This window comes from Lagopus leucura, unplaced genomic scaffold (assembly GCF_019238085.1).
Source record: "Lagopus leucura isolate 7727_CA_CO unplaced genomic scaffold, USGS_WTPT01 Super-Scaffold_73, whole genome shotgun sequence".
Lineage (NCBI taxonomy): Eukaryota > Metazoa > Chordata > Aves > Galliformes > Phasianidae > Lagopus > Lagopus leucura.
Window position 1 is genome coordinate 48,290,686 of NW_024962252.1, and position 144,179 is coordinate 48,434,864.

The window sequence follows — 144,179 nt, forward strand, 5'->3', positions numbered from 1 at the left end:
TTTTTTTATTTTAAGTAACAGCCTTTGAATTTGCTGCCTTAATAGCATTTGGTGCAGCTTCACCTGCACTTAATTTTTTATACGACAATGTACTGCCTTGTAGATAAATAAAGTGTGTTCTTTTTTTACTTAAACCCATATGGTCTCCTAATCTTATTTGTCTTTAGTGTTTAGGCAGTGTTCTAGGCAACAATCTAGCCAAGAAGGTTTTTTTCCAGCACACTCAGATAAGTAAGGAATAGAGTGTTGCATACACCGTAAGTAGCCTCAACATCCTCAGTTGTTGAAAAGCTGAAAAAGCACAGCACAAGACCAAACATGGGACACTGTGGGCTCAAGGTACATCTGTGGTGACATGAAGTCCAGGTCAGCCTCAGCCGGTGGGAGGCTTTATGCATTTTTTGTGCCAAACTGCTCTTCTCCCAAAATTCTAGCTAACTTATTTCTTCATTGAAGACCATCAGATCGGGGACCAACAGAGTTAAGAGCAAAATATTCTGGAGCTCCTCTACTAAAATATGACAGACTTTTCCATGCTTTCTTAAGAAACCAGAGGTTGGTATATATTTTGAGACTCAAGCACCAAACTTGGTACAGCATGTAATTGGGCAGACCTGAAAATGTCCAGCCCCAGGAAAGCTAGAGAGTATTGACTTACAAAAAAGGAAAAAAAAAAAAAAGAAAAAGCAAACAACTTGCCAGGAAAACTTTATTAAGGATCCTGAAGTGCATCCTTTGCTGATGGTTATGTAAGCTCTCCAAAGTCGTCCTTGAGAGCAGAGTTCAACTCTGTGCAGGAAGCAATTGAGGTCAGTCCTCAGAGCTCTCTGTAGGTCGCTGGTAAAGGCTTGGGCAGCTTCAAAGTCTCATGGCTGTTCAGAGCAGAGATGTCCCAGCAAGGATGTGCACCATGATAGGAGCATCCTTTGCTCCTCTGCTCTGCTGGGCTCATATTGGGCACTGCACTAATTTTTGAGAGGGGAACCTGAGCTTTCCAGGATCCTACGGGTTGGCACAAGGAGTGGGAGAGGATTGATGGAGAGAAGGACCAATTTCCAGGCTTATGTAGCAGGGGGCCCAGGGAGAGCCAACCCTGAGGTAGTTCTGGAGCAGTTACTGCAGGCAGGACCCTGGATCTGAGTAGAGATTACAGAGAAGAGGAAGTCTGCGGGAGTGCTTGTGTGTGTGAAGGCTGTGGGCTTGAGCCATAGAAACGCTTGTGCAAGATGTGTGAGGGGACTGCAGGACTGCATGGCATGCAACTTGGGAAGGGGGAAAGGTCTGCCTTTGAGGTACGCCACAGTTTAAGCAACACGTTACAGCTTAAAAGCGCAAAAAAAAAAAAAAAAAAAAAAAAAAAAAAAAAAAAAAAAAAAAAAGGAAGAAAAAGAAAAAGAAAAAGAAAAAGAAAAAGAAAAAGAAAAAGAAAAAGAAAAAGAAAAAGAAAAAGAAAAAGAAAAAGAAAAAGAAAAAGAAAGAAACACCAGGCATACAATCCAGTCTCAGAGGGAAAGCTCTTGCCATATGGGGCTCCAGCTGCAACTGTACCGGGCATGACTGCATTTAAACAGATTATCACAGAATCACAGAATGGCCAGGATTGGAAAGGATCTCAAGGATCATGAATCTCCAACCCCTCTGCCACATGCAGGGTCACCAACCTCCCCGTTTAATACTGGACCAGGCTGGCTATCTAGGGTCTATCTATCTGCACAGTGCAGAGCAGTGCTGGGAAGCACAGAGGCTCACCTTGCAGGTGCCCAGCATGAGGATTTTTTTTTTTCCCAAAATCTACAGTTGCCTAAAATGCACTTTTACATGCAAAATCATTGCCATAATTCTCTTGTTGATGGGCATGCTTACCTCTAATATAGAGGAAAATGTTTCTTTTTCCTCCTCTCTCATTTCATTGAAAATGCAAAACACTTGCTAGATTAAGGGAGATTTACATATGATTCTGCATGCATGTGGCGCTCAGCATGAGTGAAGGAAAAGGCTTTGTTTGTATGCTGTAGCCCAGGAACCTAATTAGTTTTCCTCCACCAATACTCAATAAATTTCCTTTGCTACCTCCTACATATCTTTCTCACACAAATATCCCCCCCACGTGACTATGTTCTGCCTATAGTCAAAATACATGCCTTTATTCCAGCAGTTCAAGAGGTGTCCTCTGTGACTGTCAGATTCTCTCTTGTGTATTGGGCAAGCAAACTCTGTGTAAATGGTGTCAGGGGGCAGATGTTTGGCCTTGCAGTGACCCTTTGTGCAGGTCTACAGCCATCCCAGACCCATTCAAAGTCAGAGTAACCTACCAAAATGAAGGGGAAACAGGTTCAGTCAAGTTCTCATTTAATGGAGGTAAGATATTTGGCTCAAATTCCAACTTAATAATGTTGTCAGTGGGAATTCTTTTGATTTCTGAAAAGAATGTAAATTATAATTTCAGCATGTGCCACTAATTAAAAATAGAGGCAAAGGAGCCAGGGCAAAAATAAAGGGAAATACCAGAGCATGAGGTGTTTCCCAGCTAGACTATGTAACCCTCTAGCTTTCCTCAGCATACTGTTCCTCAGTAAGACATACTCTGTCCCAGAAGTAGGACCCGTGGGACTTGAACTCCTACGACTTCAATCCCACAAGTCATACCTCTGTGACAAGCATCAGACTACATTGAGAAGGTGCCAGAGATGGAAATGTTTTAGGAAAAAAAACAAAACAAAACAAAACAAAAACTACCATTTGAATGAACAAGAAGTTAGGAGCCAAAACTGCAAGTCTGCTTGAGGGTAAAGCACAGTTCAGCATTGAATATTCTGTAACATGAAGTGATTTTTCAAATAAACCAGAAGAAAATGTGCTTTTTTTCTCAGTATTTACTGTCTGGATACTTGTCCAAGCTAGCTAACTCAGTGGCCACCAACTCTTTCTGAAGCATATATAGACAGTCACATAAGAAGAGAATGTTGCTGTAGGGCTGTAGCATCGTGGTCTTCACCTCCTCCTACTCCTGCCACATTTAATTGTACTTCTGTTCTATGCCAGATGTGAGACAGGACTGATGGCAAAGTTCAGAAAGCAAATATATTCTTATAAATCTATTAAAAAACTCGATATCCCTTGACATGAAAAAGATTATCTTAAAAATATTCCTATTTGGGAAAGGTGAATGATTCTAAGGCATTGTTCTGCATTTTACTTGCCTCCTTATTCCCTGGCATAACTGGTATCAGCTGATAGCCCCAGTGCTGCTCAGGCTCAGTGTTCTGATGCTCTAACTGGGCAGCCAAGGAAAGACACTGCCTGCCTCTCCCAATTACTGGAATAGTGTCTTAATTCAGATAGAAACCATCATTCCTGATCAGATGTGCTTGTTCCCTTTGTTTGACTCTTTTCTTTGATCTTGACTTAGAAGTCTCAGCAGTTTTCACTAAAGATCCCTGGTACCACCACAAACTCATCTGTGACTTCTTTGCTCTCAGTGACTCCTACAGGTAACATAATAAAGATAAATCATGAAGGTCCGAATTCTGCCTTCAGATGTGCTTGCAAACTGACACTGGACATGCAACATGCATTGTTAAATTGAAAATGTAGCCACTCCACCATTATTTGTCTGTAAGTTCTTTATGATCATGGTTTTTCACACTGCCTCTTGATACATTTTTACAAGGCATTTTACAAGGCATTTTTCCAGTTCACTTGAATATCACAACAGTTACTGATTTTGTTTTACTTCTTAACAAGCCTCTGCCTCTTGGGCTGCATGGATGCCCATTTACAGACTTGCTCATCTTACACCTGAGGAAATTCCATTTCATGGGGAAAGAATTCTTCTAGCTGATCAAATTACTGCTCATCACTACAGATTCAGCACACAATTTTCACACATGCCTGTCAGAGAAGTTTTCACCAACAGCAAAGAAGAAAGTTTCAGGAAGTTCTCTCTGATGAACAGGTTTCTACCCTAACCATTGAGACCATCTCTGTATCTCCCAGTTCCTGCTGGCCCAGCTGCAAGCCTGCCGTGGCAGTCCTGATAAAGTCAGCAGTGTGAGAGTCTTGAAAGTGTGCATGCAGGTGTGCTTTCCTGCAAGCCCCATCTCTGCTCGCTTCTTCTAATGTTTCATTAACTCTCTCATCAATGTGCATCAATGTAAGAGTTATCTGAACTCAGAGGGAGGCCATAGCTATCTAAGTGATGAGTTTTCAGCATTTAGGTTCCTATTAGTTCTAGGCAAAGACCTCAGAGGCACCGGCTCAGCCTTCCTGTGTAGATAAAGGTGTGCATTGCGTTGCTTGCATCTGCTGCCAGTGGGGAGATAGAAACCTTCACAAGTTTTTCGGCTTGTACCTACCTAACCATGCTCACCGCACACCACAATAAAATAGAGGAATTGCCATGATTTGCTTCAGTCAAAGCCTGAAACACCTTTCAGTGAAGTAACAAAGAAAGGCAGTGATGCTTCATTTTTTTCATCTCTGCTCATTCTCCTGGCCATTCCTAGTCTTCCCATTGCTGCTCCTGGCAGATTCAGCTCTATTTAAAGCTTCTGAAAGGTTTTCCCTCCCAAACACCTCTAAAAGTTGATTGCAAAAAGTAGCTGGTTTTCTGTGACTTCAGAAAGTTCAAGGCCTCACTTTGTGAGAGTGGAGAATATGGATTATTTCTCACTTCATTGCTGACAGGCCCCACGCAGGGATGTAGACAGTCCCCATGAACTTACGATGGTAGTCCTGTTACCCCTACGTAAGAAATTGCCCTTGTTAAAGAGAGAACTGGGGTTGTATATATATCCAGTACCATCCTCTGGCCAAGCTCCATTTGTGCTCAACATCCTTTCACTGAGGTGACCTCCCCAGGCAGGTAGAACTGCCTACTCTCCCATCAGGATCAGCCCTGGCATCCTTTCTGCAGAGAATAGGATGGGGACAGTGCTTCCTGCCACTTCATGAACGTCCTGTGGTGGGTCCCCAGGAGCAGCAACCCACAGTGAGGCATCTTGAGTTAAATCCAATTAAGGCATGCCCTTAATTTTCTCTAATCAAAGAGGTTAGGGTAATCCTTTCCTTGCCAACCTCTGATTTGTAGCCACATCCTCTAACAGAAAGCCTAGAATACAAATTGCCCTTCATACAGCAGTAAGGTACAGAGCCAATGTGATAGCCATCTTTCCATCACCACACTAAAAACCAGCACAACTAGTTTAGATCTCAAAAAATAGCCCCCCTGTCACAGGGGAGGAGTGAGCCTGAAACACCTGCCCTGCGATTTTGCCACAGGCATCACAGAGCAGCGAACTCACTTACATGATGATTAAAATAAGCTGCCAGATTTTTTTTCCTATTGTTAAGTTGTCACTTCTAAGGCTTACTGTGCTGTCTGACATTCAAAAAAATAACCTGTTATCATCCTCTCTGGCACCTGATCAATGCAACAACTGGGTTTTTATATGACAGCTTGAATGGATAGAGTGTGAAATTTAAATGATATCTTAGTTTGTCTTCCTAACTGTTGGGGTACAAGTTCCTCTTCCTTCCTCTTTAACACATGTAACTGACTTTTTTGAAGGATTTTCAATAGCAGAAATTAGTCTACTGTCTAAAGGGCAGGAAGTAATCCAGAAGGCCTGAAGTCTCACTCTGGATCATGCACTTGCTTAAAATTGATGCTGAGTGCTACAGTTTCAGTATTGCTATGCCAAAGTAGGTTTTTACTCCCTAATCCAAACTTCCCACTATAGTCAAGCTTAGAGGAAGCAGGACATCCTGATGGCTACATGTGTAGGTATGGTCTTACCAGTTTTCTATTAGTTGTGCATGTAGGCAGGCAAAGGGCAGGATGGCTGTAGGATGTCCTAGAGCACCGATGAGATGCTGTGAGAAGCTACAGGATGAGTAACACAGCAGAACAACACAACATGTCAGTTCAGTGCCTCGCATTTTCCAGGCACTGAATGTCCTAAGGAAGTTTGCATTTGTAGGAGAGGTGCTGCAAGTCAGCAAAGGAGAGGCACTGATTTACCCCAGGACGTGACTGCTTTTTGTGTTTACCCATGCTAAGTGCATGCAAACAAATTCATGTATCTCCCTAAATACACCTTTGCTTATCCTATTAAGAACTGTAAGGATATTTTACTGGGGAGACATAAATCCCAACTAGCAGCTGAGCCTATCACAGTTTGTGTATCGCACACTCGAGTAATGGAGACACTTGGCCACTAGAACAGAAATCATACAGGCCAGAATTCAGAAAAACATCAGACTCATAAAAAAGAGAAAACAGTCCAAACAAGAGATTGCTGTGAGAACATCTTCTGTGATGAGAACTGAAACTGCAAGTCACTGGTTTTCATTGAAAGCAATGCAACCAGGAGTATGAAATCAGTCATATCCCCCAACCGATGAGTTGTCTGAAATCTGCCACCTTCCAGAACACATGGATCCTGAGATCTCTCAGCTTCCTCATCTGTGATCACGTATTTATGTAAAAGTGTATTTCATGATTAAAATCAAATAATAATAAAGACGCTAGGGAGGAAAAATGGCTGAAGTTGTCCAAGCCATTTTCTTTTCTCTGAATGAATAATGGATTAATTTTTGAATTTGTGTCACAAATTCATCTCACATAAAGCCATTTACAGAGGCTTGTCTGGATACGCTGCAGTTCAGAATGGACTGGACTTAATTTCACAATCACGTTTTAATGTAATTCGTGCAATGCCTGATGCAAATGTTTCAAATGAAGTCAATGGGAGTAATCATGTGAATAACACACGAAGGATTCGGCCTGAAAATCCCTACTACCCTCATTTGTGGGTCAAGGTTGGTCTGCTTGGGGGAAAGCACAATGCAGTGCCAACAGTGAATGGCCTTTACATGGTCCATTTCCGAGAGATATAATGATACCACCAAACCACCAGGACTGTATGCACATAATGAAAAGTGACAGTGCAGTCATTTGTGAAGGATATAAGACAGCCACGGTAGTTAGGGCAACATTTGCATAATCACATTAACTTTAAGGACCTACTTTAAAATTGACCTAACAATGGTTGCCATTGTTTAAAGCCACAGCTGTCTATGCTGATCTGAAAACATGCTTGGCCAACTTGTGTTGCAGCCATCTTCTTCAGGAGGATTGAAAAAGTTTGACTGGAAAAATCATGGGCTCCAGGACATCCTGTGAATGCTTGGCCTCCTGTCCTGATTCTGGTAAATGGGAATCCATGGGTTTCAAAGATGCCTTTTTTTTTTTTTTTTTCAAGCTGTTGCTTTTTCATTGAGACTGAAGTAATGTATGACATAGCTTTCCTTGTTTTTCAGTATTGTTCATCGAGGTTGCATGAAAAAGCACACACAGATCAGTAAATAACTGCTCAGAATACTGCTAAACACAAATAGTCTAAGCTCTGGTTATTTTAGGCTTGCGTGAGTTGCAGCTAAGATTTGAAAAGATCAGAACTTGCACTCCAGACAGGACACTTCAGCTACGTGGTCCCCTGATATACAAGGAAGAGTGGATTATTTCTGTCTTTATATTTGTCTTGCACAGATATTTTCCACTGTGAAATTGCTGATACTCAGCCAAAAATATACGTGGGAAGTGTTTTTCATTTGAAAAATATTTACTTAAATTATCAATGTATTTCCCACTGGCTGGTCACATGCAAAGTTCTGATGAAAAAGAGACTCTTACTACCTAAGACTTCTTGTTCTCGTTCTCATTTGTTGTAGAAAGGCAGCCTTGTCCACCTTGAAAAACATGTTTATTTTAAGCATTTTCAGGATTCTCAGTCAAGCAAGGTGGTACTGGATTAGCTGCAGGGAACTTCAAGTTTCAGTTAGAGTGTGTCTTCTTTGAATAACTCTAACCACAGGTAAGAGAATGACTAGAACATATACTCTAGAGTGGAAAACAAATAAAAAGAAATGTCAAAAAAAAAAAAAAGAAAAAAAAAAAGAAGTGTTGTAGCAGAAATGGTTCATCCATTTCTGAGAATGAGGTTGAGGAAAACTAGTTTATCCTTGCCCTACTATGCCTAGTTAGCATAGCTCAGCATAAGCCCATGAACTTTAACTGACTTTTTGTTTTGCATTGCATATATCTGTAATTAAAAAATCATTTAGACTCCACAGTCTCACTTGGTCTTAACCCATGATACCAATTCAAAAATATTTTTGCATTGTTTTCAAGGGAGAAACACTCCTGCCTCCACACTACGGATCAGGGACTTGAAATTTTATGAGGGCATATTGTTTGTGATTCCCAGTGGCACCAGCCATCAGAGGCTGCAGCTGGCCATCCTGTGCTCCTTGCCCCAGGGCTGGACAGACATGAAGCAGCTCAGCTCAGTTCAGCTCCTGCTGTCTCCCAGCGGGCCTCCTGTTGCCCCTTGCTGAGGCTAAATGCAAAGGAAGCCACCTGACACAAGTGCAGAGAGATACAGAGCAAAGTGAGTACAAGGACAAGTTGGAAGAAATGGAAACTACTGGCTAGGATCCACATGTAAATCTGCATATGAGTGTGTGCACGCATGTAAATGTGACTGTGCAATGAAGATTAGTATTATAATGCACACAGAGAAAAGTGGGGAGTGAGAGGAGGGTGAATTAATTGCACGGAGAGCCTCAATTCTGACTCCCCTAACTTTGAAGTACTGAGCTCCCAAGCCTTAATGGACTTTTAATTTATACTTTAAATGATAATTTTCATTTTGCTTATTCAAAAGATGGGCAACATTTTACACCAACACTTTACATTCAAGCAAAGAAAAGTAATTGAAAAGATGCAAATGCTTTTAATGGAAAGATATGCAGAATGCACTTCTGAGTGAAGCACAGGTAAACTGAATGAGCATATTAATATAGGCAAAGCTTCATTAACCACAGTGTTATTTAAATTTTAGGCACTTAATACATCATGGGGATCAGCATTCTTTCCTCATACTCATATCTGAACATACTTAGTCTACTGGAATAATCCAATACACTACAGGAGAAATGCAGATACAGCAAAAATAGGAATGAAATCTATGAAACTTTTTCAGAAGCACCCATATTTTTCAGCACTTCTATACTATTTCACTACTTCAGAAACACCTATGCTTTGGGACTGAAAGAAAATACAGGTTCCTATCATGTAGGTTCACAAACACTGATTTTCCAATACCGAGAAAAGCCTCAGAGAGAAGTGAATTCTGCTGAAAGAAAAAACAGTGTTTGTCTTTGGACAGTCAAAACCAACCTGTGGTAGGCCAAATGATGTAATACCTTAATTTGATCTTATTTTAGATATCCCCTATGGCAGTCCCTTTATCTTAAGTTAATATCAGGATTCATTATGTAGTTTTCACTTTTGGAAATCAGCAGTGTGCTACTTATGCAGTCCCATAGATTTGGTTATTATTGAAAGCATTGAATTAACCATGTATTTAATTACACAGAAAGTCTTGCATATGTTTGTGCTAATCAAGTAACAGAAACAGAGGACTGAATGTACATTTTTCAATGTGACAAGGATGACATGAATAGCCTTGGGATTTCTATCTAGTGAACATCTTAGTTTTTCATAGGAAAGACCAAAATGTGTAGAGTAAAAATGAATGATGATCTAGAGAATCCATCAGTGTGCTGAGTAAGCAGAGTACCAAGCACCTCTGCGTCATCAGACATGTCCAGCACTGCCTGTCTATCAAAAGAATATTTCTGTGTTTGCACATGCAATTGGATGCCATTCCCAGCACACCCTAACATATAAGCCTATACAGCACAGTTAAAACCTGTCCAAAAACAAATCCTTACCAAGTGGAATGCTAACAACAAAACAGCATAGCTTTTAACTCAGACTGTATCCACTAATTTGGCTCATTCAAAGTTTGTACACCCAAAGTGGAAGTTCTCTTCAGGAAACCACACCTTTTTATGGGTTTGGTCCATTTGAAGCACACGTTTTTTCTTCTGTATAAATAATCTGCATTCATGCACCTCAGTTTTAACTATTTGCTAACAGATGGGAGTATTTCAGGTTTCGGTTCCACCATTCTACACAGGCTATACCACTTACACAAATTGCACTTTGAAGGCAATTTGAAATGATCTCAAATAAGAGCTCACAACAACCTAAAATAGCCAATTTGCAAATAGCACCTATTGCAAAAAGTTCAGACTATGAATGTGACAGTAAATTCAACCTGTCTGTAAGACAAGAAATAACTAATGTGTCTGGACATATGATAGAATAGAGACATAAAATAGAGCGATAGCATTGTAAATGCTTTTATGCAATTCCCAAAACCAAAGAGAAATAATGAGTCATTTATCTTCATAGCACTGATATTCAGACAAACACGAGATAACAGTGAAGATTGTGGATAGAAAGTCCGGAAACCCATTCATGCACCATGCAACACAGGATTATGTAAGAGTGCATTGGCTATCAAGAAAAGCAACTCATTTACAACACAGTAAGACAAGGTTTATAGAGAAAGCAATATTTTTATTAGATTACCAGATACAGCTTAGACTAACAGTTGAACCAGTGCAAAAATATTACTGACTTTGTTCTTTGTAGCAGGTAGCAGAATCTCACCCATGTCCTTCAATAATCACAGCTATAGGAGCATTCATAAGTTACATAAGGCACGTAGGACGAAGAGGTGTCCCATGACTACATATGAAGCTAGCATTGTAAAATGAGCATCAGCAAGACCTTCCTACACAAAGTTAAATGTGTCCTTCATGCCACACGTGAGAGAGTCCAAATGCCAGAATGCATAGGAGGACACTGTATACTAAATCAGACAAGATCCCTTGTTCAACCCCTGTTACATCTTGCCTCTCACACCAGATGATGGTACCTGTTGCAGTAGACACATCTACAAACCAGCTCAGTGTATTCCATGGCATGTCTTGGCATGTGAGATTTTCATAATCGTTCTAAATACCAAATGTTATTCTGTAGCCAGCTACCCATGCCATGAACATAAAAATACACCGATTAAAGATAGACTACCATGAGAAGGCAACTCAAAATACAATTAAAAATACCAAACCAACAAACCAACTACCTGTTTCAGAGCCCCCGCATATTTCATTGCAATATTCATGTGGGTTATTTTCAGCTGCTGTAACTCGTTGATCTCCATTTAGCAACTTCTGTATTTTTTCCTCTTTTTAAGACACTTTGAAGGCTTAGGGTTATAGAGTAGTGATGTAAAAGAGTAATCTTAGAAAATAACCTAAGTTAAACTCACATTCATACCACTGAGTAAAAAGAGAGAAAAAAAAAGTCTTTTCTTCTAATAGTATTTCCAAAGCCCACACAAACAATACAGAGCTCTGTGCAGTTTTCCAATGAATATTTTGGGATTTTCCCTATACCAACAGTCCTTTAGTGGAAACTTATCTTACAAGTTTTATGCTTCCTTGAAATTTAAATATCTTCACTATCAAATTGTTGTTTATTTCTATCACAACAGTGGTTAAAAATATGAAGGAGAGCACTGTTGTATATGACACACTGTAAGGCAACCTCAGAAAGTTGCCATTGTGCTAAGCAGAGTTTGCTGTTACCAGATTTATTTAAGAGTTTTATATTGTCATGAGAATAGATACAGCCCTTCAAAGGGTCTGTGTGCTATCTGCTGCACCACTATGGGCAATGAAGGTACCTTCATGAGCAGGTGGGACTATTTATTTTCATCCTACAGCAGCACATTATGACATAAATCTATAGGGTCTCTGTGAGAACTTCTTTTGTGAGCACACATCAAGCCCTACAATTAGTGCTCCCGCACAATCTTTTGCCTCACATCAGATTATTGGAAGAAATACAAAGCTCCTCTGTTGAGGAAATATAATAATGATAAGGTGTGGCACGTATTATAAAGTGGCTGCTTCTCTCTTCTGTATACTGTACTCAGTTTGGGATTCCTTCCATGCAGTCACTGTCTTTCAAGATTAAAAAAAGAAGAAAGAAAGAAAAGAAAAAAAGGAAAAAAAGAAAGAAAGAAAAAAAAATACGAAAAGAGAAAAAAAAAAGAAAAAGAAGAAGAAAGGGAAAGGGAAAAGAAAGGGGAAACTTTCAAAAAATTTCTTTTGAGTCCTCGCAGCAGTCAGGCACACACATCCTGTTGCCTGTTTTGTGCCTTGCCATGCTATGTGGCAATACAATAACTTTGATCCCCAGGGAGGTGAAGCGGAAGTTGGTCTTCACCATTTAATTTTTTTATAGATAGCAAAGTCCATCCTTCCACCTGCATCCAAAGCATTGAGGCAGCTGGCAGAACAAAGCGCTAGAGAAAAATAGTTGACCAGAATCTATGTGAAATTGCCAGCATACAGGTGCAGTCTTGTTTTTCATCTCAGTTGCAGCAGTCTCTAGTGACTGGCAATGTTTTACTGAGACTAATTAACCCTTTTTTTGCCTGGAGTGGACCTAAGAAAAAAACATTACCACCCTCCATCCTCCCCCCAGAAAAACCCACCCAACAAAACTCAATGCACCACCCAAGTTTAAAGTTAAGTGAGTAACAAAATGAAGTCCAAAACAATGGCACAAACTAAAAGGTTGCTACAAGGCTGAAAAAAAAAAAAAAAAAAAAAAAAGATTGCCAGAGTACTGGGAAAACTTTGCATCTTGGGATCTTTGAGGCTGTTCCAAGCACTAGCATGTTGTTTCTCACACCTGAATGAGAACGTGAAGATAAACACAGAAATCACTCACTGCTGAAGCACAGCCAATGCTTGAGCATAAAGGAAAAGTTGTTAAACAAGGAATAGTAGAACTAAACAATAAACTTGGATAAGTACTGTAGACAGGAAGTTGGGAAATATAAACAACTGAACATAGAGATAAGAATTTGAGGATAGATAAGAATTCCCAAAGACCTAGCTTGGCTGAGATGTCAACATTAAACATTCCTTTGGATCTTCAAGGAGAAGTGGCCAAGAAGACTTACAATCCTTAACTTTCTTTCTGGAAGAAGCCAGGTGAAATCGAATTACCTCTGCAAAAGGCAGAGGCATTCCCCATGATGCAGTTTCTTGCGCTCCTTCTCTGTCTGGTTGTTCAGGTCCTAAACTATGGGCTTCCAATGCTCCCCTGGGGAGATTATTCCCCAATCCCAGTGTTAGGATTCTTCCATTTACATGCAGGCTAAGTTTTGCTTCTCATTTTCATCTCATTCTTGCTATTTATACCTCCCCCAATAAGAAGAAAATGCTGATCATTATTATTTACAAGTCTCAAATATTTATCTAATTTTCATCTCCTCACTAGCTAGATGGCTGTCAGGAAGCCGAGGTATGTTTACTTCTCTGCACATGTCCTCGCAGGTCACCCCAAGTGACAGCTGAGCTCTGCTCTGGATCCCCCAGCTGCCCACCACAGCTTCAAGAATGGCACCACGAAAAAAAGCTGAGCAAGGCCATTAAAAGAGGGCCTAATAGGAAAGTGACCCCTGAGCTTATTTTTACCTTCATCCTTTGGTGTGGCCATGTTCGGAGGTGAGACAGGTACATACAGAAAAAATAACTGAGATGCTTGCTGCCTGGTTCTGTTTTTCTGACCGTCTTTCATGATTTCCGTACCTCAGTTTTCAGGGTGGAGAGAGAGCTCTATGGCCGGTCTTCAGTTGTGACAAACCCTCAAATCTGACTCGTCAAAGCCTCTGTAGTCATAAATAAGGTGGTTTTGGTAAACACAGGACATACAGGACACACAGGACACAGCAGGCTGTAGGAGGGATAATGCTGAAGAATGCTGGCACCATGAGTTCAGATTCAGTGCTGGTGCTGCTGGTTGCTCCCAGATTCACTCCAACAAACCAGCTGAAAACACCTCACCAGCCTGGAGCTCAGGATACCTCAGCTGCCACCACAAGGCCTGGCCCTCCACAAAATGGCCTGCTACATGCTACAGCTGTGATAGCAAGCAGAGTGATGGCTCAGACCCATGAGAGAGAAGGAGGTCTGCCGCCAGTGCCAAGACACTCCAGCAGCAAGCTTTACACATTATATTGACGAAAAAGAATAGAAAATGCAGTTGTAAAGAATCTCAAGATGTCATGTTAATTCCACTGTTGTTAGGCAGCACCAAGCCTATGAACCATTCCTGCAGCAGATTTGCTCAGCTTCCTCTTGCGTGTCCCTCAGCAGTGGAGATGTTGCATTTCAAGCTCATTCCTTCCATTTTGATTGGCAAATCTCATAGAGAATAGTCTTCTTTTCCTCTTTGCAGCACTGTCAACAGTATTAATAAATGAAACCAAATGAGATTTAGAAATATTGTTCTTTAAGTCTTCAGATGAAAGCTCATACAGCTTAGTAACACAGAATGTACTCCTTGCAGACCACACAAGGCTACTAGTGCCATTGCTCAGGACTTTCAGGACTTGACTGGATTCACTCTGTTACACTAAAATTCCAAAGCAAGTGGAATTTGAGCTTGCAAAATGACTTCCTCCCACTCATAAATCATATCACTTTGCATATGTTTGAGTGGTCAAACATCTATTTAGTCCTTGGAATGATTTGTTCTTTCATTAATGGAGACTAGATGAAAGCTGCAGATAACAGCTTGTAGCGATTGAACATGAAGCAGAACTCCTTTATTGTACAGGATCTGCAACCTGAGCACCATGGCAATAATCTAATGATGCCAAAACTTGGATGCCCTTCAAATGCATGGGAACAATAGGTGCTGTCAGCATGACCTACATGAAGTACCAGCAGCTGAGCAGCCAGAGCCCAAGGTTTCCCTATGGATGAAGGGTGAGCACAGCACCACGGGAGCACACAGCAAAGGCTGTGCATACAGAAAGCTGGATGAGGAACAGCATTGCCCAGACCCAGTGCATCTGAGTGCCTCATTTTTATTTAGGCCTCCCAGAACCTCTCTGCCATCAGCACCACTGCTAAAATGCATGCAGAGGTCAATCAGGTCCATACAGAGCAGCTATGCCAAGCAGCTCCCATGGCTTCAGTGCAACCTGCCCAGAAATAAAATAGTGTAAACATTTATACTGTCAGAAATTCTGCATTTTAAAGTTTATAGTAAATCAGCTTGTATAAGGGACGGAGGGTGGAAGTTAAACCCTGAAGCTGCTCCTCTTTAGAGCAGACAATGGAGGAACCTTCTCAGGGCCAAGTTTGGTTCTCACCACAGACAATAAAATAAATTGAGTGCATTCAGCTGTACATCAGTTGCTGTAGAACAAATGTGCAGCTTCCATCACTTGCCACCAAATCCAAAGTTATTTTAATGGTCGGTCGGATTATTCAATGTAAATGCTATAAAATCCGTATGTACTTGGTATAGTATGAAACTAAAATACAGTTGGAGTGAATACATTTTGCTGGAAGGCAAAAAGTGATTTCTCAGCCTAATACTTGAGTAAATTTGGCATTTTCAGGGTGTTTGTGGGAACTGGAAAGGGTGGAGAAAATAACCCAACCAAAACACAGAGAAGTTAATTTCCTGCCTACTATTTCTCTCCTTTCTGCCAAACGGTTACATTCACTGGCTACAATATTTCCTGAATAGAAATAGTGTTAATTTTGAGACTTGGAGAAAGGTTCCTCCATTGAGAAAAAAAATGTGAGATCATTACAAATCACTCACTGACTGAAATCACAAAAGAAGAAAAACAGACTTGAAAAAAGGCCCAGTTTACAGTGATGAAATATTCCCAACTGGACTGTGGTATTTATTCTGGTTTAAACATATTGCTCAGTGAGTTGATGAACTGAAGGTGCACAGGTCAGGACCCACTGGGAGTCCCTCCTTCCCTACCATAGTAGTAGGCCACATATTTTTCAACAGCCTAAGTGGTTACAGCCTCTGTTAGTCCAGTTTCAACATAAAGGTACTTCCAACCCTCAATGAGGGTGTGCTCACTAGTGAGATGAGCACCAGAACTGCAGCAGGACCCTTGGATCTTTTGGCACTGCATTTTTATTTCAAATACTGTAAAAAAAAAAAAGCACCGTTTCCCCTATTACTTCTTAATGTGTTTTGCCATCAAATTAGCACACTGTTCAAAGTGCTAGGTGCATTCCTGTTTGTGGGGTACAACAACTTGAGTACTTTCTCTGACAGCTTATCCAGTATTTATCTTCTCTGTTTTGATGGTAATTATCACTTACGAATGCAAGAAACCTGAGGGGAAAAGACTTCTCTTTCCTTGCCATGGAATACACTTCAAGGCTTTTTCTGGCTAGACTTCCACCCCAGATTTTTGCTCCAGCAGGGCTTGCTCTACAGCCTGTTTGAGAGCTGCCAGGGGAAAGCGTGTTGTCTTAAAGTCACCAATACAGCTGAATAATCCTCCCTTCCAAAGAAAGACCTTCTTCAGAGCTTTTTCATCACACATCTGCTATTGCCAGTCCCCCAAAATAAGATCAATACAAATATCTATCCAAGCTGTAAGACTGAACACTGCAAGTTTACAAAAGTATGTTAAAAAAACCCTCCAAACTTAGTCTCACCATAAATACAGACTATTTGCCAACTACTTACTGAGTCATACCAGTGCACGACAGCCAAACTTTTGAGATGATGTTAGACAAGGGCTTGAGGACTGTATATTGTCAAGGCATTCTTATACAGATTAGCTCCCGGGCTGTCTCCAGGAGAAATATTAGTATCTCCAGCTAAAGACAGGGAAATAGAGGTGGAGGTTCAATCTACCCAAGGCCACACCATAAATCACTGGAACAGTGCGATTAAAACTGAATAGCCATGGGCTCAGGAGTTCTGGAGAAAGATTCAGGGTCAGGATTTTTGCTCCAGTTAGAGATTTACAACATGGAAGATAATGATTAAAACACTTTCACTGTCATTTTTTTTTTTCTAAGAGCAGTCAAGCCCCAGCACTGATCTGGTAGGTCTTACCAATGCTATATTAAAGGTACAAAAAGGCAACTAATAATACATGTAACACAAAGAATGAAAGCAAATATATGACCATCTAATTTAGATGGTCCCAGAAATACTTGTTTTTGCTCTGTCGCACTGCTGTCAAACAAAACTAATCTTGCCCACCAAAGACAGAGAAAAAAAAATAGCTATGTTACGCAAACAAAAACAAAAACAAACATAGATTATACAAAACAGAGGGCTAAGATGCTGCATTCTATAAAAACCTACACAAGATTAAGGATCGCTGTCATGTTGTCACTGCTGTTCCCCGGGATCTCTTCAGTTTGTCTACAGGATTCAGTATGCAGTGACTAAAACTAAAGCAAAGTATTCCTGGTGACACAACATCAGATGTTCAACAACATCAGGGACACATTTTATCCCCACTAATATCAACACTCAGATAATTTTTTTTGAAAAAAAAAAAAAAAAAAAAAAAAAAAAGACAGTGTATTGTTGATTCACTTTGTGTTTGAGCCTACTGTCCCTAACATATTTTTTTTTTCCAATAAAACCAAGATTTATTTTATATATTTGCCTTTTGTTTCCTTCTTCTTGTATTTTACACTGAGTGCTATTTTAGTAATTTCATCATTTGTTTTATTTTCCAGAATCATTTTTAATTATGGTCATGTCCTGCAAAGAACATTCAAACTCTTGGTGTCACACTCAAATTTTACAAATCCTACAACTTCACCCAACTCATTAATGGAAATAGTGAATAGAAGTGACAGAGAACTGACCTCAGGGACCTCCCTTGCAATATCTCCTTGGTATGATAACTAAAATTGGGTAAGTCTTTTTTGAATGCAGCTTTTCTTTTTTAATTAGTTATGCATCAACTCCTCACGATAGTTTCATCTAGACCGTATTTCTCTTCATTTATTAAAAACAACATATGAGCCAGCAACAAAAATCTTACCAACATCAACATTGTTACACCTACGGTGCAGCCTTATTCACTTAGAACAGTTGCACTACCAGAAAGGAAATTCATTAGAGCATTCAACATCAGTGTTTTTTAAACAAAGGTTTTACCTAAAAAAAATGTCATCAAGCAGAGAAATTTTCTGTGACAAACTATCAATACTGTCAACACTTCCTGCGACACTTTAATTATTGTTTTTTTTTTTTTTTTTAAATTATCTTAAAAATCACTGCTGGTATTTTTGTTAAATACCATAAAACATAAATTAGGAGAACAAGGTCATTGATTTTTAGATAACTGTTAAAGATTAAAGTTAATCAATCATATTTCAGTTTAAAACATTAGGAAAAAAAGCCATGAAAACAGATGCAAATTACATCCAACAAAACGGGAACAAAAAGCCACTTTGACATACTCTGTGAAATTATTTCCTTGGTGTTTGGAGAGCACTGTGATTCCACAGCTTTACACTGAATTTGGTGAAGTGCATTTCCTCCCAGAGCAGATGCTTCAGCACGTTAGGGCAGAAGCAGCAAAAACCAGTTCCATTCAAATCTTTCCAGTCAAAGAAAGTTATAATGATAGAAGCAAACCACCAGCCAACCAACCTAAACAAAAACCCCGTGCTTCAAAAAGGCCGGTACAAAACAAGGCAGCTCTATCAATATTTGCACACATTTGTCCAGGAGTGAATAAGTTCTTTGAGCTGTACGAAGAAGTGAGTCACTGGGGATGGATGGCAGGGTGTCCGCCAGAGAGAGGCGTGGGCTTTGGTGCCCAGGCGCCTGGCATGCTGCCACCCATCCCATTTCTCCATTTCATAGCTGGAATGCTAGAGCGGAGGCAGGAGGCCAGCAGGGAGTGGTGAGAGGTTCTGAGGGAGGGTGGGAGGGTGGGAGCAGCATCATTAAGTCCCGGGTCCTCAGTGTGCCTGATCCGTGCTTCTGCACCAAGCAGCAAAGTGACAGCGTGCTGCTCGCGTGCTCCTCTGCTGGCTGTGCACAGGTTCAAATGGCAAGTGTATGGGCTTGGCATGGCACAAGCAAACCCCTTGCTTCTTTCTGACTGAACTCGTGAAATCCAATCTGACCTTGCAAAATATTCTCATGCAAGAAACTTCCAGGCACAAGGGAACTCTGCAAGAGAGGCTAACTACTGCCCAGCTGAAGTTTCAGGTACAGATACGCATGTCTTCAAATTTGGAAGCTGTGTCTTCCACTGTAGAGTCCCCAAAAAAGCTCTAAGCTTGCCTGATTCCAGGTCCACAATAAGATGGCAGTTTTCCAGAAAAAAGGATACCAAGAGTTCAAACAAATTAGGAACAGGTTTCTTCAATGATACAGAGATAAGTTTCCAATACATATTACCACACATTCAAAAAAGGAAAACAATAATAATTAAAAAAAAGTGATACCCCAACACATTCATGGATGTTACAGTGCTACTCCTAGCGTGGGAACCTGGCAAAGTTTGGATGACTCAGTGAAGCAACCTCAGCCTACAAAGACTGAATCTTGGCTTTGTCTGAGCCATGTGTCAACCTCAGTGTGCTACAGCACTCGATCTTTCCTCTCCATGTAAAACTTATTCCTAGAATAAGCAACTGGAGCTAAATGTTAGGCTAATCTTTTGGTGGCGGAATAAGTCTATGTGCACTTGTTGCTTAGGCAGAAAGGAATTTCAGTTTTATGAAATTCTCCTCCAATCCTCTCAGTTTTTCATAGCCAAGGAGGAACCTTCATTGGTGGTGATATGACTATCAGTTACTGGCCCTATATTGGCTCATGTCTGTTTTACTGGCATGAAAAAATGAATGCTAAGTATTATCCAGAAAAAGAAGTAGTAAAAGCCAAAGCTTTTCTGGTGAGCCAAGGTGAATCAGGCTTTTACTACACGATAATCTGAATTAATCTGAGGGTGTTGAGAGGTGGATCTCAGTAACGGGGAGAACAGGAGGCAGGCAGTGGTACTTTCAGATAATGTTCACATGGGTTTCTGCCCCTCAGTAATTTGTTCAACAATCAGAACCTAGGCATTAACAGATTTCTTCTTCCCACCTTGTGAATTCAGGCTATTCACAGACTGAATTTCAGGCAGCCAAGTCTATACCTCTTGGCATATGAACCTGATGTCAAAAAACTGCCTTCGGGGATTCTCAGCAAATGCTGGTTGCTCAAGTTTCCAAATGTGACCTGAAACCCTAAGCTATTTTGTTGCCAAAGAGTATAAGGAGCTAAATTCCAGCAATGCTGAATTCCAAGAACTGTCATCGAAGGCTTTTTCTATCTTTAAAAAAAAAACACAAAAAACACAAAAAACAACAACCTCGCCTGATAGAATGGAAAGAAAAAGCAGCTGCAGCCACCATTTCACTCAAGCATGTGGCAAGGAGCCTGTCAGAGCTTCCAGCCTCCTCACCTGTGCTGGTTTAAGGACTCAGCTCACACCTGGAAAGCAGTGAGCCTGAGCCCATGCCAGCTCAGAGCAGCCCCACCTCAGAGCTGTTCGAGCATTCCACCTGCATTAACAGAAAAGATGCTTTTAGACACCCTCAGAAGCAACCCGGGTCCAGTCAGGACCAGCCATGCTGCTGTTTAGCAGAAGGGATGGGGAGGGAGTCTGGCCGGTGTCCTGGGCCACAATGCAGAGTGCGCTGAGTGCCCCTTCTGCCCTTTTCATGATGTCATCTTCTCTTTATGACATTATACCAAACTACAATGGGGATTAACCACCCCCTGTAAGCTTATTATAGGCTTATGTGGGCTGTTAGAGCTTGGCTTTAGATGGCATTTCTTTTAATGAGTCTGGGGCTGATGTCACTCCTATAGCCAAGACTGTACACTTCCGTTAAGCACTAAAACTAACACAGAACATAAAATTAACTTGCTTCACAAAGTGTCCTTGCAAAGGTGTCAAAAATCCCCATGACATACACAGAAAAAAAAATGTTTGATGACGCAATGGCAAAAGAAACCACTTTTGTAGTGGAACTAAAGGAACATTTCCAGTCTGTGATAAACAACCACTGCCAAATGAGTAACACGTGGGGATGAGCACTAATTGCATTTACCATGTTCCTCTCACCTGCAGATGTGGATAGACTCAGAAAGGCTTAATTTGTGCACTTTAAAACAAGAAGTGAAAGCACAGAAGCAAAACCACCTATTCTTCTTAAGAAAATTTGGGAAGGCAGGAAGAAAGATTTTCTTCTATTGATACAGTCGTACAGTGCATGGAGAACCTACTTTAATCATCTCCCTCAGAACAAAACAATGAGACATAAAAAAATGATTTGTGAGAAATTTGTACCAATTCATTCCGCAGCTCATAGAATTTCTTTGGAATCTCTTCACTATTATTAAGTAAAATCGAATGTTTTTAGCACGGGCAAAAAAACAAAGATAAGGAGCAATCAAATGAAAATTAAACCATTGCTGAGTGTCTCAGCTCCAGTTCAGAATTTCATGGGGCCTGCACTGACTCAGCGTACAAAAAAGGGGCTCCTTCGCTGAGCATGCCCACAGAACATCATTAACTGCCCTTCTGACTCCCAGCAGAGTAGGATCTAAGCCAATATATTCTGCAAGGATTTCCTTTTCAGCTCATACGCTGCTCTGCCTCTGCCACAGACACTGCCTGATGTTAGCAAATGTGGCTCTGGGAAAGATTTCTAGATTCAGAGAAATAAGGGCAATGTTGGGCTGATGCTTTTTTCTTTTTTTTTTCTTTTTCCTTTCCAGTTATACCTGCATTTTATGTGACTTCAGGGTTTTCAAACAGCTATATCATAACAGTCTGTCGCAAGTGTATTGAGTGTTTCAGTTTGCCAGACCTGTCATAATAAATTAATTACAGGATGTTGCAGAAGTGGCTGAGTTCCAGCAGCATCTTGCACAGTTTAATATAGCCCTATTTCCCCATTTCGATGTATTTGTGGTTAGATAAATCCTCAGAAAATTTACAGCTGCTACACACTAGTTTATTATGCTCCCTGCCTGTGCAGGCGATATAAGTGCAAAAAGAATGTGATGTCTTCTCAGTGCATAGATTTTACTGATATTGCTTTACCGGTGTGGAAACATTTTTCTTCTAAATGTGGCATCTGCAGTTTCTTCCGAATATTTGCATTTGAGCATTATACAGGACTCATCAGCTTGTTTGCCACAACCAAACTGTGCAAATTAATTTGGCCTGAAAAAATCCTCACCAAAAAAAAAAAAACAAACCAAAAAAAAACCAACACAAAACAGGTAGCTGAAATTGTAGGTGGGAACTCCGTAGCAGAGCTATCATTTTCATTTATGAGAGCCAGCTAAAATTATTTTTGCAATCTTTTAAGTCAGCGTACATTGTTGTACAAACTACAGCCATGATGTGGCTCCTAGAAGCCTGGCCAGCTCTGCTGGAGCTTTGAGTACAGTGGTGCATTGACTCGGAGCAGCTTACAGGACTGGGACTCTCAATACACGTGTAACCACTGGAGAACAGAGCGCCCTGAAGGGAAAGGCAGCAGCCAGCCAGAATGTAACAGGCACAGCATTTGCCAGTAACACTGTGTGTGAGGCACATTTCTGTATAACAGTTCATTTGTATGACACATGATGCTCCAACTAGTAGATAAATGTCGTGTGTGATGTTCTCATCTCTGCTCTGCTTTACAGTGGACAAAGAGGCCAGAGGACAATAAACCGAAGTAGAGGCACACATGGCAGCAGACAACAGCTAGAAAAGTGCCCTCTAAAGATCTGTGCCAGCAGCAGAATTAGGGAACTAAAGTGCCAGCCACCCCCAACAGCATAGGCCAGATGTGTGGAGCTTTCTGGATTCCAGCTCAAAGTTATGGCTGAGTCATGGATTTCTGAGAAGCCACAGGAGAACATTCATCACAGGCTCCAAGATTTCATCCAAGCTCCTGTAAATAGCACAACATTTAAATGTATCAAAAGATGAAGTGGTTAAATATCTTAATTTCTGAAGTCCAAAAAGCACCCAAGCTCTGCTCTAACACGCCTGCCCTCTATCTTCTGTTCCTTCTTCTTAAGTTCCAATTTCTAATTGCCACATTCTTGCAAGTCTCACCCAGACAGTAGTCTTCTTCTTAAGCTGCTTATTTCCCTCTCTCAGACCTCTGCTTGTTTCTATTCCTTACATGCAACAGTTCTTCTCCTAATGCACGTATTTATACTTCAAGCAATGTAAGTCCTTGAACTGATGCAATATGTTTTTACAAGTGCAGGTGTACATCCACATATTAGTTTGTCCAAAACATTCTATGTAGCCATAGGATAGAACACTTAGGAAAGAAACCTCAGCACAAGCCTGTACACGAATCTTTTCAGCCATCCTTTACTGTTCAAAAACACTCCTATCCCCTCCCAAATTCACATCCATTAAATAGGCTGTACTGCACACATACTAATTTCATATGTGCTAGAAAAGGATCATTAGACCCCCCCCATCACTCTTTGTGTTTACCAAACAAGTGTTTTTGCTTTAGTCTGTTCCCGCCTTAAATGAAGTATTTCCTATTCACCTTAGTAATTAGAGCAGAAGGATGTAGTGAATGAAGTGCCTCATTATCAAGTTTGCATCCACAGACTCTGCAGAACGGCGACCATGCCGGCTATTTTTCATAGCTGTCTGCTTTTGCTTGTAGTGGGCCATTGTTAACCCTAAGTGATCCTGACATTCAATTCTCCATCAGACAATTGGGTCCAGCCGGCAGATTTAGTTCACTAGTCAACAGAGACTTTCGGTTGTCATGTTCCTCTGTGTTCTCATTAGCCCTTGTTTGACTGTGATCCATCCCCTACTGCCTTCTGAATTAAGTGATGCTACAAATACACTTATTGTGTTCTACGCTGTCTGTTCCTCAAACTATTTTAAGGAAAAAACTAAATGCAATCTGAAGGCTATTGGGAAACACAGGAAAAAAGTGCCATCCCTTCGTTCCTATTTTGTTAATTTATGTGTTCATTGTTCACAATATCTCTGCCAAATTATAAAAATGTAATAGCAGCTCTATGTTGCAACCACACACACACATAAAATCAAAAAACACCAGAACAATGAAAGACCTACTGTGCTGTTATCGCCAGGCAGTTATAAATATCCACTATTTACCCTTTTTTAAACAAGGTTTTATCTGTGTTGTGCTAGCAATGAACCAGTATCACCCTGTAAAAACTCCTCCAACAGATGTTTTTAATTCTGGTATTTCATATCAGGGCTTAGTGAGCAACTTTGCAGGGCACTCATGTATTAGAGTACTGACTACAGTTCTTCAACTTACACAAACAAGGAAAAATTTCAATAGGTATTCTGAACTTGCCGTGAATTCTTTTAAGTACTTGGACAACTGTCAGCAAATGCACACAATGTTCATGTTGAAGTGACATAAAAAAATACGTAGGTTGCATTAACATTGAAATAACATGCATTATAGAAAGTTTAATTTCAAACCATTTAAAAAACACTATCCTCTTCCAAACTGTTCAAAAGTATTACTCTCTTGCAACTTTAGAATACCAATGACAATATCTGAAGAATGAAGAAACTCCTAAAATTGAAAACAAAAAGTAAAAACTGTCTTTTCTATAATGCCCTGTCAATAATTTGTTGAGAAGCGATCTGTCTGCAAGTTCTAACCTAAATACTGAAGGAACACTTGGAGCTGATTTTTAATTTTTAATTGCAGATCCTTACTTTTTTTCATTTTCTATCAAACGAATGCAAAAAGCTCTAAAACAGCAGTAATCTGGTATAAAGCAATAGAAGAGTCCAGCCAAGCACGTGGTAGGGAGGAAAAAATTACAGAAACAAAAGATATTGCAATTACAAGAAAACATTATGAAAAGTTTATTTCCAACTCCACACATTTTCATGCTTGGCTCTTATCTGATTTCTTCTGCTTAATTGTTATTTGGAACCATGCCTTGGAAGACACTGCTGCTGCCTCTCCTCTCAATTTGGAAAGTGTGGCAAAGCAGCTCTATTCAGCTTCAGAGCAGTGAACATAATTGGAGCCCTAGTTCGCAAGCATGAAAGGAGGTGCTGTGCCTTTGATTAGAACTACCATCTCTCCGTGGTGTTTATCTGAAGTGTTATTTCTGTCTTCAGCATCCACAATGCCAAATTAATGTTTTACAATGCCTTCCAATGAGCTCCCAGATCTTGGCTACTGCTCAGCTCATCCTGACGCGGAGCCTGATGTCACATGCTCTACCCTTATTTTAAGTGTGACCCAGGATATTTTAGAGCAACCTAAGATGTTGAGATTTTTCTCTATTATAAAGTCTTTAAATCCCTTTAAATTCAAATATATTGCAAAAAAAGCAGCAATGTAAGAAGCTAGGAACCTTGCCAAAAGCAGCAGTCCCAGGACTAAGATAATTTTATACAACTGACCACTGGAAAAGAGACATTCCTAATGTTCCAGTACACATACATGCCCCATTTAGAGGAGAACTTCCTACACACATGCACTTAGACATGTAGCTAGGATTGTAAGCAAATTACTGTTACCAATGGGACTAAAAAGAAAATTTTCTGCTCCTCTTCACTGAAAAGAAACAAGTTCACAGATTTTTCTGGCTATAAAATATGTGCAGGGAAGATATTAAAATATATAGAAACTAGTGCTCTGCATCTGGGGGCATTTCACACATCACTGCCCAACATTGTTTTTTCTCACTTCTTTTTTTAATGGAATCAAGTGCCTCGTCTACTAAATAAGGGCTTTCTAATTTTATGTTATTTATTGCTTCAGAGAGGGAGGAGGAAGAATTTCCTAGCAGAGCAAAAATAAAATGGACATCATCAGCCAGAAAAAAATATCAACACTAACTGATAGAAAGTGTTTCATTTAATATAAAACATAAATTATTTAGAATTGCAGATAATTAGTGAAATTATTAGTGAAAGTGTACAACATAATACTCAAGAAAAAAAACCTCAAAAAACAATTAATGACATACAACTGAAAAAGTAAAGCAAACAACACAATTTAAAATAAAATATTTCATTCAGACAGAAGAATGTATATTTGGCAAGACTTCTGCCAAAGCAGCCAGGAACTCTGACAAAACTGCAATGCACCTTTACTATGTGCACAAAACCTCATTTGAAAATATAAGTGCCTGGAATTTGCAACACTTATTTGTATTGGTAAGCATGGGTAGTCCCATGAAGTCAGAGCAGTTGCATAGATACTAAACCATTCGCTTAAGTGCTGCAAAATGTGGTCCCAGTGAATATTTCCCATCAGGAGAACACAATTCTTAAAAGCTTGTTTTTTCAGGTACAATGTTACATCAGCATTCCTTTGAAATTTCACCATTCTGAACCCTGCTCAATTTTACAACAAAACCATAAAATGCTTATCCAAGGACTTCAGTTGTGGTAAGGCTTGTTCTGTTCTAGATCACACTTACGACTCTATTCTCTGCTTGCAGTAGACTGATCTGCAGTCCACAGAAATGTCTGGTCAGCCTGACTTAGAATACAATCACATGGTTAACACTACATTTGTCAGTGGAGTTCTCATGAAATATGAAAGTGCATTTCAGATTTTACCAGTACAGTGAGGTGCTGAGCATTCAAGTTCTGTTAATTTCAAGGAACCCTGAGCAAAATTGTTCTGAACAGGCTTACACCACTGGGAACTCACAACCAGCACCATTTTGTGCATTTGATTAATTTCTTTGTTGTTGTTGATTTCTTGTCAATCCTAGAAGTGAAGCTGCAGTTGCAGCATTCAAATGTAAGAGTATACTGCATGTCACACCAGTATCTGGAATTAAATGATGACTACACATCATAGCATTCAGGCTCAAAAGCAGTATTTGTCTTTCCACTTGTGATTAAGTTTGAGCCTCTCACCGCCCTTTTCTTCCTCTTCAATTCCACCCCATGGGCTGTAGGTTCATTTTCAACACCATTAGCTGATGATACAGGAGAATCGAGACCCATTAAGTAGGGCTGATTTTCTATCTCGTTCTTCTGTATCCTTTTCTTCTTTTTCTTTACGCTTCTAGAGAAAAGTGGATATAAAAAGAGTAAAAGAAACAAAGTTAGCTCAAATTTAGAGCTTTTTCCACACACAGCTGATGTGTTAGAGCAATTGTCTGCCTGTTCCCCTTGAGTACAATGCTGAAACAGCTACAAAAACTACTCTTCCACTGCAGAACAAAGACAGAAAAAAACACGAGGACAAAATATGTGACCACTTTACTACGATGCTTTTCACCATGTCACAGCACTGCCTTGAAAAGAACTGATCCTGATCTTAAAAATCAGCAAGTCTTGATAGACAGTCAACAGATGTAACAAAAAATACCAATTACAATCTCCATTATCACAGAAGTCATTGCAAGAGTCTTTTTATTATTTTCTTTTTCTAAGTTTATGCATCAAAATTATTACAATGAAAGATAATTCATGGTTTACTACTGAACATTTTAAGGGAGACAGTCAGGTAAAGTGCAAAAGATTAGTTTTCCTATTTTAACTTTCCTGAACTATGATACATTCATAAGATTAGTCAGTTAAATGTCTATTCCTACTTGTTAGACTTCAGAAAATGACAAAGGTATCAGTCAAATTCATTTATTTTTCCCAGTTAGCTGCCTGAACAAGGGAATAAGACTGGTCTTGCAGATGATGCCAGGCAGAAGTTGTAACTTTAACTGTATAATAGTTTAACTGTAATCTACAAGGGGCAGCTACTGTCTTCATCCAAAATCTGTACAGCACATTGCACAAACTAACACTGGTTTGTGTTCGGTTGGATGCTGTTGAAGCATGTAATTAAGCAGAAGAATCAAGACTACAGAATGCAACGGATGTTTCTAATTTCCCCAAAAACTCTGCTGCAAGGCCATTATACTTGGTGATATTGTACTAATGTAATACTTTTTATATTTCAAAACATTCATGTATTGGCCTTGCTAATGGAATTATTATTATCTACCTATAAGGTTGATACATATTTTTAAAACTAAACTGTTCACAAACACATAAATTGCTGCAGCTCTAATATTAAAGTATCCCAAGGGAAAAGATTCAGGATGTTATGACCCTCTGCATTAGGATTCCTAGGACAAATTGAGAAGTATTGCTGCCTGAGAAAATCAGGATTCAAAATCATAATTAATCGTTAAACAAAACTTTCTACCAAATTGTGTGTTCAGCTGGATCTGATGTATAATCGTTGTAAGATTATGGAGAGAGCACTACTTTGTGTAGCACAAGAGAACTGTAAAATGAGAATATATATAATGAGATAAAAGTCTGCACAGAGAAATGGCATATTTAAATGATGAAGCTATCCTGCAGATTTTCAGCATAAAACTAATCTAATTCTGAGAAGTAGTTTTCATCTTTTTACTATTTGAACAATCGCATCAGATGTGATAATGTAACAAATGCTTGAGATACTCCAATAAAAACCCTATTTCACTTGGTATCTATTATATGGAGCTTTCTGCTTCCTCTAGAGACTGCAGAAGACAGGTTAACTGCTTGGCTAAGATAAAAAAAACACCTGTAACCTTGGAGAAAGTTTGTTTTCATATTGCAAAACTATCTTCCATTTGGAAATTCTGAAAGGTATGTTACCATTCAGTTCATTCTACAGCAGGTATTGTGGCCATACCATTTTAACAGGAAAAATGGCAAACCTCACCTGAAGGTTCAAATAAAGGTCTAGTGAGTTGTGGAGGTGCTAAATTTCATTTCTCCATAGAGAAATTATGTACCTAGTTATCACATCTCAACTGATTCTAGGGGTCCATCCTGAGACTGGTGCTCTTCAACATTTTATCAATGACCTAGACAGAGGGATTGAGTACAGGCTCAGCAAGTTTGCACACAGCATCAAGCTGAGTGGTAAAGTTGACAAAAAAGAAGGAAGGGACGGTCCCCAAAGGGACTTGGACAAGCTTGAGAAGCAGACTCACATGAACCTAATGAGGTACAAGGCCAAGCGCAAGATGATGCACTTGGATTGAGGAAATTCTGGGTGTATATGCAGATTGAGAGAAGAGCTCATTGAGAGCAGATCTACTAACAAGGACTTTGGGGTTCTGGTGGATGGAAAACTGGACATGAGCCAGCAGTGTGCACTTTCAGCCTGGAAGGCAAACTGTAAACTGGGTTGCATCAAAAAATGAGTGGCCAGCAGGACAAGGGAGAGGTGACTGTCCTCCTCTATTCTGCCCCTGTGAGGCCCCACATGTAGTACCATGTTCAGGCCAGGAGCCCCCAGCATGAGATGTAGAGCTGTTGGAGATGGACCAGAGGAGGGCCACAAAGATGATAAAAAGGCTGCAGGACCTCTCCTATGAGCTGGAGTTGCTCACTACAGAAAAGAGAAGGCTGCGGGGAGACATTCCAGTACTTACAGGGTGCTCATAAACAGGACGGAGACTCACTTGTACACAGTCTGATAGGGATAGGAGAAGGGGGAATGGTTTTAAACTAAAAGAGGAAAGATTTAAGTTAGATGCTAGAAGGAAATTCTTAACTCAGAGGGTGTTAAGGCACCAGAACCAGGGGGCTGAGTGAAGTTCCCTGGAAGTATTCAACACCATGCTGGATGGAGCCCAGGGCAGCCTGATTTAGTGGCCATAAAAGCCACTCTATGATTCTATCATTTAGCTACTACTTAATTCCTATTATATAATCACATGTGACAGTGATATTAAGTATATTACTCAGAAAATATGAAGAGAATGGAAACTTTTATATGGATAATATTTAAGTAGAGATTAGACTGGATCTCAAGTCATGTTGAAATAGCTTTTAGATGCTACAGTAACAAACTTTACCAGTTAACATTTCCATTTACCATCTTAACATCATTTCCTTTACCATCTTAACATTTGCATATATGTCATTTTCTAGGGTACCTCAGATCACAACTAATGCGGTGTACAGGAAAAACTACAGCTCTGTTCTAATCCCTCTTCATCATGGTTTTAGGTACAAAGAAGTGAGACATTTAATGAAAAATATGCAACCATGTTTCAGAGATGTTTTGATATCTAGTGTGTACAGTATAAATAATGTATAAGCAGAAACATGAAACAGTTTTTCAAAGTGACTTAAGGTGCAAGAAGATCCTTGTCTCTTTCAGGTCTTAAAATAAGGCAAGAACTTACAGTTACTTCTGAAAGAAAAACTTGGTATGTTACATTCTAGTTCATGGAAAAACTTGCAAAGTATGTACTTTCAAAGCAGCAATAACATAATGAAGTCTAGAATCTCTGGTCACAGGGAAGGAAAATACAACACTGTGTTACTTACTGCACTGTAGTTCTTCCTTTTCATGTTAACTTTCCCCTGATAAAGGATAACATCAAATACTATCTCATGGCATTTGTCACTGCCTCACTAACAATCAAGTATAAATGGCTTAGTACCCTGAGAACTTGCAAATAAGGCTTGCAATACTGCAAAATCAGACAGCAGTGACATGAAACATGACTTCATCTCCATGATTGCTTCAGTGCCTAAAAGTTCAGAAGAGTGTACATTCCTGTGACACAGGCATGCATGTGTCTTGTCTCAGTGTTCTGAAATGCAACTGAAGAGTTTGGTGGTTCTATGTCTCCAAGATGACATTGCTGTGTGATCTATTCTCACGGTTGACTTAGTTTTCATAAAAATTAATACTTAACATTTGACATGACTCAAAATTCATGAATTTTATTAAATCATTGTGATTTCACATTTTAAATCTGTGTTGCCCCAGTCTTCAATAGTTGCTTGAGAAAAGGCACTCAAAAGAATTGTTTGCTCTAGTTCCATTAATGCAGTTCAGTTTTATCAAATTTCTGATACCAATTTCTGACTGTGTCAACTGTCACAGTAACTGCACATTTAAGGCATTTCCTTCCTTAAGTCCTATGAGAATAGTTATGGTCAAAATTCAACTCTGAATTCTATAATTTCACAATGCATTCCTCATCAAAGATGGGTATTAAACTTTCTGCTCACAATTTATTTTCAAATCTAGCTACCGGTGGAGACGTAAAAAAAAATTTAGGAATTAAAAGTTAAAATCAGACTGTATATGCAAGTATTCTTTGTTGTGAACAAAATGGTGAGTGAACCAATCTGGAAAATAGTCAGTGAAGTAACTTTGCTTAGATGCAGATATCTGCAATGACAAACCCAACAAGTACAAGTACATTTAGGTGTATTTTTCCAAGTATAAATGCTTGCAATAGCTAAAAACATTGTGGAAGCTCTTATTCAACACGTTGACATCTTACCTTCTTACAGCTTTCACACAAGAAATGCACAAAATTTTTAGGAAATGCAAGCAACATAATCTAAGTATTAGACTATGTCTTCTCAGAATGTGACCCTTTCCATTTTGTATTAATTTTCAGAAAGTGCAAAAAGAATCTTCCGTTTGTATAAATAAAGCCTAACACACAGGTAAGGAATGCCACAGGACAAGGCTCTATCCTTTAGTTACGATTACCATATACATAACAGTATATAGTTTTCTGCATATATATATATATAAACTGTTATTTCCTTCACATTTTAGGCGTGAAGCACTCTTTTTGAACGAGTACCCTAGAGCCATTCTCTTGTTTTGCTAGCTAAGACAAAATAACCCTGCAGACATTTGTCACTGTTTCCTAGCAGATGTAACACTACAAATTATTTAAAATATTTCTTGCTTACTGTGTTGCAGGTGAGTCTCTATCTGTGTCACGCTCTGAGATGCACTTCAGGTCCCCTGACTTACTGATGACTGGTGACATCTGTAAAATTTAAAAAAAAAAAAAAAAAAAAAAAAAAAAAGCAGGAAGGTAAAAAGAAGAAAGACAACAGGGACAACACATGTGCATTGAAAACCCACCAGCTTCCTGAATAAGGAGAGAATATACCTCATTTGAAAAAGAATGTCTATCAGCCATAAAATGTTAACTCCTATGTGGTTACAAACAAGGAAACAGTAGCCTGCTTAAAAAAAAGTGAAAGCGACTTGCAAATAAAAGACAGTTTACAAGTATGTAAAAACCCAAAATTTAGAATCTGCTTTTAAGTTTACAATATATACAAGTCCATAAAGAATTACAGTTATTTCTGCTAGTGCATGGATAAAGATAGAATGCTATAAAGCCATCTCATTGTATGTTTTTAACAACACACCCGCCTTTTTAAAAACAAAACAAACCTTTAGGTAACTTCAGTTTACTAGAAAAGTTTAAGTAAACACTCCCATTACTAATGTAAGGTAGTTAGTGGCTCTCTATGCTACTCACTTACTGCAAGAATTCTCAAAAGGACATGGTGACTGCTCTTCCTGAGTTTAACATTTTCACAGAAAGATCATTTTCTCTGCCACCTTCCACACAAACTGTTCACAAATAGCTGGTAATTACCCATGTACTTTCACTTTCATGGAGGATACAACCCAATCCAACTGAGAGGCCTGATGTTCTCACTCAAAATTTGTTCTCTTGGAATATCGCCTGCACTATGCATCCAGCCATGACCTCCAGGCACACTGTAGGCTTAGATCTAATATCACAAATTCATTGATGAAAGACTGCTGTGGATGTGGACCTGTACTTTAGGCTGACGGGATTGTCATGTTCTGTAAGCATCCGTTTGGTACAGCATACATATGAGAAAACCAGGAGTAACAACCAGGCAGGCCCTGAGAGAGTAGTTCCTATGAAGATCTTGGAAACTGGACAGGAAGTTTATTTCAGAATAGTACAGAGCCCAAGGCATAGAAGAGAGGGTGAGATTAGATCTGGTACTTTCCAAAAAGCAGGATCTTTCACAGAGTAGAGCGAATGGTCTTGAAACTAACTTGGCCCACGCTTACAATTTTTTAGCTCAGCTTCAGATTCATAGCCTGTCTAAAGCAAAACCTAGTACATTGTTTCTGAATTTCTCAAATAGCTATGGTGTTAAAAAAAAATCTGCCCACTCAGTTCTGCTAAGCACAGAAGTACTCATCTGCTTGTAAATAAGATCCTTAATATTCTGGTATCAGCCTGAATGGCTCCAGGAAAGAGTCAGTTAGTGACACGACCATCTCTGAAAGTGCAGCTAAAAACGAGCGAGCATCTTTCAACAGTTCTAAAGTGCCAGACAACAATACAACATCTAAACAAGCAACCATGAAATCAACAAGAATTTTCTGGAAGGAACAAAGAGGGGGGAAAAAAGAAAAAAGATAGCTCTTGACCGTCTAGTCTACCAACTACTTATTTCATTTTGTGTGACCTCATATGCAAGGTATACCACAGTAACTCCAGATCGAATGGAAACAGAAAACAATACATTGCTACACAGCAATTTTTTTTTTTAAATAAGTGTATTAAAGTAAGCGATTTTTACAAAATCAGCATGTTTTAAAAAATCAATATGTTAAAACAGAATGAAAATACTGTCTTCAAACACAAAACTTATCCATCACAGATTTCAAAGCTCTAAAGAATAAAACTTAGCATTTCCCTGTCAAGTGCTATTGTCCAGGTTTTATTCTAATTAAGTGAATCTGGATTAGAATTACCTTCACATGCAAATACTGTACTAGAACCAGAATTTGCATTTTCCAAACCTCAGTTTCAGGCCATGAAGAGTTCAATTACTTTCTTAAAATTTAATTAATTGAAAAAAAAAAAACAAAAACAAAAACAAAACAACTATTTGATGCAAGTAATCGAATGATATTTGAACTTTTTTTTCTTCATCCAGATCTCTGATATTACTACCAATGACTTAAAAGAAACAGGACCAAGACCCCACTGAGTTACTGAATTCATATATGCATGCTGCCCACAACAACCAAGTTCAAACATTAGTCACTATAAATAGTCTGCTGAAACAACACAATTTTCTGGGTTAGTTTACATAAAAATCAGCATAATGTAGCACTGGGCTGAGAAAAAACCTATTTCACACACAAAATCCTTGTTAATACAGCCATAAACTTCAGACTACGTCAATGATAAAAGTAAACTCAAAAGGAAGAAATGCCTCTGATATGAACATACAAGGGACTGCTGAAAAGGAAATGACTCTTAAATAACAAATCCTTCCTACAGCATTGGTAACTTTGAGCTCCTTGCCAAATACAATCACACATTCCCTTTGCCTGCTGTCAGAGCTAAATCTTTCCCTGAAAATCCTGTGTGAACAATGTTCAACATTTTTTTTTTTTTTTTTTACTATCCTTTGAGCGAATATAACTGAACTTCTATATTTTACTAATAATATAATTATGTATGGATTTTTCCAAAGCCCATTCCAGTAGCATTTCCTTAAATGTCACTACAGAAGACTGAAATATCTTACATTTTAAAATACTTTTCAGTACCAAAACACAGAAAATTATCCTTGGTTTACAGTTATGAGATTAAAGTATCCACTAAATTAAACAGCCTAACTGAAAGTTCCTATGATCTGTTTAAAAACTACTCGTTACATAGGTAGGCTTTTATATATTCAAGCACAGCATTTCAGCATGGGTACCAAGGAAAGAAAAGCATGCAATTGGACTACCTTGGAATAGCTGTGTTCAGCTGGCACAGTAATTAATGAGAATTCCTAGGGTATGTAGGGACAGACTCCCAGTTCTCCAGAGTACTGTCTGAATACGATAGCTTTCTTTCTTACCTCATTCCTACAAACTTTCAAGCATGTAATGAGGCAGGAACCGCAGTGAAACAAGATCTTTTTGAAGCACATCTCACTGCCACTATCATCTCTTCTTTCCTATCTCCCTTAGCCCAGTCCTTGACCTATTTTTCCTGTCTCAGTGATGTATGCAAGCAGCAGCAATACTGAAGGAACAAGAGAGATGGGGGCAGCTGCGAGAAGATGGTGCTACAAGAGGATGAAAACCGTGCAGTGAATGAGGCAAGGGAGTATTGAGGGACATGCAAGCATGTAGCTAAGGACGTTGTGATAATACTTAGATGCTGACAGTGTGCCAGGGGCGCTGTGAACAGCAACAGAAGTCTACAGCACAGAGGGGCTGATGAAACTGCTTATCTGCTCTTTCTAAACCTCTTGACCTCTTGTAATGTATGGGCAGATTTCACAGGAAACTCTGAACAACTCTCCACTATAGTCAGTGTACTGACAACACTGTACTATTAAGTACAGTTACAGATAAGGTGTTAGCTATTAAAACCATCCACATTGCAGAATTACTAGGGTTGGGTTTGCTCAAAAGAAAATGTGTCAAATAATTAATGTGAATATCTTGAATTTCTCTGTTCAAAAGAACAAATACTGGACACAATACTATAAATTTTGTAGAATACCACCACTGGTGCTCCATTTTGTTGCTATATTCTATTTCTCCACTGTTTGAAATATGCAATGCGCCAGAAAGGCAGGAGAATATCAGTTCATTCTGAAAGTCCTTTTACTATGCTTACTATCATAAAGACATATTGCAATAAAGTATTCACTTTCCTTTTCTAGAAGATGTGCATACTTTGTACTTCATTTGGGCTCAATTCTTAAAAAAAAAAAAAAAAAAAAAAAAAAGAACAAAAAAACCCACAACTAAATACACAATCACTTATTAATTACGCAAGTCCTTCTCCCTGCTGCAGAATCCACAGCAGAAAGTCAGGCATTAAGTACTCCCTGTGCTACTCATAGAACAAATCAGTTGCATCAGAACACACTTCATAGGAAAACATGAAGCAGAAGGCTTCTAAAGGAAATACCTAGGACAACGTCTCATAAGACTAGGCCCTTGTCAGTGCTTTCCTCTAAGCTAAGGAGAGTTGTCCCTATAACCAATGGTCTGGAGAGGTGTCTGACAGACTAAGAGGCAGATGGACAGAATGGAATGGTGCAGGCAATGTGAAATTATTTCCTTCTCTATTTAGGTGACTGAAGTGATGGAAGTAAACGTGCTTGCTCTATAGCCTCCTCTGTACAAGCTAACACTCCCAGAGAAGCTATTTCTACAGAACCTAATCTAATAAAAGATTTATTGGATCACAAAGTGCAAAAACAAACATGTCTTTGTCTTTTGACACTAATCTTTAGAACACTAAACTCTCTTAGAATTAACTTTATATTTTCTATTACACAGTCTGTGGATGACAACATTTATACCAACATACTTTACATCCCCGGAACTATGTTGATGTCCCCTGTCAAAACTGCTCTTGTGAATCAAATTCAGGAGAAATGCTGTGACACCACACCACGTTCCTAATTTTCCTTCCTCCTATACTGCACCTCTCCAAAGATGTCCCCATTAAATAAAAAACTGACAGGAGGCTTTGCTGGTGGAGTTACACAGATTTAAATTGATCTCTTCTCCTGAACTAAGTATTTGAAATTCCCCTGCAGGAATATTAGAGCAACAGGCTTTGCTTCATCTGGTCTTTGAAAATGCAAAATCCTGGGCCTGCTTACAGCTACCAGAGACCAGCAGACTGAAGCTCTACGGTTTAGAACAGGTGTTTTCAGTCTTGAATTCTTGGCCTCTGGGAACTTATCTGTGGTTAAAGCTTTGCATTTAAATTTGCATAAAAATGGTTCAATCCCATTCAGAAAGAGGCTATGGGGACACAAGGAAAAACAATGGGGAAGAGAGAATTTAGCTTGCTCCTGAGAGCCATTTTAATAATATAAATGTCTATCAGGAGTATTTTCAATTCTGTTTCAGCTCAGTTTGATTCTTCCTATCTTTAAGCAGACAGAAATCACTTACAGCAAATGACTATGGATGTGATACCATGAGATATCTACTTTTCCCAATAAATAAGCTTGCTTACGAACCAAATAACAGTATTTCAACAACTTAAATAATAGTATAAACAGAGGCACAAATATATATGAGACAGAATTCATAGGAACCATGGGGGTGGTTTTGGACCTGAGTAAGAAAGAACTACTACCTCTGTATTTTAGAATTAGGAACAGGCACACTAAATAGAGAGGAATTCAACTTGAACAGAACGAACTCCCTTTTATCGGGAAAACAGAGAATCTAAAAATAAGAAACTATAGCACTAAAAAGATGAAATAAGTGAGATGATGTTTAAGAGAAATAATCTTTTCCTAGTACATGCTACCATAGTAAATTTCCTTTAGATTTCTACAAGAAAAATCAAAGTAATTACCATTCCAAGATCATGATTTGCAAAATATATTGCAAATATATATGTATTTTACAGTGCTGTGGAAGAACACATAGCAACTTTGCAGAGTGATTCTACAAAAGTATGCTTTCAGCTCAGAAGGTGTCCATGACTTGAGAAGAAGAGATCTGTAATCATATGAGGCAAGGATGAAGACCAGTTACTAGTTTCAGTATTTTAATCCAATTTAATAGCCCATTTTTGTGGGTCTGCAACTTCTCTGGACCTTCAAAATAAACACACCTCTGTGTGTTGTGTTGAAAGTCTTCAGCTCTATTCACTGTGAAAGTTTTATCATGTCAATTTTTAAAATGAGTCCCCATTCAAAGTTCTGTTTTTCCTTATTCCTCCTTGTCCAAACAGATAATCAGTCACTGAAGTGTTTCCCAGTAACTAGAAGAAAGAAACAAAGAAGAATATAGAAGCAGAACAAACTATAACATGGCGTTGTTTTGATTGAACTACTAGCAAAATCTCTAGCTAGTATTTTTGGAAATAGTGTTGAGTAAGCTTTCTATGCTTTTTAATTTTTAAATAAAATTAATAAATTTTGAATACACAAAAACATCCAACCACACTGAGAGAGCTTAAGCCCGGAGGAAAAGCCTCAATAGGTTGGCAGGTTACTTCTACAGATGTGGGGCTAAGTCTAATAACCTGCTCTGGGGAAAAAAAAAGAGTGAGAATGTGAATTATTTATGTGAACACAGTGATAATCTCAAACCTTGTTTAAATATACATGGAGTCAAATTTTGATCATCTCTAGTCAGATTATCCAAACCATGCAATAAGAATGTAGTTCTAGGAAGTAAACCATCTCTTTTCATGCATACAAACATTATTTTATACCTTGACTTCACTTTTCCAAGATACATATACTAGAACAAAATATTTTCTTACAGTTTGTACGGATATTTTAAATTACTGATTTGTTTTTAATCACTCCTCCCTATTGTTACTACATAACCTCAAACTGAAATACTTAACATTCAGAATCCTTTTGGATTCAGTTTAAAGAATACGTGGTAAAAAAGGTATTCACAACATTTTTAGACAGTAGAACATTTCTGGTCAAAAAATGAAGTATCTCAGACTTGCTAAAGTTTTGAAAAAAGTCACAAATTCTCATTTCTAACTGAACACTATCTGAACTCCTGCCTTTTCTGCTTTCACCTTAAGGAACCTGAAAACAGTAGATGTATTGGAACAGCCGGATGACAGGTCTGTTTCCATTTCTTGGGATTCTTCAACAGCATAGTGAGAACTTCACTCCACGAAATCTCTATTGGCAGTTTAAATGTATGTTGTAATTAAAGATGATTATGACTTAATTTTGTGGCTCAGGAGTTAAGTAACTCATAACGCAGGAAAACAAGGTTTGCATAAAATTATTATATCATGAATGCAAAGCTGATGGTAGAAATAATTTTGAAAGCTCTTTGAACTACAAGAAAATGGTCTGTATTTGCAAAGATTAATGTTGGATCCTAAGTATTGCATACTCTTCTAATGTTAACGATTTTTATTCACTCATTGTAAATTCTGATGATTAACTAGATACATGTGCTTATAATACCTGCAGTCGGAAAACTAGTTTTAAAAAGACTATCTGGTATTCTCAGTGATTAGAACTAAAGTATTCTTTATTTACCTTTTAGATGTTCTTTTTATTTCTACAGTCTTAACAGAACTAAATATTTCAGCATTCCTCAAAAAATACATGAAGAACAAGAGGCACATCAGACCTGGATATAAGTATATAGGAAAGCATGCTTGTGGCCAAAAAAGAAGCTCAACAGAAAACATTTACTTATATTTTCCAGTCTGTGGTAACAACTTAAGCAACAAATTAATTATTTTTTTTTTTCTCCCAGAGAAAATAGGCTTTTTTTTTTTTTTGCTATTACAAAACAATGATTTTTCATATTTATCATGTAGAATAAATTGGTGTTTCTTTTCAGCTCTACTAATGAAAAAAATGAAAAGAATAGGAAGAAAAGTTGCTGTGTCACTGCTGCAACACAAGAACTGCCATAACTGATCAGCCCACTCAGTGGTCCTCTTAGCAGTTTTGTCTGAGAAGTATCTGGTATTGCTGAAAGCCAAAGCTCTGCAGAACTTCACTATGACAAACAGCTCATTGACAGTTTGCTTCTTTTATGCAGCACTCAGCAGCTCTTGTTAAAACCATTATACTTCGAGTCATCTCATGCTTCCCACAGAGAATTGACTCATTTGCTGCAACTCCAACTCACTATCTTTTTGGTGAGTTATACAATGTATACGTCAGTACACTCAATACTTACGTAACTTGGAAAAAAAATCAACTAGATTTGTGTTTGTCAGCCATTTAGTTGCTTCTGGAATTTTAGTCATTATCTCAGCCTAAGCTTTGATATGAAAAAAATATGTATCTGTGAATGTCTAAGTTTTGATAACTTCTTGTAGGAGCTAGTTCACCACATCAACTAAACAAAAACAAAAATTTCCTTCTACAACACTGCGTTCGTTCCATCATGGCTTAACTCTCCCAGATCTTGTTTAACAAAAGGGAGGAGGAAGAAGGATGAATCCAGTGCACTTCTCTACACCATGTATTATTTTACTTACTTTCTTCATCATTACTCACTGTTTAATATTGCTAAGTATATCCTCCTATTCCATTTTTTCTAGCACTTTTCTCTTTTGTGGCACTGTTCACTGCTACTCAAGATGAAAACCAACACATCTGCCTGGACTACTACTGCAAGCTTATGCATTATATCATTTGAATATATGTATGTATTACATGTGCTTTACTAGAAAATTCAAACTAATGATTAAATTAAAATTTTTCAATTTAATTTGAAGTGCCAGCAGAACACAGTAAAGAAAATCTCAATGAAAAATTACTAAAATTAAGCGCTACTGCAAGTGTTACTAGTAATAAAAAAACTACTGTTAGAACAGTATGTCAGCCACAGACATTTGACAAAATCTAAGACTAATGAAACATTATTTCTCATAAAGTTGAATAATAAATACCGGTTGCATTAGTTAGTACTGGTTAGCATTGGTTAGTAACCAATTAACATTGGTTAGTATGCTTAACAGTTATTTTGAGCTAGTAAACCAACTAGATTTCTATTAAATTGAAACAGAAAAAAAAAATTAAGATAAAGATTATTAAGTCTTTAATGACAGTATATAGGCCAGCTCTTCTCCATTTTTTTCTAATCTGTTATGTGTGAAACAGAGTATAGCAACATATTCCCCCTGTAACACCTTCGCCTCTGGTAATGCAGATAACAGTTAAATGAAATCTTCACGCTTTCCAGTAATGTAGTTATTTTTCTTATATCTGTTCCATATTTAGAGGAGATCACATATCTGGAAGTAAATCACCCCTCCCTTTATGGGACAATGGTTTGGCTAAAAGTTTTTCAGCTACCAAGTCATAATAGATACTTCAGATTAATTATTACTACTTGGTGTAGTGATTAATTTCATTTTTAATGTATAGTTAGAAACATAACACTCAGTAATTCAATTTAAAGCAGCTGGCTTTTACAAGACGGTTGGCTTCAATAAGACTGCCAAGAGAGTAACCTGCACTAAATAATTTATTAAATGCTACCTCCCTATTCACGTATACAAAAACAAAAGTTGCACAGAATAGGTTAATAGAAGTGGCTCTGAGTGTTTTAACCTTCAACATTACAACATACATCATGTAGCAAAGATAAATCATCTGATAAAAGAAAAAAAGTAACCAAGACACTGCATACGTTAAGTCCTGCAAATAAGATGAAATATTATACTCAATTTTCTAGAAGTACATGGGGAAGGTCAAGCCACCTTTGAGGCATCTGAACAGAAGTCCTTTTAAAATCAGAGATATTGGTAGCATTTGACTAAATGAGTAGCTGCAGAAAGTATACTTAGGAGAGCTACAAACATATTGCAATAAAATATAATTCTTACATTCTAACAGTTATTCATTTCTATCACTTCTTTGCTTACAAACTATCCTTTGGTGTAAGACAAACATAATCCCTACTTTGCAGAAGGGAAAAATAAACTACACAAAGTTTCTGATCACAGTCTTGAGACATGAGAATCCTTTGACAAGCTTAGCACATAGCAGTAACTCTAGACATTAAAAAAAAAAAAAAACAACCAACATCCTACTTATTTTTTTCCCCTTTACATAAATCTTCTCTAACTTCTGGCTGCTGTTCTGACTGCATTCTGACTTTTAACTAAAATAACAAAAATCGGAATATTTCTGCATGCAAAAAAGTACATAGTATGTAAACAAAATGCTATATGCAACTGCAACTCAAAAGCTGTTTACTATGAGAGTGATGTTAGAGCTGGTCATGACAAAAGCCTTAACTACTGGTAAATATTCCTATTTAATTACTTAGAACGTCCTTAAGGGATAAAAATAATTAACCAAAGAGACAACCTCTGGAAGCACTAAGTAGTATCTTACATATTATTGCAGAAAACAATTACACTTGGAATTGAGAAAAAGCAGTGGAGTCATAAAAAAAGCCTTACACTGTTCTGTTTAAGGTTTCTTGATATTTATTTCCTTTGTTCGTTCAAACTATAGTGTTGCTGCAGTGTATCCTCCTGAGTAACGTACAGGATGGGAGCAGTCATTCACATCAGAGGACCATCAGCAGCTTTTAAACAGAACGTCCACTGACAAGTAAGTAGGTTTGTACGAAGGGTATTGCATGGTCTGGTAATGAGGCTTTATGATGACATTAGCCATCTTAATTAGGAAAGTACTAAATAGATTAAAAAAAAACTCGAGAGAAAACATCACAGCATTTTTTCTTTTCCTTCTCTAAGCAACCTGACAGATATGGAAATCTCATAGCAAAAAGTTTGAAGAATCAAACAATGCAGTGTATATTACAGGAAAGACAAGAAAATGACAGAAAATCTGTCAGGTTTTGACAAATCCATGTTGTTCCTTCAACAGTTACTTCTGCTGGGTAGCTATTAAATACTTCTGTCAGCCTTGGAGACAGAGGTAGTTTAGGTGCTCATTATAATGATGCAAGAGTAAGGTAGATCATTTAATTGCCACATGACAAAACAGATCCACACAAGAAATGAATGTTAGATATCTGCTGTGAAAAAAAAAAATCTGCTGTCCTACAATGTAGTCTACATGTCACAATTTTTGTAAAAAGGAAGGAAAATTAATACAGTCTATCTGGCATACAAAGGACATACTCCATCACTACTGCAGAAAAAATCCTTTCTTCTCAAATTAATACCTTATGGGGTGTCGGGGAACTTTCCTCTATTTCTTCAGGTCCTTTGGGTAGAAGAGGAGCACAGTCTGATACTAGTCCTGAAGGCTGTTCTACGTACTCTTCTGAAAACAGAAATCATAATTCACTATTGTGAGCACTATGAAACAATAAGAGAAGTATCAACATTATATGAACAACTGTGACATTACTGTCTAGCCAATAATTGTACGTGAAATAAAACTGGTCAAAAAACTTTGAAGCTAAACTTTGTAAGATAACTGGTCAAAGTTTGCCCATTCATTTTGTTTATATTAGTATGTTTCGATTTAGATTCAAGGTCTCTGGCTTATTTTGCAAGAAAGAGAGGAAGGAGAAAATACACAGGATGTGAGGGGAGGACGACAAAGGAGAAGGATGGCGGTTCAGCTAATTTTAAGTAGCATCGTCTAGTTAGCACATTAGTATGTTCAAGTTTTTAAAGGAAGAGGCATAGATAATAGAGTTCACTTGGAAGACAGAGGAAGGAACTAGAAAATAGAGGAGAAGATCTTGAGAAACGTTGGGTTAAAAGATTTCTAAATACCAGTATAACTGATAGCTTGATAGTTTAGGAAAGCAAATGTATTTCCTGTAGCATGTAATCACACGCAATATTCATAAATTGAATATTATTAAGTGACAGGACACTGAACACCTTTATATCAGTTGACTCATTAAGATGACTCTTATACTATTTGTTCACTTACACTCAGTTTTAGTTGCATTAGTTTAATCCTAACCACTTTAATTACAAGAGCCTTGTAGCAAGTTCAGTGCTCAGATGCAAGGTTTAACCATGATTGTTCTTTTAAAACTTCATAATGGAATTCATCTATTTGGAAATAGCATTCTCCATAAGAGCTGGGGGGTGGAGGAAACAAGAGTTTTTACAAGATGCAATCGGTTTGATCTAACAGATATTGCCTAAAAAGCCTAAGATGCCAGTGAAAAGCTAAAATATGTACTAAAACGTTGCCAAGACAGGGCATGAATCAGGTGGTTATATGTAAGAAGGGACGAGGAATCAACCCAGTTTACTGATAATCAAGCCATACAATATAAGCAGGAATGTTTAATCAGGCATCAATATATTCTAAAGTCAGGTATGTCAACTTGCTACACGGTTAGCTAACTTTATATGATTTCTGCATCATAGTAAATCATCGTTATGCCACCTGTGTGCTACATAAATTCTTATTTTCAAAATAATAAGCAGTACAGCATGGTAAAATCTTGTACCATCAGTTAAACCCACATCAGTATACCAGGAAGACAGCAGTAAACTTACTTTCACCAGCCACATAATTAGCTGGAAAATAGCCTTGCTGTCCATTCGCTAGGCTGCCAAACCACCAGTTATCATTATCTTTGTATAACACTTGGATAATGTCACTGCGATGGATGGTTAGCTCATCTGATCGATGCGCTGTGTAGTCATAAAGAGCCACTACCTAAAAGAGAGATAAGAGCACCACAGCTTTATCACAACCATGCCACAGAGAAAAAAGCACAACATTCACTTCCTCTTGCAGAAAAGCAGCTGAAACCAAAGCTGCACTTTGGTAAAAGCTGAGGCTGTCTCGAGTTTTGCTAATGGGATCAGGGGTGGTGGGAAAGCAGCAGGAGAGGCAAGATAAAGGACTGTGGGATTTTAGAAATGGTTAAGAACATTCAATTCACTAAGATTAGCTTCAAAACAGCAGCTGTTAGTTTTATAAGCAATTTACTTGTGAAGCAAAAGAAAAAAAAACACTTCATACATTCGCTTTCTCAGAATTGTTACACCACCTTCAGATCCCACTCTGAGTGCGTATGAAGCATATGTGTTCAAATAAATACTTCAGCAGTGCTACAGTTTTACCAGAAGGAAAAGTTCAGTGGAAAAATGTTATTGCAAAGTTTTGCTTTGATCACCTCACATTTTTCTTGTTTCTTTGGAAATACGCATTTGCATAAAGTATTTTATAAATATCTGCAAAAACATTGGTGTAAATTCCACCTCACATAACAAAGCCATTTGTCAGTGAAAAACAGGACATTGATACTTTTCAGGATGAAAGCGCAAACGGTGATCAGCACCATGCACACTACATAGAATACATTGCCAGAAGCTTGCTTTCTACTCTGAATGTGAAAATATAAAATATAATTTCTTATTTATTTCCCTCTATGAACAAAAATCTGTTCTGACAAATTCAGAGCCAGAAATGACTGAAAAGAGGTGAACTGAAAGAAGAGGGGAATTGCTCACTTCTTTCATTGTAAGTGAAGATCATAAATATGACTTCTTTATACAAAGGGCACTATTCCCCTATATAGAATCCTCACATTTATGAAATCATAAATAAAAAGATAAGGAACAGGGATTGTTAGGGAGTGACAGAAGGGTATAGGGTATTAAAGACAGTAAAGTTACTATGCAAACAGAGATTTGCACAATTTTTTTTTTATTACCTATGCATGCATTTAAATCTGAAGAGTGCTGAACTGCGGTGTTTTTATATTTGTTATTTCTATTTTTAGTATGATCACCTATGAGTTATGTGTGCAAAAATATAGCCAATGTCATTTATATTTTCATACTTGCACTTCACTGATGAATCACTTATGAATGGGAAAATATGAAAACGCTTTTACCATTGAAAATTGTATGTGGTAATTTGTGAGCTGGTTGGTGACAAAGAAGTAATATCACCACATGTAGGTACACAAGAGATTTATCTAAATATGCATTCAGTAAGCATGAACTTATATTTAAGTAGTTAAACAAGGACCATCTTCTGTCATAATTCTCCTCCTAGCATTAAGAAAGACACTGCAGCAATTACAAGTAATGTTGACTAAAGAAATACGAATGATAGAATAGAACCATATTAAAATACACTACAGAGCTCCATACAGAAACCGTGCAGAACTGGAAGCTTACATGATCATGCCCAGTAAGGGGTGCTCTAACAATGCCCACTTCAGCTCAATGGTTAAGGTTTCCTTAGTAATAGTACTATGAAAATCACGAGGTCACTTAAGGTAAAATGAATTTTACACTAGCATTTGGCAGAATGAAACGCAGAGTAATGATTATTTATTTTTGCAGTGCCTTTTGTAAGATAGCATTGCAATGTTTTGTCGTTTGGAAAAATATTACAAAAATTAATTAACATGGAAACACTGCCAACAAACAGTTCAAACTAACCAAGCAAGTCCCACTTATTTTTGTCTCTCAGAAACAAAAAATTAAAATACCAATGTGACCTGTAATACAACTGGTTTAGCAAGTCTGACAGTTTAAATGAAATGTGGAAATTGCCATAATATTCCCTAGAGATAAATAACCAGAAAATAAGCATGAGAGAAATACAGGAAATGTATCTCAGGACCAAAGGAGAATGTAAAAGACTCATAATTATGCCCAAAGCAATGGAATTTCTCCTGATGTGACATTCAGATATGTGTTAAATGTTGTCTGAGTACAAATTCAAGCAAAAAAAAAAAAAAAATAATCTATACCCATCAACATTTTAAAGAATCATTTTTGAGAAATGATGTAAAACCACCAGTAAGATGGTTATGAACACATTAACAAGGAAAATCTAGAATGGCAAAAAAAAAATCCTTAATTCATGCTAAAAAACACAACGCTTTCAAAGACATGGATGCAGTGTGACAGGTACTGCAGAAAATTACATAATACTTACTGTTTCTTGGTCGAGCAGACAACTGCTTCCTCCTCTTTCCCCCAGTGCAGTTAGACGGGCATCACTCTAGAAGATTAAATATTGTAACACAGTGTTAAAGGTTATTGATATACTACAATTTTACACTTCTTCCATATGTCTTGCTTATTCTTAAAAAAAAAAAACTGCAATAAAAATGTTTTTTAAAAAAAAGAAAAAGCAGAAGTGATATTGAGCAATCCAGAGTAATGCTGGCTATGCAGATACTTACAGAACTTAAAAAGCTTTTCAAATGTGTACGCTGCACTAAAGACAACATGTGGGAGGACAGAGGATTGATGATTATACAGTCTAAGCTTGTCTGCACTGCAAATATTACAGTAGATGTTTAAGAAATCGTTGCAGTGAACTTTACCTCTGAACTGATATTCAGAAGATTTCACTTTCATGTAAGGAAGAATTTCAGGCTGGTTTTAATAACCAATACTTAAACATTCAGTTCTAATAGCTCCATCTTTGCCACTTAACTCTTCAGACTTCCAGTAAAGCCACAGGAATATCACTGTATATATAGGGCAAGCATTAGGATGTGCCAATACTTACAAAACTTGATTTCTATTAAAAAAAAAACAGCCCTTAATTTACAACAAAATATAAAATAGAGATACAGTGAAAAATTAGCAGAAAAAGAAAAAAAAAGAACAATGGAAGAAATGGAATTTTTTTGCCTAATGGCCTGTTTTCACCAAGGGGAAACCAGTTACCCCTAGATTTTGCATGCATCAAAGGATACTAAGTACTGTGTGGAACAGAAATATTACATAGTAATAAAAATATTTTAGAAGAGAAGAATCAAAGAATAACATGAAGTACACATTTCCACCCAACTTCTTTTACTTTCTTTTACTTTCTATTTCTTAATTTGGTTGATCCAAGCAACATCATTATTACAATCTTCAGCAGAGTAAATGACATTCTTGTGACAGAGATTCTTGCCCTTACACATTGTTTTCTTAACTTTGCTAAGCTTATCACATAGGGGAAATACATTCTTCATGCTCTTGAAAACCAAGGCTCAATCTCATCTCCAGGCATCATCACCGTAGTTACATACACAAGCAATGCATACTGATGAATGCAATACAGAAATGAACAGTTGCACTCAGTTCTTAAAGTTTACCAAAACAACTCAGCCTACCACCCACAGTTCTGTTAATTATGTGTATACACAAAAGAGAATTTAAAAAAAAAAAAAAGTAACTGCCTGATTTGATAAGCAAATTTTGAGCAAAGAACAATGGAAGCACAGTTCAGAGTATGAGGCATGATCAATGGTCTACTGGTAGCTAGCAGTGCCTTACAGGATCCAGCTATTTCTCACTTTTCACTGTCAAGGTTAAGAGAATTGTGCAGGCAATGTGCTTAGCCTGTGGGATGGGAGTGCCTCCTGTTGCTCAAAAATGATTCATCAGAATTATTAGCAGTATTATTTAGGTATCTAGTTCAGGTACTCACATTGCCCCATTGTTGTGTCTCAATCTGTCTCTCTCTTTTTAATAAAGTATTTATGCGCTCTCAAACACTCAGCGTAAGAAGACCTTGAAGAGAGCGAGTAGTTTGGAAATAACAATCTGAAATCCATGAGTCATCCTGAGACTACGCTGAACGCTCTCAGATGCCGCGTTAAACTTCTAAGGCAACAACAATCCAGAGAGTTTCTTCTTGAGAGGCCCAGGGAGCAGGGCCCAGCTGCCCCTAACCGCACTGGCAGCCCTGATGGCAGCTGGCTGCTGCACCAGCCGGGAAATTGTGTCGTAGCTGCTTACCACAGGCCTGCCAACCCTGCACAGTACCAAAGGTGGCTCTGCAGTGCCATGTTGTTCATCAAATACTGCTAACTACCAGGTACTCTGCAAGAAAAACCTGGTGCAAACAACTGCCTGTTCAGTTTAAGAATGTTATTTTTTTAGTGCCGCGTCACAAGATTAAGCTACATTTTTAGGATTGCAGTAAAGCAATACATACATACTGAAGAGTGTGAATGCAGTGTTCTTAGTATTAGTGTCTTCTTTTTTAATGCAAGATGGAAGCTAATTAATCCTTTTCTTCCATCCAAACAGATGTGAGGTCTAAAGATAAGTTCTTAGGAGCTGCTCTTAAAGTGAGTAGACCATCTGTGAGGAAAAAAAGCCTGCCATGTCACATTGATTTGGCTCAAACAAAACTGCAAGGAGCTTTCAGCATAAGAAACATCCTCAGACAAAGACAAATGGATCTAGCTTCAGACTATGGAACATGATATTGGATATCCACAATAGGCCCACGTGGATAACTTAGATATTTCTAAGAAAAACAGGAAACATTTTAAGAACTAATAATAAGAGAGCATTTCAGGTAAGAGTAAGCTGATAAGAGAATTGCCATATCAAGTGTCACTGGTAACAGCACTAATTAAAATGTTTATGACTTCTCCATAACTGAGTAGTTTCAGTGATTGTGGTAATGGAGGTTTTGCTTTTATTCAGAGATGTAAGGTGGCCAGCAAGATTTGGGCATCAGATAGCAGATAGTGTTCATAGCCTTACGAGAAGCAGCTTTGAGTAAGAACAAGTGATGTGTTATCACTGCCTTTTCTGTTAAAAAAATAAAAAATCAGCATTTTATTTCTATATTTCAAATACAAAAAATATAAAAATTTAAAGAAAAAAATCATGGAAAATTTTAGAGTTTACTGGTGGTTTCATATGCTTCTCCCTTATATGCAATCAAATTCTTTACAGTCAGAATAAATATAAAAATCAAGGTATATGACATTTAGTCATTAACTCCTACTAACTCAACTTGAAAAATAAACTTGTCTAAGATCAGTCTTAGGCATACACTACACAAACATGGTGAATACAATGACTGCAAATCCAGGGCCCAAGTCAACTTCTGCCCTGTTCCTGTTGGAAGGACTGACCCAGTGACATGAAGGAGGACATCATCTCTTTCTTGGATGCTGCCAGTGCTCCTGCTTCTCTCCACCTCCCTGCACCTGTTCTCTGCAAGGATGTAAAAGAAGCTGGAGTGCTCCTTGTGCAGACACTCCAGCAAGGACACTGGGAATCAATGTCAAATCTTCCCTTGTCTGGTCAACAGGTCTGTACCCCAGAGATTAACAGCCAAAGCTCTGAGACTGGCTTAAAAATCTGGTAACATTTAATGCATTTTTTAAATTTACAGAGTCAGTCAGAACATTCACAGTTACTGCATTGTTTTCATTTTTCCTTATAAAGTCGAGGGTTAGAAATTAACTTAATCCTTTCCTTCCTTAAGAATGTCATGCAAACTCTTTACTCCTGTAACTGAAGTTTTAAATGAAATACTAAATAAGCTGAGACTTAACATAAAATAATTGAATACTGTTAGCACTGTCACATTTTTGTTCATGTTCTCTGGTCCAATTAATTGTCAACACACACTCAGCTAAGGACACTTAACCGCACAAATTCACTCTACAGGAAACAGAATGACAAGGACGGAATTAATAGCTAAATTAAAATGATTCTAAAAGCATTAACTGCTAAGAATAATGTACTCTTCTCTTGTCTTTTAATGAATCCGTCTGCTGTCAGAAAACTACTGTAAAGTTACTTCCTTAGGCTTCAGATGACTACATTCCTTATTTGATTACACCTCTTCAATATTTAATGAGCATGGGAATCTATAATCTGCCTAGAGGAAAAAAAAAAAAAAAAAAGAAAAAAAACAACCTGTGCCAGGCTGCACTTTATTGAAACCTGCAATGTACAAACAGAAAACAGAAATGCAAACACAGCTGCTGCAGTAAAACCCACAGGGCTAGGGAAACAAAAAAAAAAAAAAAAAGAAAAAAAAAAAAGAGAGAGAGAGAAAATAATAAAAAAAAAAGGATCAATTCAGATGTACAGAGAATACTCGAGCTCCTGAAGTTATTCAAAAGCTGTTCTGTCATTTGTTAATATTTTACTTGCTTGATTAAAACAACTTCGTTTAATTGTACTTGCAACACATACATATTTCTGCATATTATTATTTATACACCAGAAAATGTAACAAAAACATTAAAACCCTTAATCTAACCCTCAGGAAAAAAAAAAAAAAAAAAAAAAAAGCTGCTATTTATTATTTAGTTGATCTTCTGTTTGTTTATAAAGCTTTCTGTGACACAGAAAACTAACATACTAACTGAAAAATGAATGCATACTTATTTGTAAAAATTATATGAGGGTTAAAAAGTTGGAAATGTGTAAACAACAACCATTTAGTCAACAAAGAAATACAGTTTCAAAATTAGTTGGTGATTCCCATGTGTCTTACAAGCCTTCCATAACTTTATTAACACAGATATTAAATCATGGCATTCCATACATGAGGGGATGGAGCATTAATATCTGAGTACAACAGGCCCAAGTCATCTAGAGCCTTGTGTAATTTCAGCCCAGAACAAACTTACTCTTCCATCACTAGCTCCTCTATGCTCAATCCAGGTTAACGACTTGGAAGTAATGGCATTATGGATTCTGTCGTTTTTTATTACAGTGATTAGGAAATGAGAAATATAAGAAAGGAAAAAATTACTGTAAGTTTTCAATGAGACTTAGAGAGGAGCCATTAAATTAATGGAGAACAGTTGTGATGTCATTTGTTACAATAGGTGAAATATTAGCAAACATATTAGTAAAAATTAGCAAAAATATTAGTAAAAACACAGGATTTAATTTCAAGTTCTTGCTCCATTTTTCTCTTTCCAATTACCAATTTATTTCTAAACAACAATAAATAAGTGATTAAAAAAAAAAAGGTTTTATTTACACATATCTGATCTCTCAATCAGCTACCTGCAAAAATACCTTATTTGCCCACACAGACAATTTGCTTGAAGATACTTTTTTTTTTGTGAATAAGGGCAGGATAAAAAAAAAAAAAACCACCTCTCTACATGAGAACTTGTGAATAATGGCATTTTATAGTTAGACATCAATTTTAAAAAAATGCAAAGATAGAATTCCTTACCATCTGTATTCTGCCCAATAGTGTTCCGCTAAGAGGGTTTCCTACTGGGCTGAAACACCCTGCGAAAAGAAAAGGCTGTGAATTTTTTGCTTGTTATCCTCTTCCACCGAATAAATCATTTTATTTTAATGTCATTATGTTAGCAGGATACATTTGACAAAATTCTAATGAAAAGCAGCAGCATCTTTCAATCACAACTATGCATCCTTCAGTCAGAAACAGTTGGAGGGTGTATTTAACTAACAGACCTGACACAAGGTTAACTAATCCAATATTTCCATTCAAATGATTTGGAGAAATAGCTCGAGCAATGTCCACATGCCACCTCGTGCTCAGAGCTGATGCTATTATCTAGCCTGTATTGCTTCTCTCTTCACTGAATTTCCAAGGAACGCACACGAAGTTTTCAAGCAGATCACAAAAATTTTCAAAGGAATTACTTCCTTATTTTATCTAAAAGAATAAGTATGCCTATTCAGTAGTTCTCTTTGATCATCTGAGTCCCTATCACAACACATCTTGCTGTTTATTTTATTCACTCTCTGTACAGTGCATTTGAACAAGCACTTGTAAATTCTTTTCTTTTCGAACTATTATGTTAACTACTAAGCCAAGAGAAATCCTTTCATCATTTACGGATTTTTCTTTTTTGTTATTGGTCTCTTCAGCTGTATACTTAAGAAAACATCTTAAAAAGACACAAAAATCTGAAAATTGTTGAACATGACAATGAAAAATGCTACTGCTTTGCTGGAGAAAGTTTTCTCTTTTCTTAAGAATAGAGAGGCCAGACAACACAGAGTTAAGCTCACTGCATTTTCTCAATGAGACACAAGATTTGGAACAAGATTTGTTTTCAAACGGGAATAAATTATGAAAATTCATTTTCATTTACCACTCCAAATCCTATTCTTGAGAAGCCCAGTATCTGAATAAAGAGGATTTCTTCAGATTCAGATTCCCATGCACTTGCAGAGGTCCATGGGGAAGCTTGCACAACTTCTCTTACTGTATACTTTCTGAAGCCCAGTGGTTTAGACTTTCACAGGAGATTTGTTCATAAATGTTTAATCATTAAGATATTAAGATATTTCTAAATATAATAAAAGCTGCAAGTTCAAACAATCAGAGTTAAACCATGCTCCTGCAGATCTTCTGCATGTCAGTAATTTTTTACTTATGGGAAATCCTAAGTACAATAATTAACTTTTCAATTAAAAATCATTTCAAAAAATAGCGTATAAATTCTGAAACAGTTTATTCTGAAAGACTTGCCTTGATTTTTTTTTAATTTTAGTATTTCTATTTCTGGAAAAGGAATGGAGATGAGAATAGAAAACGTTTTCCGAATTCAACACACATTCAATGACAGACCTCAAGCTTTCTTTTCTTTAAATAAGTTACTCCTCAAAACATTTTTTCAGCATTTAACGCCAAAGGTCAATGCTTCCACTAATGCTGCAGTCTACAAAGTTGCTATTCACAAAGTCCAACAGTTAGAAGACATGCTGCTACAGAGAAGACACTGCAAGTTGGTAGATAAAGCACTGCTTACAGATGTCATATCAACTATTGGATCCAAAGCAATCAGAACTCAAGACTAACAAGATGTCTGCAAGATAAAAAAAAATCTTTTTCTTCATCCATACAATTGTTTTATCTACGCTAAGGTAAGAGTTGAAAAAAAACCATACGATCAAATCAATTGTTTATTTGATATATATATTTTTAAATATACAATCAGTAGCACCGACTACTTTCTTCAAAGATGCATTGTTGGAGTTCTCCAGCAGTATGTGAGTACTCCTGTGGGTTTCTATATGCAGCTACTTATCAGGTGAAGACTTAATTGGAGAATATTAGTTCAACCATAAAACCTGAATAAAGGCAGCACAAACCTGCTCTGCTGCAAGCACTAGAAGAGACAGATTTGAAACTTAAAGATGTCAAGAGTGCTGTGCTGAGTTCTAGCAGATAGCACCAACCCTGACTTAACATTTCCAGTGAGCAGAGCCTTCTTCCAAGACAAGCAGGAAATTTATATTACTTCATTTGAGGTGCAAACACTGACATCCAGTTTGAAGCATTCTATGGTTCACAGAGCTAATGCTGGTTTTATTTGTACTGTACTGATCATTTGGTTACTCCTGACTATTCTTCAGTATCATCCTTCAGCTGCATTCAGTTATCAAGCATTCCTTTATTAGCACTCACAATGATGACAATGACATTTAAAAACAATAGTAGAAACCTCCCTTACCTATGAAGAAAGGTCCATTCAGCAAGCAAAGGAATATCCATCCCTTCTTTCTCAAAAGATGCAGTAGATTTTTGAAGCAATTTTTCACAGCTATTGGCTTAACACAGTTCCACACTTGATGAAGTGTGTAAATGACACTGAGCAGGTGTGACTAACAGCCTCAGCAGAGGTTGCTTCAGTTCTCTCTGATCCTAGATGTGCAAACTTTGACCTACTGCAGTGAGGTAGTGAAACTGAGGCCAGAATCGCAGAAAAACATTTGCATTTCATCCAAAAATGATTTTTATGGAACACCATAACCTGCTGAGGCTCTCACCTAGAGCAAGTCAGATAAAGGTCACACCTGGAAAAACCATCCTCCCAGGTTATTCTGGGCTGCCTTATCTTAGAGATGCTTCAGAATCTCTAATGGAGAAGCACTTCTATTGATTCAGAGGATTTATTTGAACTCAAACATCCCTCTAAACTGCTGTCCTCACCTCCAAAACCCTGTACATCTCAAGAAGTTAATCTTCCCCATGAAAGCATTAACATTTGAATTACTGTTTATTATTATTATTATTATTACTATTATTATTATTACACCCTGCACTGATTCTCCAGTGGTCTCTCTGATATGGAATTTTATATGAGAAGAATATTTTTCTAGGGGAACCAATCAGTGATGTCTGAACAGGATGTTAAATGCCTTAATATGATTGGCTCCATTGCTTTTTATCAAATGACCAGAATTTCCAGACTGTTACAATTTAACTGCTTTTATTGTTTTGTAAATCCAAGTATGCACTGATGTAATGTAAATGCTGATAGAATTGATATCTTTTGAGAAACAGAGCCTCCTTCCATGAGGAGTCTGAAACTATATTAGCTTCCTGTGCTATTTAAGCAATGAATTGAAAGTGCATCTTTTGTCACTTTCTGGCAGTATAATTTCTGCCAATGTAACTGAGACTAAAGAGAAAAGACATAAACCAGGTAGTTGTTCTCATATCCAAAAGGTAAGTCTGTGCTACGAGATCCCCCGCTTCATTACGTGCTTTCACTGAAAGAAAAAAAACATGAACCCCTGCTCTAGATAAGCTCAGCATGAACTGATAAAATTCCAAACAGTTGGGCTGAAATACACAGGAAGTAGAAGAGTTCAGCACCACACAGATCTGCAGCATAGGAAGTTCCGCACAAATGTGCGCAAGAACTTCTTTACAGTGAGGTGACGGAGCACTGGAACAGGCTGCCCAGGGAGGTGGTGGAGTCTCCTTCTCTGGAGATGTTCAAGTCTTGCCTGGATGCCTACCTGTGCGACCTACTGTAGGGAACCTGCTTTGGCAGGGGGATTGGACTCAGTGATCTCTGGAGGTCCCTTCCAACCCCTACAATTCTGTGATTCTGGGATTAGGTTTATATAAAAATTTATATGAGGAAGTAGCCTCTACATCACAGCAATGGTAATAGCAACAATGCCACACAGAAGCACTAGCAATTAATTGAGAACACTTCCTATTAAACAGCATCATCATTATGCATTTTAAAGTAACTAGAGAGCCAGAAGAGGGGGAAAAATTCTCAGTAGTCATATGATCACACTATTACCCTATTGAAGCATCTACAATCACCTAATATTAAATATTCATACGAAAAAAAAATCTGCTTTAATAGAGACTGAGAGAGCACTCATCACAGACTTTATGCCTTTTATTCACTTTCTGAAAGAATTCCTTTTCTCCCTTCATGAAATTCACTTGATAAACTCTTTCTGTTAATTAATAAAGGTATTTTGCATGATAAAACTCCTGTAACTCCTATCTCACAGAAACTACAGTTAGGGAAATCAACTGAAGGTGAAGCATGGAGTGTCCTCAGAAAACCACTGAACAATATCACTGAACAAATAACTAAAGATAATATTCATACTTATTCCTGTGATGAACCCTCTAAAGCACATGGAGAAAAAAAACAAATTACTCTGAAGTTTACATTAATTAATAATTTCTTTTAAAAGGAAAAGAAAACAAACTCTGAAAAACATAAAGACACAAAAATAACATGAAAATAAACTATGCTTCTAGGAAACAGTATTTCTTATTGCAGACATACATCTAGTAATTTATATTGTGGCCTCTTGCAACATAGCATAGTTAAAATATAATCAAATAAACAATTCATATAAGTTACATACGCTTGTATCAGCTCAGCCCATTTTCCTCTCCATCTTTTGTGGCTTTAGAACCATTTTCAGTAAAAAGGATTCAGTTTTCAGCAAAGTCACCTATTCAAAACTGTGAATTTTCTATCAAGAAGGTATTCTAGTATGCACTGTAATCTCTAATTCAGGTTTCATAGGACAGCTTTTTTGTTTATTTGTTTTTAACAAAAAGAGCAACGGAACTCCTTTTGGGGATTTTTCAAGTGAGGCATTATATAATAGAAAGATGATCATTTTGCAGTGGCATAAACATATATTTATTCTTCCTCAAAGGCTTTATTCTCACAACAATTATACTTTAACAGATCAAACAGAATTCATTAAATAAAACAACTGCTTAGATATTGGATAAGAAACTGTTTCTCTTTACTTAGACACAAGATCACACTTTCAAAACCCAGTGCAAACATTTTCAGATGCAGTTCACATAATATTAAAGGAATGGGTGTACACTTTTGTTTTACCACCAAAACACACATTTTACTAATATCCAACGCTGCAGGAGAGAACACACTTCAAATTCACACCAGTTAGTCTAAATCTCATGGCTCTGAGAGGAAAATGGATAGGATCAAAGTGTGTTGCAAAATGCTTCTAAGTGTAATCTGTATCATAACTTTTAAAACTACTTCAGAACACAATCCTCTGAAACTGTAGAATGAGAAAATTAATTTCAAAAGTTGCTACTTGTCTTATTCTGAACAAAATTTAGCAGCCTTTCTAAAGTTCTCCTTGCTACTACTGTGAGGCCAAAGGATACGAGTTAATTTTTTTCAGTCTGTATCATGCACATCACTTAAAACAGACAGTTCTCACATGCCATGTTTAAATGTACATACAAAAGTGTTAGGACAGCATAACTACTGAATGCAAAGGACTTCTGCAAACACTTGCATGGTTCTTACAATGTGTTCTGCAAGCTTGCAGAACTCTACCCAACAACAGCTAAGCCCATGCTGTTACAGCCCCTCCTCGTCTTTTCCCTGCTTATTTTTCTTTCAGAGTAAATTGTACCACCTCCTGAATTTAGCACTTATTTTCTAAATCAGATTCCAATTTGTTGTCTAGATCTACTCACTTAAAAACAATGCACAAAATCAACAGGACAAATAAAATACCTCTGCTTATTCCCTTACTTGCTATAAAGCTCATTTATTTTATCTTTCAGATATGAGAAGCTTTCTTCATACTCTTAAAAAAAAAAAAAAAAGTAAGAAATTTCAGCTTTACTGCTGCCAAATGTCGCTGCTCCAGTTAAGGCAGGAGACTGACTTAGGTGGCAGTGACAAAACAAACAAACAAACAAACAAAGCCAAAAGAGCTGTGCTGGTAGGTGGCAGAGAATAATACCCACTTGTTTTTTTTCCCCATTCCCATTACTACTACAGAAACTCTAACAAATTAAAAGTAGCTTGGGAACATACGTCAGTAGATCAGGCTGTGGCTGCCATGTAAAATATGACACTACACAGAAAAATCTGAACAGGAGGATATAAGGTGCTAAGGGACATGATTTAGCGGAGGGTTGTTAGAGTTAGGGTAGTATGGTTAGGTTGAGGTTGGACTTGATGATCTTCAATCTGAGCAATTCTATGATTCTGTGATAAGCTTTCTATTTAAAAGCATGTAATATTCACCTCTTTACCAGTGATTTACTAAATGCTGCTCTTAGACATTGTTATCTAGAAAACTAACTCCAGAGAGTTACAGAATTCAGTACCACGCAGTTCTATGCACACTGCTGCTGTTTCTTTCACACCACAAGTGATTTTCCAGCAGATGCCCCAGCTCCAGGCATTAGAAACTTGGCTTCTGAAACCATGAGTCAGCCATGTTTCTCCACAACTGTGCAAGACAACTAGTCTAATATGCTTAAAGACAGTAACTTTCCTATTCAAGGACTGATATAGCTATGGTTACTACATCTGGTTGTCTGATTCCCCAGCCCAAATGACCAACTATGCCCTTGCAAGCAGAATTAAGTCACTGCTAGATCACTGGGATGGAGCAAGACTTGAATTCACACCTGTAGATCCACAAAGAGATATCTTCACTGCAACACCAGTTAATTCCAACCTTCATATAAGAGATCTCAGAATCAGACAGCACCAACATGAAAAACACTATGCTTCTGGCAGTGCCATATCCCACAAAGATAATTATACCTACCATCAGCCAAAGGAATGCACAGAGATAACTCATACAAGGTTAGCCACCATTTTCACTTCTGGTCCAAAGTGTACAAGGACACAAACACGTAAGCATTCTGCATCTTGGAATAATCCTTGAAAAGGAACTATGGAGACAGACTGACAATGGCTTTGAGGAGAATACTGTTTCCATATACACATATTCATCCTGTACTTAGACATAATGAACAGGCAGAATTTGGCCCCTATTTACAAAAGGTATAATGAAGTAAAAGCTATTGCATCACAAAAACAATAAAAAAAAATCTAACTTTTTAATTAGAGATTAAAATCAAATACATTTAGGAGCCTACACACCCACCTAATTATTTCTGAGTAATCTTATCAAATCATCATCTTACATTTTTCTTGCAAATGTTAAGTTTCTACAGTACCATATATAAACAACACAAGTAGTAGCACGTGTCCTAAGCATTCTTTTGAAGTAAAGAATATATATTGAATTCATGCTAATCAAGAACGTGCTAATTTATAACAACATCTAACGTTACATCATAATGGAATTTGATAGAATTGAAAAATAAACAGGGGCTACAGTATCCTGTTGTTTCTTTCTATAACAGAGAGAATGGAAAATGACTCTACAACAAACATTAATAAGCCTGTATAGATACAATCAGCATTCTGAAATCAGATTGGCAATATTATTTACAAGTTTTAGATAGCAGATAAAAAAGATGCAAGGAAAACACAGACTGTGACACATCGTTTGGATTAACAAGGGTTATTTTTCTAACAGATATCCTCAGAAAGTGATTAGTCTTTTTGCTAAGCTCATCAGAACCATTTAAAGGCAAAAAAGCTAAATTAAATTTGAAAAGGAAACTTGTTTTGTATTGTATTAAACAAAGCTTGTCATGTTACCCTTTGGAAAAGCATGTTCAAGAAACAAAGAAATTGCAGTACACTAGGATTGTGAGTGCACAACAGTGAAGAAGTAACCCTCACACTGGTGTTTGGTAGTATTCTTGCATCCATTGTGCTGTATTACTTTACCCTCCTCAAATCAGAGGAAATAGAGCTCTTAAACAGAATTTATTGTTTTCCTAAAATATGCTGTGACAATCAGGATTTGACACAGAATTCAACTGTTATCTTCAGCTCTAAAATTTGAGTATCTGCTGACCTCGGGAGGTCTTTTCGTGTCTTTAGGAAACATACCTGACCAGAGATAAAAGACAAAGAATGAAAATTAAGCAAGAAAGGAAAACAGAGTAATTTACTTTATGTGGTTCCTCTCACAACCGAAATTCAGCACTGGCCAGTTAATTACATCACCCTTCCTCTCCTTTTTTCTTTCCTTTTTTTTTTTTTTACTAATATGAGCAGTTAAAATTGCTACTGACTGGGGCCTCGTATCACATCTCCAGTATCCCAAAATTCACACAAAAGCAGCAGCAAAGTTTTCATATTCATCGATAAGAGAAATGGCATATTTTGAGATCTGAATGCTCAAGGACAGGGAATTCTTCTCCATATATTATTATGAAAGTAACCCATTACTATACATTGTGCATTATTAAAGATACCTGGGTTTCTTTAAAACTGACTTCACTGCTAACTGCTACAAAAAAAAAGTTTATTAATTTGAAAAGATCAAACAACCAGGAAAAACAAAGAAAACCATCTACTAGCATTGTCAAAGTTTGGGACTGTGAAAGCATATACCTTAACAGGCTTTTCACATAAAAATACACAGATATTAGATCTTCCTAGATGGCCTCTCCACATTTGCACATGCCCAAACTATCAGCTCAAACACTGGTGATACAGACAATTCCAGACACACCTTGTTCTCTTTGCAGGTTTCTTGGAACTTACGTTGAAAAGGATTTGTTTTTGGTAAGAAGAGAAGATGATTTACAGGAAGATCCTTAATTCAAACCACAAATTCAATCACTGAAAATCTTTTGCATATATGATTAGGTAAAATGATGGATGAGTGCTTATGCACCACAGCACAAGGACAATTTTCTGATAAAACATTGCTATCAAGGTACACACAATATGTTAAATGCCCATTACATAAGTAGTACACTTCAGACTCTCCAAGAAGAAGTAGCACAATTATACTTCTTTTGATTCAGCTTTTAGTACAGAAGAAGTCAAATTTGTAGCAACTAGAAAGGAGCTGTAAAATATTTTAAGACTGAACAGATGAACACAAAAGCCGAAAAACTTATCACAAATTTATCTATATGTAGTTCAAAACAAAAATTCTGAATTCCTTTCCAGAATGAAAAATTCCAGCTCAGTGAGACTTGGAGTCCTTAAGATAAGCAAATTTTAAGTCAATTTTAGCTTGCATCTGGTTCACAACACAAGTTCTTTAAAGAGTAATGTGTGCTGTAGGAAGTTAACAAGAGCTTCGCTACAGCAGATTCTCCTGAATAAACACGGAAGGTCTAAGACCTTGCTGCTCAAGACAGCCTAAAACAAAAAACCTCAAGGACTTTGTTAATATTACTATAGAGGTAAACTCAACTTAAATGTGGTTACCCAAAATAAAAATTTAAAGACGCAAGGAGTAGGGAAGCAAAGCTTCTCTATTTTTCATGCAAAAAAATAACAGAAAATACAACATCTTACAAAGTCCATCTAAGCTGTTACAGTCCATATCAGAAAAAAGGCTGGGGGATTTGCTTCTTATGCTGTACTGGGGGATGGGGACAAACAGAAGTTACATGAAAGAATTCTCAAAACATGTCCTTTTAGTACTCCATTTATCACAACAAAAGATGTTCAACATGCATTAAGTAAGCTACAACATTCTGTTTTATTCTTTGGCATATTAGCTGCAACAGCCTTTTTCCTTTGGCCAGAATCAGGCTCTACACAGATTCTGGAAAGACTTGCATCAATCTATACGTATCACTGTAACACATCTCAGTAAATCTAGAAAATTAAAAAGCAGAGAGGCAACAGATGCTACCTCTGACGTAGAGACAGTGTCCCTTTTTCATAAAAAGAGATAATGACAGGACAGGGAATGGGGATGCCACAAAGTGCAACCAATCCTCAGATAAGATACGCAGCATTTCAAACACTATTTGTTATTCAGCCTGAATAAAAGTCTTGTGCAAAAGGTTTGTCTCGCATGTTGGAGCTAGGCCCGGGGTCAAGTGATCAGAAAATACTCTAAAGACCTTTTCTGCTTGCATTTTTTTTTTTTTTTTTTTTGAGTTGCTTACGTGGCATTTGGATCTTCTAAGAGAAAAGGAGGAAGTAAAAACTGAGGGGACCAAGTCCCACTTTTGAGTTGAAAGATAAGGAAGGAACATGTGCAACCTGTTCTTTCTTTTGAGTGTGCCTTAAGGTGAGAGAAAACTCCAAAATAAAAGTTTGAAGAAGCGATATGCAGAGTTCTAAGGTGATTCTGTCACCTCCTTTGAAGTAAACAAGAAGTCACTCATTGTTCCTTACAACCTCCAGTGAGCAAGAAAGCAAGCCAACAGTGAGGGGACAAGCTCTGGTGAAACTCTCACTTCATCTGGATCAAAGCAGCATGTTGAGGCCATCTCTGTAAATATTACCAAGTCACAACAGCGAGGTTTAAGTTACCCACCCATACTGGCCCTCATTTCTCTGTACTTTTTCTTCATGCTTTCTCAGCATCCTCTACCATCAGTTTCTACAGACTAACAGAACTGGTACCAAGCTATAAGGAGCTACATTGGTCCCAGAAACAATGCATAAATTGCAGACTGTAATATGGCCCACAGATATCCAAAGTTAGTTTGAAAAGCACTGTACTAAAAGAACTAGTCACCTAAGGGAAGTTGGTTCTGACTGAACTTGATTTTCAGCAATGAGGTTAACAAGCTGCACCTGAATCCATGAAAGTTCAGTTGTTTCACACAGATTAAAAAAAAAAAATCTACAAAATTAAGAAAAGTTATTTAAAATAGCCAAAGAAGTATCTATGCAAACAAAGAATGAATAACACATCTTAAAAACAACGTCATTTTTAAGAGTACTTGTCAAAACAGAGAACAAAATCAAGAGACCCAGGTCCCGTCTGGGGGAGATGTCTGTCTCCTGTGCACCAGTTCTTTTGTATAGTCCTTTCAGTTCCTCAGGAAATGATAAGAACAGAAGGACTGGAGCAATACACAGAAGGATGAATTGGATCACCTCATTCATGCATGCTTATTTCTACACACAGAGCAAACCTGCTGACAACTTACTTCCAGGCAGAGTTGGTACTCCACTGCAACAGCTCTTTGGCAGAAGTGTTTCCATCTCTACAAACAGCTACAATTCCATTTAAGCATGCACTTTGTCAACATGTGCCTTCTCGTGCCTGAATAGTTCCAAAAATACAGACAAGCTCAGACTGAAAACAGTTAACAAGACCTCTCTACTTAGGAATTAATTAGATCTGGTTGTTTTAGGATCCATATAATTGAGAAAGTAAGGGCACACTCAGGCCAAATCACTTTTGGCAGAGTCCTTCCACAGTACTACGTCACACCCTGATTTTGCAATCTATACCTGCTGCTGCCAAACAGAGAGTAATGCTTCATTTAATCCACACCCTTGTATAATTTGGCTGAGAGCACTTCCTTTACCCTGAAGGCACAGCAGTAATTACCTTAACACACCAATTTCAAGTAAATATAAATGGTGTTCTTTTGATAAAGTTTTTGGAATCTTCAAAGATTGCTGTTATTGTGCTATGTGTTTGGTGTAATTTTTAGTGAAATATTTTAATTAACTTGCCTAGAAGAAACATGAAAAAGAACTTATAATAAAGGAACATGTGTATCTTTGATCTCAATATAAACAATTCTTGCAAGTTTAACTAGAAAATACAAACTCTTCTGACATTTATAACATCTTATCAATCAGACAGAGGAAACTGGATAACCAACCTTTTAAAACTGAAGAACTAGATTGTCATTAACGTTAATGGTTTTGTCTCTGTGTCTTTACTATTCTGTTGGAAAATTTTTGTGGTTTGATGAATCTATTTATACATCTTTTGTTTTCAAATTGCAAAAGGATTCTTACTATTCGTTTTATAAATGTAAGCACTCAGATCTTTTATTTTAAATTAAGGTCCTATAATTGTGCCTTGGGCCAAAAATCTGACACTGGCAACTGATAGTGGGGGCACAGTATGAGGGGGCTACAGAGCTCTGTGAAGTTCCTTTCCCTGCAGAATTTCCTGAGCAGCTTGTGAGCCATGGCAAAGATGCAGCTCTGTCCTGGTACTCTTCAATTAAAAAAAAAAATCTTTTCTTACTCTGCTCTCTTTAATATCTTGTCCCTAAACGCAAGGTGAGAGATAAGAACACAATAAAATGAACCATTTTCCCCATGGGAACTCCCATTCAAATTAACATGTAGACATACATAATAAGCATTTTAGACTCAATGTTCTGCTTTGTTTTTACCTGGCTTCAGTGTAGCTATCTCAGCTCACATTTGCCGAAAATCTGATGTGTGTATTTAGCTGGCACTTTGTCTCTACTCAGTTCTTATCTTCATTTGAGAATAAAAAGAAATTCTAGCAATTGAATCCAAAACTATGCAGTGCCCTACTATTAAAATACAGCCTTTATTGAATTTAAAGACATTATCTTTGCTTATTAGGAAAAAACAACAACAAAAAAAAGGCAAAAACCTAGAGAATAAAATAAAATTTATTAAATTCAGTGCTAGTTTTCTGTTCTTTCTCATAATAGTTATTTTCATCCATAATGTTTGTGAGTTCAATGTAATGTTATGATCATTCCATGGTGGAAAGGAAGCTTGCAGCTCTCTCTCTGAAGTACTAAGAATAAATAGGAAAAGATTAAAAAGAAAATATCAGATCACCGGGGAAAAATATGAAAACTTTTGTGTAAGTATCATTTTTTTCATTCTTTTCTTACACATTATCTACTTCCCTTTCATAATATTCTAATGTATAAAAAAAAATGAAAAATATTATCCATCATTACCTGCTTGTTCCTCTTAGTACCTTGCATTAAATTCAAACCTTTGAAATAAAAATGGTTCAGTAACCCCACTATTTGGTACGTATTTGGAAGTCTTCACCACAGAATGAGCCTGACATGATTTTAAGATGCAGGACTGAAAATAAGGATCTCAAAGCAACTCAAAATTTCTTTCACTTGAACTAGGACATTATGGCAAACTGCTATACCATTTCCATAGCTCCTGTATAACACTTCCTGTACAACACTCAGGCTTAAGCACTTTTTCTCACCACAGTGAATCTAAATTAATCTTTGAACTAATAAGGCAGCACGCACTGAAGTTTAACAGGGACTGCATCCGCCCAGATTTTTCAAGACAAAATTGATTTCTTTGTTTAACTTCATCTTCTTCATAGTAAGTCTTTTATACACACTTAAATTATTTCTTAAAAAAAAAAAAAACAAAAACATCAGAGATTTTATTTCTAATATAAAATCTGTTAAAGTACAGTACTTACAGTAGTGCTAAGAGAGAGATATATATATATATAAAAGACATTCAGTGATGCACATGCCATTCAGTTTGCTTGCATGAATCAGGCCCCTGTAAACAGACCCCTCTTAAATGGCACTTGTACTGGCACTCCCACTAAACAGAAACAGTCCTTCAGGGTTGGCATTATATAACTTCTGTACAGCAGTGTGGGAAAGCCTGCAGTGCTTGCTACTGGCTGTACGGCATGCTTTCTCTTAGTCATCTTCTGTCTGTTAACCAGCACTTTCAGTTCTCTTTGAAAATGCCAACAAACTCTGTTCAAACATCAGAGATACACTACAAATATTGCACTGCATGTTGTATTGGGACAACACAGTGTACATATATTCTTCAATTCATATGCATTCTGTCACCTCTTTAATATCTCTTCAGTCTCTTCAAGTTAATGAACTGTCGTTTATGTTCACATTAGTGAAGCAAGCTACTCAAATAGTAAAACTGAATTCATTGCTCATTTGATACATTTTTAATGATAGTTTCCATAAGTCTGTAGTTTCTTCCTCAGAGTTGCAAAGAGTAAGGCCACACTGAACCTGCTTTCTATACACATCCTTGCTTCACAGAATTACGTTTTAAGTAAGGAAAATATTTGCCAAAAAACCAATAAATCATTAGAGTCTCCAAGCATTGTAATGGTAGCAATGAATCACAGAATGGCTTGGGTTGAAAAGGACCACAAGGATCATAGAGTTTCAACCCCCTTCTATGTGCTGCAGGGTCACCAACCACCAGGCCAGGCTGCTCAGAGCCACATCCAGCCTGGCCTTGAATGCCACCAGGGATGGGGCATCCACAACCTCCTTGGACAGATGTTATAGCATTGGGAAAGAAATGTAAAACATTAAAATAAAAAAAAAAAAAAAAGGTGTGATCCTAACATATCTGTAAGGATATAACTTTTGACACTTCAGTGACTCCACAAAAATGTGAATTTTGTTACATGATGTACTTGATTTAAAATCTACTTCTACAAAAGTGAAATTTAAAAGTCCTTAATCGACGCAAATATATTTTTTCATGTCCAAAACAGAAATTTACTGCCCAGTTACGATTGAAAAGACGAATATTGAACAGTCTATCAAATAAAATGGAAGACTTAAATACAAAGTCAGTTTTGCTTACAACTTCAGGGAATGAGCAAGACCACTCTGAAGCTCTTGCTTTATATAGGTGGAAAACACCTTTGACTGTCAGTTGTGTTAATGGAGGAAAATTTCTAATTATTCTCAACCTTGCCAAAGCATTTTTTTGTTTTTGAGATTTTTTCAAGATACAAGAACCATCACGTTTCTAGCACATAATGTAATTAATTTTTAAAAGCAAGTTTAATTAACTGGTTTTTGAAGTCAAGTTTTTAGTGAAAGGATCTATGCAATACTTATAGTTGAGTTTCAGTCTCCCACATAGTTAACAATTAGGGTCACCACTTATTATAATTACTTATAACACTGAATTTATTTCAGAAAACAGTCTCTGAACACAGTGAGAGTTATTGAAGAGACACTGCTGAATACAGCCATAAAATGTAAGCCAGTTTCTCACGGTACGACATCTACAAAACCATGTCTTTGTGTGTAGGAGAGTATCTTCACCATCCAAAAATGCTTAAAATATTAAGGAGGCAAGGCAAACAAAAACATTGAAGATTTTAACAACAGTAAACTGACAATTGAAAGCTAGTGCTTTTGCAACTTTCAACTTGTTTTATCAAAATTAACCAGTCTCACTTTCCCTATTAATGGATGAACAGGACAATGCTTGGTGAATTTTGCTTCACAATAATAGGAAGAACTGAAATTGAAGGATCAAAAAGTCATATCACTATGAATGCTTGGCTGCCACAAGACAATTATCCCTGCGGTGGCTTTTCCAACATCTTCTGCTTCTGTACTTGGCACTGGTGATGATGCTGCACCTCAAGTGTTACGTTCAGTTTTGAGCCTCTCACTATAGGGAAAACATTAAGGCATTGGAGCATGTCCAAAGAAAGCCAACACAGCTGGTGAACGGTCTGGTGCACAAGTCTTATGGGGAGTGGCTGAGGGGACTAGGATTACTTAGTCTGGAGAAGGCTCAGAGGCAGCCTTATTGCTCTGTACAAATGCCTGACGGAGAAGCAGGGGTTGGCCGCTACTGGATATAACAAGATTTAAAAGTCAGTAAAGATTTCCAGTATTACTGCTATTGCTGGTAGTCACAAAGTTAAATATTCAGTTCTTCCACTGTTTCTACCTAACAGAAGACCTAGACACTTGTTATGTTAAAATAATAAAGTGCTGCATGTACCTAGGCTACCATACTGTCCATATTTCAAGATGTAACTGCAATGTTAATAGAACAAGAACATATAGCAGGTACAGACTTAATGGATTCCACTGCAATGGGCATTCTGCAATTTGTTTGGATATGCATTACATACACAGCAAAAAGGTGACAGGAAAATGTGAGGAGGAGAGAGTAACAGCCAGCATAACCCTCAGGAAGAGGCTAACATGCATTAAATAAAAGTGAGTGGTTCCTATATTACAGGCAATTAATGACACCGTATTATTTTACGATATGGAAATAGTGCATATGTACATTTAAAAAAAAAAAAAAAAAAAAAAAAAAAAGGTTTTCTTCTTCCAGCCCATTCTACAAATAAGTAGATCTGGTTTAGTATATACTGTATCATGTCCAAAAGTGAAATTAAATTAGCAGTTCATAGCTAAAAGCACATTAAATAACAAATGGGGAAAGACTAACTAGGTGAGTAGAGCTTACTCCTGCATTTCAAAGACGATAATTCTGTCACATCAGTAGAACTTGAAAGTCTCCAAAATGACAGATAAAAGTCATTTTAGGACTTGTTCAAATTTTCCTACAGGAAATCTATTTCATTCACGTGCCACTGAATTTTTCATCATCTTTTTCCCTTAGAAAACTTCATTTTCTTACTGTCTTCATTGACTGAAGAAAGCCCATTAAAATGTATTTCTTTTTACTATACTTCTACTTCATAATTAACACTCTGTATCTGAGGATTTTGTTGCGATATTAGTCATTTTCTGCAACAACTACATTGGAAGCACACAAACATCTCAGCACGTATCTGTTTGAGCATGCTATTTAAGAATTCTCCATCAACACGTTTGCTCTTCTGCGAGCTCCAAGAGAGCTGCTTTGAGCAATATTACATATACATGTTTGAAACAAAGTATATGTTCAAGTCCTTTAGAGGACTAGCCCACTTATTGTAACCACTTATTTTAACAAGTAACAACAGAATAAGCACAAGAAAGAATAGGTATCCTCTTTCTGTAAGATTTTCATGTGCTAGAAACAATACACACTTGCTCGGAAATACAAGGATATTATCATGGCTCTAACAGCTCTTTTCTTAAAATAGAAAAACAAACGAAGAACTTAATTGGTAGTTAACCATTTGTGCTGAAGATAAAAGTGACTGCAAGACTGGTTCATCTTCTGGTACATGCTAAGGACTCATTCTTACTAAATACATCATGTAGTCCAAACATGATTCACAAAGAAAATGATCTCCCTTTAGGAGATAATTCTGTATAATTATAGATACCATTGCCTTCTCTACAATCAACATTTTAAATCCGTCACCTTTCTCCAGGTCACCATTTCACAGACTTCTTTTTACTTTTCTCAAAGATACAAAACCAGAAACGCTTGGAAACTAAGATTCCACTGTGGTAAATAAGCACCACAAAAACACACAGGTTCATTGCACATATGTTTCTCAAAATCTTTGAACACGAGATGTTTTAGAAAAAAAAAAACAAAAAAAAAACAAAAAAAAAAAAAAACCATCTCTTAAATGTAGACAAAATCCAAGTGCAAACAGACTACTGAGCAGTACTGCTCTTAAATAAACTACTTTTCTCATTGCTGGTTTTCTACATTAATATGTAAGATTTTAAATATATGATTTCATTGTTTTGCAGTTCCTGTGTTCAAGATAAACACAATGTTAAATTAAGAAAAGTTCTAGCAACTTACAGCACTAATAAATAGATTTATAACTTAAAGAAAAATACAGTATCACTGTAGCAGATCTACAAGAAACTCTGTCTGTGGTATGCCTGGAATTGTCTCAAATACGTGTGAGATAAAACCATTGCCATGACAATGGACAAACAGCTCACGGATGTGGTTGGAGGAAGGAGCACTTGGAGATCCAGTGGTCTCATTCTGGCCCAAATTCCCACATTCAAGGAGGACAGAGTGACCAACTGATAATAATTGTGGACCCCAAAAACTAGCAGGCATACAAGAATTCCCAAGAAAAGGTGAGACTTCTGGATGAGCATTCTCACAGACAGAGGATCACCACTAGCTAGGTAAATGCTGGTACCTGGCCAGGGATCACCTACTCAGTCCATCTCTTTCTCTCTTTCTCCTGTTTTTTCCCAGTCTAATAAAGCTGCTAACACAAGGCTCTATCAAGTTGCATAGGTTAGCTGCAAAGCTTAGATAAATACAACTGTAAGAGTGCCAATACTTTTAAGGTAATTGCATTGTAGAAATTCTCATTAAAATTGATGATTGTGTTTGGACTCCAAGTGCTTTTCACCTTAATCTAACTGAAGGGATTTACAAATCTGGTCACATATCTCTCCCTTCACGGGTGGAATGTGATAATCGCATTTAACAAACTAGCCACTCCCTGGAAGAGCTACAAAGCAAAATTTATAAAGATAGAAAAAAAAATATCACGGAAGTCTTGGCATATTTGCTAGAGAGAGTAATAATATAAAGAAAGAAACTTACCGCTTTTACCTGAGAAAGAATACAGAGGATTCAATGGAGTGCTCAAAGTGTTTGGCAGTCTTAGTTTAGAGTGCGGTGACAGTGATGATGTAGCAGGAAGCAAGAGATTTGAGCTTGTCTGTAATAGGAAAGACAAATCAGAAACCAACGTGTAATTTCCTGGGTTACCTGATGCAATATCATGTAGAGAAACAATTACTCATTTTAAAGAATTATTAAAACATAGGAAAAAATACAAGACAAGCAGATGGCAAATAGCAATTTCTATGGGTAGGTTTTTTGAACACTTAGTTGTGGAAAATGTATTGACAAATACACAAAACAAATCGCACTTTTTTGGAGACAAAAATTCTCAAGTAGTGAAAAGCGTAAAAAAAAGTCTGAATTATCATCTTGTTGCATCTTAGTATATCAAAATTAAATGGCATTTATATACAGTTATAAACTGCAATATTTAAAATAACTTCTCACTTTTCTGTACTCAAACAATGCAACATCTAAGAAGAGATTACATAATATTAGTCTGAGATGAAAAAAAAGTCTTAAATCAATCCTAACACCAAACTTATTTCTGCAAGTCAATAGAGTATACTTTATCCAAAATACCAGACACATCCTTCAAGCAAGCTACACAAAAAATACATGTAGTCATAATTTCCATAATAACAAAGTTAATGTAGTTAAAATTTGATTTGCTGTGGTATTTCCTGGGATACATGAAGCTAGTGCAATGCATAAACCTTTCCCAAACCTTACTCAATACATTATCCCATAGAGGCTATGCAAAATGTATGACAATCAGAGGTTTTCACATAATCAAATAAAGAATTTCACTATTTGTTAAATGTTTTATCTAGCTTCCTTTGGTAAACTGGCCAAAGGTGAGGGAAAAACAGATCTTAAAATATTTGAAACTTTCCCCTCCAAAAATATTTGAATACTAAAATTTTGGGGAGAGTTATTTTACATTAAATAAACCATTACTGTTAACCCTTTCAAAAACGAAGCCCATTACACAATGTAGTATAGTCACTTAATGCAACTAAAACCCTACTATTAGAGATGCATTTTCTTAGGCTTCAGTAATCTTTAATCAGACCCTTAACCTTCATTTGGGGGGCCAAAATATCACAGTGACATTTTTCTAATTTTCAATCTATTGGCTTTTAAATTCTATTTAAACAAATGGAGACAGCCAGAACAAAGAGAGTCAGAGACTTATTTCCAGAAGTGGTATAATTTGTCTAAGTATCATTTCTGTCATATCATAAACAGTTCAATGGGTTTTGATAAAAGTGGCCAACTATTTGGCCCTTGGCAGATGTTCTGAGTTGAAGGTAATACAGCTCCAATCATGTACATTGAGCAACCTGACTGAGACACGGAGGATATCTGTTTTCTCTTCTGGACACAGTACACCAGAGGAGAGCCACGGAGATATCAGGGGATTGGAGCACCTCCCCTACAAAGACAGGCTGGAGAGCTGGGATTGTTCAGCCTGGAGAAAAGAAGGCTGAGGGGTGACCTCATTGCAGCCTTTCAATACCTAAAGGGAGCCTACAGAGGGGAGGGGAATCAACTCTTTGAAAGGGCTGATAACTGTAGGACGAGGGGAAATGGTTTTAAATTGAGGGAGGAAAGATTTAGGTTGAATGTCAGGGGGAAATTCTTTACAGAGAGTGGTGAGGTGCTGGAACAGGCTGCCCAGAGAGGTTGTGGATGCCCCGTCCCTGGAGGTGTTCAAGGCCAGACTGGATGGGGCCCTGGGCAGCCTGGTCTGGTATTACATGGGGAGGTTGGTGGCCCTGCCTGTGGCAGGGCTTTGGAGATTCATGATCCTTGAGGTCCCTTCCAACCTGGCCATTCTATGATTCTGTCATCTCTTCTGCATTATTATATTAGACCTTAATGCAACTATATTTGGATACTATGTAGTAAAATGGATTTAACTGTACTGAAAGAAGCACCTGATAAAAACTGTACCCTCTTAGCAACTGCATATAAGTCTTAGGACTATATACCAAAACTGGACAGAAAGATTCACAGAATCCTTGGAGTTGGCCTTTAAAGGTTCCTTCCAACTCTCCTGCAATGAACAGGGACATCCACAGTCAGATCAGGCTGCTGGCCTTGAAAGTCTTCAGGGATGGGCATCCACCACATCTCTGGGCAACCAGAACAATCAGTAGACATGATATAAAAGCATTAACACATTTAGGTATTAGTCAATTTAGCTGAATGTCAATAAGCAGCAATTGTGCAATGCAAGTAGAATGGCAAGGACTGTTCTGAACAACACCAGAACCAATCTTGTTTTTGCAAAATTTACATACGTAAGCAATTAAGTTTCATTAATATGAAGTTTTCTCTGATACACACAAATACAGTAGGAAGCCATTAGCTTATGTCTTTACTCAAATACAGAAAAGCAATCTTGTTATGAAAACATGTGGAGCAAAGTTTCCCAGCATTTCATTTCCTGTTACTGACTGTTAACTCCAGTGGGGGCACTTCTGGAGGAAGACAAATTAGAAGATCAGTCCCCTGCATGAATTCTGTGATGGGCGCACATTATGGTTTTTTTCCCATCATCAATGGAACAAAAGTATATTTTCCAGTTAAGAACAGTCATGAAACTTTTTGGAATTCCTCTGACAGCAAACAATTAGTTCCCAATACAACAGGGAATAAAGACAGATTAAATGTATCAGCCTTTGGTAATCAAACAAAGCATGGCAGAGCAAACTATTTAAAAATAGCTCTTAGAAACACTTCTCTGGCTCATCCCAGAGAGGGGGGAGGGAATCAAAAGAAAACTGTCTTGATTGTGGTGCTTGAATCATATTATGTGAGAGATACAAAACACACGTAAAATATACCTGTGCAGCATTTAATTCATTTTAATGAATTTATTTTTTATTTTCCTGTTTATTTATTATTATTTTCCCTTATTTATTTATTTTCCTGTTGTATTGCCCAAACACTCATTACATATGCTTTTAAATGAAATGCACTAGACACATACATTAGAAGTGAATGTGCTCCTTTAGATTTAAGAAAATCAGCTTTTTAAAAACACAAAACAAGATCTAGCTTACTATTCTCCTCCAAGTCCCTAAAAGCAAGAGGAAAAGGAAGAAAACACTATGTTTATATAAAAGTGAGATTTAACGAAGTTTTAAATTATACATGTCTGATCTCCTCATTTTATGTTTTTGTTGCCCTTGTTTTCTATGACATACGTTGACTATATCATGTATTTTATATGCAACCCAAGACAATTCCTCTTCACTCAGGGAGGCCGAGGCAAAACAAAAGGTTGGACACCTCCATTTTAAATGTAAGAAATCTGACAAGAGTGATGCATTCCTCCCCTTAATAGCGGGGAAGTTCACTGCAGGTGAAATATACAAGACTGCCCATCTGAACTAAATGCAGAATATGAGTTTTTATGACCTCAGTGCCATGCTCACAAGTGCTATTTAAATCTCATAAAAGGTCCGGAAAGAAAAAAAAAAATTGCTGACAATACTATAACAGAGAAAGGAGTCATTCAGCTTTAAAATGAGAACTGATGATTCACATTGGTGTTTCTAGGTAAAGTATGGTGTTTTACAAAAAGTAATTAATTAATTTTCCTACAACAGACACAGAAGGCTACAGAGTAGAGTGAAGCAATTTTTCACTTTTTTTTTTTTTTTTTTAAATTCATGCTGAGGGAACACATTGCTAAATACCTTTACAACAACGAGCAAAGTTGGCTAAGATGACCAACCATCAATCTACTTATTTTTCACAACAGACTTTGCTTGCTTCATGCAAAAACCGCAGTTTTATCAAAGACACAGTTTGCTACTATCCTGAATTGAGTAAAACTTAGAGTTATAACATTTGTGTAGTTTTTGTAGCAATAAAAGGATACCTAGATAATTTTTGCCAAGTTTTAACAAAGCTGTTTTACATTGTTCTTTTTTTTGTGTATGGGAAGCTCCATGCAAATTATGCAAATGAGCACTTTCAGTAGAACTAGTTTTTACATTAAAAGTGAATTCTGAGAGACAAAAAAACAGAATACTGTAAAACTTCACATGCTGACAAGGACCTTTTTATTTTTTTTTCCATGCAATTTTATGATCTTTCTAATCAATACAAAGCAAGATTTCCATATATACATGCTTACTCGCAAGTCAAATCAATTTGGCCAGCTCTATACCACCTCTTACTCTTTCAGTTTTGTTCAGTACAGACAAAGCCACTGTCTGTAGCAGATGTGTCTCAGCTCACAGCAATTATATATATTCCATTGCTCAGTAACGCCACAGAGTTCCTGCATTTCAATGACAGGCTTACCGCAAAACCTTTCTTCCTTTTTAAGATTTTGTTGTTGTTGTTAAGAATTAAAAGTATTAAGCTTCTTTCTTTTAGCCACAAAGAAAACCAAATTCTTTGTTCAAGGTACAACACAGTTAATTCTAGGCTATGCTATGCAGCTTCACTCAGTCATACTCAGAGTATGATCTTTCCTGGTCTGGAGAAAACTGGTATTTCTTCAGCATACAAACATGCATGGAAATACATGATAGCAGAACTGGCCGAGGGTATCAGCATAAGTAGTAAAAACTAGATCTTAGCACAGTAAAACCCTGTAGGCTATACATAAACTGTGGACTCCATCAAGGTTGGTTTTGATTCCTGCTATCAAAAATACGGTGGGATAAAAAAAAAAAAATCCATGACTTTTCTTTACTAGTTTAAGAAAACAAATAACCTTTGCATGGAAATGAAAATAGATGTAACTTGCATTTCATTCAAAATGGACCCAAAGATTTTTATGTCTCCTCCTTCTAAAGAAAACAGACAACAGAAACTCTTTGACTCACAGATGCTTGAATATGTATAGAAAACAATTCCTCTCCATTTGATGGTAAAAGCCATTAGGACATAATCCTAAACACAGCATGCAGATTCAGGTAACTCTGTAAATACTCAGACATTTGTAAACTCCTTCCCAGCGTTAATTCACTGTTACCAAAGCATTTGCTTAGACTCTAGGTTTTTCCTACCACATATAAATTTTTTCTAGGTAGAACTTCTGATTTCTTTGCTTTTCCAGAGATGTCCAAAAGGTGGTTTTTTTTGTTTGTTTGTTTGTTTTTGTTTTTTTCCTGGTGAAAACTTCATTATCATCCCAATTATTCTAGACCACAAAAAAGTGAATTTCTAGAAACCAGTTTGCATTTCATTACGTTGCTTCTAAAACGAAGCACATAAACAAAAATTGTAATCTAATTTATGTTGACTATTCTTCATTTGCTTACTCCAGAGATTAACTGTAATGCACATTTAGAGAAAGCAAAAAAAAAACCAAAAAACAACAACAAAAAAAACCCTGACAATTTCCTCATAATAAAGCAGCACTTTTGAATGTAAATCCATAGTTAATCTCTTTTTGTTTGAATAAGAAAGAAATTGCTTACTCCAGTTAGCAGAAAAATAAAAGGAATTTGCAAAACCTTATTAAAAAGCCATTGAGGTTTATTCTTACATATCACAGAATCAGCATAGAATGGCCTGGGTTGGAAGGAACCTCAAGGATCATCAAGTTCCAATCCCCCTGCCACTGGCAGGGTTGTCAGCCACTAGATCAAGTACTAGATCAGACTGCCCAGGGCCCCATCCAACTAGGCCTTAAACATCTCCAAGGAAGGGGCATCCACACTCCTCTTGGTTTACAGTATTTCAGTATTTGAGCCACAAACTGTGTTCCTCCTGTACCCAACACGTTGAAGGAAAGTGAATTGAATCAGTGTACATTTATGGTCTTTTCTTGCATAAAATGTCCTTGTTAACAAAAGCTGCTTTCTCCACGTTTTGGTGATTTGGAGGCAGTTTGCACAAGCAGATATAATCTGTTCTCTTTTACCAGTATGAGTGAGCCAAGCTTTCTCTGCTCTATGATTTGAATAAAAATAACATTGCTCAGATATCCCCGTCATCTTTGTTCAGCAGGGAGAAAACAAACAGTGAGTGACATTTTTTTTTAATACTACACAAACTTTAATGGCAAGAAAACTAATTTTAATAAATAAAATTAAGGGATCAATCAGCAAAATCCACAACATTAAAATACTTATCATCTCCTTAATTCATCCTCAGATAAAATAGTTACAATGGCTACAGATTTATGCCAGAAAATGACTGCAATACATTTCTCATGCCTGACATATTTTTTATATGAAGTGAAAGTCATGGAAAGAAAAATAGTACATACCAGAAGTATCAGATATCAAAATACAGTCATACAGCTTAATCATCAAAGTTCTATATATTAAACGTAACCTGAGGTAGAATACTTCTGGATGTTCTCCCAGTACCCACTCTCTCGATGAATTCGGGTGAAGTGATACGGTCAAAGAACCAAAAAAAAAACCACTAAACAGTTATTGGTAGTTCTGTGTATAGGAAAGAATTCCACATATTGCACTGAAAAATCTGAGTAACAGAATTTTGGCAATCACTTCTATAACATTTTCATAGTATTTTTACACAGAAATATGCCATGAAGATGACTGGAAAATCCAAGCATCCTTAATTTAGAATCATTCACGTACTAAGAGATGAGGTAGACAACATATAATTGATTCCAGGATTAGTACTACAGAGTATAAACAGATGCTGTTGTTAAGATTTTTTTCTTCTCTTTCAAGTTATTGCATGGAATTTTTGACCCCCCCAAAAAAAACAAAACAAAAAAATTCACAGCTAGGATACCTCTACAAGAAGCACTTCTCTCCATATTTACATATCATATATTACCCTCATTATGAAAAGATAGAAACACATATTTTGATTGATAGGCTTAAGTGAAATTTTAAGTACATAAACACTGAAAGAAAAGCATTTAAGTGATCCTTCTATGTCTGAAGAGGGATTGTTTTTCTATCAAAAACTTCTGAGAACATAAATGTACCTTAGCATTAATTCCCCAAGGCAGAAATACGCAATACAAGTGCTGCTCCAAAATCAATGCCACCTATTTTATTGCACTGGCCCATGACATCAAAGGTGGGGGTTAGTGGTATGACAGCAGAGGTTGAACCTTCCCACCAATATTCTGTTACATGTTGTTGCTGTGTGACAGATGGCAGCAGAGGGGCAGTCTGACAAAATTTTATCTGGCATGGAAGTGTATATGAAGCAAACATGTGTTGTGTTACTGAATTCCTCCATGCAGAAAAAATTGCACCCATTAACATTCACTGATGCTGAATTTTTATGGAGATCAAACAGTGGGTGTGAGCACAGTGAGGTGCTGGGTGGTGAGTTTGATGAAATCAAATTGTAGAAATAAGTCAGGAAAAATTTGCAATGTTACTGCTATTGCTGATAAATCACAAAGGTTATCACTTATCAAATCAGTATTCCACTGTTTCTACCTAATGGAAGACTTAGACAATCATTATGTTGAAAGAATAAAGTGCTGCAAGTATCCAGGTTCTACTTGTGCACAAGTGGAACTTCCTTACTCACCCTAGCAGATATCAGATTCCTAATAAGGCTGACAGATACTGCAGCTGCATACAATAAATGTCCTGTTTCTCACTGGAAATGAGGTCCCTACTGGTTCTCCTGATAGACTGCTGAAAATATAAGCATCACAAGTCCTTCAGATGAAAAGAAATTTCTACCCAAGACCTCAGTTGTTCATAAATCTCTGCAAGGAAGGTCTCCAAGTTCCAGTAAACAACATTGCTCTGGGACAGACGTCAGACTGGATGTGGACTTTTCCAAATGCCATCCTGCACTGTTTAGAAACCCATGCAGTGAAAGGGCTCAGATGACCTTTCTAAAATATCCCTAATATATGGTCCACAAGCAGAGGGCTTGGAGGATGCTGTCCAAGACTTTGGTCACAATTCTGCTAACAGTGGACTTGTTCATCTTGAACTGGTCTGTCATTTATAAATGGGAGGTTAGGATTACAAAACGACAGCGGCTGAAAGTCATCCTCTTAAACACACAGTAAGTTTACACCGTTTCATTTAACTACAGGAAACACGTAGTGCAAAATTCTTGACAGAAGATCTCAGTGTACTTTACAGAAACCAATACTAAAAGCTCACAATCATCATTCTGTAGTCTATCACATGACTCTACTAAAACAGATTTGTCTCCGAGAACCCAGAATTCTTTCTGCAACAACAAAAAAACTCCAAGAAATTTATTATCCCCATCTTCTTCCTCAGATGAAGACATGCAGAAGAGCAAGAATCTTTTCTCCTTGAAAGTCTTTCTAAAGAACTTTCCCCAAATGCAAAATTAGACGCTTGATTATCTTCATACTATGTCTCTCATTTCCCATAATAAACTTCAAGGCACTAGGGCTCACTTGTAGAGGAAGAACAAAATAGGCAAAACATAAACAAGACTTGCTTACTTATGTGTGGCCAGATGTACAGATAGCAGTCACATGCTACCACTAGCCATGCTCTATTACGGCATTTTATAATGAGGTCCACTAAGAGATGGCAGTTCAGAAATCACAGGGCTGAGATAGCTTTCCTTTGGATAGTTTCAAAACACAAGCATAATGGGGATGTATAGGCCAGAGAACCAGACTACATATAATTCTAATGAAAACCTCTAATTTGATGAGAATAGCTACAGGGTCCTCAGTAGCAAGTACCTTAATCTAATGACCACTATTATTAATGCAGGCAAAGCCTAAGGCTACGTAAAAATCAACATGCACTCAAAAGTACTTAAAGTGAAAAATAATACATGGAAACCCAAATGCAGTTCGTGTAATTGTGAATATTAATTATAACTGCACAGTCTTGAAATATTTTGCCTTCTTGTCAAAAGCGAGGTAGCCTCAAGTTGGTGAATTTTGCTTACTTAAATTTATTGTCAATTACAAAAGCTTTTAATTACCAATTCAGATACTGAGAAACTACCGAGGCAGTAAAAAAAACACTAAAAGAAAACATCTCTCCTTCCTCTTTATCTGCCTCAACTTCATTTGAAACATCTCTTCTTCCCTTTTTGTAGTCTCTAGCTGCCTTATTTTAATGCTGTGTTACACTTAGTCCCTTTGGTAAAGCAATGCATAGTGGAGGAGATGGGTTAGTGACTAGCAGTATTTCTTGGTCTGTCACTGTTTCTTACCCTTTTTAATAGCTCTGGTGTGGGTCCTCTACAGGTCAAAGTCCCCTCAGGAGTTGTACCTGCTCCAGCAGGGATTTCTCACGGGTTGCAGTTCTTTCAGGGATGTACATACTCCTATCTTTTCTCATGTCCTCACACACCTTCTCTTGCGCTTCTCTTTGTGCTTTTTCCATTATCTCATCCTGTAGCTCTATTTGTGCATGGTTCTATGTTTCTTCCTCAAATCCTTTCTTCTCTATTTCCAAATATGCCTCCTCATGTGCTTCCCTTTGCACCTTCTGCTGGCGCCTCCTGCCCCTTGCAGCTATATTTTTCCTTAATGGTTTTCTAGAGGTACCATATGCTTTTCTGATCATTTCCAGTTTCATCGTGAAGTGGGTCCAAACTGCTTTTGTGGAGCTTACTGGAAATGGCTGCACCCAACAGAAGGCAATTCATTCCACACAGTTGAGCCCTACACAGTCAGTCCCCTGACATGAAACTTCTGTTTCTTAGGCCAAACATAGTTCTATAGGTGAATAGATGAAAAGAAATAACAACCAACAACCTTCCTAAAGTTTAGCTACAGTGATCCAGAGAGTAGATAGCGTGAACGACAATGGGTGTTGAAAAAATCCATTCCTAACCACCAGTAATTGATAAAAAAAAAACCACAACAAGAATTAAGCTTTATGTGATTGATCTCTTCTAAAGAGTTAGTCAGAGGTGCAACAACATTACAGAAATACGTATTCATTTCTGAAGAGATCTCAAGACTATACACATATGTTTTGCTACATAAGTTAAGAATATGAACTTTGAGAAAAATGCATACTCCTGCATTAGAAAAAAATGACTTACCATTACAGAATCAAGTTTTTGTTTCAGCTTTTGCATTCGCATTGATGTTCTTGCAACACTGGCAAACTGATCTGCTGGAGACATCACTGAACTTTTTTGCATAGGTACTTCAGAAAAACTGCTACTAATTTGCAGGCCTCTTGGAGAAGCTGTGCTAAGTGATGAGCTGAGATCCTTTACAAGTTCAGCTTCTTGTTGTGCAACTGTGAAAACAACCAATATTAACGTGTCAGGTGAAGACTTACATTGTCAAGAGAAAAAAAACTGTTCAGTGACCTCTATCATTTTGCCAGTAACATCTTCAGTGAAACGCCATCAGAATTTGTAATAATAGTGCTAAGGAGAAAAACCTCAAAAAGACATGAAACTTTCCCCATACACTTCCTGATCACAATGTCTCCCTTCTGTTATCTTTGTTCGACAACCTTTCATTCTGCACTCATATTATGATATTGCTGATAAACAGTGGCACTCTCCACAAAGAAACACTGACAGTGGGAAAATATTTTCAAAAGCCAGGAAATATATAGCTTGCAGTAAGTTCAAATAACCTTGTTACACCTGTTCTGAAATTTTCTTTGTTAGACACATGTATAAGTACAGGAGTTCTTCTTAGGAAGCAGCTGACTCATCTAGAACAGGATACTTTCGATGGAAGCTGTGCGCTCTCTCATTTAAACAAATAACATGAGTTTTGTAATTTTCACACTGTGGTCTCAAGTCAATAAATGTTAATGTTTAATTTCACATGTAACTTCTGTCCAAGATGTTTATAAAACTTCTGGTGTGTGTAAAACACATACTGTTGGAGTCTGAAAAAAATGCATCAATGACTAAAATTAATATTACTGTATGATTAACTCTTTCAACACTGCAGCAATAAGACTGTTTTCTGAAAGCAGTGTGTGCTTTCAGCCAGAAAAGGAACAAAAAGTTAGTAACAGACAATGTAGAAAAAACCACAACCTATGCAAAATCTTACTGCCACCAGTGACTTAGTTAAAGTCAGATGATACAAATAACTACCAGTGTGATATCAGTGTGATCTCTAAATATACATGCACACACATTACTAGCTTTTTAAAGATTCACTGCCTACTGAAAAGTACTAAATTTGTTTTAAAGGAATCCTTCAACTGACAAATTTTCCACTGCTCTCTAGAATGCATGTACCATACTAGGTTGAAGTTTAGCACTAAATATTGACTGCAAAGTCATTCCGCTTTACTTTCCTGTAAAAGTCAAGTGGTTCAATAGACAAATAACTTGAACTGTGAGATTTGATATGAGTAATCTCATTAGTGCATGTTATTTAAAAAGCAGTTATGAAGTCAGGATTAGCTTTATAAACCTACAATCATGACAAATGTAAATTAAAAAAAAAATCCGTCGGAGATGAGCAAGATTTAATGCTTAAATCTCATTCACATTATCTACTATCAAAATCTAATAATACGTCCTTAATTGAAACAGTGACACTGCTAAAGCTAGCTACAAAACACAAAACCAGAGAAAAGTGCAATGGACAGTCTGGATTTTGTTCTGCAGACCACAAACTCACAGCTAGCATTTCTGACCATCTTCTCTTTAACAAGTAGATAACATGAGAAATAAACATTGTCTGCCACATATTCACATCAGAAGCTTAACATTAATTAAAAAAATCTATATGATCTCATATCAGTTATCTTCTATGCTACTAAGAATTATTTAGTAACAAAGCCTAATATGAAATACTGAGAATTTTTAAGCTGTTCACTAATTCTCAGAACAATGTTATTTTCTGGCTTCATAATCCACCTTGACATTGACAAGGGGATTTTAAGTAATACAAAAGGTGCTCTGAAAATAATGCCTCCTATTCTATTATGCTGGACCAAGATATCAGAGGTGGATGTTGGTGGTACTGCAGTAGAAGCTGAACCTTCCTGCTAACATCCTGTTACATTTTGTTGCCATGTAACAGACAGAGGGGCAGTCTGACAAAATGGCACCTGACATGGAAGTGTATATAAAACAAAGCATGGAATGGAATTCCTCTGTGTAGAAAAAATGACACCCACTGACATTCATCAACCAATGGCCTCCTGACTTGCCTCAGAAATAGTGTAGCCAGCAGGAGCAGAGAGGTGATCATCCTCCTGTACTCAGCTTTGGTGAGGTTGCACCTCAAATACTATATTCAGTTTTCTGCCCCTCATTAAAGGAAAGACATCAAGGCCCTGGAGTGCATCCAGAGAAGGACAACTGTGCTGGTGAGAGCTCAGGAAACTAGGATTGTTCAGTCTGGAGAGGATGAGGCTCAGGGGTGGATTCTACAACTACCTGAAAGGAGGTTGTGGTGAAGTGTTGGCTTCCTCTTCACAATAACTAGCAATAGAACTAGAGGAAATGGCCTCAAGATACACTGGGGAGGTTCAGGTTGGACATTTAGAATCACAGAATCACCAAGGTTGGAAAAGAGCTCTAAGATCATGTAGTCCAACTTTCACTTACCACCAATACCTTTCCTAACATCCAACCTGAATTTCCCCAGCACAACTTGAAGCCATTAACTCTAGTCCTATTGCTATTAAAAAAAATTTCTTCTCCAAAAGAGCAGCCAGGTGCTGCAACAGGCTGCTCAGGGAGGTGGTTAAGTCACCATCCCAAGAGGTGTTCAAGAAATGCTTAGACGTGGAACTAAGTGATATGGCTCAATGAGGAAATAATGGTGGTAGGTGGATGACTGGAATGTAAGATCTACTTAGAGGTCTTTTCAAACCTTAGTGATTCTATGACACTTGCTGTATGCTTACAGAGACCAAAGAGCAGATGTGAGGTAGTGAGTGTTGCGTGCCAAATTCCAGGTGGCCAGACATTGTTGTTACACCAGAAGAATGTCTAGATCAGCTCATCTGTGTGAATTGACACATTACAACCAGGAAACTGCATATAGAACTGCAGATCAACTTCAACGCATTGGAAAGAATGGTGGTCATATTTGAATACTGCAAAGCTTATGCCACGTGGGCTCTACACATGATCACACAGGAAAAAAAAGATTTCCCTATGCAAGTTTGTCAGGAGCTATTGAACTAATACTAGGTGGAAGATGACAGTTTCCTGGATTGCATCATTACCAGTCAAGAGACACAGTGTCACCAGTCTAAGCAGGAGTCAAAACAGTTGTATACCAAGTAGTGACATGAATTCCACATTGAAGTAAAAGTTCAAGATACAGCCTTCAGCAGGTGAAGTGATGTGCATTGTCCTGTGGGATAGTAAAGGGGTAATCCTTTTCCTGTACCCAGACAAACCATGAACTCTGACAGCTACACTGAGATACTGACTAAACTGAATGTTCAAACTTAAGACAACCTTTCTCTTGCAACACAACAACAGGCCCCATACCCATCTGAAGAGCAAATTGCCAATCTTGGCAACTGCGGACTGTCTTACCACACTCACTGTATAGTCTGGATTCGGTGCATTCTGACTTCCATACGTTTGGATTGATGAAAGATGAACATGGGGCAACATTTTCCAAGCAACAGTGCAGTCACAGCACTTGTGAATCAATGGGTCACTTCCACTGGTGCAGATTTTCACAAGCACAGAACACTGGTGCTTGTTCATCAGTAATGAAAATGCATTGCTAATGCTGGTGACTAAGTTGAAAAATAAGTGTTCTGTAGCTGAGAATTTGCTCTATCAAATAGTGTTATTGTGCTCTTTGTACCTGTTGCAGTTTTCATGGAAATAAACAGGAGGCATTACTTTCAGAGTGATCAGTGTATTTGCACAATGCTGCCTAAACACCAAGAAGTGCTGTTAGAGAATCACACAATAACATATCATTGAAGTAGAAAGACCTCTGGTGTCTAATTCAATTTCCTGTTCCAGCTTAAGTCCAGTCATGTTTTGGTATCTCCCTGAATAAGGATATTTACTATCATCAATTGACCTTTTTTTTTTTTTTTTTCTTCAAAAGAAGTACAAACACTATGCAAATAACTACTGAAGTAAAGAAAAATGACAACCACAGAATCACAGAATTGTAGGGGTTGGAAGGGACCTCTAGAGATCATCGAGTCCAACCCCTTTGCCAAAGCAGGCTCCCTACAGCAGGTCGCACAGGTAGGCATCCAGGCAGGTCTTGAACATCTCCAGAGAAGGAGACTCCACCACCTCCCTGGGCAGCCTGTTCCAGTGCTCCGTCACCTCACTGTAAAGAAGTTCTTGCGCACATTTGTGTGGAACTTCCTGTGCTGCAGTTTCCAGCCGTTTCCCCTTGTCCTGTCTCCACTCACCACTGAAAAGAGTCCGGCCTCGCCATTCTGCCCCCCACACCTTAGACATTTATAGACCTGGATCAGGTCCCCTCTCAGTCTCCTTTTCTCAAGGCTGAACAGACCCAGTTCACTCAGCCTTTCTCCATAGGAGAGATGCTGCAGGCCCTTCACCATCTCAAAACTCCATATTCATATGGAATACACACCATATTCAAATTACATGCATACGTATAAAGAGAGTTTGTACTGTACCTTTATAATCATAAATATATACAAGTATTGGTTGGTTTTGACCAAAGGCACAAAATGACACCATATGTTCATGTGGATGAAAGGCAACGTCACGAAGTGGAGATGTGAAGGAAAGTTCAGAATATATTGCCACCTGATCTCCTGCAGAAGTGAAACAAAGTCATTGGTATCATGGAAATGTATCTGATACAGCAGAGTAACTGCAGTATTTTGCAGAGTGCCAAAACACTTAAAGACTTTGTTTACCTTTTTGAAGTAGGTAATGATTCTGAAGCTGTAAGCTAAATTATTCCTACACTATTAAAATAGAGTCAAACATTCAGCTGAACAACTAAAATGATATATTACTGTAGGATAGAAAAAAAATCAGGTACTTAGAGAGTATACTACTACTTGAATTGGTTAAGGCTCATATTTTTTAAATGTACTGGCCACTACTCTAAATAAACATTCTTCATATAATTTCCTTATTGAAAGGTATCACATGACTAAACAAACAAAAAGCACTGCAAGCTTTTGAGTTATTCAAGAAGTCAGAAAGGTTAGTGGTGTTGCAACAGCTACAGGAAACCCCAGAGGATGCATCAGGTTAGCTGAATTGTGCTGTTCTGTTAAGCAAGTTCTGGAAAGGTGGTGTTACATAGCACATGTAATGAAATAAAAGCTTGTGCTTTTATTTCACCACTGATATCTATCTTAGTTGTAGATGTAAACGTTATTAAAAAATGAAATAAAATTTGCGCTTCAGATGATCACACTGTGTACATTGTGTGTGAATATATACATGGTACATTAAGTAAGAAAGAGTGAAAGCTGAATGAAAATATATTAACACAGTCTCTCTCTCCCGTATCATATTTATCTACTTATATTAAGTTTTGAGACAAATCATGTAGTGGCATGGATGTGAGCTGATCAAGTTGGAAACATGGAAAGAAAACCAAAATGAAACTGTTGGCTAGCTACCAGTTTTAAATGACTTAGCATTTTTCCTTTTAAAAAATTCTTCACATCATAATCAAGGACAAGTTTTTGTCAAGAAAACTAGAGAGCGCTTGTTACCTACTGCTGGGTTGTTTTTTTTTTTCGCTATTACCTCATACAGTCAAGATTACAAAGTCTTTATCTTTTCTCATCTAGATATATTCCAGAAATATTTTGGTAGTAAAGTTATTTTAAAATTATTAAGTCTGAGGAATAATTTATGAATTTACTCCAAAGGCCTAACACACTCAGAATCTCAGATCAGCCCTGGGAAATGAGAAACGTGTTGTACAACAAAAGCCTAATCCCCAAATTAAAAAAGAAAAAGCACAACAACCACCCAAACACAAATCAAAACAATCAACAAAATAACTGATTTGACTTAAAACATTTTTGTGTATTTCAAGATGCTTATCTGCACACATGAGCTGTGGAACTGCAGCTCGGCTTAAGGTGCTCCACTCCTGCTGAATACCACAAATTCTATCTCTGCCTATTTGTTTCCTCTAAAGAATTAGATATTAGAAATTAATGACAACTACTGAAAAGATGGAGCTAAGGCTCCAAGATTTAAGAACATCTTACTGATGGTTTCACCTGATATCAAAAGCGTTTCAGTAAAGCTTAGAGAATCCTTTCCTCTCAATCTTGACAAATTCAGTTAAAATCGTAAGACAATTACCTGTCTCTGGATTCCACACATAAGCTTTTCCATCTTCGCTTCCAGAAAAAAGAAACGTACCACATGGTGTTAAAGTGCTGTGAATCTTCTCTCTGTAATTTGTAGCACCTATATACTTCTTTGTAGCCAAGCTGAAAATAAAGAATAGTCTGTAAATGTAGAAAATACTTCCATTTTAGACAACTTCTTGTCTCAGTTCCTTCCTGTATCTCAGAAAAATAAACAGTGATTCTCAAGTAAATATACAAGCACCCACTTCTTGCTGAGTGCAACTCTTACCCTTCATTTTCCCTACTTTTTTAATGAACTTGAAATTACACATGTATATTTTTATCTTTCATTAAAAAAAAAAAAAAAGTATATACTTAGATATAGAGAATAGATACAGATATAGGTATTCAAATTTTCTTGATTCAGGGCTTCAAAGCAAATGTGGAAATTAGTACTATTATTCCAAGCTCTGCCAAATATATTTTCATTATGCTTTTTGAGTTTAACTGCAACTCAGTAATGCGTAAATTTATCTAGCATCTCCCGTTACACTTTTCAAGCTATTATTTACTTCATTACAAAAGCAGCAGAAGAATCAACAAATTTTAGACAAACATCTTTTACTGTTGATGTTAATATTTTAATATCATTTTCCTATTTAAGAGTAGGAATCTTCATCACTGAGAAACTACTGGTCAGCATAGTCATAATGATCTAAAAATGAACTAGTTTGTTAAATAAGTTGTAAGCATCATGTAAGACAGAACTGGCAAGAGGATTTAAACCAGCAGCCCAGCTTGCAAGAGACCTCCAACATCACATACAGCTAGAAGAGGTATAGAAGTGCAAAGTGAAGAAAGAAATTATATTGTGATGCAGATTTTGAGGCAAGAAAAATAGTTATAGGCTAAAAACAGCCCTCAAAGAGGACAGTAATTTTTAAAAGGTTACTGCAGAAGCAATGGACATATGCTGGGAGAACTGCAATGTGATTTATATTACAAGACAGAGCATTACTTTTAACAATATTCTGAATAAATATATCTGAGATATGACTACGTTTGGCAATCTTTGGATGCTTTGAAGATCATATTGCAAGAACATATTTTCCCAAGCGAGAGTTTAGGTTGTGTGAACAGAAAGACAGTATCTCTGAGACGCTCTATATGATGTGAAACTAACCTGTATATGAAAGAAACCCTAATGTCCGAACCAAAATGCTGATCACATACCTGAGTGACAGGACAGCATTGTCGAAAAAGATAAAAATAAAAAAATTGAAAGAGGACGGTTCAGAACAACTAGCCGCCAAAGTGAATTGTGCTGATCTGTGACCTCCACCCCCTCTTTTCTCATGCACGGAATGAAGAGTTAATGATGACATGCAAACTTATCATTCCTGGGTATCTGACTCTGTGGTTTATTGATAGATTTAAGCCAGTGTAACTGGGCTGTGGTCAAAGCAGTAGTCCTGCTGCTAACCTCTCCACCCTTATTTTCCCAGGCTCTACCTCATTTCTCTAGTGTATTAGCAGCTATCAGATGAGTTAGATTAGATAACTGATTTAAATTAATATTAATCATTTGCTTTTGTAGGTTGATTTTCAGCTGGATCAGTTCACTGATCTGACTTACCCTGCAAAGATCTCTAGAGCTGATAAACAGAAAATACTAGGAATACATGGCTAAAGGTGTGCTGTATTCTACTGATAAGACGACTTAAAACAATTGTGCAATTGCATATCACATTAACTCCTTATAGAGATTAAATATGCATCTCCAATTTTCTCTCTGAAACTAAACTCTCTTCATGATTCTGAAATGGTTCTGATAGGACATCAACATCAACTTTAAAATAAAGGCTACAAGTTATTTCAGTTCATCTACGGATTTCAGGCTTTCATTGAGTTTAACCTTCTAGCACAGTCATTATAATTTACCATTTACAGTAACAAATAAAGAGTCACTTTTAGGACTAGAAAGCCTTCAGCTAGCTCAAACACACAATCCAATACATCCAGTAGTGAGATCTCTGGAGGAAGTAGGCCATTACAAGTTTCTCATGCTGCCACAAGCTGAAATATATGATATTCCATTTACAACCTAAGCTTTTTTTTTCTTCATACTTTGAATATGTACAAACACTAGACCATGCTGCTTACAGAAGTCACGGACTTTTATTCTTTGGAGACATTCAAAACACAATTGGACAATGCCCTGAGCAACCTACTCTTGTCCTTTGATTAGTGGGGTTGAGTTAGACACTCTTCAGGTCCCATCCAACCTCACTAACTCCAGTGATTTTGTCAACCTCATTTCTTGCAATCTATTAGTAGAGCATTACATTCACAACTATTAAAAGAAGAAAGTAATCAAGAATTAGGTTTAAAAAAATCTCACCACCTGCTCAAAACAACCATAATATGTACATAATTGCATTATACAATATATATGATGACAATCTTCATTATACTTTTCACATGAAAACACTTTTCCAGGCACTTCCCAATATGAAACTAAGAGAAATACATGAATGTTAAAATTTCAAAGTTACTCTCAGGCCTAGATTTCATTTCTAAAAGGGAATGCAATCTTCAGGAGATTAGAGTGTTATTTTTCATGTTGACTCTGGAGCTTAAGACATCTAGTAATTTTTAGCAATTTTATTCTAAAAGGCATACCCAACCTCACACAGAAGGCCTACAAAATACAACAGTGTTTTGAGACGATTTTCCAACACGAATATTTCTAACCTTTAATAATTAGGACATCTTTCTTCTTCACAATCATACATCTAGCAGTTTTATGGAATCTAATTTCTCCACTAGGAAAATTTTAAAATAAAAGTAACTATACAGTAATACCCAAATCTACTTACATTCTGAGATCAGTAATTCTCAGGGTACTGTCTTTGGCATGGATTAATAAACGTCTTCCATTTGGATGCACCTCCAAATGATTTATTGGAATTCCTTTAAGATCATTTTCTTTTATTTCCTACAGAAAGATGAGAAGAAGTTGTGTTTTAATACTCAAGTTTGTAAACATTATTATTCTTTTTTCTCTTCCATTGCTCTTTTCCTGCTCTCTTCACTCTATTCGGTTAAGGAAAATGTTTGATCCTAGATCCCTAAGCAATCAGCCTTTCGTAACCACAAGGCAGATTCTATTACGAGTGAGCTTCTGAAACACAGCTGATGACAGAAACACTGACTGAACACTAGGCCTCAAAGATATTAACAAAGGTGACTGTGCTGTTTTCTCTAGTGAATAAATCTAATGAATTCACATATATCTGTTAATATGACATTATTAAACCTCAAGCATTTTCATGTTTTATATGCCAAAATTAAACATGTGAAATAATTCAAAAATGCTGTCAATGAATCACAACATGATTTTGTATTGTTAACAAGTTATTTCCAGTTAAACAGTGAATTCTAATCAAGTGACTAGATTTGCAACACTTTACATAAAAATTACAATGCTAGTTTAAGAAACCTGTATACTTTATTAATTCTCCAGTGTTGAAACAGGCATTGAGAACTTCCTTTCACAGATGTATCCCAAACTATTATCAGTCCTGAACTATCTCCTGAGAACATGTGGAGCCCTGTGAAATAAAAATATCGTCTCAGAAAAGCATACAAAAGAACAAATAAAGACAAGGAGTTATGAACAAAAAGAAAGCTTCTATTATTTTCAGAAATAGGCAAAAACAAATTACTTCATGTTTTGCTATGACATAATCAGTACAAAATACATTTTGCTTATACTAGATTTAGCAAATAAGTTAGACACTAGGATGCTAAAAATTTTATTAAATTCATTCATTTTCTATTCATATGCTAAAAATGAACATTCATAGCTCAGTGAGTGTTACAGAGAATCATGAGTTGGAAGGAACATTTAAAGGTCACGTAGTCCAACCCTCCTCCAATGAACAAGGACACCTACAGCTAGATCAGGTTGCTTAGAGTCCCCTCCAGTCTGTCCCTGCATATCTTCAGGGACAGGTCACCTATATCTCTGGGCAACCAGCTCCAGTGCTTCACAACCCTTATAGTTAAAAAACAACAACAAAAAACAACACCTTTTTCCTTATATTCAGTCTCCATCTTCCCTCCTTCAGTTTGAAACCATTTCCTTTCACAAGGTTTGAAACCTTGTTCTTCCACCACAGATCCTGCTAAAGAGTCAGTCCGTTTTTTGCTTACAGCCTCCTTTCAGATACCAAAAGGTTGCTCTCAGGTCTCCTATGAGCCTTCTCCAATCTGAACAGCCCTAGCTCTCACAGCCTGTACTCATAGGAGAGGAGTTCCATCATTTGGATCATTTTTGTGGCCCTCCTCTGGACACGCTCCAACAGGTCCATGTCTCTCCAATAGTGAGGACTCCACATCTGGATGCAGTACTCCAGGTGAAGTCTCATCAAAACAGAGTAGAGGAGGAGGATCACCTCCCTCATCCTGATGGCCGCACTTTTTTTTTTTTTTTTTTTTTTTTTTAAATGCAGCCCAGGATACAGTTGGTTTCCAGGCTGAGAAGGTACACAGCTATTCAGTCTGACCACCTGCCAGCCACCAGTTCTCCTAAGTCTTCTTTTTCCACAGGGCTTTGCTCAATCCCTTAATTCCCCAGCTTTTATTGATAGTGAATGATAGTGATGACCATCTCATGCTTATCTATATATTCCCCAAGAGCAACTTGAACACGTTCCAATAGTTGATCTTAACTTAGGCACAAATTCTGCTTAGGAAAAACACAACATTTTCCTCTACTTAGAAACTATAACCAATAATATTTCCAAAAACGAATCACACAACTACTAAGGAAGTCACTAATACCCAAAGTAAAATACTTTCAAGTACATTATTCATTCACCTATTTTCAACTCTCCCCACCAACCAGAGAATTATGTTAGTGCACCAGTGACACTACCCACTTTCAGCTGTTAATCTACCAGTTAACATTCTTCACAACATTTGAACTAATCTCTGCCCTCTTATCTCACCACCTTTCCACTTCAGCTGAGCATTAAAATTCTCAGTCTTATTTCTGTTATTCTATTTTTTATTTGTTTCTAGTCGGCAACTTCAAACAACACGGAGCATCTGTCTTTGTTACTGTTCTGATCACGTAATCTTTTCAAGTGCTGAGAGTTCTTTCAATCTGGTTTCAAACTTCCTGCTTCTGCTCTTAAACGATTACGTAATTCTTCAATTCCTTATCCAAACATGCTTTTTTCCCCCTGTTTAACTCTTTACACTAGCTACCAGGCTTTCCACCTGCATATTTTTGCATTTGCATCCTCTGAATAGCAGTATCTGTACTTTATCTTCTGCTATTTTTTTGCTGCAATATATACAAAATATTAACCAGCAAATATTAGATAGTTACAGGGACAATACAAACTTAAATTGCTATCAAAATTTGTCCAGTCATCACTGCTGAGTGACTACATCTTTTCTATGCTTACCATTCCTGATTACCCTTCAATTACATCAGGAACTACATGTCCCTTTGTGCTTATCCAAAGTAGTTCCAAATAACACACAATACTAATATATTAATTACAAACAGAACTAAAATGATTTTATCATAGCATTTCACATTGCTTCTAGGAAATAAATCAAGTTGCACAAAACTGGTCTTCAGTTGAAGTAAGTAATATTTGAAGAAGTAATACCAGGTATATACCTTCAGTATCAAAACAAAGCGTGTTGATGAAACTTTTGTGACCATCAAGCTCTTGTAGCAGTTGCCCATGGATTTCTTTCACACTGGCATTCCATATTCTAATTACAGCATCATAACATCCTGTCACCACCAAAGAGTCAGAAACTGGGTGGTACTTAGCAGTGTAAACAAATGAAGGATGAGGGAAAACTTTCACTGCAGATGCAACTTGTGTTTCAATCTTCCACATTCTAAAAGGAAAAAATGTTAGGATATCTACTGAATAAAGCAATCATATACATGGGTAAAACTGATGCCTTTCTTTATGCTAGTGGTTCTAATGTCAAATGCTTGCAAACACTTAACAGCCATTTTTAATCATCCCAATTTGTTCCACATATAATCCTCTAATAAGCTATTTTCAAACAAGAATTAAGGTACATCTAATACCTCACATAATACTCTGTCTTCTAGGTAAATTCAGGAGTACTTAATTAATGGATATTTTGCACATTTTAAAATACACCAGGTATTTCATGGAATGGCTTGTTTTTTTTTCCTTTCTTCAGTTATAAACACATTATTAAAAGTGAGGTATCGTTACAAGAAAAACAAAATAGAAGTAAAAAAAGAATAAAAGCACAACTCACAAATGCGCATTCAGAACCAATAAAAAAAAATTAAAAACCCAGAAAATTTTAAAAGCAATTATCTACCATACAGTGGCAACCATGATCTCAAAGACATTTTCTTCAGATAAGTGCATAGTAAGAACCAAGTTTATTTCCTGTCCTTCACTATCCACAGCTGTAATATCAAGTTTTTCTTAAGAAGTGTTGTTTCATACTCATCTGTTGAGCCTTTTCCTAAGATGAACCCATAAATGCAATGGTACACGGACTATGAAATAGAGGCAGATAGCACACTGCAGAGAGCACACAGTTACAATGTGGAATCTAATTGTTTGAGTGCTTAGTTTGAGGTTTTGTTTCCAGTGAATGCTGAAGAATTCTAATATCACTCTGAGGTGAGCTCATTACAAAGTTACAGTCCCTAAGAGTACATCTATTAACTTGCAACTTAATGTACAAAGTCACAAACCTATCTTAGAATGGTTTTGCTCTAACAGCAGAAAAGCTTATTTATTGCTCAGAAATAATGAGATATTAAATCTTAGGTAGGCTCAAAGGCAGCAGTGCCAGTAGAAGACACTGTATAAAGAAGGATTAACTTCTGAGTTTTCCCTTCAGCCTTTTGTACAACTCTCTGAGTGATGATCCAGGTAATAAACTAATATGACTTTAAAAGAACAAACGTTCTTTCCCTGCTCATCCTTTAATTCTAATATGTTTCAAAAGTCAAGTAATTCCAACATTAAGGGAAAGAGAAGAAAATTCTTTCCTGAACTGAGTCACTTTGAAGGCAGTGGACAATAAACACAGGAAATAACTCATACTATGACTACGCACAGCACACAGAAAAGGAGGTAGATGGCTGCAGTTTCATCTTGCTGCCACAAATTCAAGAATTTAGGAACATTCATGGCATTCATACAAATAAATATAAACAACTGAAACTGACACCTCCTGTAATATAAAAAAACACCTTATTTTACCCCAGTCCAAATAAAATAAACAAAATATTCTCTTTATTCATACACAGAAAAAGATAGGGGGATAGCAAAAAAGCTCCACACATATCATTTAACAATTCTTCTGGTATTTTAATTATGCAACTCCCTGTAGCATTACTGAATTGCGTAACAGAAGCAACAGATAGGGATCTGAAGAACTTAAAAAAAAAAAAAAAAAAAAGCCTATGAAAACCTATGAAGTTGCTCATAACAAAATTGTGCAGTGTCATGGGCATATTTTCCTGTTTTCTACAGTTTTGAAAGTTTTGCTTCTAAACCTCAAACAGATTAGGATTTTAGCGTTAACACCGCATGGTAGTACACTTTTTAACTGTTACACATTCAGACATTGAAATAAGACAGTCCAATTCTAATTACGGTAATTTAAGTTGCAATATTTAGCTATATGTCCAGAAAAATCAAAATTTACATACGTGCAAAATGGCAGATTTAAACACATTTCACAAATTTTAGATTTTCTATTTCCTGCCTCAGGTACAAATTTGCAAGTTTAATGTAGAGTACACAATGTCAGTTTCTGCAAGGACAGAATATTCCAATTGCGTCAATGATTTCTTGAAACATAGAGCCTTTTTTATTCATTGGTTTGCTGGGCTTTACATTTAGATACTACTATTTTTTGTGAAAGTTTTACTCTCAAATATATACACACAAAATTGTGTCACTTTCTTTCATGCTGCTGAAGCTATCTACCAGAAGATTTCTATCATACGTACCTGACAGTACCATCAGAGGATGCAGTAAGAAGGTGTTGACTGTCCTTTGACCAACAAAGATCATACACTATGTTAAGGTGACCATAGAATTCTCTCAGGAACTGTCCAGAAGGAATTTCATACACTAATGAAAGTTTAAATAGAACAATAAACATTTTGAAAGCATTAACAATCAATTGTACACAAATAAACCAAAGATTAGTCTAACCTGAGGCTGAGTTTTTGCTAGTACAAGTTAGTTTATTTTCTTTACATTCTCATTTTCAGAAAACAGTAACAAACAGTTGCTAGATGTGCATGGACAGCAAGCATACACTTCCATCTAGTGGTTCACAGATGTCACAGATGTCTTAACCCTTCCTAACTCTTCAGATACTGGGCCCAATAGGTTTTAAATTATTAAAACCACAGTTATGATAAAGTACATTAGTTATAGAAAAATACTCCACAGTTTTAACTTACAAGCAATGGGATAGCCATTCTTTCCTGCACATGCTGCTGCCAGGGTTCTTCCATCGTGAGAGAAACGAATACAGAAACAGCCCATATCTCCACCTCGCAGTGAAAACAGATGTTTGTTTGGAATGCGACAAGCCTAGCTTTTCAGACAAGAATTGGGATTACAGAGTTATAAATATTGACTGAACAACACTCAAAACACTTTCTCAGCTCTTGTCTTGCATAAGTTTTCAAAAACTACTAATATTTGAAGGGAATTCAAAAGAAAAAAAAAAAAAATCAACCTCATAAACAGAGAGAGTTCTGTGTAACTTCCACCACATTTAGCTTGTCTAACAGAAATGAATATACAACTGACAAGTCTTTAAAACTCAAGAAAAACTAAAAAGAAAACGTCCTTCATTTTAAGATACACTTAGCTATGACTATCCTTCATATTATATGCTATGGAGTTAGCAACTCAAGTTTCATTAAGTAGTCTAAGTAAAACTTTCAGTAATTTAATAGCTGCAGTGTGAACTCAGAAAACTAACTACAGGCACACAAAAGTTTGGTCTGCCAAATCACCTTCAGCATTCCTCATCGGTATTGTAATTCCCTATTATTAATATTTTTCCAATGTTTAACTGTCAAAAAGTTATATAGGTATTAGTGTTTTATCATCTCTTAAAACACCTCTTCTTTTATCCATGGGCTTTTTCCTCAAAACTAAATTCAAAACTTAAGAGAAACTAAACAAACCAGAATAGTCATTTGACTATTTAACCTAAATTTGATTTATTTTTCAGAATGACAAATGAACAGATTTCTATGCACTTAAAATATACAAATATTCTTATGATCTGCTTATGAAATAATTTAGTATATGTTCTTCACTTAAGAATACAAGTAAATGCATCTTGGTAAAAACTATATATGTGAGGAGGTGTATTTTTTCTTTTTAACCTCTCTTTAAATTAAAAGATTACAACGTTGAATCAATTTCAGCTTCAAAAAAACCCACACATTTTACTTATACTTCATATAGCTTGAGTTCATATAAAAATATTTCATAGGAAACTCAGTTCACAATAGAGCATTTTGGAAAAATATCATCTATCTATATTTATGGAGACAGATAAGAATAAATTATCTTTAAAATATATTTTTAAAATAATTTTTCTGTATACAAAGAAAATAACAACCTTGAGTGATTATTGGTTTTTTTGTTTGTTTTTTTTTTGTTTTTTTTTGTTTGTTTGTTTTTGTTTTTTAAGAAAAACATTGGCTTTAGTATTCTTCAGAGCAACATCCTCCTAACATTACAAAAATGTTTTCAGTGGACATCATATCACAAAACAGATCACTGTTGGTAACAAAGGTTTAGTTAAGAATAAAAGAGCTGTCAATTTTATTTTTATTGCAAACTAATACCCTTAGGATTTTTCTTTCACTTCTCTTTGAATAAACACTTACTTGCAGAATGGCAATTTTTGGAAAATTAACATTAACATGAATAAACATTTCAGGGAACCTGCCATTTGTAGCAAGAAAATCTGCACTGTGGAACAGTCTTACCTATTCTTTAGGATTATAATTAGCAAACATTACTAGGAAATAAAGGTTTAGATATGTTGAAGTGTTCTCCTTGAAAGTAGGTGTACAATTTAGCTTAAGCTTGAGAACTGTCTTCCTAACTTACTTACTTTCCTTACTTAATTACCTGAATAGCCTTTCAGATTCCTAGAGAATTCTGAAACTTGAATTCTGAATACTTGACTCTTTTGGGAAAAACAGTTGGATGAACTACATTGGTTGGAAGCTGTGCCTTCTCTGCTACCTCAGAGAGATCTTTGCGTTTTGTGCTTTTAGTAGTGTTGTTTTGTTCTTTCTCATGTTTTAATGCCTCATAACGCATCATACACATAAAGCTATTAAGAGGTAGTAAAACTTTAAATTATGTTTTACTTCAAAAGGAAAATAAGACACCTCACCTGTCCAGGAAGCCTTGACCACTTCAGCTGCTCTTTTTTCTCCTCTAGAGAACTGACTTCACATGATCTTTTAGATCCCTCCCCACGGAGCTCACACAGTGTTGCACTACTTTGTTCCTGTTGAACAGCCACCATAGAATGGAAAGAAGGGGCAACCTTAAGGCAAAAAAAATTAATTATTAGGGAAAAAGTTCATAAAATAAACAGTATCTTATCTGAAAAGATTCGGAAGTACTTTTAACTTCAAGTGGGTTGTTTTTTTTACAGATGAAAAAACGAAGAGACTGGAAAGAATCTCATACATGAGATTCAAATATTAGGAAATTTATTTAAAGCAATTCATAAGTAAGTGACTTACTGTTCCTCTCACAGAATTTACACATTTGCATGAGTCCAGTGACTAAAAAAAGCATTCCTCCTAATGAGAAGGAATATCTGTTTTCCAGAAAATACCCTGAATTTTCTGTCAATGGCAGAATATGCAATGCTACAAGTGGGAGAAAGCATCTATTTTTCCAAAGATAGCCACAAAGCACTGAGTTTGGAACAAATATCTTAAGATGCAAAGTTGTATTATAGCTAGTTATGTACTATTTTACATTCTACACACAAGGCTAGCATTTATGTACATGTACGCATATGAGACACACACTGAAGCTATTTACACAGATTATTCTGTAGGAGCCTAGTACCAGTAAATTTTTTTATATAAAATTTAACTTACATGATCTGGCAGTTTTATGCCTCTTACAGTAACATATAAAGTTGATGGGTAACGACTTCTAGGACATTTTGCCCACCAGTCATAAACTTCAACAACGTCTGAATGTGACCTGGTCTTTGAAGGTGGGTAATACAATTGCAGACGGAGTCTTCCATCAACATTTAGAACTCCATTTGCACCAACAAGCTGTAAATGCGATTAAAAAGAGAAGTGTGTAATGCTGTAATGTGATTGAAAACACAGCAGTGACAGTGGGGTAGAAGGGTCTAGGCTGCAGCAAGCGAGGATAAGCCCAAGCACAGTAGGCATAGATGCAGAAACAATGGCAAAAAAAATAAAAGTAAAAATGCTGTTCACCATTAGAAAGCCTTAGGCAACCAGGAATTCCAGCAAGATACCCCTACCTCCACTGCCAACCCTTAAAAGACACCTGGGAGGGAGTGAATCCTGGCTCCACCCCTTCTAGTCACTCAGGTGCATTGCATACACCTGAGCTCCCCTAGGTTGGCACTACCTTCCCACCAGGTGCTCAATCACTGGTTCAGGCCGTGACTTAACATTTCCACTACAAATGTTTAAACAAAACTAATAAAAATCTTTCATTATTTCTAATATTACAAATAAACATAGCATAAATTCTGAAATCCACTTTCCTCTGGGGAAGATTATTATTCCTAAAAGTGGTAATGAAATAGTTAAATACCTTAATCATGAAATCACAAAGACTAACACTTAGACAGTGGTCTAGTTCTTGAAGTATATTTCACATGCACAGCAATGATATTCTGCAGATGGGAAGACCTCTGCAGCCTCATTTATTTTTTTTTTTTTTTAAATAACCATTTGCTGGAATCACCGAAATCCTTAATGACTGTGAATCCATAAAAAATCTCTTCCAAATCTGCCTCCTCATCCACACTCGGGTTGTTAGAGTTAGGGTAGAATGGTTAAGTTACAGTTGGACTTGATAATTTTAAAAGTCTTTTCCAACCAGGGCAATTCCGTGATTCTATGATAACTTTGATTTCTAGAGCTCAGGGCATTACTAAGACTGACTCAGAGCAGAAGATATAACAAAAATTTTCACACTTCAGAGGACATTGATGTAAATAGAGTTAGAAAAGTAAATTGCTATTCCTCTCTGAACATTAAGTCATACTGTCAGAACAAGTCAGAAGTTAACACTTATGCTTTTCATTCTGTGTACCTACTGCCATTAACATTTATCTAGACACTTCTATACTCGTAGACAGATGAAAGGATAATGCAGACAGATGCAACAGTAATGAAGAACAGGTCAGTTTTATTTATATTTATGAGCTTGAAGTCCATCCTTCCTTTCATTCAGGAGCACAGCTCTAGCTGTATGCACACCAAGACAGGGGATTCTGATTCCTGTAGAATCATCTTGGGATAAGATAAGAATCATTACAGAATGATCAGGAGGTCCCTGTGCTTTCCCGTAAGCTTGCAGTCCATTTATCTTCTCCTGTATGTCTCATGTTATGGACTGCTTCACGGCTGTCAAAATTTATCATCCACAGAGGTAGTTAAAAACGAACAACCCTGAAGCAGGCTAAAACATATAATAATCTTGTTAGATCTTAAAAGCCCAAACGAAGACACTTGAGTTTCCCCTAAATAGAGTTAAAAAAGCACGACATGCAGGCTCTATCTCACTGCTGCAGCATCTCAAGCTCCGCAATTAAAAATGGCAGTCATTTTATTATCAGGCTAGGGAGTCTTTCTGAAAACTGGTCAACTGAAAATAGCAAGTTCCTACTTTCCCTGTCCAAGATACTCTCTTACTCTTGATGAGCAAATAAAATGTGGAAATTATTCCACATTCTATATTCTCTTGAAAAAATAGTTATTCTTTACTGAATTTCCTCTGGACTTGATCTAGAGAAGAGAGAAGGAAGGATGTGAACAGGCAGGAAAGGATTTGTTTTTCATCACCACTGCCTGGAAATATGCAAAAGTATTTCACCACTTACTAGTAGTTATTTTATATAATTTAATTAAAAAGGTTTCTAATATTTTCTTCTTTTAAAAATTCACAATACCTTTAGAAATGCCCAGCAGATTTTTCGGAAACCACAGTCCTGAATTTGTGCATCAGAGTTGACTCTCACTTCATCCATACTTAGAAAATCAAGGATCTGCAAGCATTAGTAGGAATATAACTGTACTTTTAGTGAATATATACTTTACAGCAATAAAAAATACCACTAAAAATGCACTAGATGTGATTGATTTATTACAGATTTCAGTTTTATACAGTTACAAAAAAAAAAAGTACTTCTTCCACACAATCACACAATCAGAAGCAAAAGGACCTTTTGCTTTTACCTGATGACTATTTATGATCTGTTTTAAAAAAGAAGTGTTGGTTTTTTTTTCTTTAAGATCAGGTTCATTTTTTTTCTCCCTTCTTCCTCAATAAAAACAGGAAAAAGATCATGAATAATTTTCATAAGTCCTACAGTTCATATATGATACGTACAGATAACATTCCTAACAGGCAAAACAAGCTGTAAAATAATCTAACTGGAAGAAGATCAGTCAAAAAGTTAATTTTCCTTCTTAACTTCATCAGTTAGCCTATAAGAGCCTTCATTTTTCTCATCAGATCAGAATCTTCTCATATATAGCAACTCCTTTAAATTTATGAAGCATATGAAAAACTTACAATCATTTCATTTTCTAAGTTATACTTCAAAAACCATGGTGTTCAAACAGCAGGTTTTTGGCGTAGTCATACTTTTGGCTCCACCACCATAATTCCCACAAAGAATTTTAAACACAACTGTAGTTAGATCTGTGCTAAGTAACTGGAGACTCTTAATTCTAGACATGTTCATTTACGAGTGTCACAGAAAATTAAAAAAAAAACAACATACGGTGAGATTGTATATATAAGGTATTTGAATTAGAAAAACAAGGAATAAAGAAATAATATATTAGCTTTGCAATTTCAGTTAAATACTGCAGAATCTCTCTTTGTATACACTTTTTACAATAATTGAAATACTTAAGCAGAAAATTACGTTAAAAACCTATTCTACAATTTCTAAAATGTTAATAGAAAACAGGGCAATGGCTTGTTTCATTGGTACAATGGAAAAGACACACTGCTGCAAGCACACTGACTCTGTCTTTGAGTTCCCCCCATCCTTCCCCCCTCAAGAACTTAAGCTTCTTTTCATATTTCAAGAATTACCACCCCAGATATGTGTACAGACTGGGAGAATTCATTGAGAGCAGCCCTGCAGAGAAAGACTTGAGGGCTCTCATATGAAAAGCTGGACATGAGCCAGCAGTGTGCTCTTGCAGCCCAGGGGGCCACGAAGATGATCAGAGCACTGAAGAACCTCTCCTATGCAGACAGGCTGAGGGACCTGGGCTTGTTCAGGAGAAGTACTCTAAGAAGAGCTTACTGTGCTCTTCTTGTACTCAAAAGGAGCTTATAAAAAGATATATATTATTCAGTCTCATAGTGACAGGACCAGGGAGAACACTTTTAAATGAAAAAGGAGAGTTAGATCAGATGTTAGACAGGAATTCTTTACTGAGAGGATGGTGAAGTAGTGGCACAGGCTGCCCAGAGAAGCTGTGGGTGCCCCATCCCTGAAGACATTCAAGGCCAGGTTGGATGGGGCTCTAGGTAACCTGATCTGGTGGGTGACAACCCTGCCCACAGCAAGGGGGTTGAAAACCTAACATTCCTTCCAACTCAAGCCATTCAATGTTTCAAATATGAATGTAGAAAAGAAAGTGTTATCTTTTTTACGTGGTATCACCCCTCATGATTTGAAGTGATCTTAATGAGCCTTTACATTGAGTTTGTTAGCTGAGTTCATAAGAAAACTTGATTCTTACAGATCAGGGTTTTTTTGACTTATTTATAAGCGGTATTAAAAACACCAATGTTACTTTTTGAAACATCCACTTAGTGCTGTATATTAAAGCTTCACTTGTAATTCAATAGAACTGAAATAAAACACTTGAATAAGCCATATATACACTCTTGAATTACACACAAACTTTACAAAATCAAAACAATCAAAACATTGAAATATTTCATCTTACCTCAAAAAACAGAATTACTTGAGGGCTTTCCTCAGTGTTTTGAATAAAATAATTAAAGCGCTCATTAAATATGATTTGTTCCTCCCAATCTGGGACTGTTGACTTAAACTGTCTAAAGTCATATGGCTGTGTCATAATAGGAAGTATGTGGTCGATTTGCTCTTCCTCGTTGGAAGACACAGCTTTCCTCTCCCTGTATAAAAATTTCCAAAAATGTCTTAAAACCACAAAACTCAAACAAAACAGTAACTTTGATCAATGAAAGCAAGGAAAAATATAAGATAACATTTGATTTTAGGGAAAAATCAAAAAACATAAAGATTAAAACAATTGGCGATGTACACAGAAAGTGGCACAGTAAATTTAAAAATTCTAACAATCATGCCACTGTGACCACATTTATGCATAATGATTCTGATAGAGTCTATGGCATAAAAAGTGTTAGAATTTGCTTTTCAGGATAATTATGGATAATAACAGTGAAAGGAAGTAACAGAAGTGATTAGAAAAATGTAAAGGACTCAACTTCACTCAAAGATTTGAGAAGTTATTTTATGGAAATGAAAAGGCAAATGCTGCTTACACCACAAGAGTTTTGTTTGCTTATTCTAATTTGGCATCTGAGCCAAGAAAATTTGAGACACTGTCTCTCAGGAAAGAATACAGAATAAACAGTGTGGTAAACATGCAGACCTTAAAAGCAATAAAAAAATAGCACAGATTAAAGAGTCAAAAAAGAATGAACATCATCCTAATTTACTGTAAGCATTATTATGCATTATCAGATAAGCTGTCAAGAGACCTCATAAGCTTCAGAGTTATTTTCATGATCCATTTTAACAGGAGAAAAAAACATACGTATTTATAACAATCACAGACAACAGAAACAGTTTACTAAGCAAAAGTCACCTATGTTCCTTTTTGACATATAAGCCACTTTTCTGATCAACGATATGGATTTTAACTACAGGATGAGATACAAGATCAGTCTTAAGTCGATCAGATCGATGGATATAAACTCCCAACACAAGATCATCATCAGAACCAAATTTAGACTGAGTTGAAATTTCTGAAGTCCTCATTTCTTCATCATTTTCTGCAGAAACTCCTGTGTTATCTTCTATAAACAGTAAGAAACAAACAAACAAAAAACAACAACAAAACTCAGAGATTAATATAGCAGCTTAATGAGTAAAAATATTTCATGTTCATCATAAAATTTGCAACAAGGTTACAGTTTAAACACAATTGAAAACACGATTGAAAGAATATATATAAATGCATGTAAACTATTTCTATTAAAAATATTTAAAACCAGAGGTCTTCCTCTTGATTGACATAAGCTCTTCTCTGCCAGAATTACTTAAAATTGATATAGTTCACTAACCTGTCCTGGGCTATGGCCTATAATTTTATTTTATTTTTTAAAAACTATATAAGCAACGACTGATGCTTTCTCTAGTGCACTCTCCCTGAATCTACCAAACACCTGCTGAAGAACATCCCAATTTAGAAGTTACAGAGAGACTGCCATCCTTAATAGTTAGCAAAACATGAATTTGTGTAATGCCCCTTTTTTAAAAAATTGCTTCCTATTTTGGACTCTGCAATATTTGAGGAAATTAATTCTCCAGCATGACTACGTGCTACCTGAAAAAAGTATTTCTTACATTTGAACTGGGCAACAGGTTAAAACAGCGATAATACGCCATTTATAAAGTAAGATGTGATTAAATAATCAAAGGGTAATCAAAATATGAAACTAAACAGTAATATATAAAGCTAGGGTATATATATATATATATAATTCTATATTATTCCTAAAATACACTTAACATCTTCACAATTTTAAAACTAACTCCAGTAAATGAATTCTCAAGATTATATACAGATACACAAAATTAACTTCCTTACAATTGATTATTAGAATTGGAAGCAAAAAAATACAACTATTTAAAGAAACAGATGCAACTCCAATTCCAGTCTCAACCACTATTGAGGGAGTACTAGTGGCAAAATATTTACATGAGAAACAAAAGGAAAAAAACAACAAAGTGATTTGGATATAGCAGCACACCACTCATTTTGCTAGCAGACCTTTTTTGGTTTTCTTTTTAACCTTCTTTGCTTTAGGTTTCTGTTTTTCCATGCTTTCCTCCAGGTTCTGTTCTTCTGATACAAATTCTCTTTCCAACAAATGATTTTCATTATTACCTTCTGCTGGATGATGCTGCAGCTCAGAAAGGGACATTGCACTGCAATGTAATGGATTACTGTCAACAATTGCATTCTGTGACATATGGAAAAACTGTATGGAAGATTCAGAATCCATAAGTTTAATATTAATGTCAAGAGTGTTCTGTAACATCTATTTCATAACAGAATTATTCAGTTATCTCACCACTTAACACATAAACACAAAAGCTCCCTGATTGACTATCTTAATATGATAAACGTTGCTTAAGATTCATACACAAGTGGTATACTTATCACAATACCTTGTTTCAGCTTTGCATACAACTGCTACTTCTTTCTTCTTTTTCTTCTTTCTGCCCACTTCATCACTCAATGCAACTTCATTGCTTTGAACAGCAGAGGTAAAGTCAGACAACTGTTCTTTAAGTTTCATCCTTATTTTCTTTTTAATTGCATTTATCTCATTCTCAGCCACATGCAACTGATAGGCTTGAATTAGCTCTTCTTCCTCCTCTAATTCAATTGCATTTCTCACTTCAGTGAAGGAATTTTTTGCCTTTCCATCACCTCCTTGATGAGGTATGTCTGTTTGTGATCTACTTTTTGTCTTTTTCTTTGGAAAATCATTAATCTTTTTTCCAAAACTCTCCAATTCAGCCTCACATAAATTTTCCTCCTCATTAAATTGTTCTTGTAACAACGATTTCTTTTTCTTCTTGTTAGACTTTGTTTGCTTGCTCGCCTCTCCACTAACAACATCGTTATTTATTTTCTCTGCGATTGATGCTTTCTCTCTGAGTTTATTTTTTGTAAATCGGGGACTCTCTTCTTCAGGATTGTACGTGTTGTTTATAATTGCTTCATCATGCCCACTTTCCTTTGTTAGATCGATGTTACTTCTAAAAGTGTCAAGCTATAAATGAAAAGAATATGAAATGTAATAAAATCACGTTCTAAGGATGAACATACTACTTTATGTTATCTCTTCAGCAATATTACACAAAGTAAAATCAAGGATCTAATAGTTTTTAAATTTAAAATTAACAAGTGACAGACTGAAAGACAACAGATAATTCACACTGGAAAAAAAAGTGTATTTGGACACTTCACCTTCAGTACAGTTTCATATGTTTTCAAATAACTCATGCATATCTAGCAAAAAGAAACCAGTAAGTCCACTCCAGTAAGTATACTGCATAAGTATGCTTTACATTATGACAGACTGGAAAACAACATGCAGCATGAAAACAAATATTTTCACCCTTTTAAAATGCAAGTTAGAGACAAGCTTCAGGGACCATAAAGAAGATCATGTTGACTGTTAGCCTTTGATAGATCATTACTCCATCAAGCCTTGTACTAAACTTACAAGGTAAAATGTTAGTAGCAAGAGAGCTGCAGGGATAGCCTCTCTGAGCAGAGACCAGCACCACCTTGTGTCAGATTCAGCTGCTCCAACACATATTTGTCACTGTGAAAGCAAATTTAAAAAATAAAAAAGCAGTTCCTCAGACACATAGCCTGTGTGATCTTAACTTGAGCCATGTTTTCTACACATACAATTTAATTACAAAAAGTAATTAAAACATCACTTGTATCAGACTGGGTGCTGGACAGACAAGAGGACACTGCTAGAAAGATCATCTATCTGAAAAGCAGAACCACGGGAGATCAGCTAAGAGCAACTGTCCATGTATAACACACTTGATCCAAGTTAGAAAAAGCACCCCATCCGGAAAAGCAGCTCAGAGGACAGTGATACCTTTGGAATAACTCCAGCACATCCAGTCCCGACCTCATCAGCTTAAAGCACAGAACAAACAAGGTGGCTTTTTTCAGGACTGTCACATTAGGATAACTGGGCAGAGGAAGCTACCTGCCCAAGAACAGGTTTGCTTGTGCAGCTGATTTGACAGGAGAGGGTCGGGCACAGGCAAATGCACACAGGCTGGCTAACACACAAGCTAAACTCAGGTACTTTTCATTTGCCACCTGTACTCCAGAGCTGACAGCAGTTTCTTTTATAAAAAGAAACTTTTATATATTTATTTTTATTATATTTATATATTACATGTTATTTATATTATTTTTACATTATATTATTTATATTATTATATAAATAAATATTTATTTATATTTATATATTATTTTTATTATTTTTATTATTATTTATTTTATAAACTTCTCAAGTGTGTGTGTGGAAACCTGGAAACACAAACTGGTTTTGCTCATGATATGAAGCACTACATGGGCAACTGTATGTCTTCCCACAACACAGATACACCTCCGAAGAATAAGAACCAGCACTTGCCAACTCACTGAAGGGCTGAGCTGGCCACTGATTCTGCTTGCAGTGAGGTAGTAAAAAGAAAGCCTGAAATGGACACACATAATGCAGTCCTGCCTTGAATATAACACCTTAGTTTTCAATGTATGCTCATCTCAGTATTATCAGCTGGTTAGGCTGTAGACTAGGAAATAATTTCTTGACTCACAGTCTTGTTTGTCACCTGGTAGAAAACTTCATAGACTTTTTTTTTTGTTAGTTTTATATCTTCTTTTCTACCAGAAAATCTATACTGACATAAATGTATTAAATCCTTGCCTGATCTGACGTTTAGCTCATTCTAATAACTTGTAATAAGAGGTACAACGGGGGAAAAAATAAGTATAGAGACTGTTAGCCTTGGAAGGGTTAATAGCAAATTCCTTTCCTGACTGTGTCTTGATGTCTTGCTTTTTCAGCCCTGCCTGGAGGTGTCAGAGCCACTGCAGCTCTGGCTACTAAGCAGCAAAGTAGATCTTCATCAGCCACAGCTGACATTTGCATTACAATCCCTTCATTCCTATCAGTTGTGTCTTGAAACTCATCCTGCCCTACTGCCATGGCTTCTCCCCTTCCAGTCAGACTGCTTCCTTTCTCTCCTGCTAATAGGCAACATAGAGTGCAGCAGGTGAGCAGTCTCTTTATCACACCTGACAATTAAAAATCACAGCAACCTCCTGCAGTTCCAAACTCAGATCTCAAGGAAACATTGGACTACGAAGAAAAGGTTTTATTACTTTAAGAAAGACTAGGTTCAGTAAGAACAAAAGCAGCAGCCTGGGACATTTCCAGTGGAAACATGCTCTCAGCTATGACCTGTTTCTTATCAAACCTGGGAAACCATTTATGGCAAGTATGTGGCACAAAGACAAACATCACTGATGAATTTCACATTACTTAAAGATATCCGATACTCCATACAGTTGTTATATGAAGTGAGCAAAAGTGGCAGAGAACCAGACAAATCTCACCATCTCTTTCTCTTGCTTTCTCACAAACATTTATTTCTCACAAAGAAATGAAAGGCATTTGCTGAATCACTCATAGAAATTCCTACCTAAATGCAGCATGGAAAATATCAACATGAGCTCTTAAGTCTTTGACAGGCTTTAAGGAAATATTCAAAACTGTTAGTGCAAGGTTTCAATACATATTGTTCTCAATTTTTCTTTTTTGTTTAGTTTTTTGATTGGTTTAAATTCACAGCTCCGCCCACACTAATACTAAAAATGCTCCTTTTTTGGTGTGTATCAGCTTTTGCTTCTGTTCATCATGATCGTACTTCAAGCATTTCTAGCTGACTCCAAAACAGTAGTGTTTTCACATCAGAAACATTTGAATTGAAAACCAACTTAAAAATCAAAGTAAGCATTAGATTCTTATGTGAGTAGCATATAGTTGCATGTGAATATGTAATTATGTGTTCAAAAACACATCATCCTTAAAATTTACAAATTAAAAAAAATAATCGTGTTTCATGGAAGCACAGAACGGCTTGGGTTGGAAGTGGCTTTAAAGGTCATCTACTCCACCAGCATCAGAATACCCATATAGTTACATTTGTGCTGCAGAATATTTCTGTATTATTGTGTTAGCAGGACTTTTAATATCACTTTTGCAGAAGTCTTATATCAGAAAATGATGGTAACCTTGCAAGGAGTTGTTAGCTGTGACTGCTGGCTTAAGTAATTTAATAGCCAGTAATGCACTGAGCTTCAACGTAGAACAACCTTCATCCACTGTGTGTATTTCTTTCTCATAGGGAATGATCTTCAGAACAGCAATACAGTGCTTGGTGATCCTCTCTCGATTACCTTAGAACTAGAACAGGGCCATAGTTCCAATTGTCTCTGATTGCATCAGGGACTATTTAAGCAATGGAGAGGCATTGTTCAAAATGTAAGCATGGTTGAGATACTCAAAAGGATGTTTTGACACTTAATTTCTTAAGCTGTTACTAGTTGCATTTAACTGTGGCAATGTTTGCATACTATGTTTCAAAACCTGTAATACATAACAACTTAGCACAGATGCTTTTTCCTTCTCTGCTACTGAAGTAAACCTAAAAAACAGAGTACTCTTGTAGTTACACCTGCCAGCAAAGCAAAAGGCTTTTTTATATTTTAAACATCACACTGATTCTCTGTATATACTACTGACAACCCAATACATGCTCCAAGGCTCACAAAGTAAATACATATAGACGTACCCATAAATACTAGCTTCAGATGATCAAATGACAAACTTAGGCTTCTATAAGACAACTTTAAGTTTTATCTGTAAGAATATTTAGTAGTCACATAATAAATAACAAATACATGTAAAGATCTGAGATTATATAAAATAGCATTACATTGTCTTTAACAGGCTACACAAGAATGAACTTTCACTTCCAACGTGTGGAATGGATGCAACTGCTAGAAAAAAAGATAGCATAAAACCTAACAGGAAGAAAACAAGAAAAAAAAAAATCAAAAAACTTGTCTTTTAAGCAAACTCCTTTCCTTGGAAATTCCAATCGTCGTCAATAGCTGGGATTATACAGGACTCAAACACTATGTTTCTGTTCAGGAAAAATGTTATGATATAAACTCAGAGGAATCTTTCGGGTTCTTTTAACTAGAGACATGCCACAAACAAAGAAGGCATCTAACCATGCGGTCATCAAGCTAAGGCATGGTCTTTAAAATGGGCGTACTGCATAAGTACACATGCAACGACACAGGTAAAGCAGCATAGTTCAGCAAATACAAAAAATACATTATTATGGAGATCAAAATGAAAAAACATTTCAAGTACCATTTACTGTTGTTTGTAAATTCCTATATCAGTAACTTTAGGGAATGAAATTGATGATGATCTAAGTTCTTATAAGTTCTCAATTCACAGATGTATTACACATCTGTCTTACTCTCAAAACCAAATACTGTTATGGCTACAACCCCACATTATTCTATCATTCAGATTCCTACTGAAGTCAATAGTGAATTTAAAAACTGCAACAATTTTAAAAAAACGTAATGGGAAAAAGTACTGACAGACTTCAAATGAGTGCACATATCATTTATTCCTTTCCAAAATTACTTACCAAATAATTCTGACATGCCGCTGAAGTAAAACTTCTGGTATGTAAACAACAAATAAAACCCACGTTAAGCCAAAAGACATGTAAGCATTTTGTTCAGAGTATAAACTGTATTTCAGCACATTTCACTTCTGAAGTACATTTTCCTGGTCTTTTTCCATTGAGAAAGGCAGCTAACCAAAAGCTGGATGCATTCAAACTTACCACAATATTCTCCTGAGAGTGGGACTTCTTTTTCCTTGAATTCTTTTTGTCCGCCAGGCCAGCATGATGTCTGAAGATTTCCTCAAAGCGAACTTTGGTTTTTGCTTTTGCCTCACTTTCAACTGAAAAAAGTAAATTAGCCTATGATTCGAAAACCACTACTCCTACAGAAGTGTTTTTAACATGACAGGAGGCAGTAATTATTTTTATCAGGAAAAAAGTTACCAAGAAATGTGTTTAGTACTCAGTTAAGAATTTCCACTGACAGTGTAAACTGCAAGAGGATTACTTGGCAACATGGTACAAACACGGCTACTACTCACTGATGAAACTGGCACAGTTTTTAATCTGTTTCCTGAAGAAAGCAGATTTTTGAACCGCACACACATCAGGATCAGCAAAAGACCTTGGGCTAGCCAAAGCAGAGCACAGGCGACTGCCCTCATCATTTAAGAGCAGAGGTACCCTGATAAAAGAGGTTAACATACTGTCTCCGGGAAAAGGAGCTGCTCTGGGTTCTTACTGAGCCTGAAACAAATCTGCAAGAGGAAGAAGCACCTATGGATCTGAAATCAGCTAATGTTGAGAGCCTCTGCCTTTCTCTGAACCACAATATTGTTATCAGCAGCATGTGTTCTAGCTCTGCCACCCTATGCCCAGGTAATGCTTAATTTATAGCTAACTTTAAAATGTAATCCAGCACACCACCAGAAAAGGTTACTGAGTCCTCAGCTAAAGCATATTTACCACAGTAATTAAAATATTTTAAAAAGCAGACAAATAAACAAAAAAAAAAAAAAAAACAAAAAAAAACAGTACTTCAAAAACCAGATACAACCAACAAAACAAAATGAAAGCAATGCAGCTTAAAAATTCATCAACAGAAGAAACTCCTATCACATAGTTCTATCTATTAAAATACACATCAGAAATTAAACACAAGTATTCTTACCTGTTGGCATTTTCAGTCCTCAGTTAAAGGAGGCTCAACAGAACAGCTGCTTCTTCCTCAGGATTCATCTTCTTTTTTTTCCCCAAAGTAATTAACAACTTTAATTAACACAACTAGTCCATGGACTTGCAGCTACAAATTGAATGCATGTTCATTAACATCAAGTATGAGTACAGGTCTTTCAGACAGTCTAGAAATAAGTATTTCTCTAAATTACAAGTTCCCTGCTGTCAAATATCAGCATCCAATACTTGTTATTTCAAAGCAAAAAATAAAAAGCTATAGCAAGTTAAATACATTTTTCTGAATAGGCAAGTATTTCAGTAGTGCTGCCCTCAAAGAACAAGTACCCCTACAGTACACTTCACTTATATGAAGTCATTTATACTGAAACTTCCCTAATCAGACTCCTATCTGATAGCATCTTAAAGAAGTCCCATTTTAGCCAAGTGATAGCCTACAATGAAAAAGATTCACAGTTGTTAGCAAATCTAGCTTTAGTGCAGTTCTATAAATATTTATGTTTACATGTTATGTTTAAGTATTTGTATGAAGTAGACAAGCAATTACATGAAACTTTTCTGTGAAGAAAAAAATGTTACACCCTCCTGGCTGTGGAGAAAAGCTTGAAAATGCAATACAAACAAAGCTAGAAGGCAAATAAAAATATTACACACATTTATCACCTCATCAAGAAAAATGAGAATGTTGTTGTAGGGGAACTGCTAGGTCAGGGCTTGAATTGTTGATGGAGCACCTGATGAAGGGGTGGCTGGCCCAGGGGGCACAACTACATTGTTTGCACCTGTGTTCCCCACCTGACCAGAAGGGCTGGACCCAGGGTAGAGCTGCCCTGGACTCATGTAAAGGCCAGCCACTGTAGGGAGAATATCTCTTAGGCCTAGGCTTTTTCCTGATGAGGAGTGCTGCATAGCCAGAGAGCCCCTTCAGTAGTTAGGTGAGTTCAGCTCTTTTGAGATTACTGGTCTACCTGTGAATATTTTGCTTGGTATTGCCAAGAACATGTCAGAAGCAATTTTGCTTCCTTGTAATCATAACAGTTGTATAATTAAAAAAAAAAAAAAAAAAAAAAAAAAAAAAAGAAGAAGCTAGTTTGTAAACAGTGGAACTACTGAAACCTACCTTCCTACGACCTATAAATGCATTGTGTTTCCCTTGGCCTTCTATGCACTATCATCCCTACCTACCTTTCCAATAGCATGTCAGGCAAGAACTCCAAGTTCTTCCTACATAACAAAGCCTATGTTATGTAGGACTCACAGGACCCAGAATACAACAGTCCTAGTAAATTAAGATGTACTGGTAAATTTTACTATACTGATTAATTCTCCCTGGAACAGCTTCAGTCCAAACCATCTAGCACTCTCTTGAACGATACTTGTATACAGATTAGGAGTTGGTGCAGATTATGTGCCTGAGCATCTGCACTATGGTAGCCTCAGGTTCTCCCTGTCTCTTGCAGCGTTATTTGCTTCTTCCTTAGCCCCTACTGGTACAAGCTTTCAGTTACTTACAGTAGCTTGGTCTGTTAACTGACAAAACCAAACCAAATTAAGAAACGAGCAAACAAACAAACAAACAAAAAAAATAGGCAAAGTGTATGGGTTGGTTTGAGGTTAAATAAGTGCTGCTTAGTCAGTTGGCAAATGTTGTTAGTTTTGTGTACTAACCATCCAACAACATAAGAACATCTGAAATGCCTAAGGATGACCAAAGTGACTCCACAGGAAATGATCTATTCTGTAATATGCTTCATCCTTTCACCCAGGGTACAAATATTTTCCCTTACTAAAAATCTTCCTACTTGTAGAGCAAAGCTTCATCAGTACAATTAAACAGTGACTGTTGTGAAGTAACACAAATGCCTTATTCTTTCAGGGAATGAAAGAAGAAAACACTACTGAAAGTACATCTGCCTTTGAAATGTGTACTGTTATACAAAATGGCCATTTTAAAAGTATAGTTCATCATAAACTAGGAAATACTCATAATTTGAAGGAGTAGAAAATAATACAGTGACAAAACTTTGCATGCTAACACTGGAATCATTCACTGTGAGTGGCAGGAATGTGTAATATTCTCTTATGATTCATTTATTGATTTCACCCACCTCTCCAAAAATATAATTATAAAATCAAATGAAATGATAAAGCTTACTTCATAAGAACAAAAAATACAAGATGACATAGAGCAAAGCAGTGCAGTAAGTAAAGTACAAACCTACTTCAAGTACGGATATATTTTATAGCCAAAGGATAAGTGAGTCACGTAACAACAACAAAAAAAAACAACCTGCAGGTAAATTAATTTTGCAGATACTTTTCCTCTTAATGGAAAAAATACCTTTCCCAAGGCCAGGCTCATCTTACGTGACCAGTAGTCTCTGTGAAATGCATACATTTGACAAATCCACCAGGGACTGCATCATTTTCCATTTACCTCTGAGCATTCAGAAAAAAAGTATCTACCATCTTAGCTCAATAAAATTGAGATTAAAGCCTATAATGACAGTGCTTTTCTTTCGTACACATTTCTAGTTCAGAATTACATGACATCTGACATGCTTAAAGCAATTATTAGACTGGTATAAATATAGATCATTAATCAACAGGGATAAGAACTGTTTACTTTATATAACATCATCTTAAAATAGGAGAGATTTAACCTTACATTAGAGATCAACAACCACAAGCCATCAGAATGGCCCAGGTTGGAAGGGACCTAAAGGATCACGAATCTCCAACCCCCCTGCTACAGGCAGGGCCACCAACCTCCCCATTTAATGCAAAACCAGGCTGCCCAGGGCCCCATCCCACCTGGCCTTGAACACCTCCAGGGATGGGGCATCCATAACCTCTCTAGGCAGTCTGTTCCAGCACCTCACCACTCTCACAGTAAAGAACTGCCTCCTGACACCCAACCTAAAATAAACTCATTGAGATTAATCTGGTAAATGTTACTTTTGCCTGACCAGACTTAATCTTTTCCATGTTAATTAACGTAAGGCAATCCTGGAACAACAAAAATGCAGATTTGGGAACAGAAGTATATTCCAGCCATCAGGAATAACCAGGAAAAATAAATCATGAAATCTTTCAAGAACCAATGGAGACCTTCCAGAAAAAAATCAATCAACTTGCTCTTCTCTAATATTTCACCTGCACTTCTGATTCTGCATCAATTTCTGTTTTTTTCACATTTGCAGTACAGTGAATCACTATATTCTGCAACTACAATCCAGCTATTCTCAACGCAAAACATGTCACATTACCCTGTGCTTTTATTAATAAATGAATAACAAATTCAAAAGCAATCTATGTTATAACACATTACATTTTGTATAAACTGTATTATATTATGGAAATTCAGAAATCTTCCAGCAGCTCTTTGTTTACATCTCATCCTTTAGGTGAGGTCAGCAGGAGATCTTGGATTTTACCAAGATCTCTACAGACCACTACTTCTAGACTCATGTAAAAGCTTTAATGCAGAATTATACAGGAAAATAATACTGAGTCAAATCTGTTAATTTTTAGTAATGATAAACATGAGTTTACAAAGCAGGGGCATTATGCACAAAAATTTAGTATTTAAGTCAAGAAAGCTGACAGCCAACTTTATTGATGCCATGCAAGTATCTATGAACTTGCCTATCAAAACAGCCTATGAGAGCTGCGCAGACATGCCTGCAAATACCTTATGTTCACACTACTTTGAGAGGATATTTTTAAAAGTCGATCACAGAACCACAAGATGGTTGGGTCTGAAGGGACCTTAAAGCCCACCCAGTCCCAACCCCGTGCCATGGGCAGGGCTGCCCCCACATGCTCAGGCTGCCCAGGGCCCCATCCGACCTGGCCTTGAGCACCTCCAGGGATGGGACAAAATGCTCTCTGACTTTCTGGCATTAGCACACCAAAAAGCCTCACAGTAACTGAGGAATTTTTTTTTCTCTCATTACGCTTGGGGCCTGAGAAGGCTGAAAGAAAAGCTGCTGTCTTGCTGGCAAAACTATGGATTTCAGCTCCCACTGCGGAAGCACAGATTTCTATCATTGCTTACTTCATTTCAAGTCTCTGCCTTATTAATCACGATTACAAACGGTAATTCCCATCAGCAGACTACTGTGAGCGTTTCCAGAGCGCAGTTTCCCTTTTCACGGGGCAGCGGCGGCAGCGAGAGGGCCAAAAACCAACACTGCCAGCGGCACACACAAGGCTAACCGAGGGGCTGAACCTAGGGCTACTCAGACTGTAGGAGGCTCAGACACCATCGATGGGTTCCCCCGCGCCCAGAGGCCCGCCCGCCCGTCCGCTCCACGCCGCCACCCGTGCCGAGCACCGCCCGCGCGCACCAACGGCTGCGTCACAGCGCGCTCCGCATCCACCGCCGACTCCCGACCGCCAAGGGGAGCGGGGAAAGACAGCAGAGGGCTAGAGGCGGATCCCGATCTGCCCGCCTCCGGACCCCAGTCGTCCGCTGCTTGCCGCGGCCCCGCTTTCCAGCCCACCCGCCCGCGGCATGAAGACATCACTCACATCGGGCCCGTCCGCCTCGGTGGCACCTCACCGTCTCCCCCGTCAGTGGGCTCTCCCTTACGCAACGCTTCCCCCCCTCCGCAGCGCCGCGCAGGTGGTTTAGCCGAAAACAATCCCCGCTGCCAGGGAAACCGCGCGTCTGGCGCATGCGCGCGGAGGAAGGAGAGCGCTGGGTTTAGCTCGCGCAGAACGTGCTCGTGGGTCTTCCCTCCGGCAAGGAGCGCGTGCGCGAAGTGCTGTCGCCGCGTGGAGGCGGTGGCCTGCGTAGCGGGGGCAGGCGGCCTGGCGGGTGTTTGTGCGCGTGTAGGGTGGTGCTTTGCCGGTCTCGGTGGTGCTGGTGGCTCCCGCGGGCCTTGGCGCCCTGAGGTGGCGGGAGCTGCCCGCCAGCGGGACTCCTGGCGGCGCCGCGCGGTAGCTGTGGGCCCTGGGTACAACCTAGAGGTGAGGTAACGTGAAGGATTCTGCAATCATGACATTCGCACTTCCCAAGGGAGCCGTCCCTAGCAATCTGTCAGAAGAATGTAGCTCCTGAAATTGCTTACTAATATCTGTACCAGTGGCAGATGCTTTCTTTTTCCAGTAGTCACTTGCCCTCCGCAATCGGAAATGCATGCGTGCACCTAAGTGATAGGTAGGGAATGAGGCAGTATCACAACTACTGCATTTGGAATAAACAGGCAGAACTTGTAAGCCAATTAGAATTAGAGTAATCAGAATTACTCCCAAATTAACAGTTTCTATAGAGTTTCTATATATTTTTTTCCTCATGCTTTGTATTTTCACGCAGTATTTCTTAACATGGCTATTGTTAATTACAGAGAATTAGAATGTGTGTGGGAATATATGCAGAATCTTTCCAGAATATGATGCTTGCTTAATTATTGTTAATTACAGAGAATTAGAATGTAGTTCTTCTAAGAGTAAATTTGGTGTTAGACATACAGTATTAACACTAAACTAACATGGGCTGAAAAGCAATCATCTTCACTCCCAAAGTCTGCAGAGTTGTATATCAACTGGAGCTGGTGGAGATAGATGACTTAAGCACTATTCTTTCAGGTTTATAAGTTTTGTTGGGCTTTAAGAGCCCACTGTGAGTCAGTGAGTAGTGAAGAGTTCCAAAAGCCTTCTGTGTACCATGTTGAACTCTAACCTTAGAGATTGCTTGTGAAGTTTCACATTTATCTGGTATAAAAATGCACAAGCACTGCTTTGCCTTTCCGTGGCCACACTGTGAGGGAGAGACTGCAGTGACAAGGTTTCACGGTGTATGCTAGTACCCCCAGTAGTGGATTGCAATAGTTTCATTGCAGATGAGGGAAGAGCCTAGAATTAGATTAGGCAGAGCAAAAGCTGAAGAGGTAGTTCTGTATCCTGTGCAGATATTGTAACAACTGAAGAAAGAAGAATTTGAGGCAAGGTTTTTGGAAGCTAAAAGTCATTTAGTTTTATTGATGACGTGGTTTGTGTATTGTCTAGATGGAAGGAACTGAAAAGCAAATGGTACTGCTGTACCTTCATGGCAGTGATTTAGGAAGTGGGCTCTCTGAGAAAGGCTCATAGATGGAGTTCTCTTCACTGTATTGAAGCTTCTAGGTTATGATTAAAATTAATCTAATTAGTTGAGACAGAAAGAAACATAGAATATATTGCTGGATTTGGCAAGCCAACAGACTTGAGGAAAGTGAGACATATTGAAATGAGTAGTGATGAAAGTGATTAACCCTTTATGGTGAACTCTGAAGAGTGCTGTCACTCATGACATTATGCTTCCTGTTAAGTACTGGGATTAAATGAGAATCACCAGATTCTCACAGGTAAGAATTGGTGCCCACCATATAAATTCACTTTCAGGATATACAGGGTTGTAATTTATAGGTATTGGGACTTAGGTTGACATGTAGATATTACAGCAAGGCTGAAAAATGTCTTACTTTTTAAGGCTGTTGAAAGGCAAGATTGTGCAAGGCCTCATGGCTTGGATGAAAGCTGGGCCTGGCATAGAGAGTGACATATGAATGTTAGGATGCTCATTTACACTTCGAATTCAACAGCACTCACTTTTACTCATTGACATTGAAGCCGGCTTGTCAAAGATTTGGCACAGGTCAGCAGCAATAATGGTCTACAGGACCTTATAAATAAAGCTGGCATCAGACATCAAGTTTCCAGGAATACTTCTTTCATAAAAGCACCTTGAAGAGTTCTGTAGCTATTACACTGATAAAGGACTCTAAGTATTTCTGCAGCCTGAGCTCTATAAACAAGTCTTTGTTAGGACAGTTTTCCATGTTGGAGGGGAATTCCACCCCATCTCTTCAGCTGGCTTTAGTTTGATGTTTTTGGGGAATAAGCGGAAAAAAACACTTCAGCTTTTGTTGGTAGTCATGTGAAATAGATGTGGTGTATTCTGTGATAAAACCAAGAGTATAAGTTTATGTCAAATTTGGTACCTTCATCCTTGGATGGCTAAAAATCACTATTCTGCCGTTAAGAATATTCCGGATAGAAAGCTACTGTAAGTGTAGATATTTCCATGTGCTTTTCATAATATGTAACATGATTTACTGTTATCAGGCAGTTCTTTAAGTTACAAATGACATTTGCTCTACAGCTCAGAATGTTACAACGTGTAACAAAGTCAATGTCACAAAAATCCTTTTTTTTTTTTTTTTTCCTGATAGTAAAATGTATTTGGAAAAGATTTAAGCTTCACTTGTTACTGCAAAAGCAATGTAAGTCAGGGGAAGCGTCTAAGAAGTCCAGCTGGGAACTTTGTCAGCCCAGAAAATCATGGGATGCATTTTGTCTGTAGTTGAATGACCTCTGGGTGACTAAAAAAAAAAGTATGCATATTCCAAACACAGTGCATCCTCCCCAAAAACATAACAAAAAATACTATTCAGCTGTGTGGGGAAAAACAAGACTGAAAAAGAAAGGTTACATGGAAACATGGAATTTTATTCTTCAATGAATTGGAAAGTCTGTATTCACAGTATTCACTTTTGAAGTGAAGTAGCTTGTGTATCAAAAGTTTTCCATTACTTTTGTATGAGAAGTAGAAAGGGACATGCACAATGATGTTGTATTGTAGTCCACATTAAGAAAGTTTGCAGATATCATGTGTATTTGAAAATATTGCGGGCATTTTGAAATGATGAAGAATGGATTGTGGCTCTTGTCAGTACCTAACTAACAACAGAAAGGTAAAATGTGTCCCCTCACTGCAAGAAAGATATTGAGGCCCTGGAACGTGTTCAAAGGAGGGCAACAAAGCTGGTAAGGGGTCTGGAACACAGGCCATATGAGGAGAGGCTGAAGGAGCTGGGAATGTTCAGCCTGGAGAAGAGGAGGCTCAGGGGAGACCTTATTGCTCTCTATAACTTCCTGAAGGGAGGTTGTAGTGAGCTGGGGGTCGGCCTCTTCTCTCATGTCACTAGTGATAGGACCAGGGGGAATGGTTTCAAGCTACGGCAGGGGAGATTCAGGCTGGACATGAGGAAGTATTACTTTTCAGAAAGGGTGGTCAGGCACTGGAATGGACTGCCCAGGGAGGTGGTGGAATCACCGACCCTGGGGGTGTTCAAGGAAAGGCTGGATGTTGCGTTGAGGGACATGGTTTAGTAGGAGCTATTGGGAATAGGTGAACGGTTGGACTGGGTGATCTTTTAGGTCTTTTCCAACCTTAGTGATTCTATGATTCTATGATTCTATGAAAATCTGTCCCATTCAGGGGATAACCTCTAGGTGTCACTTGAAGGCATGAAATAGAAAATGGATTTTAGATTGGTCAATTTACAGAGGTCTAAATATGCAGTGGGATTCTAGCAGAAGTTGTTTGTGAATTATTTTCTCTTCATAGGCTAATCTAATTTAGCTTCTGGTGCGTTGGGTGTTCTGAGCAAACAAACTTTTTCATATAAGTTGAAGCTTGTGTAGTTTATGTGACAACTCACAGACAAAATTTAGTGATACTGATTAGGAAAAGAAATGCCACAAAATGTCTAACGTCAATTACCAGCTCCTTTAGTAAGCTTAGAAATGAGTCATGCAAGATACTTGATATCCTGAGATCAGTGTATCTTCCATGCCAGATTTTAGCACTTTGAAAGCAAATCGTGAGGCCTAGCTATTTTGGAAATCTGATTTTCCCTAAATAGTTGGATAGTGTAACTATGAATGTCAGTACATGCTTATTTGGCAGTGTAGATTTCTATTGGCTTTTCTCAGAGCTTCAGTTCTTTGAGATGAAAAGATTTCCTTGTTAGTTCAGACCTTGACACAGCCCTTGAAGTTAGTATCTGTAGTTCAGGGGAAGACATAAGCATGTAACATATTCAGCCCTTTTTCAGTAAAGATTTTTGCATGTGCTTCTGAATGTCCCTTACCCTCACTGACTTTTTTTGAGCTGCAGTTATCATTCTAAATTTTAGCAGAAAATTGATTATTTTTTCCTTTCTGCTTTGTCACTTAATTGTGGGTGACAATTCCCCCAAAGCTAAAATTTCTGAAATGGAGAAGTCTTCTTTCACAGTTTGCTACAGTTTTTACCTGTAGGCTGATAACAGAAAATCAGTGCACTAATCTGAATGATAAATCTCCTTTTGTCTATGTGAAGATGTTTTCAGTTTAGGAACCTTTTATGACACTTCAGTCTTAGTTTTCTTAGTAATGGAGAGAGTTGGAGCGAGGTTGAAACTAAAAACGTAGCACAGTCCTATGATCTGGTGTTAATGGGCAATATTAGATTACTTACTTTTGAATGAATAATTCTTTGTTTTAATTAGGTTGAAGTTTATAGGAAGTTCCTATCAACACACCCTCTTATCTCAGGTTGTGTACTGATGTGTTCAGTCTTGATAATGTGCTTTATTTTTAGAACACGAAGAAGCATGATATAAGCTTATTTTGTTTAACTGCCAGAAAATAAGAATGCAAAAGCCATAGATTCAAATTGCCTTTTCAGGCAGAGAAGTCGTTGCCCTCTGCAGCAAAGTTTTGATAGTGATTTCAGTAGGATTGAAGTTTCTCCAGCACTATCTCCTGAACTATAGCTAAAACTCTACTGTTTTTCTGTTTTGTTTTGTTTTATTCAGAACAATAATATTTACAAAGTCTTGTATTCTTGAGCGCAGGTTCTTGCCAAGGAAACAGTTTAGAAGCTGCAGGTACCTCGCCACACGATGGCAGAGTAACAGCACTTGTCACTAGGTCTGTTTTTTTTCTGAAGTGTTTGAAAACACTGGTTATTGGATCTAATTTTTTCCTGCAACTAAGTGCAGCACTGTTTAACTTTTCAAAATGTCATTGTGTCCCTTCTGTGGTTACTGCATCTTTGCATGCATTTTAATTACACTGTTTTCCGTTTGTGTTATTTTTTCAGTTATACAATATGCTTTAATTAAGAATAATGGTGAAAGAATAATGATGAGAGCTTGGTTCTGCTGTATATCCCTATTGTATCCTATGATTAATAGTTTTTTATTTGTGGATTACTTGTGGTCTCCATCTTTTCTTAGAAGACTAATATATTCTTTAAAATGTTTCTGTTGATTTGTATCATGTGTATCATTAGGTCGTTTCAGAGATTTTAATTCATAGATTTCTGGTAGGTTCTTATATATTTGTTTTCAGAATATTTAAGCATATTATTTTACTCATTTCTTATCGTATTGGAATAATTTATTTGTTTGCATTATTAATATTCATCTCTTTCCAAGCTTCCAGTGTGGTCTGTTGAATAAAAATCAGTATTCCTGCCAGCAAAAGAGTTCCATTTAACTTCAGAAATACCTCATATTTCTATTGCAAGCGGGCTGTTGGGCAGCCTTGTTTTTGTTTGCTTCTGATCCATCTGTTGTGGAGCCTTGCTGCAGTTACACTGAAGGTATCTGAGAGATAAATGAAGCAGTGTGAATGTTTAACTTCATTGCGATTTTGCAATGAAAAGATCTGGAATCAGATAAGGTGGGAAATCTCATTTTCTCATGAAATTCTGCTCTCAAACAAATGTGCAGTTTATCTCTGCAGTTATGGGCACTGAGTAATTAGGCGACTTTGCCTTTGTTAGGGTGTTGCATTGGTGCAGTAGTGCAATCAAATTTTGGTATTAGCACAGAAAAAAAATAAAACTTTACCTTTAATTTCTCATAAAGGCACCGTTCCATCAAAGTTCACGTGTGATTTATAATGATACTTTATAAGTCAATTTACAAATGTGCTCCAAAGGTAATGCCTGCTATTTTAATATCTCATGATGGCAGAGGTGGATATTGGTGGTATGGCAGTAGAGTCTGAACCTTCCCACCAGTATTCCATTGCATGTTGCTGTGTCACAGATGACAGCAGAGGGGCAGTTGGACAAAATGGCATCTGACAAGGAAATATGAAGCAAATGTGTGTCCTTGAATTCCTCCATTGGAAGAAATGGCACCCACTGACTTTCACCAATGCTTGCTGAATTTTTATGGAGACCAAACTGTGGATGTGAGCACATTTAGGCAGTAAGTGGTGCATTTCAGCAGTGATGATCACAATGTGAAAGACACATCACATTCCACATGGCCATGCACAGCTGGCGCACTACAGAAGTGAGAGCAGCTTGATCAGTTCATCCATGCAAACTGCAAAAAGCTTAATATCACCTTCAATTAATTGGAAATGATGGTGGAATATTGCAAAGTTTGAGCCAAGTGGGTCCCATGAAAGCTCATGCAGGAACAGAAAAAACATGCAAGTTTGTCAGAACATACTGAACCAGTATGAGGCTGGTTGACAGATTTTTACATTATGGTATGTAGGCTTTTGTTTGTCACTGACAAAAATGCATAGCTAATGGTGGTGACAAGGCTGAAAAATAGTGTTTTGCTGAAAATTTGCCCCCACAAATAGTGTTATTATGCTTATTATTATGTTATTATCTTTGTATCTCTTATAGTTCCATGGAAATAAATAGGAGGCATTACTTTTGGAACAATATTTCAAATTTATTGGAGTAAAATGAACTCAAAATGGCTAATTAAATATCGTGTTGGTTTGATTATGCAGAATAAAACAGCACCTGATTTTGCACAGGATATTCCTCCTTAAATAGTATGCAAAGCAATAACAGATGCTTGTAATTAAAATGATGTTTATCATTAAAAAGAAAAAATCTGGTAAGTAATTCATATATTCAGCACGTAAGTCTAATCTCAGTTCTCCCATTTCTGCCCTTTTTGTTGAGCTGGAAACCAGGAATTGACTGAAGATGCTTTTCAACCTGTTCAGTTTTCAGTTTTGGCTACCTTTACATTCTTCTTTCCCTATCTCTTCAATGAAGACATGATAGTCTTCTTTATATACATCCTTATCTTGTCACAACTCATAATTAATATCTATTTTAGCCATTGTTTCTATGTACATATTAGCAAATCTGCATTTTTAATTCCCACTTCCATGCCTGTCTGGATTCTGTTATCTCCTGAGCAAAGGCATAACATCATTTGAGGTTCTTGCCAAAAGTTTCTATTTTCCCTGTTTTTGATTTCAGTGTTCTTAGTAGTAACTCAGCTCCTAACTTTGCTTCTGAAACCAGAAATCTAAGAATTATCCTTGATACTCTCTTCTACATTCCAGTTTTCTCTAATGTTTTCTCTGTTTTTTGGAATGCAGTTTTTGCTTAATGTAGTATTGCCTCCTCTTTCTGTGCTTGTGTCTTTTTTTTTTTTTTTAAACTGGCTTCTTTTTTTATAGTCTGTGTCCTTTTTCTGTTCAACTAGGTACCTTAAAGGCAGATCTTACTTCTTGAGACTGCAAAAGAATAATGGCAAGCCCTCTTTTGCTTCAGGAAGTAGAAGACCCAAGTATTTTGCCTTTATTTTTGAGCTGTGTAAAACAAGGACATGGCAACCTGACCACATCTGAAGCAGAGGTATCAGTCATATCCATAGATCAGAGAGATGGAAGCCCTATTGCAAAACCACTGTGTTGGAAAATAACCATATACAAAACCATATACAAAACCATTGTGTTGGAAAATAATAGTGTCAATGTTCATTGGTTTCCTCCTGAAGTTTAGATATTTTATTGCATCTTTTTCATGTTTTGATTGCCCTCAGTTTCTCTCTGCATTTTTTGTGAGTTTACCAATTCTGTTTCTTGCCTACAGCCTTTCCATTAGCAGTCTTTCCCTAAGATTTTAGATACTCAGATTCCTATCAGTTATGTTAGTTTTCCATCATTCTCCATAATCAGAATTCTACCTCTGTATTCAATCATTTTACTTTTTCATGCGTCTGGTCTCTATCATTACTCTTACTCAGATTTGCAGATCCCAACTGGATTAAAAGATAATTTTGAGACTACACCAACTGTCTGAAACTTTCACATTCTGCTTATTAAATCACCTTCTCTTCCAAATGGTTTTTCGTCTCCATTTCCCACTACAGCCCAGTATTCCTCTGCATTATTGGATAAAGCTGGAAAGCAGTCCACATAGATAAATCCAGCTACCAGTGAATGGGTACAAAACCATTTTTGCTTCTTACTATGCTTTTTAGCATACTTTGTGTTACTGTGCATTTTTGAATAGCCTCAGTCTTAGTTCTCACCTTTTGCTTGCACTGCCTGAACTGAAGTATTTTACGGTCTGATCACTCTTGAGTAACTCAGACTAGTCCATTAGATTAATTCTACTGGCTAGTTCTAGTAGTTGCAGTGATTAGCTGTAATCAAGTGAGCTGTGGAGAGAAAAGATTGATACACTTGCCCTAGAAATGTAGAATATAGAGCTCTGAAGTGACCTGCAATCTATCTGTTCTTTTTAAGGCACAGAGAATGATATCTCTGTTATTGCAGGTAGTTCTTAAAATCTTCCAGAACTGGAGGTTACATAACGTCTTCAATCACAGGTCTCCAAGGACTGGTTATGCTTGTTCTTAGAACACTGTTCTGCCTTTTGCTACCATTTAGGTCTTTTACTCAGCACAGAGAGAATAGATTACTGCCTTTCTCTTTGAAGCAGTAAAGGGGAGAGCTCTTCAAAATGTGAACACTGTTAACACTTTTCCCATCTTTTCTCCAGCCTGAACAATCTCAGTACTTTCAGTCCTTCCCCGTAGATGATATTTAATAGATCTTCAGCCATGCCTGTTGCTCTATTCTAGACTCCCTGGAGTTGCTCCAAACATTTTTAAAAGCATGGTGCCTAAATTAAGTGCAGTAGTGCAGCTAAGGTCCTAGTGTTGAAGAAGTAAAATTCTCTTAACAATCTTTTGGATGATAGTCATGAGTGCTTTTTCCAGTGGCATTGATATTGTTGATTCTTGTACAGCTCTTGATCTCTGTAGTTTCAGAACTGCCAGGTAAACATTCCTCAAGCTGTACATGTGTTCATTGCTTTGCATGTAGTCTTGTACATATCCTTACTGAATTGCATTGTCTTTTCTTCAGATTTATTTCCCATTTGTCAAGGCCCCTTTGAAGTATAGCCTTCTTGTCTAAAATGCTTGCAGTTTCTCATAGGTTGGTGTAACCAGCAGTTGAAAAAGCTTCCTCTTAATTACAACATTCAATTAATAACTAGTACATCAAATAGTATCAGACTCAGGACAGACTCCTGCAAATCTCACATTAATACTGCCTCCATGGTGGCAGTGAATTAACAACAGCTACTTCTAAACAGTTTTTCAATAGCATTTATATCACCTGTATGCTCATTTTCTCTAGGCTAGATATCTCAGACTTGCTTATGCAAGCTGTACATGAGTACAAGAAATATATATGTATATACACAAAAGAAGGATGTGTGCCATCTGTTATCCTTACCTAACACTCAAAGTTTGCTACCCTCTCTGTATGATCTAAACCAATTTATTTTCAGCACATCTATGATGGCCATTACTTTAGTCATTTAGTGTCTTGGTTATTCATTCCATGACAATTTTCTTTTAAATGAGAAACTCCTGTTAAACTGGTTGTTATATAATTTCCTGTTTTTCCCCTGCTCTTCCATAGGTTTCTTTGTTATAGGACTGTTATAGTTACTGTTATAGTACTACAATGTAGGACTAATTATATCTATTAGAAGAAAAGTTTAGGTGACATTCTTGTTGTACTTAAAAGTGGAAGGTGAGAGGCAGAGAGAAACTAGTCTATGAATAATCAAGCCACTGAATGACTTTCTGCCATTCTAGGGAGAAAATAATAATTACATTATCTGCAGCACACTCTTAGTAGTTGCAGCTCAGCATTACCAGTTTTTTCATTTCAGTTATGCTGAGGATAGCTGGCAGTGCCTGCATAGTTCATAATACAAAGACAAAGACCAGTATTTAACAACATATATTACATTTTTTTTCAGAGACAAAACATTAGACAGCAGAGTAGTTCTGAGGTGAAGCAATTTTGTTTTTTTTTACTGCCAAATCACAAATGTTTTGTTCTTTTTCTTAGGCTGATACTAATCCTTATCTTTGAAAGTGGAAACAAGTTTTCTCTGGTTCCACTGGCAAGAATGTTTTTTAACTTTGTGTTCCTTCAGTAGCTTCAGTTATGGTTTGCTTGCTAATAGTTTAGTGTTGTCACTGCTGGGAGCTAAACCACTGTCTTTGCTTGGGAGATACAGCTTAATCCTCTGAGAATTGAGCCATTTTATGAATCTTTAATTTGTAGAGACACGTATCTAGAGAAAACCTAATGGTTTCTTACGTCCATAGGTTGATGATGATTTAATTGTCCTTTCAGCTCTTAAATACTGTGCAGTTTAAGAATTCCTCAGACTTTGTTTTATTTCATTTTCTGGCTTCAATGAGTATGGCTCTTTTGATTATTTTATTCCAAGTTTTTATCAGTGTGTAATTCTGTGTTTAGTAGGAGAAGTCTATGTTTCACAGACTAAAAATAAACACTTCATTGCAGTCTCTGATGTGAAGCCGCAACAAATAATGGTGTTGCTTATTTGAAAATTTTTTCCACGCAATTCAAGTATGAAAGACCCTTGTTAAAGGCAAATAATTTGGATTGATTTTTGCTGCTTCGAGTCAGCTGAGAGTCTTATATTTTCAGTCTTCTTTCCATGTAAAGCATGGATCAGCACATACTCAAAGTATCACTGTATGATTCAGTCAGAAAGGAGGACTAAATTGTCCCCAGCTATGGATCATTCCTGTGTGTTTGCATAAGAAGTAGAAGTTTATTATCACTCAGATTGTTTACAGCTGGCTTTTGATTGTTTCAGGCTTAAGTTTCTCTGACTTTTTTTAAAGTCAGATTTAGAATAAATGCAGTGTTGCTTTTTTTTATTTACTAACAGGTGTAAAAGTATACAAAACAGTAAATTTTTTGGCACTCAAGAATTGCCTTGTTCTTTTAAACTTAGTTTTTTTGTTTGTTTGTTTACATATTAAAGTCTTTTAAGTCTTTAAAAAGACTAAGATGTAGAGAATTATATAGAGTTATGTTTTACTCATCTATAATATCAGATAGTTTGATAACAAAGGTAATGATATCTTGTGCTCATGTAAGACTGTTTTTTCATGGTGTTTCCATGAATCTGTGTGTTTCAGTTGGAAATGTTCCCATCAGTCTTCCAGAGATTCAGGAAAGAGCATCTTTTATTCCTTAATAGCTTTCTCTTGACCATCTGTGGTCAAGCCATGCTTTCTCCTTACCGTTTCAAGAGCCTGGATTGTTCTCAGAGCCAGAAGGGGAGAAGCAGAAAGTCCAGCTGCATGAGGGAATTCTGCTTTTTTCTTACCCTGTGACTATTGGAAAGATTCTTCTCTTCACATTTCTTTACATCTGAGCACAGGATTTGGAAGTGCTTTAAAAGCTGATAGCTTCAAGAAAGCAGAGGAGACTAAGAAGGATAGAATGAATTCAGAGGGCATGTTTTTCAAGAGCCAGGAATCTGACGTACATGGAATTGTGAACTCTTGTAGCAGAAGATAAAGTTCTTATGGTGATATGTTTCAAATGAGACTAGCTGTGATTCAGACACACCTGATACAAGCATATCATTATCTCTGTCGTTTTCTCATTAATGATCGTGTGGTTGTTATAAAGAGCTGACAGAAAATTGCATAAATTATCATACAATTATTATATAATAATTAGCCCTCATATGTATATAATATAGAAAAATTAAGTCATGAAATGAACTTGCTTGCAGAAGTGCTAAAAAAATTACCTGTCACACACAGTTTACACTGAAAAGGCAGTAGAAGAATGCATTTTTTCATTGATAAACGAAGCCTTAAATCTCCAGGCAAACTGAATTTCATTAGCAGAGAAATTAAAATTTGATCTTTCTATTGAAATAGCTGCCAAGGTTAAGGGATCACAGCAAATATGCATGATATGTTGCTCATACCACCTGGGAATGGGGGGAGTTGTTCCCTTTTCCTACAGTAAGTAGTAGTTATTACTCAGGGAGACCATGCCCAGGGGTGCAGCCCTTCCAAGAATCAGGGCATAATTCTAGCCATTGCAAAAATTTTTCACTATTTTCGATTCTTAGTTCTGCTAAAGTATCTGACAGATAATGTGTATTTTTCTGTCATTTGTTTTTCTCCAAAAGTTGTGATACATTCTTTGTAGTGCAACCTTTGTATTGCTTTGAAATAAACTTGCTTTTCTACGTCTTTCCTGGTCCTAAGTCTAATTTCATGGAATCAAATAGATGTTAAATTCCATCATGAGTGGGAATGTAACACTTCCTGACTCTTTTAAATGTCATGTCATTATTCAGCCTAGAAAGCCAACCCTATCCTGGGCTACATCAAAAGAAGCATGTCCAGCAGCTGAAGGGAGGTGACCCTGCCCCTTCACTCTGCTCTGGTGAGGCTTCAGTTAGAGTAATGCAGAGTTCTAAGTACCGGAGAGACGTGGTCCTGCTGGAATATGTCCAGAGGGGTGCCATAAAAATAAGCCAAGGGCTGGAACATATTCTCTCCAACGACAGACTGAGAGAGCTGGGGCTCTTCAGACTAGAAAAGGCTCCTAGGAGACCTGATAGCAGTCTTTCAGGTATCTAACGGGTGGCTATAATAAAGAAAGAAACAGACTCATTAGCAGGGTCTGTTGTGACAAGGCAAGGGGAAATGGTTTCATACTAAAAGAGGGTTGATTTAGACTGGGTATAAGGAAGAATATTTTTTATGATGTGAGGTGAGGCTCTGGAACAGGCTGTTCAGAGAGCTGGTGGATGTCCCATCCTTGGAAACGTTCAAGGTCAGGCTCGATGGGGCTCTGAGCAGCCTGATTAACTGTAGGTGTCCCTGTTCATTGCAGGGAAGTTGGACAAGGTGACCTTTAAAGATCCTTTCCAAATAAAGCAATTCCATGATTCTATACAGATTGGGAAGTCCTGAAGAATCCATCAGGAACATCAACTAAATTGAGGTGGTTTGGTCTTTGACCACCAAGCTTGACCAGCAACTTGAATTCTAGATTTTGGAAAAGAACAAAGTCACTTTTAGAGCACGTTAGCAAAAACCTTTCTCTAGGAAGAGAGGATATAATGTTTGGGAATTGCCTTGAACTGTCCTGTCCATGCTTCAGGCAAAGCTGGCAAGTTAACAAACTATTACATACATACATTCTTGAGGGATGAAAGAAGTGAGAGAAAAATTAATCAAAGACAGATCCCAAACATAAGAACACACTAAGTGCTCTTTATGAAATGTAACTTTTGTTCTTATAACATTGCTTTCAAAAGCTTACATAAAGTAGAAATGGTACATTCTTTGTGAAAACAAATTAATTGATAGAATGTCCACATTGAGGAGCATTTATGTATCTGAATAACCTTTTTTTTTAAAAAAAAAAAAAAGACTGAAATTTGTACTTCAAAAAAACCAAAATTCTCTTTTCTTTGGGAATGTGGTTATTTTAGACAGTGGAAAACACAGACTTTCCTCGGCAAACAGGGAAGGAGGCCTTGTTCTCTGAAAGGAAAAGTCAGGATATGCAGATTTGTCTGAAAGGTCTATAAATTAGCTGAGTGGGCATTGATACTGCACAAAAATTGTTTGAGAACCTCAAGACCTCCCTGAGGACTGGAAAGTATTAGGAAAGGACTAACATGGGGAAGAAGAATTATCATTTGGCAATAGTTTTAATATCCACCTGGAATGAAAGAGAAAAGGAGTTTCTTCCTGAAACCTGATAATATCTCCTTAGTTTAAACATTGTTTCTCAAAGTTATTTTTCTAGAAATTCACTGTTCCTGTGCTCATGAGAATCACACAAACTTCCCTCTGTCTCTTTCAGCTGTTTTGCAGAAGCCTTTTCTATCAGATTTAGCACAAAGCAGGCTTAGGAATGTAAACAGCAAATTGCACATTCACAAAAAACAATAAGTAACAAAGATAGCAAGTTCCCTCTTGGTTGAGAAGAGTACAAAGCCAGAGTTCATGCCATTTTTGTTCAAACCTGTAATGACTTTGAACAGAAACTGAACATCTCCTATTTGTAGAGCTTTGTTCTTGTCTATACTTCATTTCTTCTGTGTATTATTTTGCTCGAGAGAATGAGGTCAAATACAGAATTTTATTTATGTTTTATGACGTCTTTGTCCAGTTCTATCCAGTACTGAAATACATGATGCAACGGTTAAAAAAATATTTTAAACAAACTGCTTTTATGATTGCACTTGAAATGGAGGCTAAATATCTCAACAGTCATGTTCCTTTTCAATAGGAATATGCAATAATCTAAGTTAAGAAAATAGCATTGCTCCTTGTATGTACCCAGAGTTCTATAATCAATAAATAAAATGCAGCATATTTTGTTAAAGAAAATGTGTATCCAAATTTTCAGTACATGGCAATCAAACAAGAGGGATTAACTCAGTTTAAAACGGTGATTCATATGAATCTAGCTTTTGTTTTAATTTCAAGCCTTCCCAGCATTACTTCGATTTCTGAAGAATAACATATTGATTTGTCCAGTAAGCTCCTAAATAATGTGTTTGTTCTTCTAGTCATCGTATTACTTATTTCTACTTATTACTTTCCAAATGCGCTAAATTGAAAAGCTGAATAAAATGACACTTTAATCTCAAGCTTCCTGTATTTTGAGTTTCTTATTCTTTTCTGAAGGAAAGCTGACAACCTGGAGAATGTATTGCACTTTTTTCTTTTAAAACAGATAGAACTTTTTCAGCTTAAGAATCATTGTAACTGTTTTTGCATAGTTTGTGAATATGAAGTAGCATTGCATCTTAACTGGTACTGAAAACAATTGAATAGTGACAAGTCAATCCAATAGAATGCTGCCTCCTACCATTAGACTTGTAACAGTTTTGACATCTTTTCTTCTTTTCTTTAAAAAAGGAAAACAAAAAAAACAATAAAAAAAAAAAAACCTTTCTGTGGACCTTCTTATTTCACACACTAAGGTGAGTATTATATCATGAACTTTGAATTTCATAATCCCTGTTAAGTATTTTGTATCGCTTTATTAAAAACTTAAAGTTTTCAATTTCATACTGAAATTTCATACACTTCATTCAAATACTCTCTTTGAACACAAATTCACTATTAACAGTTGCTATACAACTAGGCATCTAAGTTAAATAAGTGGTAGAAACAGAAAAATTACATGACATTAGAGGCCTTTGTTATTTAAACAGGACAAAGCAAACAGGCTTGTTTTTAAAATTTGAGCTATTAATTCACAACAAATTAAACACAAAGAATGTTGCCATGCTCAAATAATAAAATCATGTATATATTTAACATTTAAAAGGTCACAATTCATAATTCCATAATTTCTTGAATGAAACTCATCGCCTCTCTGATTAAGCAGTTGAGCATTATTGTGCATTTTGTATGAAAATGTAAGCTGAAAGATTTATAACTCATCCTCGTCATCAGTCAAAATATGTGTGTCAAACATGGCCCGTGTACGAGTTCTTTAACATATTTTTCCTATGGTTAGTGATAGCCAAGTAATCCATAATTGCCTTATCATAAGCCATTTTTTCTCCCAGGATTAGCTATTTTCCTCTCATTTAGGTCTTGCAGAATCAGCACTGAAGTTGAACACTGTTTATACTGTAGGACGCACAAATGCTTTCCCAGCACCAGTGGAAACAAGTGACATCTCCCAACAAGACAGGGATGAGACTCCAGTACACAACACTGTTTAAACTTCAAATCCCAATTTAAAATTGACCACGGTTGCAGGATCCACTCTGTCCTAGAAACTTCCATAAGCAACTAGATTTTTTTTTTGGCATGCACTGGAACACATTGCACTGGAGGTTGTGGATGCCCCATCCCTGCAGGCATTCAAGGCCAGGCTGGATGTGGCTCTGGGCAGCCTGATCTGGTGGTTGGTGACCTTGCACATAGCAGGGGGGTTGAAACTCGATCATTATGGTCCTTTTCAACCAAGGCCATTCTATGACTCTATGATTTTCCAAAACTACCAGCATCAGATCTCACTCTAGACTATAGAGGAACCATTACTGAAGCCATCTTTCAGTCCGTACTCTACCAAGCCATAACCTTAAACCTCATTCAAAGCAGTTATAGTTCTTGCCAAGTAGCTCTGACACAACACTAAGCTGGACCCATTCACTCCATAGTTCTCATGCTACTTCTGTTAAGTGCATCAGAAAAGCAAACTCTAGGAGCTCTGCTGTCTTAAGACCTAAGTATAACACTAATCTAAGCTAACTACAGCCCAGTGACTGCCAGATCCCCAGTAGTCTACCATAAACCTTTCACTGTTTCTTGCAGCAGCACCACTCTTGACAATTTCCAGGATAAACATAGGTCTTCAGTCCCTATCATCCTTAATCCAAAGCCTGACACAGTCAGACCTCAACCCTGGCCTTAGCTGCAATGAATGAGAAGCAGAAGGGACCTAGACAGGCTTGAGCTGTGGGCCTAGGTTCAACAAATCCAAGCACAAGGTCTTGCAACCCCTATTACCAGTACAAGCTAGGGGATGAAAGACTTCAGCACAGCCCTGATAAAAAAAAAGCCCTGGGGATAATGGTGGATGGGAAGCTGTACATGAATCAGTAACATGCTGAAGTCTAGAAAGCAACCATATTCAGGGCTGCATCAAAAGAAGCACAGCAAGGGAGGTGATCCTGCCCCACTACTCCTCACTGTTGAGGCCTTATCTGGAAGGCTGCATCCAGATGCAGAGTTGTCTGCACAGAAGAAACACAGAATGCAGAGGAGGGACACAAAGACGATCCTCGGAATAAACCATCTCTCCTGCAAAGATAGAGCGAGAGAGCTATTAGTCTCCAGTCTAGAGAAGAGAAGGCTGGCACTGATGAGCTTAAATGAGGCTCCTGAGCACAGGGCAGGACCTGGCTGAAGTCCCCAGGTGAGGCCAATCAAAGCCTTATTAGGATATTCAGTGTCCTGTCAAATGCATGGTTTCATTTTTCTCAGTCAAAGCTGTCTATTAGTGAGAGTTAGCTTGGTTGAGGTGTGCTGCAGGGGAATGCGATATTGCCTCAAGAATCCCTCTCGATGAGTAGTTCAACTTCTATGAGAATGTAAGGTTTTGAATCTGCTTGGATTTGAGTGTTTTCTTTTTGTTTTGGTTTTCTGGAGAAGCTTCTCATAAGCTGGAAGAGTGAATTTTTTTACTTTGTATGTTAATGGCTTTAGGGATGTAAGATTTCAGAAACTTCTGTAGAGCTCCTTCTCATGTGTAATGAATCCACAAATTTGAGTGATTTCATAATGCTGTCTTTTAGTGTGCTCCTGAACTTGGTATGTGTAGTCCAGGTGTCTTCAGCTCACTCCCTGCAACTATAGAAATGTTTGTTTATTTTTACAAAGAGCAGTGTAAATTTACTTTAGCCCTTTTCATTCTAAAATGTGTTCTCATATACACTTACATCAAATAGCTGTATTTTTCTTTGAAATAACTTTTATGCTAACTGAATAACACTGGCAAACCTAACTTCAAAATTCTTCGAGATTCAGGGACAACTTTCATGCCATATCAGGACAAAATACCAAGACTGTAATAATTTTGCAGAAAACTAAGTTACCAAAACATTTTGGTTTGGAAACTATTTAAGAATGGTGTGTTCAAAATTGTTGGATATTTAAATTTGTACTTTTAACCCTTTCATGGTAAAGAAATAACAGATCCTGTTCTCTTATTTGGGAGAGCACAAGTTTTTAGGATAATACTCTTTGTGCAAATTGTTTAGTTATTTCTCAAACCTGGAAGGATGTGGTAGCAATGTTACATGTGTCATGGGTAGTTCGCTATTCCAGAACTCCTCCCTGGTGATATGCAAGTAATATAAGTACAATCCCATTACATAGCTATTCAGTCCTATTTGCACTAGACAAGGAAATGAGTACTCTAACTCAGTAAGCATAAGGGATGTTAATGGTAGATCACAACTTCTCATTTCTGTAAGACTTTTCTCATGATTTATGAATCCTGCCATATAAAATAAACCACATCTTTTCTGATGTATGTGTGAATTCTCCCAATAGCAATGGGAACTATACATGCCCCTGTGAAAGACTGTTTCACAGTCTTTTCATAACCTTTCACATGGCATAGTTTAGTTAATCACAGTACTTACTTGCTTTATTATTTAAATTCAGTTTATTATTCCACTTCAATTTAAAGCACGTTCTTCATGTAGCTAAATTCTTTTTTTCCCTTCATCTCTGGTGGTCTATTTGGTGTTCTGGATTAGAGATGTTTCTCTTACCAACATTTTCTCCATCTAATAGTGGGTTGTTACAACTTAAGACTGTTGGCATTTATTTCACTTTATTAGTTTTGACATGTTGTGTTTAATTTTGTTTTGACCCTTCTGCCAGGAGAATTATGTGAACCCTGTAAAGAGATGCAAGAAAAATATTTAGTTAGGTTTTTAGCCTATCACCATTTTTAGCCTATGACCATCTCGTTTTCAGTCCTAGCAGGATGACAGCTTTTTAACATAAAGCCTGCCCTTAAGGCAATATGCATCCAGCCTTTACATTTCAGTGTGAGCAGGCTGCCCCATCCCTGGAGGTGTTCAAGACAAGGTTGGAGGGGTCCTGGGCAGCTTGACCTCATGGGTGGCAGCACTGCTCACAGTTGGGTGTTGGAATCTAACGGTCTTTAAGGTCCCTTCCAGCACAAACCCACTCTATAGACTTTCAGCTACTGTCTCATTGGCCCTTAGGGAACACAGTGACTAGGAGCTGGTTCACAGGGTTGGGTACATGAAGAGGAGCAGGGATGTTTTTGGCTCTTCTATTCTCTGTCAGAGCTAGCCATTTGCAGAGGAGTTCTGGGTTTTGTTTCTAGACTTTCCAAAGGCTTTCCTGGCATTCTTAGGTTAAGGCTTTCTGTTGGGAAGGGCTGATCCTGATTAGAGAAGATCAGCACTAGCCATTCACCTACCTAATTGGTAGACCCAGAGCAAAGAGCCTAGGGTATGGCTCTCAGAAGCAGAAGTTTGTTTGGAGAGACGCATGAGAGGGTGCCAGAAATCTGATGATGATGTGGTACTCACCAAGAACAGTAGTGTTGCACCACAGGGCACAGTTCCCAGCACCAGATGGGGCAACTACTCCTGGCATCACATAAGATTCTACTTAGGTCACAACCTCTGAGGGAGGGTGAAGCTCCCCAGATTTCAGGCTGCCCAGTGCCTCTTCCAAAGTCTGGAGCAGGGGAAAGCAGTGTCCTTGCTGCAGAAGGTGTGTACTGGAGCTATTTTACCAAGATGAGGAACTGTAGGAGCAAGAGAACAAACTGCACAGCACCAGGAGTTGTCAGGATATTCAAAGTGATCCTGCAGGAACAAGAGGGGCAGCCAGAAACTGTGTTCAGTTGTGGGTTAAATTGAGAGTCCTGGGCTAGAAAGGGTAGGGAGCTCATAATTTCTAGTAAGAGAAGGATCTACCATCTGCAGAGGAGGATCTTCTCCATCTGCAGACCTGCACTTGCTGTACTTGTTCAGTGTGTTGAAAAAAAGACATCCTTAGAGATGCATCAGAGCTGCCTGATGAACCACTTGATGAACATTAACACCAAGAGGAAGTTTTGAGTGTTGTTAGTGAAGGACTTCAATCTATAAGGTACAGATGCCCCAATTAGCTGACCTGGTTTGATATCTAGGAAGATCTGTTGCTTAGATACAGCATGTGGGGGAAAAAACTGCCAAGGTGTTTGGCCTTCATGCTATTTTTCTTGCTTCTGAATCACTTTAGCAGTGTTAATAATTTTGCTGGGGATTTTGAGTATATCAAAGTGACCAAACAGCTTTGGGAGTGAGGGTCAAAGGTGTGGTGGTCCAGGTGGTGTTCTCATCTATCTAACAAATGCAGAGGAAAGTGATAAGGAGGGGAGAGCAGATAAATTCTGTGGATAAACCTCTGATTGCGTGATTGATGCTGTTGACAGGAATTTGGCTTTCATGAGCACAAAATTCATTTTGTTAGGGACCACTAGAGAGAGATACTGAAAAGGCCCTGCAGGAAAGAGCGATGAAGTCTTGACAGGCAGCAAGCTGAGCATGCTAGTAGTGTGCCATGGGAATGAAGAAAACCAACAGCATCCTGATCTATATTAACAGGAGCACAGCCAGTAGATGAAGGGAAGGAATGATCCCCACTTAACTAAGTATTCAGGAGATTCCTACTCTCGAGACAGTATTTGGAGTGCTGTGGCTAATTTAAAGACCATCCTGTTTAGGAAAAACACTGATAAACTGAGGGAGAGTTAAGCAGAAGACAACTAAGATGTTGCCCTCGGGTGACTGGACTATTTGCCTTGTGAGGGAAAGCTGAAGGAATCGGGATTCTTCAGCTTGAACACCTAACAGCAGTCTTGTCCCAGCCATTAGGTGGTTATTAAGAAAATGGAGGAAGACACTTCACATCACTGCATGGAAGAGACACAGGTATGAAGGAAGATCAGCCACTGGAACAACTTGCCCAGTGTGGCTGTATATTATCCATACTTGCAGGTTTTTGTGACCTGAGTAGATACAGCCCTGAGCAATATTATCTGACCACTACTGTTATCCTGCTTTGAACAGGAGGCTGGAGTAGGGACCTTCAGAGTCCATTCCAGCTTGAGCTATCCTGTGACAGTATGAATATCCTATGATCCAATACATTTTTAAAAAATAATGAGCCAATAAACTCACTGATGAGCACCAGAATATTCCTATGTTGTGCCACAGCTGTACTGCCCGTTTTCCCTGAACTTCTTATTTCCAAGTTCACAGAACAAGGCATAAAGATACGAAGCCTTGGCTTTAACAGCAGGGGAGGTGAATACAGCTACTGAACTGCACACTGCAGTAGTTGAAAAGTGCATGCCTGTTCCAATTTAGCAACGCTGAGTCTTCCGGCAGATGTGGGTGAAAAGACTGGCGTCTTCAATGGCCTGTTCTAACTGCATCAGTATTTTCCTATTGGAACTCTTCTGTGTGAGGGAAACTAGTTTAATGAAGTTTGAATCAAGAAATACAGAATGCTTGAAAAGAAAATGGAGTATCCCTGCCACTGTATATCATGCCAGAGTTTTAAAAAGTTACCAGAAACACAGCTGATGTATTATAAAAATTTATTCATTAAATTAAGAAATTAGGTTAAGTATGTGTATGTTTATACAAAAATAATCAGGTTAATAATATTAACATACTAGACAGTGCATTCACATGACTATAACCAGGTAATTACTCTTGAATAATTTCTAGAACTTTACTTAGTTACTTTTGGAAGTGTTTCGCTTAGAGTTGTAATTGTTATGCTGTATTTAATTTGCAGAGAATTGTGGCACAGCAAAGTGATTTGTCAAATGTCACTTGGCAGATTAAGGAAAAAATTCTGTTTGTAGTTCAAAATGCGTGTTCTGTTAAATGGTAGGGAAAACTAGACTGAATCTTTGACTTGAAGTGGTCACCAAGCCAGTAGTTGGATATTGTAACATATTAAACTCTGTTTTCATTCTCTGATACTGGCACCAGTTAAACATGTAAGTTGAGCAATAATTGCATTATGGCTTTTGACTTTGTCTTAAGATGAGTTATCCATTCATATGAGGAGTGTCATACTAACCTGTTTACATAATTCTCATATAACTGTGTTCTTCCTAATTTACAACAGCTTAAAAATATGCTTTGGAAAAATACATTAAAGAAAACCAGGTCTTTGGCAAGCTGTTTAGCAAAAACATATTTTTCTTCATACTCTCCCTTGCTTATCTATGCTGATGCTCTCCCTGTGCCTCTGGTTACATGTTTGCTCCAGGAGAACTTACTGTTTGATAATGCATGCCTGCAAGCTGTTCCCCACCTTCTGCACTCTGAAGTGAAGGAGCATATACTCCATATTTCTTACTCCCCTCAACCTTCTTAATCTGATCATTCATATCTTCATCATTATTTTTTTTCAGGTGGAGATTTTGTGAGTCCCCTTTGAAGTCATCTGATTACTAATATTTTTCTTATGCATAACTTACATGCCTGTATCCATTGAAGTGGGCTCTCAAGTATTGCTGGAGCAGCGTTCACTAGTGTCAAGCAGTGTCTTTCTTGGACCTATTATGTTCTCCTGCATTGCTGCAACTTTCTGTGGGCATCCATTTGTCACAACAAGGCAAAGCTTCACAGAAATTAAACTTCCCGAGTTAGAAATATTCTTGCTTGAGCATGATTTACATGACAGAAAAATCACCAGAGAAATCAGCCTTGGCAGTGTGCTCGCTGGTGTCATTCTAATATTCTTGATTGTTCATGTTGGCATTGGTGTAGTTATACTTTGTCATCTAATATATTTTATGGAGATGCAGCTGTACAAATTTCACCAGATATTATCTGCTGCTGGCAAAGTCTGTCCTCTTCAACACTTCAAACTTTATTGAACACTTCACTGAAGTGTTTGAAGTGGTACTTGGAAGCAACTCTTGGCTCCAGCATTTGGGTTTTGCTGGACAGACCTATGAAGCTTCACGGTTAGGGGGGAGATGATGAGAGAGTTTCATCTTGTTCTTGCTTTCAACTATTGATAATGACAACTGCCAAAGACCTCAGTAAGAAACACTGTCCTCCATGCAAATCTCTACTGATATATTTTTCAGACAAAGTCATGGTTCAGATCCATTCCAAGTTTCTTCCTGAGGTTTTCTCCAATTCTATGAGTCAGAAGATTAACCACAGTAATTTCCTAAGCCACAGACTGTCATGACCAACGTTTGCCTCTATAACTTAGCTAATAGGAAAGCTGTCAATTTTTATGTTGATAGGCCAGGATTTTTACAAGGTATCTCTCCTCTTCCAGTTAGCGGCAAAAAGACAATAGGTGTACCAACACAAAAATGTATGGATGAATGGTTAATTGTATTTTAGTATGCCTGCAACCACTGAGGCCTTTTCAATTAGGCTTGAAGTGACATCAGCGACCTCTCTGATTAATATCTTCATCCCTGAGGTTCACATACCCCCATACCCACCTTCTGAGCATCATTTGCTTTACATAAATCCTTTCTGACCCCCTGCCTTTGGAAGATACGTTGTTCAGCTTCAAGGTCATTCAGAGTTTATTAGGTGTCCTTCATGTAGACACACTGTATGACAATTCACATAAGTACACAAGGAAGAAAGATTGCCATCTAGGGTTCTCAATTAAGATATCTTGTCTATATGTGCATTCATAACCACCCTTCTGTCCCTCTCCTGCAAAATATTTGGAAGTTCTCTAGTTCTGAAGCTGAAGAAGACAGTGGGTGTGGAGCATAATAATTCTTTTTACACCTGTGCTACTGAATGCAGGGAAGATTGGGTTGTCTGTGCACCTTATGGATAGTGTTGAGGAAAAGGTCTGACCTTAGAAACAAATTTGTATGTTTATTGGTGTATAAATCAAAGCGAGCAAGTAACAACTTAGTAATAGTATATTGCTAATATTATTTTATATATTTATATTTATATTTATATATTATATATATTTTATATATATTTTTATATATATTTTATATATATTTTATTTTATAATATATTTTATATATATATTATTATTATTATTAGCAATATTATTGCTAATAATATTGCTAAGTAATAACTTAGCAATAACTAAGCAAGGCGTTTTTAAGAGAGGCTGTTGCTGTTCAATGCCATGTCTATCATGTTATTTAACTATGGTAACTCTCTCACCTGTGGTGTTATTCTTATCATGTCAATTATGTGGGAGTGTGAAAAACTAAGTGAAAATAGTTCAACAGTGTTATGTATGCTTTATAATTCACAGCTGTGTATTTCAAAAGGGGTTATTTCTCTAATTTAAATAATACACACTTTCTTCATATGATAGAATAATAATCTCCTAATACTGGAATGGCTGAGGAATGAACACCTAAGTACTACAGCCAAAACTGCAGATTCTTATGATCTCAGCTAGCGAGGATTGTTGGACTAAAGGACTGACTTTTTATTTTCCAACTTTGCTTATATGAAAGTGACTAACAATTGATAATAGGCAGTCAAACTGCTGCAGTAAATTGAAGTAGTTCATGCTGTCAGCAAGGCAAAGAGTCATCTTCCTGTGTTTCTTATCCAATTAGTACATACTTAAACAAATGGAGGCGTGGGGGGTTGGAGAGAATTGCAAAGCTATAAAGGCAGTGAAGACTTGTGCTTTTGACGTAATTTTCCAGTTGTCAGTTCAGGACATGTTGATTTTCTGTTTCATTGTGGATTGAATTAGAAGCTTGGGTTTCAAGTTTCTTCCTTGGTCACTTAGATCAATTTCTATGAAGACAGGCAGAAGGGAGTTCACATAGTAAATATTTTTGCAAACTCTCCTTTCCAAGTTTCTCTGGCTGTCATAATGGCACACTTCAGGGCCCTTCAGTTGTTTTTAAGGAGGTCTGAAAGGACGAAATTTGGGAACCAGGGAAACTGTCTAGGATGGCTGAGCAAAAAAAGCCCCAAGAAAAGGGGAGCAGCAAACCTGCTGGCTCAGTGTAATAGTGAAGAACAGAGGAGCTACCTAGAGATGTAGTTCCCACTTGGAGGAGATGGAAATGCTGCTGGATGCTACTGCTTGTTCTTTCTCTTCTCATCCTCTCTACGCTGTACCTACAGGCGAGCTGCTTCTTAGCCTTCCTTTGTAGCCAGGTATTTCTCCTCCGATACTCAAGCTAACAGAGTGAGGATTCCTTTAGCCTGGGGCCCATGCCACAGCCCTGCAACCACAGAGCTACTCCAGTCCAGTTTTCTGGCTCTGTCCTGCTCACCAAATCCTCAGTGTGCCTCTAGCAGCTGTGTTAACACAATATTTTCAGAAGCTCCCAGTTCCACAGTTGAGGCATCCTGCCAGCTCTCAAAATTCCCAGTGTCCGCTGAGAGTGATGACTGGAGGTTATCTCATAACTTTCAACCAGGTTGCCCTGTAATGCTTTGTGGTAATGCTAGCATGCGGGAAAGGGGACAAGGAGGATAGACTCATAGGATGAAAATGGGCATCGTGTCTTTGAACACCTATGGAGGTCAATAACTTCAGCTCCCACTTCTGAAATACAATGTGTTATCGAAAAAACCTGGAGGGGAATCATTCTACTTTACTCAAGAGTTTGAGATTTCAAAATCTGGCTTCATTTCAAATTGAGGGAACAGCCAAATATTTTTAAATTCTCAGAAAGAAAAGGAGAGGTAAAACAGGTTGATCACGACATTTCAACTGTAATGTTCACCTTTTAAATATCTTTATAAATTTGACCAAATTTGTTTTATTTTCAAAAAAGAAATCTTTTTTTTTTTTTTTTTTTTTTTAGAAAAATCTTAAGTGTTCTGAGGCTTTTGGAACTGTTCTCAGGTTTTATTAAAGGAAGCTTGCTTACAGCAAATGTGGTTTTGAAAGTACTTTATTTTCTGTATATCCCTGTTAAAATTTCATGCATTTATTTTGTCTATTTGTTAGGCCTGCTATGAGTTATCACAAAAAACTTGCTTGTGGAAGTTTGGATAGAAAATGTGAAACAAAGTATGAGCTGAGGACAATTACTATTAGACTTACTGAAGCCTGCTCTCAGATTTGCAGTAGTTTTTGCTCTGCCTTTTCTGCTCTACAACATGGATACAGCAGGAAGGAATATGCACCACCTTTTGCTCATTTTTAAAGTGTTCAGTTAGGCAATTCTGTTTGTGGGAGTATGTGCTATCTGATCATGAGCACAGAGTTTAAAATGCAGAGTTGATATCAGCTGTATGTGCACTCTAGACACTATAATTATAATATCCAGTGTACAGTGCTCAAGCTTAAATATTCAAGATATTTTTGTGTGATTTTTGTTTTGTGTGATTTTTGTTTTGTGTGATTTTTTGTTTTGTTTTCATTTCTAAAGAGCTGATTAAAGACATAACTAAAATAACCTTTTATATCTTAAAGTAAAAAAAACTCCCTGCACACCACAGGGAATACGAAGAGGTTCAAGATACTTGCACTAAAAATTCAGAGGAGATGAAAGGATGCAAGCAAGATGTCGGAATTCCTAGAAATACAAGCCCTTTTAAAAATGCATCTGCAATATTTTGAAACCCTTCAAAATATTTGGCATGCACTCTTTTGGTACTGCATCAACACTTTTTTCTTTATCTGAATTTAAAGCTGTCTTGCATAAAAGTGATAATTTGCCTTTCTTAGCTGCCTCCAGTAATTTTTCTTTGTAGGATTGTGTGCGGTGTGCATACTTAAGAAAACAACATTAGGTTGTGCTATTTGATCTTAGCATGCTGTACTGTTGTGGTGAATTTCTTAATGCACCAGGGTGTCCATCAGGCCCCAGATACAACCACAAAGCCAAGACAGTGACGCAAATCAGCAGCTGATATAAACAAGTTGACACAAACCAGAAACTAAGCTAGCAGTGAACCTCCGGAGATGCTTCTTTTTTTGTTATTTTTCTTTCTCTCTCACTCTCTCCTCCCCTCTGTTTTTTAGATGAGGGGAAATGTTTCTCAGCAACTGAAATGCTTTTGCATTTCAAGTCAGTGCCTCTGACTTCACATTATCTTAAATTTGGCTCTGGAATGTCCAATTTTATGGGAGAGAATGTGACACTTTTTACGTACTGTGGACACAGACTGTGAGTCCTAGGCCTGAAGTGTTTGATTATTAACAGTGTCCTGATGACCACTCTTCCTATTTTTCTGCTGTTTAATAATCCAAAAGAATACTTGACAGTAGACACCATAACACTTTATTGAAGTGTTGTAACTTTTTCTTTCATCTTTTACAATCAGGCAAGTAAATGGATATAATCACTTACTTTACAGGTAGAAATCTTCATCTTTGTTTCAGTCTCTGTAAACACTATAGCTTTCTTTTCAGGGCATGTGCAATACTTTATTATTGCTATTTAGTTAATACTGTTTCTAAGCACAAACATCTTCTCATCCAGATTTATACTGAGCATTTTTGGTTTGCTAGTGTAGTTATTGCAGATATATATTATATTGATAGTACTCTCATACATGAAAGCAGCTTGGAGGATCAAAATTCTTTTGTACCACATGATGCACTGCAGTGTTTTTTTCCATTCCCACCAATTAAGATATTCCAGTTGAAGTGCAGTTTCATTTAGCATAGCTGTCTGCAATGAAAACGCAAACTGGTGCAGCTCTATCATTTGCAAGCAACTTACTTGAGAGGTACAGCCAGGTGAACAGGATTGTAGTAGAGGCTCAGTTATAACTGCCATCTACCTCATCTCATTTCTCAGGATAGTTGTTTTTTATTCTACTCTACATATTCATAACATTATTAATTTCAAATGCCCTAGTTTGTGTGTGTGTGTGTGTGTGTATGTATATATATATAAACATTATTAAAGCTGACTGTAACAGTTTTCAACAAGCTTATGCTTTGTACTTACATTTGATAGTCTTTGGAACTACCAATTTATTTACTTTCAATTCTGGAGAGCTCTGATTTTTTTTCAACAAAGTTATTTCTGAAAGCACTGTATTTTTAATGTACTTTATTTTACTCACCTGCAGCTTTTGGTTTGTTTTTTAAAGAGAAGCAAAACAACAGATACAACCTAGAGCTAACATTATTTAAAATTATGGCAGCATCAGATAGGTAAAGAATCTCCAAAGTAATTCTGACACTCCACTTCAAATCACCTCAGTTGATTTGATTAATCTTTGTTAACCATCTGGGAGAATTGTATATACAAAGACTAAAGAAGGTACTTAGATCAAGTAACTAACATACCTTCACAAAAATTATTTTGTAGAGATGGCAGCTGTTACACATGTATTTGCAGTGGAACATTATATTTGTCCCCTTCTAGGGAAATGCTGTATGTCCAAACTAATACTCCTCATTATGCTACAAATCCCTTTCTATTAAAGGTGTAACAAATAGACTGTAAAAGCTCTATTTTCCTCAGTATCTAGGCTTGCTGGAAAATACAAAAAAGTTGTCAATCTGGCTACCTTGTAACCACATTTGTAGTAGTCCAAATAATACAGGAAATGACTTTAATATGTGGCATACATATGTGGAAGTGTATGAGACTGTGTACGTATTATGAAGGATAGGACACTTTTTTGGTATGAATAAACAGAGATATGTCATCTACTGGATATTATCGTTTACTGAAGAGTTCCCAGGGTTGGTTAGGAAATGCTAGTTGTTGTTGCAATTATGACCTTTAGCAAAAATGCTTTTAATGCACTTTCCACAAAGTTTAGCTTTCTGTCAGAAAGTAAGTTGATTATACTAAAAGATAAAGAAATTGTAGTTCATGTCTCTTTTTTTCTCATTATCTTTTATCCACTAAAGACATTACAAATAATACTGCCTGCAAAATAATAGTCTAGTAGACCACAGTCTCCTAGCATTGTCATACCCTGCTGTCAGTGCAATATAGATAATGATAAATAGGTATTTTCAGAGGCATATATGCTGCATGTTGAGAAGGTGAGTGAAATGAAGCCTACATTTTTCCTTGCCATCCAACTTTTATTGTTTTGTTATCAACTTTAAAACAAACAAACCAGTCAAAAGGGGGCCACTGTGCTTAGCTCCATTCAGCTTTGGAAAAAGGTTCCAGGGATTGAATTCAGTTTTAGAGATTATGTGTTTAAGTTCACAAGCTTACTTTATTTCACTGAGCACATATTCCCTCCACTGCTTATTGCATTGTGATATTAATAACAAAGTAGTAACAGGGTGGGGTATGGAGCCTAAGGCAGTGTCTCTGCCTCCTCTTAGCTGAGTTTTGTCTGCAGCAATAAAAAGTTTCTGTGGGGCTGACTTATAACAATGAGATAGCCACATCCTTCATGAAGGCTATTTTCTCCAGAAGCTCTGCTGAAGATGGTGGTTTGAATGTGGAAATCCCCTGGAAAGAAAGACAAAGACATGACATTCTTAATGCTGAGCTTTAAAAACCCCGCTTCTGGCAAGCGGAGACGGGTGGAGAGTAAGCTAAAAGGTTTCATTGATCCTGTCTTTTGAAAGTATGTATAGTCATAAAGGAAAGCAGGGCTACAAATTCAGTCCTAATTCACTGCAGATATAGGAATGACTAGAAGCTTTCCTACATTACCTGGTACAACTAACAGACTCCTGCAAGCAGCTGGGTAAGCAGGTGAACAGGCTGCAGAGCACATCATGCCTAAGGCCGTCACTGCAGAAGCAACAATTGATGTTGACTTATCCCTTGAAACTCTCAGGCAGGAAGTATTGGAAAGGCAGAAAAACAGAGTGTCTCTTGCAATGGTGACTAGTTTCTGTGTGGAGCCAGCCAAGTAAAGGGAAGGCATGCTACATGGAAGATGGATCCTTGAGGAAAAGACCTTGGCAGAATGTAGGATGGATTTTTGCTGGATATGTTTCCTCAGAGTCCTATGAACTCATCTGAAAGAACTTCCAAAACTTCCAAATCAAAAATCAACTTAAACACAGAGATGCATGTGAATAATGCTGCAATCTTGAATGTTTTTCAAGGATGGAAGGTAATCCCAAAGCTCCCGAGGGTGAAGGAAGAATGGATGTAGTTGCCCTTGTCTGAAAGGCTCAGGAAAAGCCACTTGGGGGCCATTAAAAAAAAAAGCTATGCACAGGAAATAACTCTAGAGTAGGCAGGGAAAGCCTGCCTGCAGTTCTGCGGACTGCAGGGGCCAGGAAAAATATGACAGTTTGCAGGCCTAGTGTGGTTATGTCTAAATACAGTCTGAATAGTCTCTAGCTGGATGGGCCTTATCAGGTCTGCCTGATGGGATTTGTTGCAGGTTGCAATGCACTCTGCAGTCTCGCACCAGGGACAGTATTAAGATGACAAATGACACTGTTAAAACGAGTCTGTAACAGTGTTGTAAAAAGGCTTTTACTGCTGTATTTTTATCTAGTTCTTTTACAAAGCAACAGAGAAAAGTATGTTATGAAAATCTCAGTGTGTTTGCTTATGGAGTGAAAGCAATGT

The 144,179-nt window shown here is 37.2% G+C and overlaps 1 protein-coding gene and 1 long non-coding RNA gene across 6 annotated transcripts; one reads left to right on the forward strand and one right to left on the reverse strand.

Annotated features, from left to right (window-relative positions):
• Positions 1–22,090: 22,090 nt before the first annotated feature.
• On the reverse strand, positions 22,091–113,868 carry AHI1 (Abelson helper integration site 1). 5 transcript variants are annotated; one of them, XM_042888494.1, is made up of 25 exons: positions 113,757–113,865; positions 109,198–109,329; positions 108,246–108,367; positions 102,933–103,543; positions 102,532–102,689; positions 101,344–101,554; positions 100,435–100,627; positions 98,409–98,504; positions 96,343–96,528; positions 95,619–95,774; positions 93,649–93,781; positions 93,187–93,310; positions 90,838–91,067; positions 88,647–88,750; positions 88,016–88,134; positions 85,147–85,277; positions 83,481–83,621; positions 78,955–79,157; positions 68,956–69,064; positions 51,012–51,070; positions 45,996–46,061; positions 43,589–43,751; positions 42,283–42,383; positions 31,551–31,630; positions 22,091–26,880 (listed from the first exon to the last, which is right to left on the reverse strand). In XM_042888494.1, the coding sequence occupies exons 2-25, from the start codon at positions 109,205–109,207 to the stop codon at positions 26,658–26,660; spliced, it is 3,729 nt and encodes a 1,242-aa protein (XP_042744428.1). In that variant the 5' UTR covers positions 109,208–109,329; positions 113,757–113,865; the 3' UTR covers positions 22,091–26,657. The 5 variants fall into 5 exon arrangements, with proteins under 5 accessions (XP_042744428.1, XP_042744422.1, XP_042744402.1 ...); XM_042888488.1 differs by having other exon boundaries at positions 22,091–26,877; positions 68,947–69,064; XM_042888468.1 differs by having other exon boundaries at positions 68,947–69,064; positions 113,757–113,864.
• A 4,918-nt stretch (positions 113,869–118,786) lies between these two features.
• LOC122188673 lies at positions 118,787–126,256 on the forward strand. Its single transcript, XR_006181622.1, has 3 exons — positions 118,787–118,967; positions 121,517–121,668; positions 125,303–126,256. It is a non-coding gene; the product is annotated as an uncharacterized LOC122188673 (long non-coding RNA).
• Positions 126,257–144,179: the final 17,923 nt, after the last annotated feature.

What these genes read in the sequence shown, in the direction of transcription:
- AHI1 (XM_042888468.1), bottom strand. An exon ending in GGTCAAGGCTTCCTGGACAG is followed by an intron (nt 93,782 to 95,618) that starts GTGAGGTGTCTT and finishes CTGAAAAGCTAG; the next exon opens with GCTTGTCGCATTCCAAACAA. An exon ending in TTCTTTCTCAGGTAAAAGCG is followed by an intron (nt 51,071 to 68,946) that starts GTAAGTTTCTTT and finishes TTCTTTTCGCAG; the next exon opens with GGTGTTTCAGCCCAGTAGGA.